The sequence below is a fragment of the Falco peregrinus genome, chromosome 6 (genome assembly GCF_023634155.1).
Source record: "Falco peregrinus isolate bFalPer1 chromosome 6, bFalPer1.pri, whole genome shotgun sequence".
NCBI classification, from domain to species: Eukaryota; Metazoa; Chordata; class Aves; order Falconiformes; family Falconidae; genus Falco; species Falco peregrinus.
Window position 1 is genome coordinate 52,625,232 of NC_073726.1, and position 144,179 is coordinate 52,769,410.

Below are 144,179 nucleotides of genomic sequence, written 5' to 3' on the forward strand. Positions count from 1 at the left end.
CTGTAATCTTGTTGCTTAAAGTACTTGTCAACATAGCTTGAGATAAGGAAAATAATCAGAGAAATTCCAATGACTGGAAGATTCTCTCAGTTAGTGAAAGTCCCAAATAAGCACATAATTTCTATTGATGAATAAAAACTGATCATGACACATTACACTTACATGAGAGTTTGAATACGCATGCATGTATATTTAAAGAACTAGACTTGCTAAACTAAATCATCTTCTTCAGCACAGCCTGCTCTTGGCTCTTCCACTAAATGCTGAACTGAGCCCAGGGTGCTACTGCTTCTCCATACCTATCATTTGTCCTGATCCTCCAGTGAGTGCTATACTCATATATTATGCATATATGAATCTAGCTGCCAAAATGACACCACACTGAAGTTGCCATCAAGAACTATGTAGCAAGCCTCACCCTCTCACCCTCTGGCATATTAATGAGCTTATTTGTTTAGCAAGAAGCTCTGTTCTTTATTCACTTTTTTCCACCATTTGACAAATTTATGAAAAGCTTTTGAAATACATGATTCACTACAAAACAGCTGGAAGAATACTCAGTTTAATTTAGTAGCATTTATCATTTCCATTGGATAAACATGGCTGTAAGTCTCTGTCCATGATCTGAAAAAGCATTTCCCATAATTAAAGACTAAAGTTTGATTGTGTATAATCTGTTTACTTTTACAGGTAAAAGAGAATAATATTATTTGCATGCTTTTTACTGGGATAGGAAATCAATAATATATTTTAATTTTTTATCACAAAATCCATCCTTTTCATTGATTAAACAATGATATCAGCACTGCAAAGTAGACAACGCTTATTTTGCAGGGTCTTGTGGTCCCCATTTGTCATGTCCATGTAAGACCATTGCATTTTAAAGATAAGAGACCAGGAAAATCAGCTTTCTAACTGGTGCTTTTATGTGAATCCAGCATTAATTGTCTCTTTGTACATATTCACAATAGATTAATTACTTCGGACATACTATTTTTGTGAACAAAACATGTATCTGTAAAGAAGCTTTCTGTGTGTTTAATCACATACTTCACCTGAACAAAGATATCGAGCTTGCCAAAATTTCCCAACCTGTAATTGCAGCTTGAAATGTTGGCTCTGTGTACTGACATCCTTAGAGATTTTAGCTTAAAGCAAGCCTGATGCACAAATCAGCAGCGCTCACAGGTACCATGACTGTGTGCCTGGAGGCGCACATCTCTGCGGTGCACATTCCTGCCTACTTCTCTTACTCTGGGTAGTTATTTCTTGCTAGTTCATACCTGCAGCAGAGCAAAGTTTTTATTCACAGGTACTTACACACTGTCAAGGATAGGGAGACTCTAATTGTTACATACAATGGGAATTTTGTCATTGACTTTGCTAAACACAGGATCAATCCCTGTTGTCATAGCCCTGAACTGTGTAAGACAGGCCATATGAAAAGGAAAGCACAATTGCAGAGAATTAAACTCACAGTCTACTCAGTAGTAAGTGATTTCAGTTCCATAGTGTAACACCCCATCCTGCTCTCAGGTATGCAGTAGCGTCCAGGCTAAACTAACAGCTCTAGGAAAAAGAACCAATGGAACAACACCTCCCCAAACTCCAAAACCTAATCTTGCATAGCAGCACCTACAAATTGCACTAGGACTTCTGCAAATTGCATTTAAGATTTGCTTTTGAGTCACAAGCCCTGTATAGCTGAAAGTCTCTCATTTAAACTGCATTGTTAGAATGACTCTTCAGAGTCTAGGTCTAATTTCACAGAAAAGTCTCACCAAAGTAATAAAAATTCCTTGATGTATCATTTCCCTAGCAGTAAAAGGGAACCAGATTAGAGTGTCTATAAAGAAATCTTCCTACAAGAATACTAGTGTAAATACTGCATAGTTTGATTTCTGTATAAGTAGTATTTATTGTATTTTCACGCAAATACTAGTTAATGATTTCTAACATTTGTAAACATGTATTCAGAAAAATGTAATTTGAGGATGTTTTAGGACCAAATTGAATCATAGCAGTCTTTATATAATATTCATATTAATATAGTCATAGAATGCAAAATAATAGGTAGAATCCAAAATAGTCTTCACAGCCAATTTTTCTACAGCCTGTTATTTTTAAACCAGTTTTTTTACATAAACTAGCAGTAAATGGTGTCATTCTAACCTTACATTTTTTTAATCCTTGCTCTTCATAACTTCTCACAATATGGATTTAGTTAGTGTCCAACTGGTTAGTTTGAATCTCAAATTTATGTCAAAATATTTCTGTCATAATGAGACTAATCTAAGGCTTTGGGATCTCAAGGCTATACCTATGTGAGGTGTGTGGGTGAGGGATGGAATTTCTTCAGCTACCTCAAAGTTAGGTATCTGGATTTAATTAAGCTAAGCTTGTCTTCTTTTCAGCTGCTGGACAGAACATGTATCCACAGAGCAACTCATCCCATCCCACCAGAGGAATTTAAGTAACAGTAATGTTGAGATGGCTGACACTGTGTTAGAGAAATCCTACCTTTGAAGTAATGGTGATACACCTATATATGATTCATTTCTTATAACAAAAAAAAAACAACAAACCCAAACAAACACTAAAGAAAACAAAACCAAAAGACCTGAAGAAAGCATCTGACTTTCAAGAGTGAGCTAGTCTTTGGTGTTTGAAACAATTACTGATTTTTTCTAGTCTAAACTAGATCTTAAGGCACCATTGCAAACTAGAATCTGGTTTAAAAATCACAAACTATAATGAACATAATGCAAGATACATAATTTTAAAAAAATACTGGATATGATTCACTGTAATTCACAAAACTGAAAAAATAACTACAAAATCAGTAGGTTTTTTAAAGTACAACCTATTTTCCAATGTTATAACTTCTACTCTTTTAAAGTGCAACCTATTTTCCAATGTTATAACTTGTACTCGCATATTAGTAGTTAAAACAAGTGCATCTATTTACTATGAAAAATAATTTTCCAATATTGTACCAATTCTGTTTTCCCTTGTGATGCCATAATGTTAACTTTTTTGTTAAAGAAATAAAAAACTATCCCATAAAGGAATAAAGTAGTAAAGCATAAAACAGGCCTTTAAAACTACATGTAGGCAACCTTAGCTTGTGTGTGTACTTTTCTTCATGGAAAAATGAGTGATTGAGTAGCTTTATGGCTTTCTCCACTGAAACCCACTTCTAAATTAATCAGTGTTACTACTTAGTAGTCTTTAGAGAGTAACTTCTTGCTAACAAAATAGTTAAACAGATAAAATGCAAAATTCTGGTCCTTTATGTATGTATTTAACTCTACTTGAAGTTTTCCAGTAGTTTCGAAGAAAAAAAAAAGTGTTGTCTGAATCAAAATTTTATTTTCAGTGTTGTTCTTGTGGGCCAACAAAATAATGAAATAGAAGTAAAAAGAATAAACCCAACTTTTGGATAAATAAACTGGTTTTGGTATTATTTACCCCCAAACCTTTGATCAATTAATATAATGTGAGTCACTATTTTATTAGTGGTGGTTTTACAGCAGCCAGTCTGATTAACATGATGTGAAACACAGGGAAACTGAAAGACAAAAAAGTTAAAATGCTTATTCAAAAGATGTACAGAAAAGTGATTATGTCAATAGTAATACAGAACGGGTAAAAAAAAAAAAAATGTTTTTTTTTAAGTAGCACCGTTCAGGAAGTTAAAAGGACCAGGAATTTGCTGGAAATTGCAAAGTAGCTTCACAGATCAGTAGCAGCAATGTGTCCTCATTTCTACCAAAATAAGAGAGGGTGGAACATATAGGAGGAAGGTAGTGGAGAGACGATCAGGAACCAGATGAAAAGCAAAGACAGGATGATACATAGGAAACAAGAATGTCTACAAGACATAATGATCCTTAGACAGGAATAGAACAGATAGGAGAGAGTTTAATATTCACTATGACATCCAAGAGTCAGGTCTTTGTGGTTAGAAATTAAGAATGAAGTGGCCTACCCACTAAGCATTCAGGCACAATAAAGATGTAAGATACTGACTGTGGGCTGAGAAGGATTGAAATACAGAAAAATCACTGACTGCTCTTCATGTCTGGCCAAACAACTTCCTGATTTGCAGTGAAAAGCATGAATAATTAGCAGACATGGGAAAAAATCATAAAAGTGGGAAGTCAGGGAACACAAGAGTGCTGTAGTCCAGCAGTTCTCATAGCAGGAACCTGACTACAAATGGAGTTTAAGGATTTTTCATTGAGACAGCAGAGGCTCACTTTGATTATTTGAATTGGTATTTGGGTTTATAAACCCTTCAGAAGTGGAGCCTGCTGGCAGCATTTTTTTAGAAATCCAGATCTAGATAATGAGAATGAACAGAAGATTTAAGGGATATGTCCAACTTCTGGGAGGTTTTTGCAGGGAAAAGACTCTTCTCAGCAGAAGGAGTCAATTCTAAGCATGGTCCTCAGCTTCCTTTTTTTCTTTTTTAAATCTGAGAGTCTCAGATTATCAGTCTACTTACATTTAATAAAGAAGAGAAAAATTGAGAAATGGAGTGTAAAGGAGACAGAAAATGAAGAATAGTATTCTAGGAGAAAGAAAATACAAACAGTGATGAAAGTGACAAGAGCAGAAGTCAGGGATACAAGACCGGAAGATTGCCTGATTTGGCTAGGAAATTGGATGAACTCAAGAGAAAATAACTCGTATATCTTTACATTAATGCAAAGACCTCTGAAAGTAAAATGGAAGACTTAGAACTGTTGGTGTAAGATACGGAAGAGAGACAAAGTTAAAGATGATGTCTACTGTTCTGGAAACTGCTGCTGAAAGCTTTAATCAAATCAGAATTGAGCATGAATAAAAACCATCTCAGTTAAAATAATTTTTTGTGGTGGTAGTGGACGTTGTTGGGGTTTTTTTGTTTGTTTTGCAATAATGACATAAGTCAACTATAAACCTTCAGAATAGGACACTAACATGGAGAAAATAATGTTACTGACAAGATAAATACTACTGAGGCCTGTGTCATAGAGACAGAAACTATAGACAGCTTGGAGAGGAAATACTGCTATCAAGAGCAACTATTCCTGAGCAGGACATATGATAGATTTTTTTTTACAAATACTTAACAAAGCACAAATAGGTTACTTCTTTTTGTGAACAGTGAAGTCATCAGGGAAAAAAACAGAGTTGACTGATAGAGGAGCTGATAGTAAGAAGTTAGGAAACTTACTAGGGAAGTTTGCAGACTTACACAATGAGGAAGTACAGAATCTCCTTAAGTAAAATATACAAAAATTATGTGAACTTGCTTGTCTTCAGCAAAAGTGGTGGTGTAACTCTTGGTGGCAAAGGGAGCTTTGATGATGAGAATGATTGAAATGGAGCAAACTTCAACAATAGAACTGCCATTTCTGTGCAGCTGGAGACAGTTGAGAGAGGAAAAAGCCACATTATTTACTTCCCAGAATACCAAAAGTATTATGCATTATATGTTTTAATAGATGTTTTTACAAATTTTCTTAGCAATTTTACAATCTTACAAATTTCTTTGCAATTTTACAAAAAACTAATAAATTAAAGTCAAGGACTGCAAATATGCCTGGAAATTAATATATTTAAGGATAAACAGTGAGATTACTCATTTGATTTCAATCATATTACAGTTTTTTCAATCAAATTTCAAAGAAAAGGTAGTCAAAGAAAGAAATAAAAATCGGTAAGTTCTGTATGGATTTACTAAGGATTCATGTATATCAGCTTCACATTTTTCTTTGATAGCCTAGTATTTTCTCTGAACTATAGGAAATTTTGTCTGAAATTTATTAAGCATTTGATATAATATGGGAAATCATACATGCATTGTTCTTAATGCTCCTCTGTAAATGTTACCACTCACCACTGCTGGAGACAGGCACTGTTCAGGTGGACCTTTTTCTGTATATAACTGCACACAATATATGCTACATCAGTGTTGCATTGTGCATGAGCTACTTAGTCTTTCACAGACATGCAATAAATTACCTCAGAGATAACACCTCGCTATTACAATATTGTAGTAAACTATCACATGCCTGTTCCTTTTAAGGCTCAAGCTAATATCTCTTCATGATGTGCATGATTAATATGCATGAGGATAGTTTTATATTATCTTTCATTGCTCTAAAATACCTCAGTTTTATACACTGTCAAAACAGAGTGAGAAAAGGATAGTGTTTCTCTCCATAAATACATGATGATACATAAAATACAAAGACAGAAAAGTTTTAAGAACTTTTTGGCACAAGAACAAGTGATGATGAATAGGCCGTGACTGGATTTTGAAGAAGGTCTCTAACCATCACAGGATAAAACTTCTGGAGAAACTTTTCAACAAGATGCAGTAGTGAAATCTGTATCACAGAACTGGATTTGCTAATGCAAGTTGTCTCCTCCAGTCTCTTACTCCTGTGAATGAAACACACATCTTGGTCCTCACTCCTTGACCTTAACTGACAGCCAACAACTAAATTCTAATTCTATGGATATCCTATAAACTTACATTTCCTCAGATTTGCTTTATGATTGAAATGTATTAAAATGAAATTATTTCAGATTAATTGCTTGTGTCTTTTGACTGGAATATCAAGTGGTGGTTGATTCATAAGGTACTCAGCTTGAGGCATATGGAACACACCAGTCCTTTATAACACTGATTTTGAAGAAAATTCCATGCAGGAGTTATTTCCACCCTTGCTCATCAATAACTAATTATGAAACGGCATGTGTAGAACAAGGGCAAAATCTAACATGGATTTCATATTATTATGAAATAACTCAGTTATTAAACTGGAAGTAGAGAATGATAGCTTCTGAGGGCAGCGACGAGCAGCAGGATTACAGACATGTGTGAAGCCTTACATTTGCCCTTGGCAGTCCTAAGATTAAGAAATGTGTTTGGATTTTTTCAGCCCAGAAGCCTGTGGTGGTCTGAGATCTGGATATTACATTCAGTTATCTACACAGTATTCTGTATTGCAGTTACTGAAATGATAGTCCCTACATGTTGCATTCTATCATAAAATTATTAATTTATTTAAAAAGTACATCCCCAACAACTTTCTGGAAAATGTGTCATCAACACATCATGAGAGGAATCAATTTTTAACCCATGCACAGTTTGTGCTGCTAGTTTTTTTACTTCTAGTCACAGTGAATTTTGGGACTCGGAAAGTATTTCCCCTGGCTATGATTTTATTGATACGATTTTGTGGTAAGCATATTGGTCTTCTGGATTTAAATGGAGAATATAATTTCTGAGATTCTCATGCCTTATATAGATGAACGTAACACATGGAATCATTCCTTTAGCAAGCAGTAAATTTTGTATTATTCTTTAAAACAAAATTAATATGTTTATGGCTACACATACACTTTATGTAATACTTGGTATATATTTGAACAATAATTTCAATTATGTTTCTTTCTTCTCTGAATAAAATAAGGTACTTATTTACTTCATTGAAAAAGTGACGACCAATGTACCATTCCATTAATTATACCTAAAACTTCAATTTAGTGAAAATTAATTTTTAAATACACATTTCAAAATGCAACTAGCCAAACCCTCAACTCATAGTGTCCCTGGAATGGAATATTTCAATCTCTATATGTGCTCAAGTCTTGCAATGCACTCTGATTTGCTGCAGACTGGGGAGAATATGGTGCCTGCCTTAATATCTCCAAAACACAAAACCAGGTGTGCAGTCAGCAAATACATGCTCACTATGTCCAAACGGATAATTCATGTCCCAAGAGATAAGGAAAAATCTCCTTCAGAATCCTAACCAGGTGCCATCTCCTATAGAACTAAGAGCAGCCAGCCTGATGCTGCAATAAGTCTGGTGACTTGTCCATGGCTCTGTGCCATTCAGCTGAAGTTCCTCAACATGTTCATTATTCAAAATCAGTGAAATTAGGCAACATACACAAAACATGTTAACTTTTTTTTTCTGTAATCCTGCTACTGTTGGAGACAAACCATATTTTTAATTCCATGAATAGATCACTAAAGTGTTTAACCAAACAGGCTACATTTAAAATAAAAAAATTAAGTTGAAAATGGTCATATGTGATTTAGAATTACTGGATCATGAGGCGCTGTTTGAAAAATATGGCAAAAAAAGGAACCTTCTTGAAAAGTGTAGTTAAGACTTCAATATACAGTATGTCAGAGTTCACATTTTGGCTTTGTCCAGGGTCTCTTTCGGTGTTTTGCAGTTGGGGCTAATGTTTGCATAGCCTACTTTATTTTTCTAGTTGCTGCACATTGGCTGAGGGATTTCATAGCTCCTTAGCCTTAGCTTCATTCTCAACCCACTCAGCCATATTATTTTTAAAAGTTTTGTGTCTTTAAATTTGATTTCTATAGGCATAAATTCCTGCAGTTATTAAATCTGGGTTTTTTTATATTCAAGAAAAGAAGATGTAGCTGGGTGGCTGCTAGCTTTCTACATTGCTGTCATCAACCTAATTCTGGTGATTTCCAAATTGTCACAGATACAGAGAATGGCTCCATTATCGAAATTATATCTTCATTTCCACATTTCACAAGTAGTGTAATCATCTATGCTAGATATTAACTGCTGAAATATGACGATATATGAGTCTTCTGTTCTGCTTGGTTTGGATGCTAACTTAATATATGTTTTACCTGTAATGAACCATGTGGTGCTCTGAGCATCTGTGATTTATCTGTGATAAATTAGCTGCCAGGGTTGCCTAAATAAATATATTTATGAGACAAAGCCTGAAGGCAAGATTTAGCTTTTAGGACATTCTTCTCTCAGCACGATACACACAGCAATGATGGCAGGAATCACTGTCTTGCTCTCTTATACTCATGTGGCAAGGCCGCACAAGACCACAGCTGACAGATTATTAACATACTGTAATTCTAAGCAACAGACAGCTGCTGTGACCACTTCTTCCTGCATTGCCCTTGCAGAGTTACAGAAATCCTGTGCACCTTCCATCCAAAGAAGAATACAAGTTTAGTAGCTAATGCTAGATACCTCCTTGTTCTGCCACTATAGTTGAATGTGCCACTGCTTTACTCAGGATTTTTCAACTGATTTTTCATCTTTCATCTTATGTCACCCAGTTGTTAGGAATTTCTGTGTGCAATTGCAAAAACTTAAAAAATAAAAATGTGATGTTAGAGTAACAGACAATCCACATTTTTCACAACATGGAAACAGATGTGTAATTTCAAAAAGCCAGCAAAAAGTAGCAAATCTCTTACACCTGTTAATAGTTTAGAAAATGCTTAGAGATAAAAATGTAAAAAACTGAAGAAGCAAAGTCAGACTTTAAGGATTCCATCATAACGGCAACACATAGGAGCAACTAGTTTGGCTTACAGCTGCTCACAGTAGTTGGCAATATCTCAACAGATCACTTGCTGTACAACCATTGCCTGGTATTTCTTAAATTACAGTGGCTTCTCACCTGATCCAAGATATGCTGACATGTTGTGTGTAGATCATCATGCATGAAAGAAAAAACATCAAAGTCTACAATATTTATTTGTAGATTTGGTAAGAACACTTAGGAATAAAACTACTTTGCTCGTTTGGTTGTCCAAGGAAGTCTGCTTGTGTCATCAGGTTGCTCTACAGTAAGAAGCATTGTAGGGTGAGACTGTAATGTCATCCTGCCTTGAATTTTCTCATTTTTGAAGGGCAAGTTAGATAAAAATCCAAGACTATTCTCTCTCTTCTATGCAGCAGTTCCCATTAATGCAATCAGAAATATGATTGCAATTGTTTGGACATATTTTAATAAGCTGAAAAACTATTCCCTTGTCCAGAACTGGAGTTTCAAAACTAGTTCGGAGTTTCTGTCTGATGATTATTGCAAACCTTAAGTGCACATGGAGACAGACAAAATAATAAGCTGGTTTGAAGAGTGAGTGGAGGAGTGCTAAAAACTTAGGGTGGGGGTTAATTTGCACTAAGCTAAATGCTGAAATGAAAAATATAAATGGCAACCTAAGGTAGAAAATCCAAAAATTTTCTATTTTGACAGCACCCTATCAAGTGATGCTGTCTAAATCTGAGCTTGGCATTGACAATAGGCATTAACAAGTTATATTAACAAAGTCAAGCATATTTTCTTGTTCAACTTCTAACGGAGTTTGAAACTAACACAGGATCAAAATTCAGGATAAACATGATCCTTAGAAGAACCATCTTGATGTGTAAGCACAAAACTCTGGACTTGCTGTTGACAACATACGTGACATTTTGAGGGGGTTTGCGTGTAGCATCTGCATGCTTACTGTGCTTCAAATCATAGTTTAAAATCTGTAAAAATAAAGTATTGGTGTAAAGCAGTCTTCCAGAGACTTAGGTCATTGTGGTGCAGCTGTAGCAGACTGGTCAAACAGTAAGTTGATAATTACTGATGCAACCCAGTTTACAGTCCACAACACTCAATTGCAATGGCTTAAGGTAAAATTCAGTGCTGAGCTTATACTGAGACAAAGAAAGAGTATTAAACAATAGTGAAAGATTCAAAAGGTGTAAGGTGCAATATTATCTGATTTCACATTTAGCCAGCATGTGAAAAAGTGTCATTTATATGCACTGAGAATATTAATGATACTTGTACACAAAAGGCCCATTTAACAAGAAACTGTTGATTTTTACTGAAGCACTCTGCAAGAGATTTTATAGAGAAGCCCAAAACACGAAACAATTCTGTCCTGCAAGTTCAAGCCCTAGACTATGAACCCAAGGTATGATTTATAACAAAGTCACTGACTCATATTTATTCCTACTTTGGTATTTGCTTGTCTATTTCATTCTAGTTACAACGATGTTATTCCTAACTTTCACCTGTTACTGAAGGCACACCATCAAACTAAGGAACACAAATAGTTCAGGACAGAAGAGATTTTTAAACAACTCAATAAATTATTAATTAAGATTGTAGTTATTCAATAGTTAGAAGAGGTGTAAAAATATTTTAGGTGGATTTTTTCATACATGTTTACTTCCAACAAAATTGTATGCAAATGATAAGATAGTAAAAACTAGCAAAAAAAAATAAATTGGCATAACTGCTACCTAAAACATTTTCTTTCAAACAGCGTACACTTATTTTCTCTGCTTATGCATTTTTTTTGTCTAAAGCTTTGATAAGGTAGAGGTCTTGTACATCAGCAACTCAGCCTTGCTTTAGGACAATGTTTCCACTTAATCCAAGTTTTTCTCTGCCCTCAAACCTCCTGAGTCACAAGCACCAATACACTGAGAATCTGACCAGGGAATGAGACTTTCTCTGTGTGTGTAAGCCCATAACTCAGCTTAGAGAATGATAAACTCCCCTCCGATCTAGCTCCATCTCGTAATGGCTAAATTGCAAACCCTGTGTCCACCAGCGGCTTCCTCTGTTTTAAAAAAAAAAAAGGCCAAAAATTAGTAAATTGTTTTTGTATGATATTTTTGTCATTTGCACCCAGATGCAAAAGTGGAAAACCTTCTACACTGGAAGTGAAATTGCTACTGAAGTTTTGAGGCTGGAAATATCTGCACTTTGAAGACTAAACCAACGTGAAATTTAAAAATAGTTAAGTTCCAATAAACCTAATAAAAAAGATTACAAAGATGTTTACAAGCACTGGAGTAAAAAATATCCCATTTACAAGAGCTGCAGCAAAAATACCCTAGTCCATCTATTCCGAATGTAGATTGCTAGTCTGCGGAAAGTCTGAGGAAAAGATTGCTACTGAATGGCTACAAATGTGTATTTTACATGGTATTTGAAGAATTGCATATTTCTCAAGGAACTGCAATAAGCTGTAAATATCTGATGATATGTTTGGTGAACATTAAAAGCTGAATAATACTTTTCCTATGGTAAAATTAAAGACATCAAATAATTGAGACTATGATTACAGACCTAAGTTCATCATTAACTGTACATAGAATTCAAAGGGATCCACGAATGACCATTTCCTGTGATAATAAACTATGCACTCATATGATAACATTATTATCATGTTAATTTACTAAATAAAATTATCACTCATGACCTGGCAATAGAAAGTGTAAATTCTTCCTCTCATTAGTACTTAGTATAAAAGAAGTTTAGTTCACAACCAGAAACTTACTCAAGGTATGTTCAATTTTATTGAGTACCAAAAAATATTCAATCATAGGTGCAAAATCTACTGTTTACAGGACTGTTTTTACATATAACTGAAATACATTGTGGAAATTGTTATTTACGTGTACTAGCAAAAATAATGAGAAATGCATAGTACTATGACAGATTGCTTTCGATAATGAAGCAGAAATACAAAAATAAGATTGCCTCAGCTTTCTAAGTAAAATATGAAGGAAACACAAAGCAGCTAGTCATAGCGACTTTATAACTCTTTGAAGAAAAAGATCTTGGTTCATGTGGTGTAAATTAGTCAAGTATTTTTATTCAGCGTGTGTTGAGATTGAAGCTCTTGCAATAATTATTCACTGAGCGAAGAGTGAAACAGTCCACTCTCCATTCCATCGTGCCTGTCCTCACCAAAGCCAGCGTGCCTCTGCTGACCGGCAGGCCTTGGAACAGTGTGCCTTCTCACCTGCACTACAAGCCTTCCTCTCCAGCCAGGAACGATTCTTTTTTTTAAGGAAAAATCAAGCAAAGAAAAAACCTGGTTTCAGGGCAATGGACAAAATTAATGACAGGTGTGTGTGTGTTAGTTAAAAGTGAAAAATCATCTTCAGGCAGTTGTGGCAGCCCCAGCAGCCGCTTGGGCTACAAGAGCTGCGCACCACCACCACTCACGGGTCCTGCCTGGTGCCTTCCACCCTCCATCCCCTCAGCCGCCATCCCTCGCCCCGCGGCGCCCCCCGGCCTCCCGCACGCAGGTGTGCCCGCTGCGGCCGCCCCGCCGCCCTCCTCAGGCCGCACCCCCCGCTCCACGCAACCCCTTTTCCGGGGAGCCTCCGCGCTCTGCAGGGAAGCCCACACCCGTGTGCCTGCCGCCCGCCTCCAGGCCACCCCAGAGGCCACCGCCCCGCCAACGTGGGCCCAGGGCAGCGCCACCGGCCCCTCGCAGGCCGGGGACAGCGTGACCGTCCCGCGACCAGGCAGAAGGCGGCAGGGGACGGGCCGCCGCAGTGCCGGGGCGCGGCCGCAGGGCGCTTTGCGCGGCAGCGATGCCGGCGGACCTCTCCCTCTTCCTCTCCCGCCGCCGCCGCCTCCCGCCACCGCCTCCGCCCCGCCCGCCTCCAGCGAAGCAGAAGCTGCTGCAGGCGGGGGGAGCTCCTCCCTGCGTCAGGAGGTGCGGCTCCCCCTGCCCGGCGTTGCCCTCCCCCTTCCTCTCCCCCCGCCGCTTTTATGTCTGTCTTTAAACGCCGTCGCAGCGAGGACTGGGCACATGTGCCTACCGCAGCCTGCCCGCCGCTGAGCCCCGCTCCCGCACGGCTCCGCTCGCCGCTCCGAGCCCGTGGGGGCACCCAGCCCCCCACCGCCTCCTTCCCGCAGCCGGCGCCCAGTGAACCCCGCGGGTGGAGGTAAGGCGAGGTGAGGCGGTAGCCGCCCCCGCGCTCTCCCCGCTCTGCCGTGCGGCTGGGGCCGCGGGGGGGGGGCGCCGCGTGTTTGCTGGCGGGGGGTGGGGGCGGGGGGGGCCCTTTCCGCCCGGGGTCCGCTTTGCTGCGGGTTCCCCCAGCCCCCCCGGGGAGGCTTGCCTTCGCCCCGGCGGCAGCCTCCCGCGGGCCGGGAGGGCGCCGGCCCGCCGGGAGACAATAGCGAGCGCCCGCTAGAAGCCGCCCATGTGGTTTAACTCGGCGGTAGGTTAGGATGCACGGGGCTGTTGCCGCTTTGGGGGCGGGGAGCCTGCGCCCGTTCCCTACCACGAGTGGCAGGCGTCTCGTTCACCGCCCGCCTGGTGCGCGGGACACCTTCGGTGCGTGTGTCGCGCGTTTCAGGGAGAGCGGGACGAGGGCTGCCTCCGTCGGGCAGGTCCGTGCGGGCCGCGCCACGGGACGGCCGGCAGCGGGACCGGCCTCGTCGCTCCGGCTGATGAGGGAGCGGGAACATCGCCGGGGGCGGCCCGCGGGCGCCGGTCCCCGCCTTGTGCCGGCGGCAGCGTGCGGGGCGCGGGGTGGCGGCGCGGGCGGTGGGTGGGGGGCGCCCGCGCGCTGCATTGTTGCCGCGGCGCGTGGGCGTCGCCCGGCGGGCACCAGCAGCCCCGCGCCCCCCGCGTCCCGCGCCGGCGGGAGCGGCCCCGGGGCTGGGCCGGTGCGCCCTGGCGTCAGCCATGTTTGGTTGGGAATGGCGGCGAGGACCGCTGCTCAACCTTTGTGCGTCCTGCATTTGTTTTCCATACAGGATTTGAATGGTTGCGGTGCTCTGCGTGCTGGGGCTGGTTCATACCTAGGGTTTTCTCCCACTGATCTAATTTTTTTTTTTTCTTTCTCTTCAGTTCTCTTATTGATTCTTCTCATTTCCCATGCCCGTTTTGGCAGGTCTTGTGCCGATTTTGCTAGTTTTAGAGCAAAGTGGAATTTCTTCGCAAGGCTTTGCTTTTGTTGTGGAAGTAAAGGAGATGACTGAAATATGTCCGTGCAGACACACTGACCTGCCACATGAGAGGTGCAATGGGATTCGTTCCACTTAAGTAAATTGCACTTTATTTGTAAAAGGTGTAGTCAACACCTCATCCTCATCAGCCATTTTATTTTCTGTGTGGTATTGCTTCATAACAAGCTCTCTGCTGTAGTATTGTTTCCTAAGAGAAGCTTAACTATTTCTCAGTAGTACGTCACCATCAATATGTCACTGTGACATACTGCTTATAAGACAGGGTTCCAAATCTCTGTTTCCCTCTCCAAATAAAAGTATAAATGAAGTAAAGATTTTGTTATTTGATGTCATCTACGTGTGCACTGGGTGTGTTATGTAGACAGCGTACTCCATTTGATTAAAAAACTATGACAACATACTGAAGCCTTATTTTTCTATTTAGTAGCGTGTTTCCCATCAACAGCTCATCAAATAGGAAATTTAAAAAAATAAGGAAAGATTGCTTGGTTTTTGTCGTGGTTAATGTACAAGATCTTGGTTTACACGTAGACCATATTAAGATAAATATAGAATTACAGCCTGCATTCAGTGCATATCAGACACTCTGTTTGGGCTCAACTCTGCACTTCAGATTCAAGAACAAAAATCCCATTGGTTTTGATCTCTGTGTCAAAACCCAAACCATTTCATAGCTGTTCAGATGTGTCACCAATAGTGAAACTGAGTAAGTGAAACTGCTAAGGCATCTTGAAACTAGTTTTGCAGCATAAAATGATTTCTGTTGACCTTTAGTGTCTTGTTATTCTTATGATGTTTTTTTTTTTTAAAAAAAAAGTAGTGCAGATGAGAACCATATAGATGGAACAACTCTGTCAACTCTCTTCCCTGCTGTATATTGCAAAATACTGTATGTACAGAACTTCTAAAATGCTGAATTTATCAGAAAAGAAAAAAAAAATCACAGGTTATTTAGAATCACAATCTACTAATTACAGCAATTCATTTTGGCATAAATAGCAGTGTTAGATATACTGGAGTAGTTGCTGCTCAGTGGTATGGAATTACATCACTTGGGAAGTATTTGTGGTAGGAATCTTTTTGGGAAGGCAGATTTTTATTTTTTTTCCCCGAAATTCTCTAGTGTACAACCAGAAGTGTGTACAACATTGAGGACACATTCACCAGTCCATGTCACCTCTCTTAGCTACTTTCCATTGTTCTGTTTCACTCATACCAAGGAATAATGTTCTTGCTCAAAAGGCAAAATATCAGTAGAACAGTTCTGAGCCCTTTGCTCATAAAGTTTATAGATCAACATGGCAATAGGTTGTAGAAAATGATAATACCAGTAGCAGCTTTTCCATGTCACTGTAAATATCTCTGAATTCTCGGTTGCAGAATGACATTGATATATCAGCAGGTAGCATCTCGAAACTTAAGAAACTCCCTTCTTCCTTGAAATTTGATTCAAAGTAAATCTTGCCATTACTCAGGAAATGTTCTTGAATAATTGAGGAATGAAAGTATCATCGACAAATGATAACTGAGCACTACTCTGCTGAAGAGCAGATGCACAAGCCCATCTGTACAACGTGTGTGAAAGAGCAATGGCAACTACCAGAACGGTTGCTTTAGGCAATGGCAGTAACTGGGCTGAGCTTCCCAGAAGCCTACACTGAAACAGAGTGCTTCATTCTTACCCTTCACTCTTAAGACTGGGGGTTCCTTATTTTCTGTATGGGAGAAGGAAAAGAAAAAGATGTAACACTGTGTACAATGCCTTGAATCTAACTCACATGCCAGTAGTGTATTTCCCACTTTGGGGAAAAAAATTTTTTGCTGCTGGCAAATGGTATTATTTTTGCATTTCAAGTGTCGGAAATGTGTACTGCAGTGCTAATGATTCAGCATGCTCTTAAGCCAAAATGGAGAAAGGATGGGAAAGCCTACAGTGTTTGATTTTTCTATAGTGGAATTAGTATTAATGATTTTCTTTTTAAAGATGTGGGGTTTTACTGTAACATAAATTTAAAACATGATTTATATAATGGAATTAAACAATCAGATTTGAGGAGAAGCAAGATTTCTGCTAACCTAAGAACAATTCAGCTTCTTTGCTTGTGTATAAAAACCAGACAAAGTAGTAATCACATAAATTCTTCCCAAGGACAATGTGATTTATTTATTGATCCATCCCGAAGCACAGAAGGCAGAGAATTAAGGTCTCGGGGCAGCTATATATCTGGTAGTGTCTAACTTTCAGTACTTGATTTTGCAACTTAAAGAACTTCAGTACTTTAGTGAAATATTTCATATACTTTTATATCCTCTTACTTCTCAGAAGTGTTACAAGATTTTATAAAGTTGTGTTCCTCTTGCAGCTTATAAGGTGAACTTAGAAAACAGAGACTTTGTTTCAAGCTGCCAGCAGTTAAGCCTTTTGAGCTTCACTGGTCAAGGGTGGAGTATTGTCAGAATTGCTGAGATTACTTCCCTCAGCTTCAGCTGGAGGAGTGGTAACTATTGAATTTGTTCCTTCAATAAAGTACACATAAGAAAAGACTGCAGAATAAGTGACGTGTTTTCTTCATCTGAATAGGAAATTACAGTAAGCACATAATGTAAGTCTGTGAAGTATTTCAGTGAAGTTGATTTGTGAGAAGAAATATGGAGAAATCTGTGAAAGCAGGTGAGAAAATACAGTAAGGCCAATAAAGTCTTCAGAGATTATATGCAATAAAAAGGGGAGAAAAAAAAGAGACATTCAAGAGCTTTAGGTTGTAACATTCTCTCTTAGACAGATATTTCTGTTCATAGGTATTTCTATTGGGCAGTGATTTGGAAGAAGTTGTACATACAAGAAGATCACATCTATTGACTGAACAATTTCGAGAAAGAAATCTTACTGTATTTGTCAACTCATTGTGTTTGTTGTTATAATAATAGTAGAAAGTATTCTCCTGTAACTAAAATTTAAGGAGACTGGCCTGGGAGAGAAGCTGCCTGCATTTGAGACAGATGCAGGGTCTTGATGTAAGATAAAGCCAGGAAGAACATTTTGTGGGAACTGAGAACAAATTTTCCAGCAATATGAAACAGATGCAGTGTCACTGAAGTCGCTATAACTACCGTATTTGCAGCAGGTGTGAGTTTAGTCTTGCATCTTTTAAATAGTTCTGCTACAGTCTAAATGGTTTAATTGTATAGAGACACCAGAATCAAAAACATTTAGTCTTTCTAATGCTTTCAAGTCTCCTGTAGCCCAAAGAGCTCTTACTTTATTACAATGTAATGTAGTATGTGTAACATGCATTAGCATGTCTCAGATAGCATCAGGGAAGAATGCAGAGAAATTGAAGTTTCATTGTATACAATATAACTATGTTTCATTATGATTGAGTTCAGTACTTACTGAATCTGTATGTGTTACTGACAAGCTTATTAAAACTAGCTAGGGAAAAATGCTCGATCATGTAGTTCAGGCTGAAGAGCAGCATAATGGCTGCTTCAGTAGGTAGATAAAAATGGGCTTGACTAGGCAAAAAGGCTATGGTGCGTATTCTTATTTCTGCCAAAGAATATGATGCTGCATTGCAGCAGTAATTCAGTCTGTGCAGTGAGTACTGTAACTCGGTGTAACTGTTGCCGAAATAATTATCTATACACAGATACCCCCAGCGATAGCCATTCTTCACAATCACAATACTCCCAGGACACCTGGTTTGCTCCTGCAGTCTTCCTTCTCTCTTTCTCATTCAGATATGATGGTCATTAGCTATTCCCCCCCTGCCCTGGCACCATCCTGTCTGCACCAGTGGCCCAGTTCCTTTTTTGCAGACTCACAGTAGTCCTTTGTTCCTAAAACTTTTGGTTTGCCTTTTCCTGTATTGGTTGTTCCCATCATGCTTTCTTCTGCCTGGCTCGTAGACTGGTATTAGAGATGCATTTTACAGGTTTCCTTCAAGTTGAAAAAGCTCATCTTCTTCACTTTTGCATACAGTTCTCATCCAGTGATTTCATACAGACTGAGATGTTTGGCATGAATATATCCATCAGGATCTGTAATGAACATCTGCTGTGGTGAGAATCCTGACTTTTAGTTCTGTATCCTCTGCTGAATCATACTGGTTTCTTCACTGGGAGTCAAGGTGGAGATTTTGTAGAATGGGAGTGTAAGATCATAAGCTTGTAGGACTGGACTGGTATACTGTACTATCATAATCTACCTTGAAAGCAGATATTATAGTAATGTGAACTGGCTGCAGCTTTATATTGCATTTTGCTCCCCCCCCCCCAGCAGCATGTTGATATGTTAGCTGCTTCACTGGAGAAGAACACAGAGGTCTGAAGAACAGAACATTAATCTTTTTCTCCCTTTAATGGCAAACATTTAACTTAAAAAGGTATCCTTTCTTTTATCTGGTTTTTGATGATCTACAGTAGCCTTGTAGAAAGTTGCTTTCTGTCTGGACTTTCTTGATAGTCTTTTATGAGGTATGAACATGCTATTTTAATACCCCACCCCCCCCAACTCACATTGAAGATTGAAGCTATTTTTGATCAAAGAAGATTTGAGGATTATTTGTAATGTGTTAAAATTTGAATGTAAATAATTTTGCTAAATTGTTGTGTTTTCCTCAGATATAAAAATAAAATAATGAAGAAAAAATAAAGTTCACTGTGTTAGAAAAGAATGGAGGGTTTATTGGACTTTCCTTTTTGGCAAGGAGTGCAGGTTTTAAAAAGGAACACAACGTAAAAAAAATCATGTTCTAATTTATGTCAGAAAAACATTGTTAAAAGTTCTTTATTATTTAGTTCTATCAGTTGTTGCAATAGTGTTGTGGAATATTTTAAACATGAAGTTGCTTTACAAATAGCTTTTTTTGTAGAGACTTGTGCTGTAATTGCAAGAACATGGGGCAGTTGTACTCATTATACTTCCAAATTTGTAAGCAAGTGAGATATTTTTTTTTTTTTGGTGTTTGTGTTTTCTGCACGCATTGTGAAAATCTCCAGCCTCATAACTTTTAATTGTTTACTGGTACTACACAGTTGAGAGAACTAGAAGTAATGATGTTCATCTACTACTGCCCGTATATTGGCAAGAAGAGCTCTCTAGACCTGTGTCAAGAGGGAGCCTGACATAAGATCCATTACTAGCTTAATGGTAAAGAGGAGCAGGCAGCATTGGACAGAGCTAGTACAACTCCCTTACTTGGTATTATGTATAAGAAAGATGGGGAGAAAAGGGCATGCAGCAACATTTTTCAGTGTGTCTCGGTCCTTTGACTAATGAAGTTCCTTTGAGTCTTCCTGCAAACGCTTGCAGTTTAGTCAGCGAAGGCTTTACAGGTCTTATCTCCCTGTGCCAGTGTGTCTGAATGTGGGCCTGAAGCTGAAGTAAAAGTTCTATAGCAAGCTCAGATCTCCCAGGGAGCTAATTTGGGTCTGAATTCTCTGTCGCAAGGGATTATTATTGCTTAATCTGCTAATAATGTGGGAGTCTAATCAGGTTACTTTACTTCTGCATGCTGATGTATTAAGGCTTGCTGCTTCTTCTGTAGAAGAAAATAACAAAATTCCTACTGTGTTCTGAGAAAGGAAGTTTGGGTCTGCAGTCTGCATGATGTGTCAGAAAAGACTCCCTGTTTTATCTTTCAGTATGAAAAAGAAATAGAGACTGTAACATATTGAGGACAGTGCTAGTAAGACATCATAAAAATCCAGCTGATTTGTTTGATTTAGTAAGTTGTTTCCAAAAGTTTGTAACTCAGATTAGTTATTACTGGTAATTCAGTGACACAATTTTCTGAATGTTCTTCAGACTGAACCATGTACTGTTCAGCAATTACCATTCTGTTAAATTCCCTCAAACAATACACACACCTGTCAGGTCAGTTTTAAGATAAATTTTTGATTTTTTTTCAAGTTATTTTACATAAGAAAAGAGATAGCATCTTTATTTTTTCATTTTAGTAGTGGAAATATTCAGAGAAATATTAATATTTTCCAGTAAATGTGATAATAGAAATTTCCCTTCAGTGTTTTCACCTGACATATGACATCATTTGAGTTATGAAAAGGATGAGTGAAACTGCCTGGAAACCAGAATTAAATCAGTCGATCAAATTCCATGATCTACATCTTATATATGGGAAAAAAACCCCACCCAAAACCAAAGCAACCCCCAAACAAACAGGTTTGATAAGGCTAAGTTATACTTCAGACATTTTGCTTTTATTCCAAGGTGCTGGTAACAGTATAGTATAGTAATATTTTAAAATATGACACTGTTTAGAACTTGGAGTTTAAAATGGTCTCAGTAATGACTGAGTCTATTATACCAAATTCTGTACTTCACTAGTAAATACGGTGGCTTATATAGATTTTTAATGATACTTAGCACAAACAGTCCTATCACATAATAATGTATTACTGCACAGGACTGTGTAGAAGGTTAGCTAGTAGGGGAACTAACGAAAGAGCAGTTTAACAGAATTTGGCATGATATTTCCTAATTACTATTTGATGCTAACAAAGAACTTCAATACTGGACTAGATCCATGTGGTGTGGGAGTCTAAAATAGCATTTTACAAGTCAAAGTGCTGAAGTTCAATATGGTGATGTAAAAAAAAGAAAAAAAAAAAGAGCTTGTTCAGTGGTTTGTGTTTAGCGAGACTGTGCTGGTGAACTTTACTAGGTATCTATGCAGTTTTCACTAGGGAGCACTCATATCTAGGCCTAACTCGGGCTGAGTAGTTTGGTATCTGCCTTCTGTGCACATTTGTTTTGGGTTGAAGAGGGAGGCTTCTGTGCATGTTTTGGAGTGTGTTCTGGGAGTGCTGAGCACACAATGGCAGACCCTGCACAAACCAGCTGGGACCATGCTTTGAACATTTGTAGCTGATGGTAGTGTCTGGTGAGGTAGGACTCCTTGTTTAGTTTGGTACTGACTCCTTTAGTACAGAGAACAAGTTGTTAAATCTGACAGTGAGAGACCACTTACGGATTTATGATGTATCCTGAAGGACTCTCCTGCATTATTGATTCAGTTTGACCAAGAATACGTATTCAGTTAGAAGACCAGTACTGTTAGAACCAAGCACCAGTCTGCTGAGCATTTCTCCCACATTTTTCTCAAGCTCTGCAACTATTGCAGGTCTTGTACAGTGATGAGTGCTATGGATAACATCCTGCTTAATGGAAGGTTAACGAAAGGGAAATTAATATGATACTGTGCTAGGAATAAAAGTATCAAGCCCAGTTTATTCTGAAGTGTAGTAATGCAATGTTTAACGCATGACAGGACAGAATGATGCAATTTCAGTTTGAATTGACTCATCTGAGAGCTCCAGATAAATCGTACTGCTGCCATGAAAGTTACTACTATCTAAAATAATTAATACAGATATGACCTTTTAAAACATTTTAATAAATACTGATAGATGTTTTATGCCTTTTCAACTGAAAATATATTTTGCTTATTACAGTTTGAGAAGGATTTCAGATCTACAGGCAAATACTGATGTAGTTTCACTTGTGCAGCTGTTATATTAAATACAGAGAGAAGATTGTTTTGTTTTAATGTATACCCTAAACTTATTATTAATTACTGGAACTGAGAAGCTGTGCTCTAATTTACATCAGTGGAACAGAAGGAAAAGAGAAGTTTGCAATGTGACTAAAAGTAGTGGCTGAAGTACCAGTTGCTGTGGCGTGTAGTCCCAAAACTCCTTTAGGACTGCTTAAGTGCTTCAGCTCAAGGTATTACTGCGTTCTGGTTCTACCTAGATGTCTCGAGTCAGAGCTAAGAGCTACTGAACCATACATGGAATAGAAGAGGGTGTAGTCCTTTGAGTTTACAGCCCAAAATAACAAACGGATAAAAAGAGGCCTGAAGATACGTTACTTTAGCCCAGATGTACAGGATACAGTACTAGGATTTCTCTATTGTCTGAACAGCTCTCTTTCCCTATTATACTGTTCTGTGTATAGCTCATGCACTTAATTTTTTTTTAAGAACTGGTATCAGTCACAACAAAGCCTGATACTAGTTTCACCATGTATTAGAAGGAAGGTTTATAGGACCCTGAACCCTTCTGCAACAATAATGAGCATGAAGCAGATCACAAACCAGTAGGCTTTACAGTGCTTAAAAAATTTGGGCTGTCTGCCAGAGTTGGAGTTGCTGAGAAGAGACAGTAACAGGAGAGGGAAAGTGAAAAGGCAGTGACAGGAGTCCATGGAATGAATGAAGAGAGGTAACAATGGAGTTCAGTAGGCAACTGGAGTGAAGTTCAACTTCCAAATCCTTGGGAACTATTGAAAAAGGTAATTGTCCTGTTGGTCAGGAGGCTGCTGATAGTCCTTTTGGTGGCAGAGGTTTTAGTTCTGTTGTTGGGAAGTCTCATCTTCATAAGCTGTGGGCTGGGTTCTAGTGGCTTAACATCTTTCCTTCTGATCCATCACTGAGGCAGCCGTGAGATGCTTGGTCTCTCAATTATTGTGCTAACAGTCCAGAAATAATACCTTGCAGTTCCCAGCTACGTGGGAGTTCATCAGAACATGATACAGCCTTCGTCCTATGGACCAAATGTTTCAGCAAGTCCATAAGCAAAAGCTGAAAGGTCTCATGTATCCCAGAGTAATTTCTGATTCTCATCAGTTAGCAGCTTTTGATTAGACTACTTGTGTATTCCCTCGTTAGGGTTTTTGTGAAGCTTTACACATAATCTAAATCCCTTTTAAGGCTCTTAATTGTGCAGATGGCTTTGCACATACTAGTTTTATCCCATGTGATTAGTGAAGAATTTCTCAAAAAACATTCCTCCCCAAAAACTTACACTTACCTTCAGCATGGCAGCTGCAAGCAAGTCTGTCTTTTTAAGTGATTCATTGTGTTAAAGAAAAACAAATATTCAAGTGCAAGCATTTTTGTGTCTGTACGTGCATGTTTGAAACAGCAGGCTTTTTAAATGGGTTTGGTTACAGCTTTTCAGATGTTTCAGATATGCTTATTTATTTCCTATTTCTAAGCAACTATCTAAAGCATCAAAGCTCATTAAAGATGAGCATCTCTCCTTTGAAAATATGATTGTGATTATAAATTCCTTGATGAAGAATATAGGAAAATAAGTCACCCTTGCTTTTGAAAGCACTGGGTGCATCCTGTATATCAAATATTTAATTGCTGTATGACTTTCTGAAATGGTCTGAAAAACTTAGATCTGCTTCTCTTAAAATATTTTTAATAAATTCAAGTACAGCTGCTAAGTCAAAAAGTAATAGAATTGGGGTCCTAAATTTTATGTAAAGTGCATATGCCATTATGCCCGATAAGAAGAATCTTGTTATGCTGTCAGAATATGAGCGATTTAGGAAACAAAAATCAATCCCCCAAAAAACCCTTAGCAAGTGAATGAAATGTATTCAACATAAATATTTAAGACCAAACAGTGGATTTAATTCCTACAATTTGGAAATGGTTTAACATCCCTTTTTTATCTCTTTCTCCTCTTGTCAAGTCATTGAGATCAGCAGAAATTGGTAAACCAAAGCATATGTCTTCTAAATTATGTTTGTTCTGCATAATAGTGTAATATTCTTCTTTTTTTTTTTTTTTTCCCCACAGATACTTTCAGTAGAACAAGTGTTGAGAAGCAGAAGTCTTTACTCTTGGTTGCCTACTATCAAGGACGCATCAGGCACTATCTTCAGTCTGTTTCTTCAATATTTTTAGTGGAACAGGGGGAGAGCTTTCTTCAGCGCTTGTCCATCTGTCTCAGCTGAACTTGATCTTACTGTTTTTCTCGTATTACAAATGCCTAAGAACAGCAAGGTAGTGAAAAGAGAACTAGATGATGAGGTCATTGAGTCAGTTAAGGACCTTCTCTCTAATGAAGACTCTTCAGATGATGCCTTTAAGAAGAGTGAACTTATGGTTGATGATCAGGAAGAAAAAGATGCAGATGTTGAAGAAGGCTCAGATGTAGAAGATGAAAGACCTGCTTGGAACAGCAAACTCCAGTATATTCTGGCACAAGTTGGATTTTCTGTGGGATTGGGGAATGTGTGGCGATTCCCATATCTGTGTCAGAAAAATGGTGGAGGTAAGTCTTGTGATAGCTAGTTGTAGCTAAATGATGAAGCTAACCTTTCAGGTCTCAAGGTTAGCAGAGATATCCACAGTAAAACTTGCTCCATCGTGTCAGGTTTTTCTTTTAACTTCTGCCAGAGCCTATGAGGAAAGCCCTATATTCTCTCTAGAGAGACACATCTGTTAAAGTAAGTAGAAGATTCTTCTAAGATTCCATTTGAGGGGAGAAAGTTCTTGATATGACCTTAACAAGTGGTCAAACTAGTGGCTAAGCAAAACGCATATTTATGAAGGGGTTGCATTATTTAGGACAGTGCTATTGTGCTAAAGTGTTTTTTGTTGTACTTGGACAACAAATCAAGGCATTAAATCTGCATCCATTTTAAAGATCAAAGCAGTGTTCAGTCTTGAGTATTTAGCAGTACTAAGCTTCATATCTCTACTTTTTAATTGCTTTTAGCTCCTAGGCCATTTGATCACAATTTGCTTTTATGAGAACAACAAAATACTGTAGGAGTGGAAAGGAATTTATTTTTTTTTACTGATAATGAGTATTTTAAATCATTACATTAAGGGAATGCATTTGGTTTGTGCTCTTGCATAGTTAACTGTTTTCCTAAATAACAAGTTAGCTTTCACTTTGAACAATAATGTTAAGCAGTTTGTTAGCTGTCTGTCTATGGTCTTGAATGTAGTAGTATTGTGGCTTAACCCCAGCCAGCAGCGAAGCACCACGCAGCTGCTTGCTTGCTCACTGCCACCATGCTTCTAGTGGGATGGGGAATCAGAACAATCTCAGCCCATGGGTTTCACAAGAAGAGTTTAATAATTGAAATAAAGCAAAAATAATAACAACAACAACAACAATTGTAATGAAGGAGGGAGGGAGAGAGAAGAATAAAACCCAAGGGAAAAAAATAAAAAAAACCCACAAGTGATGCACAATACAGTTGTTCACCACCTGCTGACTGATGCCCAGCCAAGTCCCTGAGCAGCAATCGGCAGACCCTGGCCAACTCCTCCCAGTTGATGTATGTTCAGCATGATGTTCTGTGGTATGGAGTATCCCTTTGGTTAGTTCAGGTCAGTTGTTGCTCCCTCCCAACTCCTTGTGTACCTGCTCACTGGCCGAGCATGGGAAACTCGAAATGTATTTGATTTAGAATAAGCACTACTTGGCAACAACTAAAACGATCAATTGTGTTATCAGCATTATTCTCATACTAAGTAACACGGCACTGTGCCAGCTGCTAGGAAGAAAATTAACTCTGTCCCAGCTGAAACCAGAATAACTGAAGTATGAGGCTGGAGACCTTCCTTCTTCTAATTGCAGGATTGATGTTTTTTATGTTATACTGTTCTCTACTGTACTACATTAATGTACATTCTATTGTAGCTAATTGCTGAAATCAAAACAAACGTCACTTTGTGATACAAAAGTGAATCTGTACTACAGAATAGAAAATAAAGAACATTTTATTCATGCTGGATTGTAAAAGTTGAATGATGACTGATGTAATTGAGGAGTATAAAAATGAGCCTAGAATATACCCAGAGTATAATTCTGGACTTTGTTTTCTCTCAGTCAGTTCAAGCAGTAAAAATGAAGTTTATACTTCAAAATATTCCATCTTCAGGATAAAGTCTAAATTCTTTCATATCTAGTTGTTGCAAGATTTTTTTCACTCTCATTTAACTTCCTTTTTGTCTCCACTATTTCGGAGAGAAAGTCATTAAATGATTGATTCAGTGATTTGTGTGGAATCTAAAATTTTCTTAATCTGCGACTGATATTAACAGAAAACACATTACATGTCATTTCTCAAGAACTGTATGTAGCTTTTCAGTGGATGGCAGTCTTATGTAGTCTACTAGACAGTATAGAATTGATCACTTCTCATTACTAGTGGAAAAAAATAAGATATTTTTTAATTAACAATTTTTAAACCAAACTGATATATTGTTAAAGGTTTTTTAAACTATTACAGTGTTTATATTCTGTGTAGTGTCAAGGATACCACATTACAGTGGTTTGTTTTGTATAGTTGTGTCCCTTTTGAAAGTCCGTGTTTACTGTTAGTTAAACAATTAGTTTGCATTTAGTTACTAATTTTGCAAACCCATTGGATTCTCCTTTGAACCAACAAAAAAGATCCATTGGTATGCTCCTTAGGCTGTTGGTTTCATAGTCAGGGACTTTTGAAGTTACTCTGCCACTGAGTGTAAATTTAATTCACATCAAATATAAATGTTTTAAATTCGTAATTTCACAATTTAGAAAAAAACAGAACCAACCTTCAGGAATTATGGCACTTTGATTAATCAAACTTGAAAAAATAAATATGGAGTCATTTCTGGTTGAAATCAAATGTTTTCCCTTGTGCTGTGATTGCAGGAACTTGGATGTGTAACATGATCTGTGGAGACATAGTATTTTCTGCGCATGGCTGAGACAAGGATGTATTTGTCTTTTAACAATAATTTGGCACCATTTTAGTGAATTGCAACCTTTGGAACAACAGAGAAAAGCAACTGATCATTAGAGCTAAAACTTTCTTGGTTTTCAAGTTAATGAGAATGCAAGATAGAGAAGGTGACACTAAACATGGAAATGTGTAAAGTAAATTGGTGCTTGTATATATATGCACAGATGGACAGATAATTCTCACAAGTGTGTAAAAGAATAGGGAGAGGGAGGGAGGGACAGATTCAAATGCATGGGAAAAAAATCTACACATTTTTATATGAGGCTTCAGTTCCTGCTACACTGCATTGATACTTGGATGTCTGTCGATATCTTTCCAGTCTCTGTTTCTGGGTCTGGTCTGTACCACCAAAACAACTCCCTTAGATTTTATTTCTTGTGATTCTTTAACAGTTTTTCCTCTTGCTTTAATTCATATAAACTCATAAATATTTAGAGTAATATCTGGCATTTTTTTTATGTTCAACTAAGTTACAGCTAGACTGGATAGCTCTTTGCTGGCTTCCACACTTGGCTCTTTCCAAGAAAAAAAGTTTGTTGTGAGAGGTGAGAGAAGAGGCTAGTGTGCAGCTGGGACAAACTCTGATCCGCATTGGGGAGGTAGCTGTGATGCAGGAAGTAGCAAAAGTGGAAAAAAAGATGTTGGGAGGAGACAGAGCACTCCAGAGTGCTCATTTTCTTGACTTTGGAAGAGAGGGAGGGCCCAGAGGAGTTTCAGGCTCTGTGAATGAGGGGCTGAAGGTGCTCAGTAAAGTTTTTAGGAACTAACTGGATATCTGCCTCCTTCACCTCCGTCCTCACCACAGGTCCTCCTTACCTCTGGTAGGCAATGCCCAGTCCCCACCTGGCATTTAAGGCACCTCTCCCACTCTTTGCAGCCTAACAGATAAAAAAGCTGTTTCTTCCTTGATGCCTCACAAAGGTGATTTACAATGGTGCTGGGTAAGCTCTGACTTAGCTTTAGAGTTTTGTTATATTTATCATTTCACTATATGAAGGCAAATAGGTTTGCCTGTTCAGATAGGCATAGTTCCTGTATAACAGTTTCATAACTTGTTAGTATGTAGTATTGTTCAGAGCTGCCTCCGCTTCCTATGATTGTTGATGAGCCTTAAAAATAAACCGCTCAGATCTACCCAGTCTTGCTGTGAGGCTAACAAATAGTGACAATAGACCTATATTTTCCTGCTGCCTATTGCTATCGTCTGGTGAATAGCTTGCACATCTTCACTTCTTTCAACAAAATTTAAAGTTCATTCTGTTTGGTTATCATTTTTCTGTGGGATTAGCAGAAATAAAATGGTACTTTCACATATTGGAAGTAACAAAACCAAACTAAATTGGCTGTTCTGCTAAAACAAGTGATATTTGAGTGAGCATTATTATGAAGACAAATAAACATCAGGTGCTTCTAGTGTTGCAGGTGTTACTGGGAGTCTACAAAATACTGCACACAGATTTTTGTGTTGCATTTTCATGAGAATTAACTCAAATTTCCTGATTTTTTTTTTTTTTTTTAAGGTCGGTCTTTTTAATATTTCTGTGACGTAAAAAGTCCAAAGAGCTAGTAAACAATAACAAGCAGATAAAAGCTGTGAGCAACGTAGGGAAATCTGTAGTAGATTATCTTGCCATTTTGTTTTTAAAAGATTGGCATGGGTAGAGTCATATCATGAGTTTTTATGGTTAAGTAGTCTGGATTTTCTACTTAAATACAAGATGATTGAACAGTGAAGTTCTGTAGTCATATAAAAAGCACAGCAACTATTGATAAGAACTGCTGAGGAAATAGGTGAACCGTTAAAGACCGAGTAGTCATTAGAAGCTACAGTCTCATTGTCTAATACAGGTGGAATGGGAACAAAGCAAGTATTCCCTCGTATTCCAGCGTTGAGTATGTACTCAGTGGCTTCATTATTTAGCTTTTTGTCAGTAACTTATTATCAGCGCTTTAAACTGTATTATCAGTCTCAAAATTTAGTTGTACTTCAGTGTGCTGAAAATGTCCTATTTTTATTTTGCAAGTGTAATTCTTCCTTAAAGTTTATTGGCTAAGGGGATTTTCATCTTTTAAGCATAGTTTTGTAAATAGGCACACCTGAACATATTTAAACTGTGAAACGCTAGTGATGGGAAAACTATCCTGTCAGTAGGATAGATTACAAACCTACAGATAAAACATAAAGCCTTCTATCAGGGTTTTCCTGATAAAAGCAGTTTGTATCCTGTAATGGTAAATAATTTCACTTACAGAAGCTTTGTAGACTGTAAGCCTATACTGTTTTGTTGCCTGCTTGTTGTACCTGTTGAAATTTTAGCATTTGACATAGAAAATAAGCTTATCTTCATCTGAACATCAGCTTCTTGCTAGCTTTCTGTTAGTAAGTTTCCAGTAAGCTGCAAAAATTGGGATGTCTCTTCAAGACAGTGTTAAAGCTCACCTTCATTGGTTAAGAATTGAATCGGACAGCAGAAACGCAATTAAAAAATAGCACAACAGCAGTTGATACATTTGGAAAGCTGTTACATTTTTCAGGTTACATTGAAAATGGGTAGGAGAAGAAAAGTTCTTCTGTAGTATCAAGATGGTAATGATTATATTGTCTTGCATTACTGCTTCTGAAGTTATTTTCCAACTCTTTAATCACTGTGAATCACGTAATTTTGTGTTATTCCGTGCCCTGCGCGCCCCCCCCGCCCCAAGTATTTATAAGAACTTAAATCAAAATCAGTGTTAATATTCTACTTCCCTCAATAATATTGCCAAATGCAGTACATATTGTAATCTCGAGAGAGACAATTTACCAGTTATCCCATTATGGTGCTTTGTTAAATAAAATTAAGAAATCAGCACAGTGCTGTGCACAGTATTAACATTCACCAGTTTATGAAATCTTTTGTATCTTTTTCTTTCGTTCTAATGAAGAAGGATGAGCTATTTTTGTAGATTTATTTTTTCCTTATGAAGTTGAGGTGATTTTTTTTAATATGCAAGTCAGTGTTGAAGGCTGAAATATGCAAAAAAAATGACTTGACGCTAGAACAGTTTTGAAAATCTAGAAGGGAGACCTGGGTGTCCTGAACTGCATGGAATTGTAATATTCAGAGGTCTGTTTAGCTTGTAGATGTAACGGACAATATAACTAATTGTAGAATGCTGTTCAAGGCCAGCATGTAGTTTATTGTTCTAATTCAAATAAAAGTTCCATTCTCCAATATTGTAACTCCAAGGACCATGTTTACATGCACTGGCAAGTAAGAGACAGGCTGAGCTGATTCCATAGTGATTCTGTTTGGTGATGAAGTGAAGATGTCTTAATGGTACTTTGAAGTATGTCTAGCTTCAAGGGAAGCCTGAAACAGAATACTTCTCCGGAGGTGCTGTGGTTTTGTGTTGACTACAGGGCACAGAAGCTCTTTGCAGCTGTGATACACAGTTGTATAATCCAGCTATGTCCAAACTGCATCACACTGAAACTCATACATGCACTGTTTTCCATTATGCCCTTCTTTTGGGGAGGGGCTCAAGATCAGAAGGAAGCTCAGCAGGTTTGAATGATCAGAAGATCAGCACTTCAGGTGCTCTGCACAAGCCCTGCAGTATAGAGGTGAACTCTGCTGACTACTCACGCTGAATTACAGGGTTGTGTCATGTATAATGTAATGTGGATTTAACACCACATTTATGTAATTCATGTAGTTGAATCTAACTGATAAATCTTGCAATTTACATTGATACTGCACCATAAAACACGCACGTCAGCCCAGTCTTTAAACATGTGCTTAACTTTGCAGCCTTGTGATTAAGGTTGTGGACTGGGACACTGAAGAGCTGGGTTCAGTTCCTGCTCTAGTACAGTCATCCAGTGGGATACAGGGTAAGTCATTTAGGCCCCAATTTTTTTGAGCTGTTTAGGCTTCTCTCTGCTCAGTTACACAACACCTGTCTCACGAAGACCTCAGGTATCATTTACAGTAGTGTTATAAGATTTAAAAAACTATGTACTGTTGGCTTTCAATTAATTGTATGACCAAATTTCTAAAGACAGTGATGCCAAAGGTTCTAATTTGTAATGTGAATTAACAGTATACTTCTGTCTCACAGGAATTTTGAGAGAATGTTCATGATAAATCAGGGATATTTAATGGTATTATTTTGTCTTATATATTCTTAAGACAGGTAGTACCCCTCATTTTGAAATGTGGTGGTTACTCTGTTCCTCAGTTTTCCTCACATTTATTCCCTTCTGTCTGTTGTCTCTCTTTTCATGGTAGAAAGTAAGTCCTTTGCATTTTTTCTGTTATGTGCATGTACAATGTGAACCACAGGAGACACCAAAGTACTGAATGGGAATGTAGCTGCTACCTCAGTAGAAATAATACTTAAGTTGACACTCTGTAGTGTGCTGAAATGGGTAGACAGACCATGATGTTTGGCTCTGGGAAGGGAGTATTGTAAACTCAAACCCAGTATATTGTTCAGAGCCTGGCATTGGTTTTGACCAAATGCTACTCAAACAGTATCATCGCGTATGATATTACCATATGAAAATAAAACACAAGGAGCTATTTAGTTGCCAAGAATAGCCTATAGACTGTGAGGTAAATAAGATCAATATTCTTTGTCTGGTGCACCAGTAGTTTTTTTCAGATTTTACGTCCTCTGTCGTTTTCCTACTGTTCTTAGACTCAAGACTGTACTTAACTCCATGCTTAGGGTCTTTCTAAGATCTTTGTAATAGAAGGTAGTGTCCAAGTTGTGTGTATTTCATGAAGAGCAAAATAGCAAGTGGACCTGAATAGGAGTGGGTGGTACCAGAAAATCTGAGGCCTTCTGCACAGGTTAGGAAAGTTTAACTTTACTAAAATAAACTGCATTCCATGAGGTAAGCTGTCTACTTATGCAAATGACAGTGTATTTTGATAGACTCCTAAAAAAGCCCTAGAAAGTTGATGCTGGATGAAGAAACTTAAAGTAGAACTTAGTTGGAGTGGAGGATAAATCCCAGATTGGTTTCTGAACTTTGCTTGGCTTCTTCCTCTTCATGGGGTTGAATAGACTTGATTATACAAATTAATAGCTCTGAGCGTAAGCTTCTGAGGTCTTTAAATCTTTGTTCTGTAGCTTGTTTCAACATGCCACAGGCTGCACCTCTGAAGTGCTTTTCTTTAGCCTTAAAATGGTTGCAAATCAAAAGTCCTAAGCCCTTTGAGTGAGTTGGCCAGCACAGGACTCTATACTGCAGCATAAGACCCACACATTTGAAAATCACATGTCACATTGCTAATTGCTGATGTCTGCATGTTTTGTTAGTTCTAGTACTAAGTACTCCGCAATACTGAGGAAGTTAAGACTCTGAACCTGTCAGTGTGCTTAGTGTATGGTTGTATTTGCTTACGATTAGTTTTAGTGAAATAAATGGAGATATATCCTGAAGTTAGAATTCTGTATGACCGCTTCCTGGGAATAAGACCTTGAAAAAAGGAATTGTTTTTTATATATATACATATATATATATATGTATAAAAGTGAAGCAACAGTTACATTTTCCAATATGTCTTTAAGGAAAGCTTGTGAGTACTGCAAGATCTGGATCTATAATACTCCATTTCATTTCCATCTCATGTGTCTAGTCTGTGTCTGTAGCCTGGTAGAAATGGACTGATACCGTTTTCTTGCTTAGATGGGTAGAATTGTTATTCTGTAAACTGTGAAATCCCCTTTCTTGAGTATCTGAGGTGTACATGGAGAAATCAACAGACAATCTCCTTAAACTATTTAAGACTGGATGGAAATCAGAATGTTTTATGCCCGGTGTTTTCTATGTTTCCTTTATAAATTCAGCCTTCCTGCTCTGTTATAAGTCAAGGTATAGAGTTTTATAAGAAATGTTGATTCATCTCCTGATTACCTCACTATATTTCCAATAAGTGCAATGAAATGCCCAAAATTTCACACAAGCAAACAAATAGTTTACATAATCACTTGCTTCGGTAAGGATTGCCTCAAAATGCCACAGTGCTTTAGAAATTCAGTGTGTCTGGGTTTTTCATCTTATGTATGGCCAAGATTCAGGTAAAATTATTCATTGCATGTGATGAAAAAAGCTTTGCAGTGAATGACACTAATTGAAACTTGAAGCTATTACAAGTTTTCACATTTTTTGTGTTGCATTCTTAAGTCTTCTTCCACTCACTCTGATTTATGTTTTGTTCCTTTCATAGGTGCCTATCTTGTGCCATACTTAATCTTGCTACTGATAATAGGGATTCCACTCTTTTTCTTGGAGCTTGCTGTGGGGCAGAGGATTCGCCGGGGGAGTATTGGTGTGTGGAATTACATCAGCCCCAAACTTGGAGGAATTGGATTTGCAAGCTGCGTAGTAAGTTTTTAACATTAATTGTGGGGTTTGCTTTCAGTCTATATGATTTAGACTGAATCTGCTGCAGGGGAAGGCCACTGATTCGTAGGTGGGCGTTAAAGTCAGTTTACAATGCTTTGGAAGATCTTAAAACTTAAATTAGTACGTTAAAAAATGTTGATACTGGTGTGTCTATAAAACTAGCCAACTCGTATTTTGTGATTCTTTTGAAATTAGGAACTAGGGAACAGAGTAGTCTTCAGTAGAAAAAATGCATGTAAAAGTGTAGTTGTTACATGATAAATGCAGAGAAAAGTGAAAATTCAGAAAATGTCAGATACTTTAATGGGGCAAGCCATTCAGTTCTAATTTCAGCTTATTTTAGTTAAAATTATGTTCAGTGGCTGATATGCAGAAATATGCAGAAGTTCAGTAGGCTTTCTTTTCCTTTTTAATTTACAAATGTAGTTAATATAACTTTTTGGTCTGCCTTTTTTTTCCTAATAGGTATGTTTCTTTGTGGCCCTGTACTACAATGTCATTATTGGATGGAGTCTGTTCTACTTTTCCCAGTCTTTTCAGCATCCATTACCGTGGGATCAGTGTCCTTTAGTTAAAAATACATCTCATACCTGTAAGTCTATATTAATGTTCTTAAAAATCATATAAAATCAAGATTTTCAAAAAAGGGTAACAAAATACAATTCAAAGACATGTTTGTGAGAAAAAGTGTTGTATGCAAAGCTGTTTTTCCATCTTTTATATTTCTATCTTTCCATCACATTATAATTTATAATATTTGGAATAAATGCAACAAAGAAACCTAATCTAAAATAAATGTACTTGGAAACGAACATCACTGTGAACAGCATTTTAAAGAGTGTGTTGCAGGAAAAAAAAAAATCTGTTAACTTTTTTCTCTGATGTTTGGTACTGCTCTTCATGCTTTCTTGGTGAAAAACAAAGGTGGAAGGATATTTCTACACTTCAATTAGTAGGATACTTCTTGGTGAATGTGAAATGTGTTGCATTACTAACAAAGCAGAAAATGCAAAACTAAACATCAATAAAATGCATGCGATAAAAGCATTGTTTGCTTTGTAAACCGATAGAAATAAGATAATTGGTCAGTGGTTTGTTGCTATAATGAGGTGGTCTTTACCTGGACATATTATACAACAGCATTAAAAGTTCCTTATCCCTTGGCTTTGGTTCTCTCATAATAGTTATACACTTTGCGTTATCCTTGCTATTGAAATATGAAATATTTCTTTTAATTTCTTTTTATTTCAGATCCTAAATTTTCTTTAAGTACCTTTTGTGGTGGTTTTTTACCCCTTTAATAAACAACATAACCAAGGATGTTTGAAAAGTTTTACGAAGTTTTTATATTGTCTATGCCGGAGTTGCTTGCTTCAGTTGTTTGAAATAACCAGTATTTGTGAATGTTGGCGCACAGTCAAATCGACTGTATTCCACAAGCTATTGTCCATTAATTGAGCCACAGTGGTTGTTTACATACTCTTATCCTGTCTAAATATGAAGATATGTCAGCTTAACTTCAGCAGAGGTCATCTGAACTAAGCTGAAACAAGGAAAAGTGTTGTAACTGATAACATCCTATCGTTTTTGACAGTTTATTTCAGTGAAGATCCGACACCTGTGTTAAGTTTCTTAAAATCAGTATATTTTTCCTTAATAACTCTGACTCAGGACCTAGTCTAGAGATGTGATTGATTGTCAGATATAAGTAATTTATTCAAATGTTAAGTAAATATTTTCTTTGAAGATTTTTTTTTCTATGTGCTATATGTCTAGAGACACAATTTCTTAAAATCTTTGGTATTACGAGTAAAGCAGAATTATGGTATCAAAAAATCACTTCTGGAATACACAGCAATTTTTTTTTAACATAGAATGGTTCCTACACAGCTTTCTCATCACTTTGGTATCATCATGTTGTTATTTTATCATTTATATTTATAATAGTAGTTATGTGCCTGTTGATTTGAGTGTAATATCAAAGCAGACATAACTGAGAATTTGTTTTCCGTATTTTTTCAAAATTGTGTTCATTTTCAGAGAAATACTTTTTATAGTATGTAAGTCACAGTACCATATGTAGGTAATCTAATCTGATGTGTAATAAATGCAATGCATGTCTTCATCTAGGCCTGCCTACTATGTAGTACTTCAGTGAAAAATAGATTCTGCTTGGTACTCGGATTGGCGGTATGCAGAGGGATACGTTGTTGCAAAAGGTTTTTTTAAAAAGACATACCCAGAATCTTTCACTGATACGTTACTTTTTCTGTTAGACAATGTCTTAAGACTCTGCCAGTTTTATTTCTCAGGAAATTATGATGGCACAATTGAAACACTGAGAATTGGTAGAACATTGTTACAAAATGTTGGGAAAATACTTAAGTCCTGAACCCATTCTTTACTTGCTAACATCTCTTGACAGTTGTGGAGCCAGAGTGTGAAAAAAGTTCTGCAACCACTTATTACTGGTACAGAGAAGCGCTGAATATTTCCAGCTCTTTGTCAGAGAGTGGGGGTTTAAATTGGAAGATGACTATCTGCTTGCTGGCTGCCTGGGTCATGGTATGCCTAGCCATGATCAAAGGCATTCAGTCTTCAGGCAAAGTGAGTATACTGTTTACCTAAATGACGGTGTTTACTTTGAAACATTTTATGACATTTTTGTGCATCACACCCTCTGTTTACTCTCATGAAATCTGTAGGAGCAGGTTAGCAGCTGTGACTTGCCCTAGTGTTTGTATAATCTCAAGTAGAGGAATGTTAGTAGTTAAGCTTTAAAATTGTAGTAATTTTAGTGTGAACTGTAGTAATTTAGCAGGAATTGAGAGCTGAAGAATCATTTCTGTTCTCATCAACATAACTGTTGAAGTAACTGCACCTCATCTTTACTGTACTGCATACGTCTGTGTGTTTCTGAATGTCTAAGGAATTAGGTTTCCATGCATACTCACAGTATGATAGTGGTGCACCCAGGTCCTCAAATTTCCACTTTCATTGATATGCATGCTTCTGTCATTAACACAGCTGCTTTTCAGGATTTGGAATTGTTTCTTTTGACTAATGACTAACCAACTCTTTACATCTGAGTACAGTCACCTTGTCTTGTTCCTTTCCATGCAGCCAGCTGGATTGGTTAGTGAATGATTTGCCAGCTCTGTTGATCTCAGTGGGATTTTCAGATGAAAAATAATCTGTTCTAATAGCAAAATTCTTTGCTATTAACAAGTTTGGCACTGGGGTGGAAATTTCTGTGACTTCCTCAGGGTATTTAAGTTAAAGAAACAACTAGCAAGTTTAGTGAGAATAATTTTACTAAGCTTTGAAGTACAGAATAGATTTGTTTTTCAGTGATGGAGAATGTAAGATGAGTTTATATTCATGCTGCGTATCTTTACTATACTATGTACTTGAATTAAAGGGCATTTGTAAAGTGAAGCATTTCTGAAACAGTCTACTGCTGTCCTCGTTGTCATCTCATTGAACTCATTTGAATTTCCCTGGAAGCCCAGCAGTTTGTTATCAGTTAGTCAAAACAAGGACAACTGTATTGTTTTAATACAGTACTCGATTTATTTTACAGTCATGTGATTGTGCTTTCTTCTGCAGAGACATGGGGAATGGGAAGTGTTCAGCATATTCCTTAAAGCATGTGATTTTCAATTCAGTCGTATATCCAAAAGGTACTGAGTAGTGAATGAAACTATTGAAACTATAAGTCCATGAATATTATGTGAAATTTCTTATTAATGTTTTTCAGATCATGTATTTTAGTTCCCTTTTTCCTTATGTGGTACTTCTATGCTTTCTGATCAGAGGACTGCTCCTTAATGGGTCAGTGGATGGCATTCGTCACATGTTCACACCTAAGGTATGTGCTTAATTTCTGTTTGCAGTGTGTTGAAGTTTCAGTGGCAATTTGACCATTTATGAATGCTGTCATTTAAGCTTATTGTTTTCGTAGAACATTTGGCCATATTTCTGTTTGGTTAAGTTGCAAAATTATTATTGACCTTGGTGGCATGATATCAAGCCCCAGGATCTAAAATCTCTTAAGTGTTCCAGGGGTCTGTGTAGTTACCTCCCTTAGGTGAAAGGTTCCCAGGGTTAGATGCCTTTATAAAGCTAAGTAACTGAAGGTGCTGTTTACAAGATTTGGGATGTTTAGAGAGCTCCAAATACTGAAAAGAGAAGTGAATCTTAAATCTTGCCATACTTTAGGATTGAAATGCCTCGTTCTGGCATGTCACAGTGAAATGCCTTACCTGGAACGTTGTCATGGCTTTACATAATTAACTCATCCTTTTTGGAAGAGGACAGATTTGTTCCTCCTTAGAAATAAATCGGTGATGTTCGCATAGCAGCCTGAAGTACAGGAGACCTGTCTTTAATACTGAAGTACTGTAAGTACTCCCCACTCAGCTTTCCTTACCCTGTTTCTTATGGTTGTTGTGCCTAGATTTTTTTTTAATAAAAATGTATTTTTTAATAAAAAAAATACAGTTTTTATTACTGTCAACTTCGTTACAGGGAGTGTCTTAACAGAACTTTAGATTTTATAACTACGGAGGTGAGGAGGGATATTATGAACCATTGTTCTATTCTATGATTGTTTAGCCTGGAGGTCTAAATTCTGCCTCCACCCATCTGAAATGCTTGTAACTGTACAGGAGCAGCATGTTTGAGTAGCCCGAGCCATACTTGGGAATGTGTAATGCTGGGCTTTATATTATATTATGAAATGGACTTCCCAACAAGTCCATTTCAAAATACAGTTGAGCAGAACAGGACTGATGTTTCAAAAATGAAAGCCAAATAAGGTGATCAAAATCAGTGCACATAGTGGCTAATGCCAGATGACAGGGTGTTGTCAATTGTTTTGATTCCAGGTGTTTTGATTCTGTGGAGAACTGTCGTCCTATAAAAATGACCTTTGTTAGCTATCACATTGTTACTTCTTGCATTGTGATACGCAGTTATGCTCCACTTCACTCATTTCCACCCCTTTAGAGAGCTGTGGTTCTGCAGGAACTTGCATGCAGCAGATTTGGGAAATCTGAGGAACAGAGCAATGTAATGCTTACTGATGAAGAGAAACTCTATGGCAGAGATGGGATCCCCTTGAAGTTATAATTTGGTTTCTCAACCACAGTGTTAATGCTTTCTTTAACTAGGAAAGTACCATGAGATACCGAGGGGAAGTAAATGCCAAAACTCCCCTTGAATACAAATGCCTTTTCGCTCTTCACTATTTCATTTTTCTTGAGTTAGACCTAAAATAAGTTGCAGCTGATGCTTACTTTGTAGTTACATTAACTTAATTATACAGTTGTTTCAAGTGTTCAGATAAACTATCTTGAAAGAAAAATGGTTTTTAATTTCTTCTGCTGGTTTCCAGTTCTGCGTTTTGAAGTTTAAGTTGTGCTTTAAATTTGAAGTTAGGAAGCCTGTATGTCAGAGACAGTATATGTGAATATAAACCTGCAAAAATATTTTCGTTATAATCTCTGGTTGTTAATGTACTTGAGCACTAGTTTGGCCTGTAGGTTTGTGTGAAACTACCTGAAGGAATTCAGACTCCCCCACCTGTTGTTAACACAGTGGAGTGAACGGAAACAGTTTATTTGGGCAGGCAGACTGTAAAAGGGATTGCTAAACTATCTAGGCTGAAAATGATCCAGGTAGATAGACATGAGAGGGGAGGGGGAGACATCTTCTCAGCCTTGATTAGTTGAGAAAATGACCACATCTGACCACCGATGATCACACATTCCCAGCGAAGAGTTGTGTCAGCACAGCAGAGGAATGGCACACATGGGTGCTGCTACAGGAGCACGTGGCTAATGAAGAAGGGGCATATTTCTGTGTTTGGTGTGGCTGATGAACAAAGCAGAAATTCTAATCAATAACCTTAATGAAAAGCCTGAAGGTATATGAAAAGCCCACTGAAGTCAACTATTGCAATGAAACTGTAGGACTGTGTGAAGATTAAACACAGAGTCCCCAAAATTTATAAGTTTATTTTGAAATGCTAGGCAGTGTGTATCTGAGAACGTACCAACTCTGACGATAACAAATAACGTATTGCAGAAAGTGAGAAGTGTTCTGCTGCTTGCACCACTTACAGCTTTGCTAAAATTAAGACTAATTCTCGAGCTCCCTCTAGTGGAAAAGATGTGGCATGGCTGTGATGCGAACATCTCGAGCTAGTGCAGTAGCTTATTCGTGCATTAGAATTTTTATTATAGGTACAAGTCAGGAACAAGTGTTTTCTCATAAACACTTTTTAAAAAAAATGTTGGCTTTTAGCTATATATAAAGGAACAAAGAATGTATCTGGTACCTGTCTATAATAAATATTACACCTTTATGGGAAACTGGAAAATTTTTCATAACTTTATTGTAACTATAGCAGATTTTTTTTCCTCAAACTAAGACAATCAGTCTAATGATGCTGGTATCTGTGCTGATGCTTTTTAGTTTTACTGTTTTCGATAAGCCTAGGGTTTAGAAAAAATAAGTTTTAAAACTGCATGTTTTACATGTTTTACTTACAAATGTAAGGTCTTTCACTGTTAAATGAATGGAGGCCCTGAATCAGCCTGGGAAAACCTGATGTTTAAATTTCACATGTACTTGTTTTTTATGATTGATTGTCTAGATCAGAGATGGACAAATTATGACTCATAACTTTGTTACAAAAAGATATTTTTTGAAGTATGGTCGTCTGAACGAGCAATAGAGTTTGATTTTTTTGATAAAAGGCTTAGTTGTCCCTCAAATACATGGCCCATTTAATTAGGGTAAATTTCAAGGCATCTGGCTTAAGGGAGATTTGACTCATGGACTGTACAGACTGTGGTGGCCAGCGTTTATTTCATATGTTGCACTTTGCTTTACATGTTTGCACGTAAAGGAATTCTGTATAAGCATATGTATTTATGTTGGCTATTTTAAAAGTAACAACAAACCAACTTTAAAATACTTATTGCATTTGTAAGAGGGTTGATTGTCCTAAAATACATCTTAATTCTGCACTGAAAAAAAAAATACAGTGAATATTGGGGGGGGGGGGGGGGGGTGCGGAAGGGAAAGATGGATGTTACTTTTTATTTCCCAGTATAACTAGCTGTTATTTCAATTATCATATAGCTCCAATAGTGTCTCATTGTTGGGAGCAGACTGTATAGCATGTTTTTCTTTAAGGATTATATAATCTAAAATAAGAAGAAATCCTTGCCCATAAGTTTGCTCAACTTTAGGTGTCACATTCAGCTTGTATTTTCATGAAGATAAAATGAATTTGTAATGGAGTAGTAGCGTTTTATAATGTAGGTTGTCTTCCTGTTATTTTTTTTCTGTTGTCTTTACATATAATAGAAATGCATTTTATAGCTGACATATATTATGTCTAATTTCAAACAGCTTGAAATAATGCTGGAGCCCAAGGTCTGGAGAGAAGCTGCTACTCAGGTGTTCTTTGCCTTAGGGCTTGGATTTGGTGGAGTCATTGCCTTTTCAAGCTACAACAAGAGAGACAACAACTGCCATTTTGATGCTGTACTGGTGTCCTTCATCAATTTTTTCACTTCTGTGCTGGCAACTTTGGTGGTGTTTGCAGTTCTGGGCTTCAAAGCCAATATCATAAATGAAAAATGTGTTATCCAGTATGAATATCCATTTCTTTTTTTATTATTTTTATTGTATATTTCATTTATGAATTAACAGATCATTGAGTTTGATTTCTCTGTTTTATTGTGTTTTACAGAAATTCAGAGAAGATTTTGAAACTTTTGAAAATAGGCAATCTGAGCCAGGATATGATCCCACATCATATCAATTTCTCAAGCATTACAGCAGAAGATTACAATTTAGTTTATGACATTATTCAGAAAGTTAAAGAAGAAGAGTTTGATTCTCTTGGTCTGAAATCTTGTCAAATTGAAGATGAACTTAACAAGGTGAGTGTAATAAGTCCTAAATACAGAGATTATGAACAGATGCATAATTTTCAACCTGAATTAAACTGTGAAGTGTACTTAGGCAGAGCATCACTACAGTGTACCTATGAGCAGCCCATCTGTAGATCCTTGTGAAAACGTGGTTCTGAGCAGGGTTGCATTCAAGTTTACGTGAGACCTGAGGACTTTTGGGTCTGATGGCTTAATATAGTTTTCACTGATCTGTAATTTGATCATTATATCGCTGTCCTTAGGAGGTGATAAGTTTTTAAAGTTCTGGTCTTTTTAGAAAAGTTGAGCATGAGGATTTTTTCCAAAGACTAAACAGAGGTGTACCTATTCAATGTCTCAAATGATGATGTCTTCCAGTGTTAAGATACAATTATTAAATATAAATACTACTTTACTAGAAAGTAAAAAAATTATTTTTTCCTTATTAGATAATTGTTTAATGAATATAATCCTGTTTTGCAATTTTTACAGTAAGCCATATCTGTAAAAGAAAAGATATTTTTCTAGCTTTTTCAGAGGGACTTCCAGTTTTAAATGCTGATATCTGTATAGTTGCAGCAGCATCTGAAGCTAAAATCAGTGACTTATACATTAAAAATTCCTATTGTATTCCTGCCATTTAAATTTGAAACAAATAGGTATGAAAATGAAGTCCTTTATATCCTTACTGGAGAAAAGAGAGTGTATTTTGTAGCAGTCCTGTATAATAGCTCTCATGCAAAATTATCAGAGAAAGAGAGAAAGAAGTTTTGATTCGACACAAGAAGAAAATTTTTTACAATGAGAACAATCAGCCTTTGGAATAATCTCCCCAGGGAAGTGGTGGATTCCCCAGCTTTGCACACTTTTAAGAGCTGGCTGGACAAGATACTGAGCCATCTTATCTAGACTGTGCTATTGCTGGGAAAGGTTGGGTCAGATGGTCCTTGATGTCCCTTCCAACCTGGTATTCTATGATTCTATTCAAGAAGTGTCTTGTTAATATCAATCAGCTTAAGAGGTTCTTGGCCAAATCCAGTGTTTCAGCAAATATTATTAAGTTTGCAGGTTTGGAAGGTAGCAGCTCCCCATTCTGCCTTCAAGATTTAATCAATGTCACTAAATGAACACAAAGTCAGACTGTCACACTACTAAAAAAAATAAAATAAAAAATACTGTCCATGAATAATAGTGTGGATTTTTTTTGTCCCTGACAGGCAGTTCAAGGAACTGGTTTAGCTTTTATTGCCTTTACAGAAGCAATGACCCACTTCCCTGCTTCTCCCTTCTGGTCAGTCATGTTCTTCCTCATGTTAGTAAATTTGGGCCTTGGAAGTATGTTTGGAACCATTGAAGGCATCATTACACCAATTGTTGATACCTTCAAAGTCAGGAAAGAAATTCTTACTGGTGAGTTGCACAAACTTTCTTTTCTCACTAGAACAGTAAGCTAATTTTTTTTTCTTCCCCAAAAGCATGAAGTCTTGTTCTTTGACAAGGAAGTTCTCAGTGCTGACATTTTACAAAGCAGTAGATCACTCTATTCTGTACTTCCATGCGCAGCCAAATTAATACCTGCAAATAAAACCTTTTCCTGAATGTTAAAAGAGCAGGAATGCCCTAGAACTTGTATTTTAATGGAGGATTTCTGTCACAAGTTTCTGTGTGTCCTGAGCTCTTCCAGAATACTTGCCATTTCTGTATCAAACATCAGGGAAACAAAGGAAAAGGAAAGAATGAAAATACATTGCAAATTACTACAAATTATTCCCGAGTAGGCCAAGTGAAATCTTAATTTATGAGAAAGTGTTTATTATGTTAAAAATCAGTACAGTTATTCTCTAGCAGAACATATTTTTCCCCTGTTGAATGTGGAAAGGATCTTATGAGTCTAGTTGTTGGGTTGTTTTTTTTGTTATTATAAGTCTAGTGGTTGGGTTGGTTTTTTTGTTATTATTTAAATGTCCAAAGTTATGAGGTGTAGCCTGTTCGTGTAACTCTGATATTGTAGCAATTTATCTTTTTGAGATAGAATGTCAGCATAAAATGTGGAAGTTGAGTTTCTGAAAATCTTCAGGACAGCAGCAAGGGACTTGAAGTGTATGCACAAATTCAGATTTTGTATCAATACCTGTGACAAGAGGGATAGAAAATATAATAATCTGCTTTATCCTTACCTAACTCTATGAAGGAAATAATAGTATGTTTTGTAAGAGTTAACCCTTGACACAGCACTTCTCTGCTGCATTCCTGACTGCTTTTCTTACTAGTATTTAACAGAAAACATTTTTGCTTTGCAAATGCAAGGATAAAATTCTTCATAAAGATAAATCAACTGATTTTTCAGAAGTCCTAACCTATTGAGAACTTGTTTGGTGGTGTGTTGTTGGTTTTTTCTATTAGCTTTTAAATCCTTAGTGTGATGCATAAAAATTAGTTGTTCTTTCTAAGTATATATGTAAATACTATGTTATATAGTAGATACTGTGAAATAAGAGCATTTAACGGTAATTCCTTGTTACTGCATGTTGTGGTTTAACCCTGGCTGGTAATGAAGTACCACACAGCCGCTTGCTCACTCCCCCCTCACCCAGAGGGATGGGGAGGAGAGTTGGAAAGGAATGTAACCCTTGAGGGTTGAGATAAGAACAATTTAATAATTGAAATAGCAATAATAACAATGATGACAATAACAGTTGCAATGAAAATGGGGAGGGAAAGAATAAAAGCCAGAGGGAGAGGAGGAAACACGTGGTGCACAATGCAGCTGCTCACCACCCATTGACCGATGCCCAGCCGGTCCCCGAGAAATGACCTGCCTGCCCTGGCCAACCCCCAGGTGTATATACCAACCATGGTGTCCCATGGTGTGGAATATCTCTGGCTAGTTTGGGTCAACTGACCTGGCTGTGTCCCCTCCCAGTTTCTTGTGCCACTCCAGCCCTCTCACTGGCAGGGCCTGAGGAGCTGAAAAGTCTCACAACACAGCACCGTGCTAGCTCCTAAGAAGATAATTAACTCCATCCCAGCTGAAACCAGCACACTGTGTTTGACAAAAAACACTGCTTAAGATAAAGGAATATTCAAGAACTACCTTTCTCTTGTAATTTTTTTGAGTGGTATACGTGCATGCTTTTTGCTAAGCTCAGTTGCATTTAAAGGGTTACAACTTGATGTGGTGTTTTTATAAATTATAAAACTGAAATCCCTGGGTTATACTTCATGCAGTATCAGTGGGACTTAACAACAGTTATGTCTGCACTAGAATTTGTGCTTAAACCCCACAAATCTTCATTTTTTTTACAGAAATGTGAACGCATTTGCAACTTTTTGCACTATTGTTCCAGTTCAGTCCATCTCAAGTTCAGGGAAACAAACTCATATGCTTAAATTTTGTATTCAAGTGTTTCCAATCTGTCTTTTCCAACATGTGTGTGTTCTGAGTTATGATGTGTATACCTACCAGAGCCTTAATTTACAACTAAAGATGCATATTTTTGGGGTGTAATGTGAGACACAATGGGAAAATATAAGAATAGCAAGGATTTCTAAATTTGCTTACACATGATTCTGGTGGTCTGATTCTTTTCTCAGGGTCAGTAATAAAATTCAGTGTGAAAAATGAGACTTGGTTCAAGGAGGTTTTATCTATGTCTTTCTGTCTTGTGTTAGGAGTTTGCATTATTTTGTAGTGATTAGATCTCTAATTATATGAGTTTCTATTCTCTGAAAGTCATAGTTCCTACAAGGTTGAAGAAAGTGATTGGTTTTCTACCACAGTATTTAAAAAAGTGTCATTGTTTACTTTCCACTACTATAATCAATACTAATTGATTTTCTGGGATTTATGCAATGGGTATATTCTGTATGGATATTTTATATTTTGGCCTAAGTTCCCAGTGGGGCAGGGTGGGGGGAAAGGGCACTTTAGCTGGGAGAATCAGTCTTACTGGTGTCCAACCTCCAGCAAATTTCACAATTTATTGAAATTTTGACTTATTTTTTGTCTACTTAGGCTTTCAGTCCTATTCTTGATGAATTTAGTAGGGAAAAAATTACATTGAGATTCATTATGTGGGATCAGGTATTCAAGAAACCCGTTTCAAGTTGTCCCTAAACAAAAGAAGGGGAAGAAATGTTGTTGCTTAGTGGACAAATACATTTAGATAGCTTCTAGTGGAACTTTATGCCATGAATGTTCTTTTAGGGGAAGTCTGTTCAGCCTTTGTATTTTTTACAATCATAGTCTGAAACTTGGGTTCTTTTAACGCTTAAAGTCCAAAAAGTGATCTAATGACCAAGTAATATGTTGTATGATGTTCAGTTTAGAAGTTGTATTTAATTTAGCCTTATATTCACATTAAGTTAAATGTTTAATAAGAAATAGTCACTTGATTAATCTCTGCTGCTTAATAAGGACTGCTGTAATACAGCAATTCCAGTAATTTTAATTACATAACTTTTCTGTTATGCAGAGAATAGTTAGGTTTCCTAATACTCTTAAAATTGGGACCCCCTAAAAAGTAAAATGTTACCAACTTCGATTATATGAAATAATGTGTTACAAGTATATCTGTGCTGGTTTGAACTCTCTATTTCCTATTTGTCTGTAGGATATGGTTGTAACTATAGCTGTTACTTTTGTCCTTTATTCCAGTCATCTGCTGTTTGGTAGCATTTTTTATTGGCTTGATCTTTGTGCAGCGGTCTGGAAACTATTTTGTGACAATGTTTGATGATTACTCAGCTACTCTGCCCCTGCTTATTGTGGTCATTTTGGAGAATATTGCAGTCACCCGAATTTATGGAATAGACAAGTAAGTGAAAGAAATGATCTCTCTGTCCATAACAACAGTATTCATTACAATAATTACTACTATTTTAATTATATTGTGTGAAGTATTTGTGAAATACACATAAATGCAAATAAGTAGGAAGTGGGTCAATCTGGATGTGAATCCAGTCTGTTTATAAGAACAGGTTTGGAGCAAGATATACTGTAGCAGGAGAGTGCAGTGAAACCCAAGGAGCGATTGCAACAGATCCAAAGAGAGAACGCAGTAAAAGAGACAAAATTAAGAGAGTTAGAAATAAGACAGCAGTAGAAAGATTTCAAGAAATAATAACCATGGTCTAAGCAGCAGATGAGAATGAGTATTCTGAACAGTTCTGCAGTATTCCAGGCAGCCTGAGAAAGGAACAAAGCAAACTCTAATGGCAGTAACAGTAAGAAAATCTCAGTTTATGCATTCGATTTAGTTGAGGGTGTTTTAACAATGAATTGTCATTTGCATTAGTTGTGAGAGAGGAAATAGAGGAAATTATAGCAAAGACCAGGGCCAGCACAGCTGACAGTGATGTTAGGTGACCTTCTGTCTGTGATGGCTGAAGAGAAAAGGCCATCAAGTCCCACTAAATTTTTTTTTTTGTTTGCTTCTGACTGAAATAACCAGAATATGTTCACTAAGCAAGATCATCAATGTGTGCCACACTTAAGGAATAGAAGAGTTTGTATAAAAAATAACTCAAGCTATCCACAGATAAAACAGAGTATGCTATACTATCATATTGAAGTAATTTAAACATCTGTGATCCCTTTTCATGTACAAAGGGTGACATAGAGTGGGTGGGTTTTCATTTGACTTTTCACTTGTTCGATCTGATTGATCAGCCAGTCCCTCACCATAACGAAATAAAACTGTAATAAGAAAACTTAATTTTACTGTTTCCAGACATTGTTTCTGGTCTATGCAAGTAGTTCTGGTCTACTTGTTCATTAAGGGGGAATTCCCACTTGGGCCGGCCACATGTGTAATCCTATAATTGATCACAGACATGAAAACATGCTGTAGATGTTTTTACACATGTAAACAAAAGATAAAGGAGATGATCTGGTTATCAGGTTGGTAATGTTCTGTCAGCTAGAGTTCCCAGTGTGAAGTGAGATAGGTAAGTTGCTGACTTTTGGCATGTGTGTGAAGAAGTTGGTGTTTAGATGTAGCTAAAATGTAGTAATAATTCACTTCTGAATCAGAGTGAAGTTGATCCATGTTTTCAGAAGGGCTTCTGACAGGGTATAGTGAAAAGTTAGCAGCCAGATTTCTCATTCATAATGGCCACCTGAACCTCCCTCTGGAGTATTCCTAGTATTTCCTCTAATGTATATTTGTCCAGAATACCCTTCTTCAGGAGCCTAGCGTTCTTATTCACAGAAACTACCAGAATCAACAACTTCAGATTGTCATTGGCTGCAATAGCACCAAGGGGTCCTCCTCGTAGATGAAGATACATATATATGTCTTCCTAGCCACATTGTCTTTGATCAGAAACAAAAAAACATTGCATCCAAAGAGATTACAGCCAAAGGATAGAAAAAAAGATATCTGTAGCCCTGTAGCCAAGGAGTAAAATTTGCTATGCTGCGGGCGGTGCTAAAGAGCTTGGTAGTTTTTAAAAGAGGATAAGTGGGATGGAGATGATGAAAGACTTTGAACATAAATCTGTTATCTTCATTTTAATTGGATAAATAAATGGAGAACCCAGGAAGAAAAAGCTATCTGTAGAGGGCACAATCCATTTGTAAATTCAGCTCTTTTTAACAATGTCTTTTCACTGCAGTATAAACAAGAGATAGAACACCCCAAACTATGCAGTTCAAAAAAATATTTGAGTGTTTATATGACAGTAGCTTCACATGTGTAACTGCTTTGAAAACATATTTATTGCTATGAAGAGCTTTTTTGAGTTGCATATTCAAACGGGAGTTGGAACAGAAGAGAGTTAAAACAGAATCAGTGCTTGTGCATGCTCCAAAAGAATTAATTCTAAAAATATTCTCTCTTTTTCTACTGGCTCTGGAACCATATACTCATCTGTCAAGAGCACAATAATAGGAGTTTTGTTCATATTGTAACTTGAATTTTGAGGCACAAGGAGGCACATTTAAAACTTCACTAAGTTTTATTTCAGTAACTTACATGATGCACACCACAGCGTATGCATTAAGTTGTTTTTTTAAACTGCAGCACACATGTGGGTTCAAGTTAATTTTGCAGAATCTGTAAGATGTGCTGGTTGTATGTGTCCTCAAAAGCAATGACACATGCCTTAGTAAACAACCCAATAGACAATATAAGACAATACAAAAAAGAATCTTACAAAAGAAAGGCGAGATTAAATATCTTTCCAGCACAGTCCAGCAAGCAGTTTACAAAGTCACCATGCTGTGTAGCGATTCCTTCTGTTCATCTGTTCTAACTAGTAATACAATCTGTTTATCATCCCATCAAAGAATCTAAACTCCATTTCTATACATGCATTTTTTCAGTGTCTGCTCCCTCAAATTAGGTGCTATGTATCAATTACAGTACTTGAAATATCAATGTATGCACTAACAATAATTTTTTACTCCCTTCACAGATTTATGGAGGATCTGAAGGATATGCTTGGTTTTTCTCCAAGCCAGTATTATTACTACATGTGGAAGTATGTTTCACCTTTAGTATTGTTATGTTTGCTTGTAGCTAGCATTGTCCAAATGGGATTAAGTCCTCCTGGCTACAATGCTTGGATTGAAGATACGGTATGTATATAACAGATGCCATCACTATCATAATGATCATATCTGAAGTATTTCAGAAATACGTGAAAAGAAAAAAATTGCAATTAGAAATTCAAAATCAGCATAAAGAATGACACGGTGGTTTTATCTCAAGTAACACTAATGTAAACCCAACCATTTTTTAATTTTAGAGTATTTCAGCTTTAAAATGTAACTGCTTAACACAAACCTTCAGGCTTTTTGTAACTTTGTTGATGTATGTTGAAGAAGTTCTTAAGGTTGGGAGATGTTACCTTTCATTTAATTTACTGCAGAACATGGTTGGGTGATAACACTGAATAAATAATTTCAGATATCACATCAATGTTATGTGGAATTAAATATTGATATTTAGCCATGTCATAAATTTTCCCTTTAGGAACACCTATCACATTGTAGGTAACAGCTGCATTAAAACCTGTCTCTGGTAATAATGTTTTGATTTGTAAAAAAACTTGTCTGCGTGAACAGCAGAGTGAGTGCTGCGTGTTAGCTCCATAAAGAGATTCAGTCAAGGTAGCTTATAAGAGTTCTGCTAGCTTGTAGGCTCATCAGCCCTCAGCTGTTTCTACAGGCTTGTCATACAAAATATAGGGAGAGTAAAATGTCAGAGAAATGGATCTCGGCGATCCTTCTGAATGGACAGTTGTCTGAATTAAGCAGTGGGGAGAAATTGCAGCAAAGACAGGTGAAGCGTAAATACAAGAGGCTGTCTTTACTATAGGTAGATTCCTGCCTCTGACCAGACAACCACTACTACTTTCTCCAGATTCTCAGAAAAATGCTCATTATGTTTGATTCTTGCCCTCAAAAATTAGAAAGAGAAATACCTTGGAATGCCAAACATACCATTCCTTTCCATGTATAAAATCGGGCAAACTGAGTCTGTTGGCCAGTGATTCATGGATGCAGTAGAAGTGTGGGGTGCGGGGTGCAATCGCTGCCCCAGTAAATGTGTTAGTAAATGTGTAGCTTACATGAAGTTTATACAAAGTGGAACAATTCCACAGGGTGATCTGAGACAATCCCTGTCTAGACCAGCTGTTAGCCAACAGAACAAGGACTTACTTCCAGGCACAGTTACAGATACCACTGCATATTTGCCTGTTCTGAACATCCTTTAAAGCAGGGGTCCTCAAACTACGGCCCGCAGGCCGGATACGGCCCCCCAGGGTCCTCAATCCGGCCCCCGGTATTTACAGAACCCCCCCACCCCCTGCCGGGGGTTAGGGGGAAACCAAGCAGCCGCAGATGACTGCCTGCCACTGCATCCGCGCGCTGGCCCCCTGTTTAAGGAGTTTGAGGACCCCTGCTTTAAAGGATCAGGAAACAACTATAGACAAATGTAGCAGAAAGCCTAATGTGAAAATCTTGATTTGTGTTCCGCTAGAGTGCTCTGAGCATCTTGGAAACAGTGGGACAGTGTTTTGGTCCTACTCAGTGGTGGTAAGATAGCAGTCCTACATCTTCATGACACTTCAAATTTGAGATCTGTAGCGGTGCCTGCATTGTAGGTGCAAGGTGCCAAAAGATGAGTATGTGTTTGAAAACTGCTGGCCTTGGCGTGGACTGCAGCTTCGCTCTTTTCTAAGTAAACATGTATTGTTTCTTTTTTCTCTTGGGTTGCTCAGGCTATGGAAGAGTTCCACAGCTATCCAACGTGGGGAATGATTGTCTGTATATCTCTGATGGTGTTGGCTGTACTGCCAGTCCCAATAGTCTTCATGGTGCGCCGTTGTAATCTTATCGATGACAGCTCTGGTAGTTTGGCATCTGTATCGTACAAAAGAGGCCGGATAATAAAGGAACCTGTTAATATGGAGGGAGATAATACAAGTCTGATTCATGGGAAGAGTCCAAGTGAAGTGCCGTCTCCAAATTTTGGCAAAAACATATATCGAAAACAGTCTGGATCACCAACTCTGGACACTGCTCCAAATGGACGTTATGGTATTGGGTATCTCATGGCAGATATGCCTGATATGCCAGAATCTGATTTGTAACTGCAGAAAAAAAATGCTGTTTGTTTCTCCTCTCTCACTGATCATGGCTCTCCTACGAGAAGTGGTCAGCTTCACTTATGAGGGTGTGATCTCAGGTGCTCCATAGCAGCAGTCTTTAAAATGTTGTGATTGTACGTACAGGTTGAGAAAACTCCCTTTGGATTAATTCTCTGGATTTTCATTTGCACTGAAGGGAACACACTGAAAATCAGTGGCAGCCTACATCTGCCAGTATAGCCAAGAATCTGAATTTTTTTAATTGATTTCTAAATTTAATGCTTTCTATCTCTGAAGCCCAGATCTCGTTCAAGCGATAAAATATTTCTGATGTAATATCACTGAAAATCTTCTTCTTTTTTTTTTTTTTTTTCTGCTTTCAGGTTAACTCCCTAGTATTAAAAGTGAGCTCAGAGGTAGTTCACCAAACCCGTGTTTGTGTAAACACTTGTATATACCTTATGTAGATATGCTGTACCTATTTTGTTAGCACCGATAATTACTTAGGCTATTAGCCGAGTGAAAAACAAACCTGCAAACTATTTTCTTATGTAATAGCTGTATAGAGCAATAGTATTAGAAAATCAAGGTGTAGACTTACAGGAAGGTGAGGAAAGATTCCCTGTTCACTGGGGACTGCATAAACTGTGGCTGTATATTTTATGTAAAATATTTGCTTTTTCAGTGTGAAAACAATGTTAGAGTGAGTCACTCCAAGAATCTTAAGGATTGTGCAGATTCTGCATTTTTTTCTATGCTGTGTGCCTAAAAAAGACCTTGTTGATATTTATTGTGGTTACCAGATTACATATATATTATATTTATATAATATACTTGTAATGTAAATATGTATATTATTCTGTATGTAATCATTTCAAAAGTTGAAGCAAGATGGCTTTTTTCATTAGTCTCCTTCAGTTTTGCTTCTGTTTTATGCAGATGATTTTTTTCAGTCAGTAATTGTTAAGAACTGTATGGCATTACATTTTAACCTATGAATAAAGAGATTGATAAGTTATGTATGTGATTTCTGAATACACTTATTATAACACAGCCTGCTTTTCCCTCAGCTGGACTATCTGAAACACTAACATTTACCGGTTGAATGGAGATGCTAAAAGTACCTAAACCCAAAAAATACTAAATCAGTCATCTTAATAAACTGTTGGACAAGGACTTTTTTTGTGAATAAATTAGTTGATGTAGCACAGTAACGTGGCATGATGCTCTGGAAGCTAGTACATGATGTATTCCTTACCTTGAAGAGCTTTAAAGTTAGGTGTAAATTCTGACTTCACTACCTCTAATAAACGAAGGGTAGAACCTAGTTACATTGTCCCAGCATCAGACAAAGAACCAGATTAATTCATTTGAGGTAAATGAAAGTCTTGGAAGCTGTGCTTAAAGAGCTTTTCCACACTGACATACTGAGAACTGTACTATGGCAAACAAATGAAAAATAATAGAATCTTAAATCAAAATACCTTAGCAAAGGTAAACTTTGCTTTATAAAGTTTAATTTGATAAATTAAATTTGGTAACATTCCTTAGGAATAACTCTTTTGTCTTTAGACAAGAACCCAAGATAATCTTCCATTTCTAACCTGGGAGCTTTTGAAGTAACTTCCCATTATGAGAAAGTTGAACTAGTAGCATTAGCTGAGAAGAAGCTGTATTTAATTATGAGGCTTATCTTACATTTGTTAAAGTGTGCACTTAAAATAGTAGCTTTCTAAAATTTATGTATTACAACGTATGGGAGAGAGCTGGCATAATTTAAGCAGGTAGCTCACTCATAACTGCTCAATTGGCAATATTAGTATGTGTACAGTGGATTGCCATTGGAGGCACAGCAAGCATGTACAAAATATTCTTGCTGGGGCAGAACAGTAGCAGAATTCCACCACTGTATCGCATTGGGCTTCTAAAGTGTATCCTTTCTGTGCCCAGTCCAGAGTTCAGAAACCTGTTGTTACAGGCTACTTCTCTGTAGTGACACGTGCTTTTAGTTATATAGACCCTAGTTTTAGATGTGAAGTGATGGCCAAGTGTCTATACAAGACATGCAAAAAAGAATGCGAGCAAGATCTTACTGTTGAAATGAAATAGCTACTTCTGTCTAATGTTATTTAAACAGACTGCTGAAGATTGTTCTGCTGGGGAACACGTCTTGTTTCTGCCCTTTTGCCTCTCCTTGAACACTTCTATTACTTAGATTTTCCACTCATTTAAACCACTGCTGCTCAATCAGTTGCATCCTAATAACGCCAATTAGTATGTCTCACCTCAGCTTCATGAAATTTTTCAGGCTGGAGAAAGCCCAGAATGTATGTCCTGTCTACTGCTAGATGTTTATTTCATAATTTGATCTTAACCATGATCGAACACCCTGAAGTGCAGAAGTTTCTTTAACCTGGTTTAGTCAGATGGACTAAAAATGAAGGCACTGCTTGTCCTGCCTAAAGGAGTCAGACTGGTCCAGAAAAAATAGCTAGATGTGAGTTTTAAAAACACTAATTACTATAAAGAGTGAAATCCAAGTCGTTGGATATTAATGAAGGAACTGCTGAAACAAAGTATGACATTTTATGTACAGTTAAACCCATGGGAATTCACGCTGCTTTCATACTTGAACATTGGGAGCAAGTTGCTACTTGCTGTCCTTACGGATAAAAAGAAGTAAAAGAAGAGAAGAGGGCAGGAGAGAGAGGTTTCATATTATTTATCTACTTAAAAGCCAGAATGTGCGTCATGTCAGTCATAACCACAATTAATTTGCATATTTTTTTTTAAGGAAAAGATCATTGCAAAAGGCAGTCATGCTTAAAATTAAAGAAAATCCCATTTGTGTCTTACACAATCAGAAATAGCCTAAGAACAAAATCATCTGTGTGGAAAGTGAAAATAGATTTCCAATATAATTTATTGCAGAAGGCCTAAGGTTTCTGAAACCAATATGCTTTGTGAGATCTGATTTTCCCAAAGAAAGGTAACAGGATCAGTTAGCATCGGTATGGCACAAAGGCCATGTCATTACCTCCGTATTCAATGGAGGTTCAGTGAAGTGCAGGGCAGAGATTATACAGTCTTGATGCCTGTTTTTAGTCTTTTCTGATGTCTCAAAATTTGATCAATACCGTACATTGTCATAAAGAGAAGAAAAAAGGAGAACAGAGGAAGAAAAGATACAAGAATGAAAGAGAATAAAAAAAAAAAGCGCAGCAGATACATGTTAGTTGATGAATCCTCATGCTGGTGTAAGGTGAACAGTGATCTTATCACACTAGGGAGGAATCTGTTGTATCTGTGATAGCAGCAGAGAAAAGAAGGATGTATTTGCAAGTGATTTTTAGATACCCTGAAAATGCTGAACTGTGTTGACCACCATGAAAGAGTAACACACGCTGTTCAGCTGAGATGCAGTCAGTGTATGCAAAAAAATCTTCCTACTGCTACAACATCTTTGAGAAATTAGCAGAAATGAGTTATGCCAGTTTTAAGAAATGCAGGAAATTTAATATAAACATTTAAGTGCCTAGTGAGATTCTGTAGTTTGAGAAAAAAAAGGAAAAAATTGGAAATGCAAAATGTGATTTACTTCCTTTGCCACTGGATGGTGCTCATATTTCATGTGTGTTGGTAAAACGTCATGTTCAGGAGCTTTTAAACAGGGAGAATGCAGCATTTTTACTCTCTACCAAGACAAAGAGCTCTTCAGAATGATCATGGTCTCACCAAGACTCAGAACATTACCAGTTTTCTGTATCTTCAGCTGCTTTAATAGAATTTGGGCGTTTTATATCCAAGAGAGATGCAACAAATCCTTAATGCTACTAAAAGCAACAACACACTGTCAGTATCCCAGTGCCAAGTAGTACACTTTTGGGTCTTGAGAGCAAGCAGCAGCTTCTTGATTGAATATTTTGAAACCATTGATTTCCTAACATGCCTTTTTTCAAATATCCTCTTATTTGCTAGTCTCATTCCTTAAATCAGTGAATTAATTAGTTGGCAAATTAATTAGTAGAATAAGAGAATCTCAGACTACAGTATTACTACTAAAATTAATAACACTATTAAGGACTTCAGTGCTTCTCACTACTATAGTCACTAAATGCTGAAAGTTGCCAATGAGGTAGATGAGAGCTGAAGGAGCAGCAAGGATCACAGAGAAGGGACAGCAGCTGAAGGAGTGACAAGCCTGCCACTTTTCTTCTGAGGAAAGCAAGTACTTTGATATCTAGCAGTGTTTTAAAGGTAGTACGGCTACTAAAACATGCCTCGGGTAGCTGTTTAACCCTTTTGGTTAAAAGGGTGTACAGCATTTCTCACTAGCTCTGGCAGAACCACCATGTCTTTCATCTGTACTATATTCGTCATTACTTAGTACTAAATGAGTGGAAAATATTACCTAAGTCACTCTTGTCTCAAATCAGCATCAATATGTGTCTGTTGTTGATATCTTCCCAACAAAGTACACAGAATGGCAATGAGAGCTCCCATGCTGTAAAAAAACAGATGTAGACATTCTCCCTTTTTGTTCAGTCCCGTTTCTTTTCTGGTTTTGAGATGTCCTCTGGATGTCTCATGTCCAATCCAAAGTCAACTGGTGGAAAAAGAAGAGTATGTTTTCCATCCCTAGAAGTTCAGGATAAGAGATACTCTCCTAAAAAAGATTTTCTTCAAAGCAAGTCTAGTTGATTTTCAGGTATTTGATTCAAGAAAAAAGGAAATACATGCAAAGGAGGAGTCAGGTTTGCAATTCAAAGAATAAGAAATTAAGAAAAAATTTAAAAGAGTGTTGAAAGGAGGTGGAACTGAATTGGAGCTCATTAAAAGAAGGAAAAAGATACTGAGGAAATAAGTCTCACTTAATGACAAAGTGTAAATTGAATAGGTAGTAGGTGACTGGAAAGAAAAAGAGGTATGCAAAAGAAAAGGACTTAATAAAGAAAACTGGTTTTGATGGCTGTGTGAAGTATGGTGTAATCAAACCTGTAGAAGAAATAGTCTACAATTAGATAGAGCTGTTAAAAAGAGGTATGAAGCCAAGGATGGTTGAAGTTTTGTTAGCATATGAGGAGAGGGAGAGAGGAGGAATGAATCAGGACAAGAGAATGCTGGGCTGGGAAGAAAGACTTGGGCTGTGTCAAAATCAATTTCCCTTTAAGTACTCAAGTGCCTTTGACATACTGAAAAGCTTGGTTATTTTCATAAAGCATTTTGAGATGTTCTAGGGAAAGATGTTAATGTAATACAGCCTTCCAAAATTGTTTTATTTTAGCTGTCTGATTTGAAGACAAAACTATCAGGGCAAAATAGCAGGTAAATTGTGCCATGAATTTAAGCTTTAAGGAGAAAAATAATTACTTAAAAGCACAGAAAACTCAGTGTATGAGGATACGAGGTGAAGAAGAAGGAGTTTTGGACTAAAAGCTCCGAGTTGGAGGCTGCTGTGTTCCTGTGATATAACATTGTAGTATATCTCCTGAGCATTTGCCTAGCGTCAAGGATATGAATAGTCCCAGTGATTACTTGCAGACTTGAAATTAGCCATAAACTCAAAGCACCTAAATGGTATGCATTTTACTGCCTGGTCCCATGAATGGAAACGAGATACCCAGCCTCCCATAGGCAGTGCATCTGGACAGTGACGGGTTCCAAAATTATAGATCTATAAATGGGCAGCATTTGGTGTGGGACTTAACTGTGACAGAACCCCTTGTTCTCAAAAAAGGAGAAACTGAGGCACTGGACAAACTGCCAAATCAGACAGATGAGACATCAGTGTCTTTGGGTCTTTATGGAAATTGGGTGTTCAGCTCAGTCCAAGTATAAAATACTTCGAATAAAAAAAGTGTTTAATAACATGGATGTTGTTATTAATGTTCTGCTCTCCCTGGGAAGCATAAAAGACATAACCTTACCTGAATAAAAAATAATGTCTTCCAAAAATGTTGTAAGCAACATATGTACACCTTGCCTAAATCTGTACATATATATATACATATATATAAACATGATGTAGCTACAATTCAACTGGCTTCCTGAGGGAAAAGCAAAAGAGGGATGGAGAGTTGGCACTTAAGGATCTGTCTATACTCCTCAAGAACATTGATTTTCAGATGAGTTTAAGATTATTCCATAAAAAGTCTTACAAGCAGCAAATGGCTAAAAGTAAGTTCACTAGATAAAGAAAGAGCTTTTGATTTAGAGAAATAAGAGAGTTCTTGAGACACATTTTGAAATTTCATAAGAAACTGTAAAATCTTCCCTGGACCTCAGGCCCGCTGAGGTCAGCTTAAGAAAGCTGCCGTAGACCTTGTAGATATCCCAGTGCAAGATCAGTCTCTTATACATCTTAATTCACACATTGTTATAAGTTTCCTTTTGATTTTGATTCCTCTCTGCCACCCCAGAATTTGTCAGATGGTTCCCATTTTCACCACAGACTGCACAAACAGCTGTGTTGGCACCATGGATGTGGTGGTGTGGAGACAGGCAGGAAGGGCTGAGAGCAGAAATTGCTTAAACCTGCACTGCCACTGAAAAAACAAACATGAATTTTGCTTTCAGCCTTAGAAATGTTCAGTTCTCTCTATGAAAACTGTTATGAACAACTAAATAATTGCAAAAATATCCACAGTCTCTTAAGGGTTTTACAAAATTTACTGTTGGCAGGTAGCTGAAAATTAGGCAACACATGGCACACAGATATATGGCCATATAGTCATATAAAAAGTGCTGGTAACACTAAATCATGAGTTTACCATGATCATTAAAAAACAACAGAAAGGACTGAATTGCAATTCTTAAACTTCTTTCTACAGCCTTTTCCTTCTGTTTTCAGGGATAACTTTTTCTAGTCGTGCATATCTGTCTTTTCCTTGTTACACAATCACCAACCTTCAGGACTCAACAGTCTGGCGAAGTACTTGGAATTTGCAGAAGTAGCCTAACAGCATTTATCACACACAGACAAATTACATTCTATCTGCATTGGATTTTTTTTTTAATTGCCTTTGCAGTTAGAACATAGAGAAGCTGAATCTGTATTGCTATGCTGGGCAGAAAACACTTGTGCCAATACTGCACAGGTCAGAAGTCTGGTCCAGACCACCCCCCGACTGTGTACACATGCTGCATCTCTCTGTATTGGCTGTGTAAAGAACCCAGACATCTAATTAGCATTCTCTGAAACACTTCAGACCATTCTTAGACGAAGCACCTGTTGTGGGATGTTGTGCTATCAAAAAGCAACTGAACAAATCTATTTGGTGAGGAGGAGGAAGAAGAGGGTGTTGTTATCTTCCTCCTCTTGCTCCTGACCACTTTGGTATTCATCAGACCTTCACAGACAGATCAAACTCATTCGCCCAGCAAAACACTTTGATCTTTATTCTAGTTCATATTTTGTTAGATTGTGAATTAAACTGGTGCATCACAGGACGAAATGCATACGCAAGCACATACATGGGAGGCAGGAGGTCACTGTACAGTTAGGAAAGGAATAGACAGTTGGAGTGGAAAGGGGAATGAACCTCTCTCTTTTGGTAGTAATGAAATTATATCCACTCAATCATGTAACGCTAGCCCAAGATGGAGACCTACGACTGGATAATCTGAATTTTGGCCTAGCGGGAACAATTCTCACATCCACTATATCATTAAAAAGCCTCTATTATGTGTACATGAACTCCCACAGTATTACTAATTGAATTCGTAAAGTGCATTCTTATTAAAGCAGGTTAATAATCTTCTAGAACAAATTGTGAGGGAAACGTTAGTGCCTTATCGTGGTTTTAATATGAATATAATAATTTGCCACTCCTTTACTTTTTAACTCTGCTTGCTTGCTGCTGCTGAATAGACTCGGTAGGTTTCCATGTAATCTTGTGTGCTTGAGTGTACTGTTGAACTCTCATCATCACAGCTGTAAAACTGAATGGCTAATTTTATTTTTCAGAATATCATTACTTATCTACGGGAACCCATTTCTTCAAAGACAATGCAAATGTGTCTAGATCAATCAGATCTGAGATTCAATTTCTAGCACATTTACAGACATTTATGAAGTTTTGAGTGCTGCCCAGGCAAAATACTTCAGAAACTCAGCATGTGGTGTAACAGATTTTAAGGCTGTGTCTAGAAATGAAGAAAAATGCATAATGAAAATGTAACACTTCAGTGTCCTTGTTAGCTTTATGCATAATTATTTATATACCATACAACATATAGAAGATCTCACTTGAAGATGCAACATCAGGAATAAAAACAGAAGCGTTTACAGCTATGTTAGACAGTTGAGTTTCTTCAGATGGAAGATTTGAAGAAAAATGACAATAAGTACCACATTGCTCTTAGAGGCATAAGCATACTCTATCTCAGCAGCTTCAGGAACAGGTTTGGGCATAACCCTTTTATCGTTGTAGAGTGGATCAGCTCCTCAGGACTATGTTATCTGTGGAAAGTATGCAAATAGTTAGAAATTCACTGAGATCACGATATGGTGATCACTTCAGACAAGAAGACATCCCATACTAGTGAAATTAACAAAGTACTTAGGTAAACACTCAGGTGACTGGACAATGTCAACTAAAACGGGATCTATGGAATAAATCTGTGGAAAAGAAAATGCAGAGGAAAACATGACATTCAAATGTTAATATCTCAGTGATATAGACCTGAAGATAATTTACTTTAATTTGATTAATAAAGAAAATTCCAATGTTTCTAACTTTTGTGAGCATCCTGAATGAAGGGTATTTTATAAGTATTGGTTGCTTGGAACAAGGAAACAGCAACAGAGAGGGCAAAAATTGTCTTTGTGCTCGGCCTTTGTACACCCTTACATGTACTATATGCATGATGCATAGTGCATGCTTCTGGACCCTCCTTCATCAAAATGCAGCCTCACAGGGGACAAACACTTTGAGACAGCTGTTTATTCATTCTAGTAGCACATCCCAGAAGCCTGACTGGGGTATAAATTCCACTGTGGAATACCCCACCACCACACACATGCACAAAAAGGTCAGTCTCTTCTCCCAAACAGTCTACTCTACTAATGAAGGATTGTAGCTTACAGTTCACAATGTGGCCTAGCAGACACTGGTATAGGTAAACCGATACAGTGGGAGATACCTGCTGTTTCCTCAAGATAATGTTTTACCAAGCAAGGAGAAACGAGTGCTTAGCTTTAGTGAGACTTGGTTGTAATTCTTTAATGCAAATAGAACAAAAGCCAAGGAAACCTCATCCAGTCTCAAAGCTTTTGAACATTCTTACTATTGCCTTTTATGGCAGAAGCAACTTGTGGGGTAGCATCATTCTGCTCCCCAGCCTGAATCTCCCTAAACCCAGAAGGTTTATGACAATTGTTGAAAAAGGGAGAGAAATACAACAGCAACAATATGAGATACTAAATGGGATGCTCAGTCATATTCCTCTCTATTTTCCTTTTTTAACAGAAAAGTACAGGAGTAAACTTCAAAATTGAGAAATTAAGTCCTCTACTCAGTTTTTTATTGCTTGTATGACGTTAAGAAGGTGAGTCAGGTGGTGCAAAACAAACCATATGAATTAACCCCTCATTCTGTTAACTGCAGGTCATAAGGGGAAAATGTGGTATTTCATGCTCTGTATATGCTACAATGAGGAAAGTCTTGAAACTGGGACAGAAGATTTAAGCTTTAAACTTCTGTTTACTTTAATGGGTGTCGTGCAGCTTAACCCTGTGAAAGTGTGTCCCTATGCAATCATTAAGGATGAAGATTTTCATTTCTGAATCTTTCATGTACTATGCATCCTGGCTCACATGTCACATATTTGAGCCAAACTGTGTGGTATGTGCCAGTATCTTTTTCATTTTCAGTGCTCTGGCCCCTAATTTAGGTTGACAGTCTGGTCTTGAACTAATATAGCTGCATCACTGAGAGCATTAGAAAGAATTCATCCGTGCTGGCAAGTGCTTCCTTTCCACATGGAGGAGTCAGTTCTACTCATTTATAGGCGCTATTAAGACTAAATTATTCTATTTGTAAAAAAAAAAAAAAAAAAAAAAAAAAGAATACTTTTGCCAAGATTATGTGTTATACAGGAGGAAAGAAGAGAATAACTTCTAGGTGGCTGTATATGTGGTATTTCCCCACCTTTAACTTTTTATCTCTATCTTTTTTTTTTTTTTTAAAAAAAAAAAAGGAAAAAAAAAAGAAAGGAATAAACACAGGTTTGGGAATTTATTCCAATGTGGCCAGATTTGTTACCAAAGCTGTGAGATCATTGCCATATTTGTTATGAGGAATGCTTGGTAATGTTGTAAAAACCTCCAAACCAGCATGGGTGAGGATTCTGCTGGTATGGATAGAGCTGCATGTATCCACAAGTTACACCTCCTTCCCAGCAAGTATGCTAGCCCTGGAAAGGGTCAGGTACCAGGCTATAGGAGCCAGGACACTGTCAGCAATTGGGAATGAAGGATGAAGGGTTGTGAGAGTTACTGGAAACAACACTGCAGTGCAAAGGGGGTTGCACAACCTACACAGGACTTCTCTCTTTGCTGGAGTTGTGACAACATCGACTCTCCAGAAGTTTAAGCCTAGAAGAATGTAAGAATAGATTAAATTATTTCCCTTCCAGAACCATTTTGTTGGTTTCTTTTTTCTTATTTTTTACATTAAATCTGTACTTGCACAAAGTTCCCATGAAATAAGATGTGTGATCTCCATTTTACAGGGAAGACAAAGACAGGAAAGATCACAAATGAAGCTTGTGACAGATCTAGATACAAAGATCAGATCACACTCATTGTAAAGGAGAGGAAGAAACCAACACCTGCCTTATGAAGTCAAAGAAAGAAATGTGTCCTTACTTTAAAATGTATTTTTCTGGGATTAGGAGATGCCGGATACTGGTGCAATTACACATGGCTAGTGCAGAGCTGGCTAGCACCATAGCCTTTGGCCAATGTGTCTACCTTTGGTTTTTTTTCTGTGCTAGTTTTATAGCTTTTTTTTAACTAATAGCAAGAGCAGGCATCTAGCTCCCATTCAGGTTACCTACTTTAACTGAGGATTTTAAATATCCTTTTTTCCCATTGCTTTTGGTTTTTTTAAATATCCTTTTTTCCCATTGCTTTTGCTTTTAAGTGTCGTGGTGTAATCCTGGCTGGCAACCGAGCCCCACGCAGCCGTTCACTCACTCCCCTCACAGTGGGATGGGGAGAGGAGCGGGAGAGTAAATGTGACAAAACTCGTGCGTTGAGAAAAAGAGAGTTTAATAGGTAAAGCAAAAGCCACACACACAAGCAAAGCAAACCAAGGAATTCATTCACTACTGTCCATCGGCAGGCAGGTGTTCAGCCATCTTCAGGAAAGCAGGGCTCCAGCATACATAATGGTTACTCGGGAAAACAAACACCATAATGCCAAATGTCCCCTCCTTCCTTCTTCCCTAGTTTATATACTGAGCATGACGTCATGTGGTATGGAATATCCCTTTGGCTAGTTTGGGTCAGCTGTCCTGGCTGTGCCCCCTCGCAATTCCCTGTGCCCTTCCAGCCCTCTCTCTGGCAGGGTCCGAGAAACTGAAAAGTCCTTGAATTGGTATAAGCGTCACCCAGCAGCAACCAAACCCACCCGTGTGCCATCAGCACTGTTCTCACACCAAATCCCAAACATAGCACTGCACCAGCTACTAAGAAGAAAATTAACTCTATCGCAGCTGAAACCAGGACATCAAATTGGAAAAATATTTATTGGGGATTTTTGCTTGAAAAGTAGAAAATTCAAATGCCATGTTGATACTTTCCAATGGTGTGTAGTTACATGTAGTACTTGACTGTCCTTTGGGAGAATGAGATCGTGTGGCAGCAGATGCTGTATGGACAATGTACATGTGGAGCTGTGACGTAAGGTGAATGAATGTCCAAACAGCTGAGCACAAGTGTACAATACAAGTTTGAAACCTGTTTTGCATATGCAACAAGTATCTACAAACATGAACAGGAGAGAATTTCTTAAAGTTCAAGTACAGAATTATGCATCAGGGAATACCAACTCTAAACCTAAATTTGACACAGACTTATGTGACCTCATTTAACTCATCTCTCTTCATATCTGTTATTTTCTCCATAAAGTATGAATATGTCATAACCTGTATCTTAACATTCCCATAACAATAAATTTTTCACTGATATATTAAAGACAGTCAAAACAGGATAGTGACTATTCTTCTTCTTGTTCACAAAAGTTTTCTATTTTAAGTATTGTTTCTTCTCCAGAAGTCATAAGGGAGTCTAGCTGCACTCAAGTGAAGGAAAATTATATTTGATCAGCAGTGATAAAGTGCTAGGTCTCTTACAGTCAGTATTAGACTTGAGCAGCTCTGCAGGCAGCAGAGATTCCCCTGAATTTTCCTCTTCACAGAAAACATTAATCACTTACTAATTTAGCCAAAGCATAGAGTTTGAGTAGCCTGGGATCTCAGGTAATGCTCAGATTGCTTGTATCTTAAACCAGATATACTGGGGTCCACTTGGAGACATAAATATATGCTCTTTCTTACCCTGAAGGAAATTGGCTTTGTACTTTTGTAATTAGGTGTATAATTCATTTAACTTTCCTTTTTATTAGGCTGTGGCTGGTCAGGACAGAAATCCTCTTTGTAAGGGCAGGAGTCATTGATGTACTGTTCCAATTTTCTACCAATATTAGTACACTGGGACTGGAATAGTACAACCATGAATTTGATTGCTGTAATAAGAATAATGATGACTTAATGTGCAGAATAATGAAATTATGTCCCTTCACAGGCAGAAGGAAATTCAGGTAAATTTTAAGATTTCAATCAAAATTTTGCTCATAAATTCAAAACAAAATAGTAAAATACCAGCTGAGATAAACAGATAAAAAAAAGTACATTTCCATTTCTTATGAGAGAGTCCTTCATTGTATACTGTTAAACTGCTTCTGGTCCAAAGATTTTGCCAATAAGAGCACTGATTCCAATCTGTGCAACACATCTGGCGGAACACGCATAGCTCTTGGGAAATAGATTAATGGAGACAGAAATACGGATAGGTACAGAGACAGATAGATCAGTCAACCCCCATGAAAACCATTCCTCTCCATGACAGAAATGCCTCAGAGTTTCTATGACACTGATCTGTTTTCTCCATTATGGTAGTATAGAGCACTATATTCTGGGCAGAGTGTCTACCTATTTCATTCTCTCAAGTGTAGCCATAAGTGTGCATCCAGCCCATTCAATACAGTGTGGTGCATAATATTTCAGTTTTATGGAAACAGGCTTAAGGTAATCAAGTATAAAGTGGGTTAGGCAGAACGATGCATAATGCTGCCCCATACAGAATGGGAACTTGAAAAAACAACCATCAGGGACATTAGCTGGAGCTCTTCTCAAGCAGTTTAGCACCATAATTTGGTGCTCTTACTCCAGGTTTGATTCAGTCAGCATCATGTAGAGTGAGGGGAATGCAGGCAAGGCTGCTTTCATACAAAGGACTACAGAACAAAAAGAAAGGTTTGTGTGCAAGTTTCAAGGAGGGTTTGGGATTTTGTAATCATTTTGCAAAGATGACAAATTGAAGTTGGTTGCTTGGAAATTCTTTGTGGAAGAAAGATGCTCATTTTGTACCAAAACTTTCTTGAAAATATCCAAATTTTTCCAGCTATCTGATAAAAAAACATTCAAAGAAGCAGAGTGAGAACACAACATTTTGCAACCTTGTACTAAGACCTGATTTTACTTGTAATGGGAGGAGATATTCCTCTTTTTAGAAAAACTTTACCATGTGTAGACTGTTGGCTTTTATCTTTGGTGAAATAGTACTGCTACAGTTAACGTACATGCAGATGTTGAGACCTCAGTTGGAGTAGATCTTTGTAGACAACTGAAGGCCATAGCAGCCTGATTTTGTTATTAGGACTATTATATCATGGGGACTGTGAGTACTCAGCTCCTCAAAAAATCAAAGCAATTGTTTTCTCCACGGTGTTGTAGCTAACAGTCGCATTTAAACTCTGGAAGGTTATACAGTCATTAAAATGAGGCTATTTTTGGCAGCTGGGATATTTTGATGCTCAGGGGGATGAGGTGTTTTGTTGATAGTTTTCCTCAACCCACTACAGAAACTGCCGGTGATGGGTAGGTCAGCCAATCGGAGACATTTGCCAGAGCTGTGGATTTCATGAGGCTCAATTTCATTTGAAAGTAAGTTTTCCCTGTCCTTGTAAAATGTGTTTGTTCTTCAGAATGATTTCATTCTAACTGATAGGCTTGGACTTCAAATAAAAGTATCAGTGTATTAGTAATATCCCTGCAGATAACTTGTCAAATGACCACCCACACAAAGTAGTAGGAGTCAGAAGTCATGGCTCAAATTCATTGAGAACCACAGAAGATATTGCAGGTTGCCATTGTTGTTGCCTGGGCATTTTAACATTTGTTTTGAATCAGACTCCTGAGCTTTAGAAAGATACAACTCATGGACACAAGAAGACACAGTACAGTATAGTCATGTAGCTGCTGAAAATGTACAGTACTGCTAGCCAAACTGGCTAAGCAGAAAAAAAATTACATGTAGTGCTGTGACGTGTCATTCTGTTTAGTAACAAGGGACTAGAGAAACCCCTCAAAATGCAGAAAAAGCTAGTTATCAGCAAAACTTCAATTTCTTTTCTCCATATACAGAAAATGAATCTAATGAAGATTTGAAGGGAGACATATTTCTAAAGGTGAACACCCCCCTCGCCTTAAGAACTTTACAGCTATTTATTTCAATTCACAAACATAAAGCAGAAAGAGATTTCATTCTATCTGCTGCTGCAAAGAAATGCGTACTTATTATTTAGTCACATTTTGCTATAAGCAAAACTCAATTTTCCTAAATCGACTGGATGGTCTGTTTTGCAACTTTTCTAGGGAAACAGCCTTTTGGTTTTGTGGAGGGAGATGAACGATTTGATACAAAAATGGTCTGTTCTGTTTTCATACTTGGAAAGTATCTTTTATCGTCATGCACAACAGGAGCCAACTAATGAATAATCGGAAGCAAACCAATTCACTGCTTCATATTTTCATAAAACCATCCAATGAGAACCCTAGTGTACCTTTTAAAATTTCATAAGTAGTGGTACGTTCTGCCAGTGACTCCCACATAGCCAAGACCCAACAATCAGGGTAAACGCATACGTAAGAGATTTCTGATTTTTTTTGGGTGGGGAAAAGATATTGGAAATCAGCTGATATATAATATAAATGATAAATAATTTGATGATGATGTAGGACTCTTTTTGGTGAATGTGCTTTACAGGGTTAACATTGTCTAGGAGTGGGCTCCTGCTGCTGCTCCAGCTGCTGCTCCACTTATTGCATAAGAAAAACATCAGCTCTGCTTGTTCAAAGTAATCCCTGTATTCTAAGGGATGTGGGGATGGGGGTTTGGTGCCAGGTTAGTTAAGAGCGAACGGGTGGCCGGGGCAAGAAGAGGGGGAATCAAGGTAGTTAGCATAAAATTACACCAGAGTCCTCCTGTATTTGAGTCTACATTGCTGTGGTTTAACACAATGCCTTTTCCCTGCAGCTAAGAAGAAAATGAAAAAAGGGTTAAGGTTGCTGCACCCATGCATCTTAGCTTAGTAGAGCAAGACATCCTGATCAGTATCCAGCTCTGCCTGTTCTTAAGAGACCATCCAAAAACCATTTAACAAAGGCTCTAGGAACATTTGAGCTGTCATCCTCTACTCTGAGAAAAGAGAACAGTTCCAGGAAACCTCTATTCCAGCATGGAGGTGAAAAATGAGCCACCTGTAAATGCCATCCAGAAAAGGAGAGATGACAGTTGGCTAGAACAGGTAGGCTGCTAACACCTGTGGTATGACTGAGAAGGCAAGAATCGAACCAGAAGAGCTTGAAAATGGACTTGATGTCAACTTAACTCACGATATACATGACTCCCAAATCTGAACAGCCCTCATATGAGCTGAGAAAAACTCTCATTTCTATTTGCCAGACTAGGGACTGCATAGCAGAAGGTTGGAAGAAAGATTCAGTAAAACCTCAGACACTGCTTTTCCGCAAAATACAGTGTCCTTAAAAAAAAAGGGGAACTGTACTGATCAACTTGGTTGGCCCTGTGACAGACTAGTGGTGTGCAGCTCTTGTGTGCACAGGTGCTCTGTGAAAAATTTAGCCTTCCTCTGGCAGCTTTTCTTGCTATTCCTGCTGTGCAAAGGCAAGCTTTGAGGAAAGCAGGTCAAAACTGTTGGCAATACAGCCTGCATTTAAAATGAAACATAGTAAGAACCACATGATAGCATATGGAACAATGGCTAATCAATCATTAATCACTCTTATTTTCTGGAGCAGAGCATTATTGTTAATGTAATAAGAATGTATGGTTACTCTGATGGAAGACAGACTGGAAAGCAAAAAACTATTTGAACGTGCCAGCCACAACAGCCTATTAGGGTTATTACTTAATTGTAAATTTGCTTCAGGTTGAATGGTAGACACCTTGTTTTTGCTGGTTTTTGCTGCTGCTGTCAGCAACTGCATAAAAGTCAGCTTCTTGTTGTCTAAAAGGTCAGGGAGAAATACTGTGCTAATTATTCAGAGCTGGACACATTTATGAGCAATTTCTTATGTAGCTACTGAAAACGTTCTGCAAATGTATCCAAAAATCAGTGAAAGTTTCAGCCTGAAAGGAGGTAAGTGGCTACCTATGGTCATAACAATCTGGGACTATATGTACAATATGGTTCGTCATAAGCATGTGGCTTCACCCTTTTTTAGAGCGGTTTCCCCAGTAAATCTCACTTGAATTATGAAAACTGAAGATACCAAAAATCTGGATATGGTGAAATGCTAGTGATCCTACCTATAAAGCAGGTTTGGGTGTGGGTAATTATACAGAAAGAATGGGCTAAGAAGTATCCTGAACTCTCTTATCTTTGCTTGCCATTTGTAACCATTTACTAAAATGTTACCATTCAGACATGCAATGCACATTATTAAATTCAAATACCTCAATAATAAAGAAACTATCCTATGGAATTGTTGGTTTTCTCCAAAATCTTTCCAGTTTGTCTTACGAGATAACACCCAGAATAAGATGCATTAAAAGGAAATCACTAGTCATGCACAGAATCCACACATTTTGTTTGGGTGCAGAGCTCTGTTTATGAAACAAATCTGTTTGCCTTTTTCACCTCTGCAAGCACGTTACTGTAAAATTGTACCTAACTTTCCTTGGTCTTCCTGGCAACTGCTTTTACAACCTATCACTCACATTTAATATCCCTCTTAAGAATTAGCATAGATTTCAAGTCTACAAGGAATCATCATAGCTTGACCTACTTGCAGAAGCTGTAGACTTGAAACTGGCGAGCCAGAGAATTTTTTAGAAAACATTCTCACCTTTATTTAAAGACTGTAGATGATACAGAATTCATTGCCTCACCAGGAAAGCTATTTCAGTTGTTAGCTACTCTGTGTTACAAAATGTATTCCTCAATATTTGTCTGAATTTGTTGTATATTAGCCTCTGGCCATTGAATATTGTGAAGTTTCTGCATGTTAAAGATGCTCATACTTAAAGAAATTTATTCCACACTTACCTACAGAATGAAATAAAACCATCTTTATTTTCTCTTGAATTAACACCATATACAGACACCATCATCAAGTAATGATTTCACAAATGCCATGAAGGGAAATGTAGTAGGAAATCACAGTATCTACACTTGCACCTTCCAATCCTTATGTTCTGCTTACACATAAGACACCCACCATGACACTCCCAAAAATTGTATTTGCCAGAAGGAAATGTCAATTGATTACCCGTCAACTGGTTATCTCAGTATCTTTTTCTTTGTCACTACTTTCTTAAAATTGTCCTCCAGACTGTATAGCTTTTTGACTTTGTATTTATCTGCACAGGCTTTGCACAGATGTATATCAGCATGGATATTGGTAAGAACTGCTCTTTCATTTTTCAGTACTGCAGTGGGTTGACCTTGGCTGGCTGCCAGGTGCCCACCCAGCCACTCTCCCCCTCCCACTTCTTAACAGGACAGGGGGACAATATAAGCTGAAAAAGCTTGTGGGTTGAGTGAGGGAGACCTCTCACCAATTACTGTCACAGGCAAAATAGACTCAACTTGAGGAAGATTAATATTTTTTTTTTGCCAGTTGAAAATAGGGTAGGATAGTAAGAAACAAAACCAAAACTAAACATACCTTTGCACGACCACCTGTTCTGTCTAGGCTCAACTTCTCTCCTGACTCCTCTACCTCCTCCCATCTGAGCAGTGTACATGGATGGGGAATGGGGTTGCAGTCAGTTCATAACACTTCAGGTCTGCTGCTCCTTCCTCCTCATGCTCATCCCCTGCTCCATTATAGGGTCCTGCCCATGGGTTATAGTCCTTCATAAACTGCTTCAACATGGGTCTTTCCTACAGGGTGCAGATCTTCCAGAACTGCTCCAGTGTGGGTCTCCCACAGGTGGTGGCTCCTGCCAGGAGCCTGTTCCTGCATGAGCTCTCTGCAGGCTGCTGGTCTCATCAACCTGCTGCATCATCGAGACCTCTGCAGGCTGCAGGATGGATATTTGCTCCAACGTGCTCTTTTATTGGCTGCAGGGGGACAGCCTGCCCCACCACGCTGCCTCCATGAGCTATGGGGGAACCTCTTCTCTGGGCTTCCCCCCCCTCCTCCTTCACTGACCTTGGTGTCTGCACAACTGAGTCTCTCACATTTTTCTCACTCTTCTCTCCCAGCTGCCCTGCCGCCCCCTGCAGCCCCCTGCTACCTGCGCCCCATATACCTACGCCTCACCTCTGCAAAACACATATTTAAGAATTGTCATTAAAATATACATTAATCACACAACCTGCATAAACGTCACTTACATCTAAAGAGTTCCCCACACCAAACGAGTATCATCACTGCACCAACAAAAGCCGACAATATCCACATACTCCACCCCTCGTCCCTTTACCACATTAGAACAAAACACTTCCCCACAAATATTCCACTTTCTGGCAATGTCCAGACCAAGGTTTGCCCATTTTCTCTCCCAGCTACTTCCTTTATCTGGAATCCCTCCAGAATCCACGAGTGGCACCAGAAAGGACTGCAGTGGATCATCAACAAATACAATGAATAACAATTTCATGTTTTCTCTCTTTCACTGGTAAACATACTAAAAATCATTAGACACATACATATTAACTAGATTCCTTTGTATCTTTCATTCTTATCCTTTTAACCTTTTAACCATCCTCCCAGCTTAATGACAAATACATGTATTCATATATCCGTATTTTTCCTAGATAACTAATAAATGTATTTTTATACTTCCAAATCACACACCAGTTTTGTGACAAGCATCAGTTAATCATCTTTCTGGAACTTCAATACCTTTTTTTCATAAACCTCTGATAGTGTTCCTTCAGACAGCTTTCGTCTGACATAATAACATTTGATACAGATGATTTAACTTACTGTGGATAAGAAAACACAGTACCAAAAGTTATGCTAGAGTATAGGTCTGTATTTTAACTGGCAGACTTAGTAAGAATTTGGAACTGTGTACAAAAACCCTCTCTGGCCCAGTAAGTACAGACAGAAGAGCAAAGAATGGGGTTTTTTTTGCCTCCCCCTCCTCCTGTGCTTAGGGAAAGTTCATTTTCACAAACACTTCTCAGAAACTGTGTTTGAGGCAGTGGAAACTGCACAGCGTCTGAGGCAAGCAAATCCTCCCTCTACAACAAAGGATCTAACTTTGGGACACAGAATCCTTGCCTGAATATGTCAAAACCCAGCAGCATTGGCATTGTTGAAATAAGCGTATGGCAAAAAGAAACCAAGAAAAATCTGCACGTTCCTGACACCTAGTCTAATATCTCATGGAATATAGTCTGCAAGAATTTGTCCAGGAATCTGCGGCAATGCAGCCTTTGGCTGCACTGACAGATATCCAGTCTTTCTTTCCCTCATATTAAGAATCACCTTCTCTTGGCCTGATACTATGTCAATGCTTTTATTGCTGTGACAGCCCTATGGCCCTGTATGTCAGCCCTATGATACATGAAGGGTTTGCAATCCCAGTGTAGGGTCTCCTTGAAGTTTATGTTTTTCAACAAAACTAGAGTACCATTTTCCTCCATCATGAATCTTTGTGCCAGCTGAACTGCAGAGAATAGGAAAGAAGTTGTCTCTTGGTATGAAAATGTTAGCCAAATCATCAGGCAACGTTCATGTCTCTAATTCTGTTGCTCAGTGCCAGCCTAGAATATGGTATTGTACTTTTAACGATACAATCATAAAGATCAGTGTCCATTCCATTGTGTTTATATGAAGTTAGAAAATGTTTCCATAGTATGGAGGGTAGCCATCATCTGTTCCATGTCAGATTAGGTAATCTTTCCTACTTAAGGATATCTACTCAAGTAACTGCTTGTTCCATACATTTCAGAGTTTTCAAAGGAAACATATGTTCACTGTTATTGTCATCAGAACAAGTTTTTAAAGGATCTTTAAAACCTTTGGGGTTGCTTCTATAATCATAACCAAAGTTAAAACCCTTTGAAATAAAACACTATTTAAAAAGAGAATGTTATATTATTATTCCAATAGCAGGAAATACAATACTCATTAATAAGATTTTATGTCTTGAAAGTCTCTTTCTCACACACATACTAACTGTAAATGTGGATCAGAATAACTTCATACTGTATTCTTAAAGGTATTTTAAGAAAACTAATGTGGCATGGCATTTTAATTTCAGAAGCGTTGCTTTTCCTTAGTTCTAATCTGGTTTTTATAACCTGAAAATTACACTGAAACAAGAAGTAAAGCTGTTTATTACAGAAATACTTAATATAGGCAGTAGATTCAAGGCAATACTACGAATGAAAAAACTCATTGGGAAATTTAAAGCTTTAAAAACAGATAAGCAAAAAATATCTAGAATACACTCCAGCAGCCTCATTTCAACAGACTCATGCTGCAGTTTATTTTTCACTGATTTCAAATTGATGTTAATAAACAGTTTAAGTGAAAAGAAAGCATTTAAGCCCGATGTGTACCTCTAAGTCTTTGATGATGAGTTAGAAGTCTAATCTTCCTCCACAGGAACCTTCAGGAAGATACGCAATCTTCAGAGCTCTCTGTGAATTACTGAGTACAGAAAAGGAACAGGCTTCTATCTCAGGTAGCCTAACATAAAATATATAAAATAAAGATTAACTTGATCCTGCCCATTTGGTCATTCAAACAGCAGCTTTCATGGGTCTTCAGGAAAGTTACTAAAATTTTGATTTTTCTCATTTATCCTTACACTTAATAAGCATAAGAATATTTTTGTACTTTCATTTCAAAAATACACGCGAAGGAAACATCATCTCTCATATGAACAAACTCCTGTGTCCAGATGTGGCTGCTTGTCAAGAGGGCTCTGAGCGAGGTCTGAAAGGGTATTGTCTTGGCCTGTTTCAGGGTATGTGTTTGCCAGTGTAAAGCCAGTAACAATAAAAAAAATAAATCTATGCTTTTAATGTGACTTTCTTCAACTTCTATGTTGAGCAATTATAAGAAAAAAATCTTAACTATAAATCAAAAAAAGAAAATGACAGCTTGGTTTTTTGCCTATGAAAAAGAATGGTTTCCCATTTTGATTTGTATATTTATAATGAAGGTCAGAACTCTTCCACTGGGCCATATTTTAAAAATGAACAAACTCAAGTCTCTTGCAACTTTTCATGCCATATTATTTTTGCACTCTGAATCAAATTCTCGTTTTATTTGCTTGGGGTTTTATATTTCAGTCACAGTATTAATTTTTATTTTTAGTTATTTTCAATTTTTAAGTCTTCAGACTTTTTTTTCATAATAATATTTCCAACCACTTTACTTTTAATTATGTTTCCAGTTTTAACTACGCATCATTTCACTTAGGTCAACTTTCTTTTATATTTTAGATTCCTTTGAAGGGCCTTTAGTTCTGAAGTAAATCTGCCTCTTTTTATTTCCTCCTTCCCTTGTAAATTCTGCTCAATTTATTCTAGCCAGTCTGGTTCTGATTTATGTTTCATTTATTTACATTTCATTATTTTCACCTTTTAAACTTTTTGCACCCTGTGATTTCTCATTTTCCAATTCTTTTCCACTGCTTGGATGTATCTCCCCCGCACCTATTAAAAAAATGTTTTTTATTATAATAGCTATTTTTCTTCATCCTAGAAGAAGTCTTTCTTCAAATATTTTTTCTTATTTTTTTGAACAGTCTGCTTTATTTTCAGCTTCTTTGCCTAGTGCTTTTGAAAAGAGTTGAAAACTGCTGCTCTGTAAAACATGGGTTGTGATTTTTCCTATTATGTTTAGCACCTAAGATAGCTAGTTTTTTTCTGTAACTAACACTTTGAAATAGTTTAGGATTTTATTGACATCTCATTTTAAAAAAGAAAAAAAGAGAGGGTGGGAATGTATCAGTCTGTCTGGCGTGTTTCTTCTCACCATTTGACTGTGTTACATGTAAAAATGAAAAAGGAAATAAGGATCTGTTTTGCTCTGTATTAAGACTGGCCCTAACATGGAAAGAGAAAAAAGGCCTTGTTATGAAGGGAGAGACTGATAAAAATCATGATGGAATATTGAAAATAACATTAAAGGCAACATTTTGGCTCTAGTACTTTTTTTCAAGCTGTTAAAATGAGACAAAGAGGTAATCTTGTTCTCTGTTACGTTTCACACTTTTTGGAAAAGACCTCTTGACAGAGACAAAAGTCTTATCTCATATTTTTGTTTTCTAAATCTATTTTCAATTTTAAGACTGCATTTTATTAACCATTTCTGAGGTCTAATAAGCTTTTCTTCTACAGACACTGCAATACTATATTTCCTTTTAAATTTCAGTTTCACATCATTTGAAGATGGAATGGGTTTTAAAACCGAACCTGGCAATGTAATGATGAATACACATTATGCAGCATTGGACAGGGGACAATGTTCAAAGGAGATTCCTATTTGTTTCACAGGACATTAAATCAATCCCTGCTTTTATTAGATTATAATTGCACAATGAGATGTGGAATACTCAATGACTTTCACAACAGGAAACTCCTGTTGTCCTCTATATTTTGTTTATTTTAGCTTGTTTTGTAGTGTCAGAATATCTTTCTCTTTGGTGAAAAAATGGGAAAATTATTTAAACATTTTGATCTTTAACGTTTATTGGCATGATGAGGTTGGTGCACAGGTGTTCCCAAAGCTACAGCATAAACTAAATTTATATTGGCTGAGTATGGCAACATGGTTTCTCCAGTCCTCATGCCATGAGGCAGAATGGGTGAATATGTCTCATTAACAACTCATTAATTCATATCTTTTGCAGCTGCCTGTAATACACAATAAGTTGCTTTATACAAGATGACTCCCAACTTGATTCCATGTTAATTGCCTTACTATTCACGCCACAAAGCTGAGATGAAATCTGCCTTATATTATTACAATTTCATCAGAAGGATTTATCTAGACCACACAGTGAAATGTTTATAAAGGTCAAAACTGGAAAGATATTTTTTTTTTTTTGTATTGTAGGATTTAATATTTGTCCTTCTATAAACTGAGAAACTGTTGCTTTTGAAACTAGATTATTCTTTTATAGCAGCAAAATACAGGCTTAAGTTCTTGTACAGAATTTAGATAGCTACATAACCTAAACCCTCAGAAATCTCTGCTTCCTAAGATTATAGTATTTACTTTAAAATAAAATGAAACATCAAATTGGTGTTTGTGTGCAATCAAAAATTTCATTATAATGTCTTGCTTTTTCTTTTTTCCTTCTTTTTGAAGGCAGATTTCCTCTGAAGTGCTTCATCTGCAGGGAAATAAGATGAAAGGTTTCAAGGACTCTTTAATAAATCAGAATAGAATTGCAGAACATGAAAACTTATTATCCTGGCCACCACTGTCAAATACTTTCAAAACTATGTTTGATGACAAAGAAATTACTAAGTGGTTGCTCCTTTGGGTAGGCAACCTAAATCACACAGTATTTGGCTTATTATTGGTGCTAAGAAATATTTTCTATCAACATTTTTAAAATAACAAAATTAGCTTTCAATTAAATGGGAAGTGTGCATATTTTCCTCAAACACTCTTGACCAACACCAAATTTTGTGAGAATGCTGACTCCTTAGCCAACACATATAAAAACTTTTGAAGTTTATGGAGAGAAACGGCCAGGTTTCAGTTTCCTAAAATAGAAAAGTCATCAGTGTTTGAGTTTTTAGGTTTGACAAAAAACCATAGATTTCCCATTAAAAAATGTGGAGGAAAGGGAGAAATATGTTTCTGAGAAACTTCTCCATCTTTACTTCCCAATTAACTAGTACTTTGCAAGAGGTCGAATTTATAAAGGTCTGCATGTAATGAAATTATATCTTATAGACTCTTCCATTTGAACTTCAATTTCTCTGTTGTTTTAACTGAAATCCTGAGACATGCACATTTTTATTACCAACTCACATTATCAATGTTAATAAACATTTAAATTTTATTGACCTGCCTAAATTGAATTCCTATACCATTATTAACAATTATGAAAAATGTACATTGCTCTGCTGATGTACATGGGTTCTGTATTAAGAAAATAAATCATCACATGGGCAATTCCTTTCCTTTAGTGTTGTCAGACTTACAGCAATTTCAGAAGGGCAAGTCTGCTTCAAGAATGAGGACTTGCACAAGTCTGAGCTCACATGCCAACATAGATGCTAAATAAATGAATCAATATTTGCTTTCATCATTCAGAAAGTTATTTAATAGCCATTGCTTGCAAGACATGCAGTATAACAAAAAATACTGGTTAATCAAGTTGCCTCCATATTTCTTCTGACAGAATATATGCAATTACATCGATAACACAGAGGAATTATATCTTCACTCCTAGGGGTGCCTATGTAAGTTTAGAGTGTAAAATAGTACTAGCTCACTTTGCTGAGCTCTCGCTCATATACTTTTTAGAAGTAGTTGTGTACTAAACAGAAGAAAAAAAACATAAGTTATGTAAATGGCTGTCCTCGCTGTCGACACCTTCAAATACAAAAACATCCCAAAAATTTCCCCAAGAAGGCACAAAAGACACTAAGGAAAAAATTAATAGTTAGAAAATGAATTTGTCAGATTAAAAATTCTAGGTGTAACCACTCATTTCTTGCTAGTTCAAGGTAGTAAAAACCACATGACAAAATGCATATATGCAATATATTACATAAGATCTCTAAATGAAAACTCCTTGGTTTATGTTTTTATATATTACATACCCACACTTATATAACTAGATGGACAGAAAGATAAACAGAAACACAAGCTAGAGACAGTGAGGGAGTAATTTACCATCACAGCAAGAGAGCGCTCAAGGGAAAAAAGCAATAAAAATATTAAAGAAAAAATATAACCTGGATAACATGAAAACTTGAGTTTGAACTTTAGTAAGGAGCTCCAGCAGAGATGGGGAATAACTATAACACATTCCTACAGGACAGTATTGCCTGTTCCTTTTGCTGGTAACTCTGGATTTCATCTGCATTGGAAATTTGTAAAAAATCAGGTTTTGCTCAAGGGCAGATTCCTGAGGGACAAAGTGAAACAGGAAGTACTGTTAATTTTGTTCTTTGAACAGCATCCCATTGTGCCAGAAATGCAATATTACAGTTCTGTATAAAAAAAAAGAAAAATACTGTTTTGTTTTTCAAAGGGACTTTTCTTTTTTGTTGCTCACTGGTGATGTAGCTTTTATTAAAGAGGACATAAATATCTGCTGTATTCTGAGAAAAGCATAGCTGTTTTGTTTGTGTTATTTATTAAATTAATTTCCTAATTCAGAGTCAGACTCCTAAACACTTCAAGCTGCAAGTAATTCACCGTGAAGGAGCTCAGCAGTTTTCCAACTCCACTGATTTCAATGGGTAAAACACTGTGCTATGAGAACACTTTGGACAGTTGTCTAAAAGCTGTCTTCAAATCACTGCACTTGACCATGACCCACACGGGGCTACAGGTGAAAGCCCAGTCTTTACAGCGGTTGCAAGCTTGTGTCAGGACTACACAACAGGTCACCCTTACCAGCCTAATTTCTGGCAGGGCAAGTAATTCCCCAACCACCTATGCTCAATGTGCTACAACAAAATCAACAGCAAGGAAAGAGGCTCTTAATAATTACTACTTTATAGAAGCTGGTTGAGTATGGATGCGAGTTGAAAAGGTGGTTAGCCATATGATTAGGAGAGCGATGTATTAATCTGTTTGTGGATAAAAGATGGATGCCATCACAGCTCTAGCACTGGATATCTTGGCAAGTTTATAAAAGGAGATTATGTAACATCTGGATTTGATAAGACAAATTTACACATAGGAATAATACCATGCATGGATTGCAAAAGTGAAAGACACGAATGCTGTTGCTAAGGGTGCAAGAGCACACTATAATAAATGCTTTGTGGACTGGCTTTTTTACAGTGAACCCCTTGAACGCAAGCAGATGAAACAACTTACACCGCATCCACCCATGACTTTTTTGTAGTGTCAACAAAAAGAAATAAAAACAGAAAAACGTTGGTTCTGCTGAGTCAATCAATTCTAGGGGATTCTTATACCCCTTTCCCCCTGAGACCTAGATACAGCACATCCAGGAAAACATCTGTGGGAACTATCTGTAGGACTACCTTGGGATCCCTCCAAAGTCAGCCTAAAAGATGGTTATTTATGAGCAATAATCTACTGGAAGCTTAGTGGAGGGGGAAACACAGGAGTGTCACAGCTGGAATCTAGCCCTGGTAAGGGTTCAGCTGACAGAACCAAAAAGTAGCATGTGTACCAGTCATAGCAAACAGATCTATAATAGTCCCTTTGTTTTTGACTGTGTTTGCCTTAGTCTTGCCCCCTCTTAGCCAGCTCCCAGTGTTTGTAACAAGCTGATGTAAGTAAACATTAACCATTTCTTCAGCCACATACAGCTTTGCGTACAAGAGGAAACCATGGCAATTAGACTTCATTCAAAGCAACTCCATCTCAATTGCCACATTCAAGTTAGCATCAGAGTCTCACATTTTTTCTGCTAAGATCAATAGTTTGCCCAGCTTTGAGGGTAACTGCTTGGGCCTGCAGCTAGAAGTTTACCTCAAAACAGAGATGCTCTTTTCTACTTTTGAAAGAGACTGAATGTTTGCACCATTCCCCATATCTCACGTGAAAGTTAAAATTAGACCTTAACATACCTTGTAGTTAACTGCTTCTTGCAAGAAGGGCACTAGCTCTGAGCTTACAAAAGGAAGATTCATATCCAAACTTGGCATTTTATACCCCCAGCCTCCTTAATCTCAGCTTCACCTACCTCCTTTTCCTACTTAGTTACCTAATCATAATGGAAGATACATATATCACTTCATATAGATCTGTCAAGCCCATTCATATAGAGCACTGAAGTTTGCATTACTCTGATTCATCCCAAGCTGTACTCCCTCTCATCATTAAAAAAAAACCCAAATACCTCAGCAAGGAGCCAAAAAAACCCTTGAAAGAAAAAGTAAAAAACAAAAATAACTTCAAATTTAATTGAGCTGCACTACTTAAGTAATAGCCACCTACCCTTTAGAACTTTATATATACATAGGAAAATCCCTGCCAGAACATATCAAGCTGCCTTCTTTGATTACCATTCCCAGCAGCTGTGCAAGGCATAGCCTCTGAATCACCTGGTGCTGACTCACAGCGATCCATCATGTCAAACAAACTTAACAGTAAACAAAGAAAAAATTATTTAGGAAAATAAATCTTCAGGTACAACATCAGAGGCAAAAAGATTACAGGTAAAAAAAATATGAAATATAGGTCTTGCTTAAATGTAACAACCAGATGCCTCTTCAATATTTTTAAGCTAGCCTCCCTAAGACACTTCAGGAAACCCCACCTGCTTAAAGACCCCCATCAATTCTCAAGACAAAACTTGCTAGGAGCTGCATCAGTTGTGGGACTGATGACTGGGCATTCTCTTCTGAGTTCTCCATAATCCTTTTCATCCTTAACCTGGTTTTGTGTCTCATGCATGCATGCTTGAAGAATTACATCTTTATCTCTTGGTTATCTTCTAGATTTTATGTTTTGGATATAAATTCAAATTCATTTGATGACTTAGTTCTGGTGAAGTATGGTTATATATTAACCAGCTGTAGAGTATATGTAACTGCAGGTATTTTTTTACTTTTCCTTAGAGAAGGTTATTGGTTTTTGTTTGAACTGCTGGCTGGCTACTTCCTGCCAAGCATGAGGAGCTTAATTACACCTCTAACCCCTGTTAGAGCTACTATTAACATATATTAAATATTTTATGTAAATCATTTCAATACACAAGCATTTAGCCAAAGTTATGCTATCTGTTTTTTACTTTTCTTCTGTAAAAGCTTTACTACAGAGACTTTAATATTATTAACAGGCATAGCAACCAAACACTTTGGGCTACCTCACTGAACTGACAACTCCAGGATTCTCTTTCTGTTTAACCTCATGATTTTCAACAAGGCCAAGTGCATGGTCCTGCACCTGGGTTGAGTCAATCCCCAATATTATTAGAGTCTGAGGAATTAATTGATTGAGAGAAGCCCTGCAGAGAAGGACTTGGGGATACTGGTGAATGGAAAAATTGGACATGAGCTGGCAATGTGTGCTTGCAACCCAGAAGTTTGTTGTGATGAGAATGGTGAGATGCTGGAAAAGGTTGCCCAGAGAAGCTGTGGATGTCCCCATTCCTGGAAGTGTTCAAGGTCAGGTTGGACAATCTAACTATCAGCATCTCATCTTAAAGACTTTGTTTGAATTTGTTTATTTTCTTTACAAGTTTTAAATACTTATATTCCAATTCCCTGTCATGCTTAAACAATCTTCTTATGAGGAACAACGAACATAACAGATATTTGGAAATAAGGATTTTTTGTTACTATAAACATTTCACTAATTAAATAGACTAAATAAATACAAAACAGCTTTCAGTAACAGCAGGGTTGGAACTATCACACACAAAAAAGGCCTTTTCTAGTTTCTACCCCTTTTTTCTGGTGATTTGCTCACCTGTCCAATGCTCCTCTGGATCCTAAGCTGGAATTCTCTCCTATTGTAACAGAAATGGAGGGGACAATATAATGAAGATGGGTCTGCATTTTGAGCTCTTTGCTTATGAGGAGCAAGATGTGGTGGTTTTGGGGTTTTTTTTGGGTTTTAGTTTTTGTTCTGTTGTTTGGGGTTTTTTTTGTTTTGTTTTGTTTTTTACTTTATGTTTTTAAAGACAGTTTGATGCTTTCTCATTGGTTTACAAATAAAGTTTGAAAGGTGTACAGTAGCCTTCTCCAGCCTTATTTGAAAAAAAAGAGCTACTGTGTGTTACACAGGAACTGCCAGTGTTTTTCAGATCTTTATCCTATTGCTTAAAACATGCTAGGCAACAGTGGCCTGGCAGCTGGACAGTTAAAATGAGATAAACCCAGGTCAAGCCAAGGCAAGCCTGAATAAATCCTGAGACCCTGTACTGTCAGGCATTTGTGGCTTTTTATTAGTACAGACAAAATAATATTTACTGTGCTAAATCTACACTATCATTCCCTTTTAGACTTACTCATTTTCTACAAATACCATGTCTATGTTTTTTCCTAATGTTTGGTACTGCATGTTATTACTAAGAGAAGCCCTCTTCTACATGTCAGTCATTTGTCTAGCAGCAACCATTAAATGCCCATTGCAAAAAAAAATATCAATGATTTCTCCACTTTTTCACAATGACTATCATAAGGGCAGTTTATAAAATACCTCATTTCTTGTTGGAGTTAAAGGCATTTTAGATAGTTTTTGTCTGTTCCTTTCCAAAGGCCCCGTTGGTTCTCACCGAGAAAACAAGTGTCTAGAATATGCGTATGGCTGACTTGGTTAGCCCTTGTCTGGAAGATGTGGATAGCAAAGGTGATCTGGAAGATGTGGATAGCAAAGGTGATCAGTGATCCATCTAGGTTATGTTGTGCAAGCACATGTAGGGCCCTCGAGGGTGACAACAGGCAATCTGCAGCTTCATAAGGTTATTTCCCTTTATTTTTCTTATCCACAAAGACAGACAACATCCTTCACCAGACTAGATTAAATGAAACGAAACCTTACTTTGCTGTTCTCGAATGTTTTTCTCCCAGTAGAGTATAACCTCTGCTTTACTTGGTTTCAATCCTTTTAGAACAAAGATAAAACATACACATCCTTTTTCAGTGAGCTGGTGTACTGAAATATTAAAAGAAGAAAGAAAATGATACAATCAGCTCATGACAGGATGCTTATCAAAGTAACTCAGAGTAAAAACATGTAGTTGTAAATGCAATTAAATTATATTCAACCAAATCACTGTCTGAATATACAGTCTCCTTGATAGTGAAAAATGTAAGTAATCATTTGCAATATTAGGGTAAATACATAAAAAAAGAAAAGCTAGTTCTTGGAAAATGTTTTATTCAAGAGCAGTATCACCAGGTTGGTGGCTAAAAACATCATTAATTGATACTCACCTGATGAAAGATAAAAGTTAATTATTGTCATAGCCTGAAAACACTTTGGAAAAAGTGTCTGTATTACATATTTGGTAATGTATTTATAGCCAAATACATGGGGTTTCTTTACCCACTTTGACAAACCAAAAAGTCTTGTTATAACTCAGGTATTATTATTTTTTATTGATCTAGATTATATTTTTCACATCTTAAGGAAGACTGTACACATGTGAATCTACATATTGCCATTCCTATACTCAAAATCTTGTACGGGCAAAAGACAAACCACCTTATGGAGGCAAGAACTTATTGCTTGCCAAATAATATAGTAGCAGTGGATCTAGATTATATTTTTCACATCTTAAGGAAGACTGTACACATGTGAATCTACATATTGCCATTCCTATACTCAAAATCTTGTACGGGCAAAAGACAAACCACCTTATGGAGGCAAGAACTTATTGCTTGCCAAATAATATAGTAGCAGTGGAATCCAAATTGAAAGAACAACAACAATTATTACTATAGTCCAGTTGAAATGAGATACACTTACAGCTGGTAATACAGTTAAGGTTGAGGTCTATAAATATCTGAGTATCTACTGTGGAGGTTATAGTGACTTGTCCACATCGTTTTGCTTTAGGATGAGAATAATGTTGATAACACACTGATATTTTAGTTATTGCTAAGGAGTGTTTACATGAAGTCAAGGACTTTTCAGCTTCTCACACCACCCTACCAGTGAGTAGGCTGGGAGGAACAGGAATCTGGGAGGAGGCACAGCCAGGACAGCTGATCCCAACTGGCCAAAGGGATATTCCATACCATGTGACATCACTCTCAGTATATGAACTAGGGGGAAAGCTGGCTGGGGGTGGCTGCTTGGGAACTGGCTGGACATCAGTCAGCAGGTGGTGAGCAATTGCATTGTGCATCACTTCTTTTATGCGTTCTAATTCTTTTATTGTTGTTATTATTTTCCCTTCCATTTCTGTGCTATTAAAATGTCTTTCTCTCAATCCACAAATTTTACTCTTGTTTTTTCCAATTCTCTCTCCCATCTCACTGGGAGAGGGGAGTGAATGAATGGCTGTGTGGTAGCTGCCTGCTGAGTTAAACCACAAGAACTAGTTCAGGGAGAAATCATATTTCCTTGGATACAACCTTTTTGAAAAGAGATTATAACTGTGAGATGACCAAAATACTATGTGCTTGTTACAAAGCAAAAGGGTTTTATCAAAAGGTGTTATTTCTTTTCTCATATGCTGAAAAGTTAAGCCAGTCCTTCTGAAAAACAAACTATTTAAAAAAGCATGTGAGCCATAATGTAATACTTAGGTGCAGATCCAATTTAGGACATGCCAGTCATATATATCTATCCAATCTCATTGACTGCTGCTGTGCTATAGCTGTCTGGGTTTAACAGCCTGAAAAGCTTCCTTTATTAGTCTCAGTATCTCTTTGGGTATTTTTTAGACTTGAATTTTTTGTTGATCTGTAGTCTTGTTGGCAGAAATTTAGTCAGTTAGTGCACTAATGACTGAATGAAGACAAAGCGCTCTGCTGTCTGTTTATCACATTTGTACTAGGACCCTATAATTTTCTCAAAAATAAGATGCAGACGACCTTGTCTCATCTGTAATGCAACTCGGCTGCAGATATATCTCGCAGTGTCCCTGAAAAATGATGTGAGAAAATTACTCTTGAAGTATTCTTCACACTATTTTATGGGAAGATTACACCAATTAATATTTGTGGTTCTGAGCATCCAAATTTTTGGAAGATGTTGTTTTTAGCAACATAAGAGTCCATACTTTTAGCTTGCTTATTACTGTTGCTGCTGATCTAAGGAATGGAAGCAAGTCCTGTTTCTTTACAATTGTTTCCAGCAATGTCTTAATGCAACATTTTCTGGAACAAAACTCGGTGGTTGTACAATGAGATGGAACTTATTAGCATTCTGTAGATACTAAACAACTATTCTGTGTTAAAGAATGGACTAAGGAAAAAAGTAACATGGTCCTCAGCAGTGATTTTGCATGGGTGAAATTAAACTCTTTATTAGCAGATTTTCTGTGGAGGTTGGTGGTGGTATAAAGAATTAGACTAATACGATAGAGGAAGCATTAAAGGTACTCTGTGTAGGCACAGAGTACTGTTACTTTGTTCTCTGTGTGAATAGAGAAGAGCCAATAGAGAGGAACTAATAAAGAAATGTGGGATCTGTATTTTAATAGGCAGGCTTATAATTAAAGCAACCTGTGATGGAGGGAAGAGAATGTCCTGGATAAACATAAGTACAGATTTATATATAGATTTAACAACTGTGAACAAAAAAGCTGGGGTATCCTTTAAAAATTATCATCCAGCTTGAAAGAAACTATTTTGTATGCAATTCTACAATTGAAGACTTGATTTGGGTCCAAAAAGCAATGAGGCAAAATTTATGAAAGATAAACCAATAAAAGGTTATTAAACCCAAACTACTACATCTTGCTAAAAGAAATCATCAGCTACAAATCACCAGAGGCTAAGACATTATCAGGGAAGTGTCAGTATGTTCTTTTCTTGTTCTTTAGGCCTGACCTCTGCAGAATGGTGCTAGATATATGGTCTGAGCCATTACAGATGTTTTTATAGTTTTATGATTACTGACATAGCAAAAAAGAAGAAAGTCATAGGAGACACAAGTAACCACTATTCAGTTATGATCTGTGAATCTGGCAAGAGAGATTCCAGAAGACATTGCTACCTGTAAGTCATGTTCACAAAGAAGAAATCTCTTCTACAAAGGAATAGAAACAGCATATTTAATTGTTCCAGTGTAGAAAGAGGTGTGAATTCCTGAAAATTTCCTGACACACTGTGGAAGTGAAGCTGGAGTAATGCCTCATCCTCAAATTCTGGATGATATAAAGGACTTAAAAATGCCTATGAACTTGAAATGTTACAGAAATACGTAGATTCAAAATAGTAAGGTAAATCAGAGATTGAGAAGGTCTGGCAGAGGGGTTTAAGTGAAAATATCAAGCAGAACGTGACAGTAAAAAGTGTCACAGCATGTTCATCCAGAGAAAAGAGCAGTTTTGGCTGCAGAACTGGATGACACTGGCAGGACATATATGACTTTTTTTTTTTTTTTTTTTTTCCTTTTTGCTGGAAGAAGCTTTCATATAAACTTAAAAATGCAGCACTTTTATTCAGAAACTGAACTGTCTTTATTAGGAACTTTAACTTATGTAGTATACCAAGAAATGATGCAGATGCAAGTAAAGAAAGATAAAAACAAACTAACAGCCTTTGGTTTATGGAAAGGGAATACACTAGAAATTCTTCTGTTGCAGCTGCTCTTCTTAGAACTTTATGGGAGAGCAGACGCAAAGGAAGAATTTCTAGTCTATTGAGAAGCTCACTATACTGCAGTTCTAAATCAGCAATCTGCTCCAATAGATTGTCCTCAAAAACAAACGCAACCCAGAAAATATGATGTATGACAGTTAAAACTGCATTATTAATATTTTCTCTATTAATTTTTATTATAACTGAAGCTATTAGAATTTTCAAACCTTAATTGTAAAATAAACTCCTATCTCCATTTAAAAAATTTATTCCATTCTGTCCATTGCAAGATATTGAATGAAACACAGATGCTGTTTATAACAGTCTGGATCTCTCTGGGGTGTGCCTTTCAAGTCAAACACCACACTTGATGAGCCAGATCAACAACACAGAATCTTTAGTTCCAAAAACCAATGGAAGTCACATAGCCTTTTTTTTTCTCTTTTCAAATTCTTTTTGAAATTATCTGTGATAAGAAAATTAGAGTTGCAATGAAGCAGGTTGGAAAGGAATTTAATTGCAGTCTGTATGGTTTGGAACTGTTATATTTAATGTTCCAATAAATAGTATGTATTTCTTCATATATTACAATATACAGAGATGTAGCTTAGTGCTTCATATAAGCTAAAGGATCTGCATTATCTAAATCAGTTTTTGTAAAGAAAACATTTAACTCAATGATCGACTGGACTGTAATGTTTGGTTATTTCAAATATTATGTCTGATCAGGAGTTTCTTAACAACTACAAAGTAAATGCATAAAAAAATGCTCAACGTTACTACTTGCAACTTACTATTTAGATAGATTTTTTTTCCCCTTTTGAACTTGTCTCCTTGCTTTGCTGCTTCAGCTGTGTGAAATATTTCTTTCTTGCTAAGCAGTTCTCTGTTCTTTTCAAGGCCTAACTCTTCTATTTCCATGAAACTTCACAGAAAGTAAATATTTCTCATGAGTCATGAGAATGCACAAGGATCACTTCTACACTAAATTTCTAATTGAATACTTTGGTAACTTTCATTTGGGTGCAAAGAGTAAAATCACATTTATTTCTTGCTTTCTAATAATGGAGGGAGAAAAGAAGGGAAACACATGGATATCATAACTGATTATCCTAAATTTTGCTTATATCTTATAATCACATCCTGCCTCTTGGAGTGACTTTTCATCATGCAAAAGGAAAGGTCAATCTCTTATTGGCAAAGGGTGCTGAAAAGATTTGTGTTTGACAGCTCAGGACTAGACGTATAGAGAGAATTTAATGTCATTACGCAGAACATTTCAGTGCTTAACAGTGAGAGATTCAGATCCCAGACAATGTGTAAGAGGGTTAAACCTAAGAATTCAATGCAAAAGTCTGCACAGCTCTGTAGGCAGCCCCAAGCCAAGCACTGGTAACTCTACAGAGAGTGTTTTAATTCTTACCTCTCAGTTGTCTGAAAGTGCTGTGTACTGCTAAAGTAAAAGATGTTCAGATTTACCATTGTCCCTCTTCTATAGTTATCTAATGAGAGCTTTTCTCTGAAAAGAGAAGCAGTGGTCAATCTCTTCTAAAATGGATGGGAAAAAAAATTGCTACATTTTTTACTCATTATAATGGTTAGATGAAGAGCTGGAAAATGGTTTATTACTCAGGATGGGATTGAGTGAAAAAAAGTACTGTCATTAAAAAGTTTTCTACTCATTAATCTGAAGAAGATTAGTTTTGAATCGGTGCTCTTACTCATTCTGCATAAATTAAAATAAAACAAAATAAAACAAAACACAGCTCTCTGTTTGAAAGATTAGGTCATGTGAGAAAGAGGAAGACTGAATTCCTGTTCTTGCTATAAAGATAAAATTTCTAGAGTATGTCAAATAGCCAATGAATTCAGTGGGAGTGTCGTAATCATTCTTTCAATGTTTTGCTCACACTTTATTGGAAAATCATTAAGTTTTTTTCCAATTAAAGTGGAACAGATTTAAGAAAAGGGTTTAAGACCATCTTCTTAAATAAAGAGGACTCTGTACTCTCATGGTTAAGGCACTCAAAGAAAGTGAAAGCTAGACCTCCAAATCCTCTTTAGCTTTTGTATTTTCCTTTAATAGTCAGACCAATAGTTTGAATAGTCAATATTTGAACATGGTGTATAATTTGCTTCCTTCTCCTTAGTCATGCTTAGAAGACATCGTCACCACTGCATTTTCTTTTTTCTATCCCGTACTTAAATTCTGAAACCCTCCCATATTAGGTAGTTAAGATTAAAAAATACTTAACAGAATTTTGAGTGAGATAAACAACCATCTATTTGGCTTTGTCAAGATAGTGGCATCTCAGCATTCACTGAAACTGAAGTTTTTAGTGCCTTACAAAAAAGAAGTGCTTAAAAAAATATATCTACTGGAAAAACTCATATACATGGTACCTGTGCATCAGTTTTGAAGATTACAGTCCTGCTAGGCATGGGCCTTAAGTGGGATTTATCTACAAACTTTGTGGACCAGGAATGGCATCCACCGCTGGTCCTTGTTTCCTTGTCTTAGAAAAGCTGCCTTCAGCTTTGCACAGTTCATGGGACAAGGACTGGCATTGCACCCTGGAGATAGGAGAGTTAAATCTACTAAAAGCCATGACTCATTATACTTCATGTTTTTTAACAAATGGGGGAAGGGCTTTAAAATTTTTCATAATGAGGTTGAATAATTATCGAGCATTCCCAAATAAAGGTTCCAGATTCACAACTACAGCTATGATTCTAAGAAGTAAAAATCTCCTAAAACTTTAAATCATTACAGCAGAAATTTTGCAAGACATTAAAAAATTAAAAACAATTGGCAAGGAGGGAAGAAGCACTAAGTATTGATTGGAAATACAAGCTATTTTATGTTTTCATCTGTGGAGACCACTGAGGAGTAGACATTTATTTCAGTCTTCACTGGAATCTGCTATATCATATAGCCAACAAAAAATAGCAAATTGACTTTGAAGAAATGATTGTAATGATTTCTCTAGTTGTCTGTCACTTTATTTCAATGAGAAACAAAAATCTCACATATTTGAAAAACTACATGATGTTTCAAAAATAAAATTGTAAAGTTATTACATGTCTAAAACCTGTGGCATTGTTCAAAAATGAAAATTTAAGTAACGCTTTAAGTGTTTGCTAGTGATTAAAAGGAAGATAAATCAAAATAATGAATGTCTACTGTACAATAATATGAGTTTACTTGGTGGTGAGTATTCCAATGCTATTTCTGCAAGACCTAAAAAAACCCAAATACTTTTAGAGTAGGAAATTATTTTGAACTAAGTTTATTTACTCATTCACGAAGTTTTCATGGAAGTTAAACAGCTAATGAGTGGACACTATTGTTTTCTTGATACAGACAAATATGTTGAGAAAATACAAAATCCAGAGCATTATACTCAAGGGAAAATGCATAACCAGTGCAGCCCAGCAGCTCAGTCCGAAGTGAACAGTATTTCTCTGCATACATTAGGTAATTCCAATTACTTGAGGGCCACATATGTATCAACCTGTTTGCCAGTTATGGTGTAGGCAGAAGCAGAGACATCTGAGAAACAGAACAGAATGATCAGTAAATACTAGTACCTCAACAAGTAGTAGAGTTCCTGTAATTTCAGTGGTGGCACCTCACATCTAGAAATAAGTTGTCCTGAAGCAGAGTAATTTTCCACAAAATAAGGTATGTCATTCAAACTTAAATACCAGAAGCTTTGTGAACCTGATTATGACCATTTTGGGAATACTCAGGGAAGACACTATTAGTTTAAGAATTCTAGGTTGATTATTTTTTTTTTATGACAGAGATTTCATACAACCTTGTTTTTGTGGATAAACAACATCCATCATACTGTAGCAAGGGAGTTACTCTATTGACCAGATACTTCTTAATCCCTTTATTTAATTGTCCTGAGAGCTGTATACATCATCTGTGACAAATGCACCTTCATGACTAGCAGAAGTAGAACATTTAATGAAAGCTAAATTGCTTTGCCACAGTGTGTTTATGTGCAATTTTCAGTAAAGATAGTACAAATGTGACATTACTGGTGACATTTTAGAACTTTTAAGGAAATAGAGCTTGGAATTACAGAAGCAGTTGGAAATATTTAAATTGTTTCTGATCCTGTATGCCGAATGAGAGAGAATGAATTCAAAGTTTTTTTCCACTGGACATTTCAAGTATTTCAGCATGTGTTCTTATCCTATATTGGGACAAGAGACATTTCAGTACACAATGAAAAATACAAATTTTGAAAGGTCAATATATTCTATTTCCCTTTAATGAAATTATCTAAAAGAACATAGACATATGCTAATGACTATTAAAACTTGTGGGCTTACAGCAGTTAAATTTTGGAGTTTTATTCCCTGTTTTCTGTGAACTAGGTTGTCTTTCCAGACTGTATCTTCTATACTACATTATGCAGACTGATCTCAATCAAGAGACCTAACCCATCAGAGAGATAAAAAGTCAAAACCCAGACACTGTAATGTATCAAGAAAATACAAACTACTATGATTAAACATTTTTTGTTCATTCAGTGAAAAGTCAGACCAATACAGGCAAGAAAGGACTAAACCAACAAAAAAATTATTTTAGCTTTTCGACATAAAAGTTGGTTGTTTTTTTTTTGTTACAAAAATAAGATGTTCACAGATTAGAAATGTTCTATTTAGATAAAACACCTTTCAGTCAGAAGAATGGTTCAATGGGTTTGCAACCAGTTCCAAGCACAGCAGTGACTTCCCTTGCACCTAGGAAGTCTCAGCTTCTAGGGGCAGCTCATGTCTAGGAGCAGTGCAGCCACTGGCCCACGCAGCCCACCACCTTGGCTCAGGTAAAAAGTTTGTCCAGTATCTGAGCTGGCTCACTTAGGGCTGTTTGCTATCTGTGTGTAGAGTTTCACTATGCTGTGTAGGCATACCATTGCCATTGCCTAGTAAATCTTTGTAATAATCTGATTAATTAATGTGATGTAATTAATCCACCTTTGCCTGGCAGAAAAGGACCTGGGAGTGCTGGTTGACAGCCAGCTGAACATGCTCCAGTAGTGTGCCCAGGTGGCCAAGAAGGCCAACAGCATCCTGGCTTGTATCAGAACCAGTGTGGCCAGCGGGACTAGGGAAGGGATTGTCCCCTTGTACTCAGCACTGGTGAGGCTGCACTGTGAATACTGTGTTCATATCTGGGCTGCGCACTACAAGAGGGACGCAGAGATGCTGGAGCATGTCCAGAGAAGGGCAATGAGGCTGGTGAAGGGTCTGGAGAACAAGTCTTATGAGGAGTGGCTGAGGGAACTGGGGTAGTTTAGTCTGGAGAATAGAAGGCTTAGTACTCTGTACAACTACTGAAAAGGAGGTTGTAGACAGGTGGGTGTTGGTCTTTTCTCCCAGATAACAAGCAATAGGACAACGGGAAATGCCCTCAAGTTGCACCTGGGGGTGTTTATATTGAATATTAGGAACAATTTCTTCACTGAAAAGGTGGTCAAGCATAGGAACAGGCTACCCCTGGAGGTGGTAGAACCACCATCCCTGGAGGTGTTTAAGAAATGCATAGATGTGGTGCTTAGGGACATGTTTTAGTGGTGGACTTGGCAGATCCTGGTTAATGGTTGGACCTGATGATCTTAAATGTCTTTTCTAACCTAAATGATTCTATGATCCCTTTTCTTTGGGACCAACCTGAAAGCATACTGTGTTCCAAGATCCTTTTGATTAGTTTTCCATATGAGAGCTTATGGCAAAATTAGACTTCCAAAATTCAAGCCTTAAAAATATTTCTCTTTTCGGAACTTTTGCTTCACTGTTATGCAAAGGTATTCATGGTCAAAGCACAAGAATCCTAGTACAGCTTTTTGAATTGTAAGACATCTACTAGTAGAAGACAACTGAGCCAAAAAGTTACTCAAACTTGTAAATCCAACCCCTGATGTCATATGCCCAGTTCCTGAACCGAAACCAGAAAATCAACACAAAGACTCCCATTGAATTTGATGAGCTTGGAGGCCAAATTGTAACTGGAGTGTGTGTTCTGAGTCACATTAAAGGGAGACATGTTTCTACCACATCTTGCCTAATAAAAATGCTTGCCAGGATGTTTTATTTAATCTCAGAAAATAGAGGCATTGATATGCATTCTGGCATTCTAAGGCAGAATTTTAGACACCTAGCTTCCATCTAAGTAAAAGATGGATTATAGAATAGCATTCCAATACTTGAAATAAGTGTATTTGACTCATTCTATGTCCAGTTGGCTAAGTCTTTATCAGTTTCTCAATATTCAGTGACAAACACAGTATTAAGGAGAAGATACTACTGATAACGCTAGTCTCTTTTAAGTTTTCAGAACACTATTGAAAAGTTGGCAAATCTATCAATCTTGTGATCAGAGGAGTATAATTAAAACTGAATAGTATTTAATAGAAACCATAGAAGGGATTCCCCTGAGACACTAAATTAAAAAAAAGAAAAAAAGGAAAATTCTTCCGCTGTCATCCTTTTTACCACCAGTATAGGTCATATCACTGGGATTTGTATATTTTTTATAACTGACTTGAAACAATCATGTATTTTTAATATTCCTGCTTATAAACAGATTAATGACTATAAAGAACCACATTACTTTTTAGTAATACAGTAGAACAGCTCCAGCACCATATATGACTTCTAGAACTCAATTCATAGTCTAAATATACTGGGAAATGATTCCCCCCATGTGTCCTAATTGTGGCACAGAAAATCCTTTCAAGTTTTAAAGTGTGCCATCTGGATGAAAGAAGACATTCAACTGATGCTGTGTGGATTCTCCAGTTTTACAATTTAGTGTAAGTGCAAAAATCCCTCACATTCATGAGGAAATTCAGTTTTATTGGGAAAGAAAAATCAAGAGTGGTGATCACTTGAGATAGACAGTCCTACCTGTCTTAAAAAAACAAGCCCCTCTCACCTTATAGGCTAGTAGGCATGTCTGTTCCCTCTAGATAATTTTATTGCTAAAACATTTGTGCTAAAGCATCAAATTCATATAATGGGCAAAAGGTCATCTAAGATAAGCAACAGGAAAAATATGTATTTGTTAAGCATTGGTCCAAGGAGTCCTATTGTCACAAAGGAGATGAACACAGTCACTTTTGTGACTAAATTGAAACGTCCTTTTTAAATGACCATGTCACAATTTCTTGGGAACTTTTGTCATTGCCAGTGCGGAATCATCTTGGGATTAGTAAAATGTTATGCACTCCTTGCTTCCTTGTCCTTTTATCATGAGATATGTATATATGGTATCATATATACATATCTTAGATTTTTCAGGGCTTGGGCCCCTTTAAATTCTTCAGTACTCCAGGAAGAAAAATCCTTAGATACATATATATAGTTTTATATGTAACTGTCCATATGTACTGACAGCACGTACGGCATCTCTGTCTCACTTTGTTTTTCTGCTAGGTGATAATATGTCTGAGGCTATGCAGGTCAGACAAAATCCTGGGGTGGAACCTACATATAACATATCACACTTTTTTACAGAGACAAAATCAAGCCTGTCTTCAGTCAGAAGAACATGTAGGACTTCTCTCCTTTTAGTAACATCTGCATGAAAGCCATGTTGTGAAATGTTATGTCTTTGTCTCCAGTCAGTGTATAGTTTGAGCCAAGAAGCTCTGTAAAGAATTGCACAACTACTTCAGAAATTTGTCTGTTTACAAAAAATTTGTAAGGCCAACTAGTGTTGGCACACGTCTATCTAACAGTCAAAAATTGCTTCTAGGCTTAAGCAAAAAAAGCCTTTAAGGCAGCAATTGCTGAAAATGCACAACAGCGATCTATGTAATTCTTAAGAATGAGATAATGTAATTAGTTTTATTACTTTCCTGTTTAACAAGGAATCATATTTTTAATGGGACCTCTAAGGGACAGTCTAGTCTTGTCTTTCATAACTCTTACAATGGGGTCTACAAGAAAAGTACAAGGACTGACATTCTTTTGACCTGACTGTTGCAGTTCCTAGGAGAGGAATGATGGCCCATGGCCAATGACTGGACTAGGTGTTCTGCAAAAACAGAGCAAATGGGTTGTCTAGTGCTATAGTGGTTGTAATTGAAGTACATGTGTGCCTCTGTGTCTGTGTATGAAAGGTCTTAGAAGGGCACAAGAGACATTAAATATGTATAAAAAAACAAGCAGGGTGATAGTAAGGAAGTGTTGGTTGGCCTGGCGAATGACCAAGTATGGCAATCATAAACTTATACCAAGCTAATCTTTTTCAGATATCTTCTATTCCTAAAAAAGAAGAGTTTTAAAAAGGAATTTGAAGGGGAAATAGGGACAGTTTTATTAACGTTTACAGGAAATTACTCCTAAAAGTAACAAGCAGCTCATATATGTTTAAAAAATCCACCAACAGTGATGGAAACAAAGTTCAATAGTCAGCTGAAGGAAGATATTGATTTACTAAAATGACAAAAAGATAGTAGCAAGCGTAAAAAGCTGTGTCTCATTTTTATTATGGAGGCCAGCAGAATATACTGGAGGCCATAAAGAGGGTGAGGACAGTGACTGGATCCAGTGAGAAGAGTGATATGAGTAGGCAACAGGCTAGTAAAATGATCTTTTACCAAAGCAATTTGCCCTAATATTAGGAAGACAGCAGATTCTGAAATAGCAAAATGCTAGTGAAACACTGAAGCATGTTCTTATGATGTATGTGGTTCTTTTCAGAATGTTGCATTACAGTGCAAGAGCGAGGAGCCTCACTCGAGATTTGTTCATGTAGTACATTGGCTGTGCCATCTGCTCACCTTCTGTACTGTGCTGTATCCCACAAAGCTCAATTTTCAATGAAGTATAAGTGTCACTGTTGGAATGCACACAAGCACCAGAGTAGCACAATGTCATATTTGGAATTATGTGCAAAACCTGCTCCAAAAGCCCAGCCTCTGTTCCAGTAAATGATACATTTAAGCAGGGACTTTTAAGAAGGGGTTGGAACCAGGTCTTTCTTCTTAATCTCTTCATTTTTTTCACAAGCCTCATTTCAAAACACCTCCCTCACATATGAACACTGCCCAAACCCTCTGAGAGGATCTGAATCTAGGCCAGAAACCTGAGCCAGTATTTCTGAAATTGGAGGGAGATTCGCCCAATAACACAGGAGCTGCAGGCCCCTTCGTACATTCTCAGATCCTAGATTTTGTAAACAGAAAGGCAACAGATGGGATAGGTTGCAAGGACAGTTTGGCTGGAAGGTGATAAGCTAGAAAACAGCAGTATGGCATTAGAAAGATGTTAGAGGGGATGATAAGACAACGATTATGGACTTCCAGGGAATATAAATACTGTGTGAAAAGTTAGGTAGTTGGCTGGGAGCATGATCAGTAACTGGAAAAGGACAGCAGCTGTCTAATCAGGGATGAGAGAAGACTGGCCTCGGAGCTGCTTGTACAATTAGTCACAATACTGTCCCAAATCATGTCAGAATCAGGAGGTGATGAAAGACGGCCTGAAAAATGCTGCCAGGCCACAAAAGCCTGTTATCTATGCTCCAGTTTCTTTAGTCTCATGGATGAGTCAGGGGGAGTAAGGAGACCTCAGGTAGTTCCCCTACTGAACTTAAGGCTGTAGTATGAAGTAGGAAATATTAAAGATGCTAAAAGTGTCACATGGAGAGATCTGCTAGAAAGGGAAGCTACCAAAAACTAGTACAAAATGTAGAAGGATGAAATGTAAAAACCTTGTTTAAGTAATTTCAAACTATAAATCTAAATATAATGAACTTTTATATTATTGCCTTCTGTGCACATGATGGTACTTCTGTATATTTTGACTAATTTATTTTAATTCTAGATTGGGTAAAGATGCAGAAGCCTTTGTTCCTAGAGCTATTTTCTGATGATTAGATTTTATAAGAAAACGCTATAGAAATTTTTTACAGTTATAAAATACCTGTTTTCTGACACTTTTACTGAAACATGTACTGTCCTCGTTTCACGTTACTGTTTAAGGTACTATTATTTATATAGGAATGGAATAAATCCAGTCATTCAGTTCTGTAGTAAGTTCAGATATTTTGCTTTCAGGGGGAGTATCATTACTAGAAGACCATCACTAGCATCATTACTAGAAGGAGTTAACCTGCAGTTGCTCATTTCCAGTTGAGAAATTTACAAAAGCACACATATTTTAGTTGAACCTAATAAGTATGTAGCCCTGGTGCATTACTAAGCTTGAGACTTTACTTGATAAGAACTTCCCCTTTTTGCATTGTCAAAGGCACCCAGAAATCATACCAATGTATTCTGTGAGTCTAAAGGTGACCAGTAGTGACAATCAGCCACCAAGATTAAGAAATATGCATTATGTTTGACAGGCTAATAAGGTAAGTTTCTTTGGGTCAAACACAATTACAGCAAGTTTTATGGCAAAATGCATCATTTGTTGTTAACTGCTAGAATTTCCCAACTTTTTATCTGAAGTCAGATGTATTGTACTTCCTTTCTGAGATTGCTTTTAATTCTTTTTCTTTTTCTTTTTTTTTAATTTTCTTCTAATTTTACAGAAAGCAGGAAATGTAAACTGGTGCATACAGTCACAAAATTGCTATATTTATATATTAGATGATATTCAAATAGGTTGATACTTCAACAAAGACACCTAAAACAAAACAATGGGATTTTTTGATACCACCGTTACTACTTTATTCTTCTCTTTTCCTACAAGAGGATTAATTTTTTCCCCTATTTCAAATAGGAATAAAGCACTGTAGACTTAATTTGAAAGACAACACAGGATACTTAAGTCCTAACTATTTCTGAGCTTTTCTTACTATCTAGGTAGTAGAATCCTCTCAAGGGTGACTCAGAAGCAAAGTGATTCCTACCTATTGGCTACTGTTTTGCTGCTATCTGAGAGCAACACATAGTAGTGCATACTGTTGTAGACAAAAGCACTAGGTCCTATACATGGACACCCAGGATAAAGTTTGTAGTTCTTTGTTAAGTATGATGAAGCCCATGGTTTTAGTGTGGATCTACAGTATAGATCCTCAAATCTATAATTCTTCAACTTTGTGTGTAAGAACTAGCTTTTAGAGCTGCAGTTGCCACTTTGGAGCCTACTATTTTCTAAAATACCCAGAACTTAAGAGAAGGTTAACTGCAGCTTGACCAAACTGTTGACAGTCAGTTGAGAATTACAGTTAATATCTTTAGTTACTAGAAATACTGTATTAGAGATGTCACACAACCTTTTTCTGTTTTACCTTTATTTATTGTTCTACATTTATCTTATCTCAGGAAGATGACAGATATGTATTTGAAGCATGAAACAGTTAACAGTTTTGTGTTCTGCAAATGATCCTAAACTACTCCTTTTACTGGCATTAAAAACTGAGAAGTCAAGTTTTAAGTCTAATCCTACTGTTCATGAGGTATATGTGGGGAAAAACTGAGCTTCATGATTGTCATTTCCCTTCTTAAAAATGAAGTCAGCATGACGCCTATTAAAAATACTTAATGATGATTAGTTATGTGACATTGTGTGATTGCTCTTGCAATATTAATAATATTATTTATTATTTTCACCCTTATGTTTTCATCTATACCTGTTCTTTTCCGTCACTTCTTTCAAATGTCTCAGCTGTAATGGATGTATTTATCTGATCAGAGAGACAAAGCTGTCCTAAATCTGTCCAATGATGAAATGAAAGACCCTGAAGAACGGTCTAGGCACCAATGACCTCAGGAAAGGTGATTGGATACAATACATTTCTTAAAGTAGAATGTTGCAGTCCTGTTCTGAGGTGCCAGGTAACAAATGGAAAAAGAAGAGGCAAGTGATCAAATGGAGATGCAGTGATTTTTGGCAAAAGCTTCCTGACTTCTTTTTTTTTAGAAAAATTTGTGAAACTTATAGAAGTTTGTTCAGCAATCAACTTCTGGTAAGTTCTGGTGGCTTGTCACTCCTGGGGTCAGCTCCTGGAGTCTTTTGTTTCTTGTAAGAATGAAAAGCATGGTCTTTCATAGCACACATAGCCAAAATGGTGAGATAGGGACTGGATAAGGAGAGGGTAAAGCACGTAAAAACTGGCTGAAATCCTGGGCTCAGATGGTTTTGAACAGTTTACAAAGTCCAGCTGGGGTCTGATTAACAGTGGCATCTCCCAGAGGTTGATATTGGGGCAATGTTGCTAAATGTGAGTGTTAACAACCTGGGTGATGAGACATAACATATTCTCAGTATGCTCATGGACAGTAACAAACTGAGAGGGGCAGCCAATATCCTGGAGGGCACTGCTGCTATCAAAGGGACCTCAGCAAGTTGGTGAAACGGGCTGACAGACACTTGATGACATTCAATGAGAGATGTACTAAGTCCTGCACCTGGGATGGAGTAACCCCATGCAGCAGTGCAGGCTGGGACCTGGCTGGGGACACAGAAGGTCTGCAGAAAGTACCTGGGGTGTCCTGCCAGGCAACAAGTTGAACACAAGCCAGTAGCGGTGTGCTCTTGCAGCAAAGGCCAACAGCCTCCAGGTCTCTACTAGCAAGCATGCAGCTGGCAGGCTGAGGAACGTGATTCTTCCCTCTATTCATCACTTGTGAAGCGATAGCTGGAGGACTGTGTCCAGTTTTGGCCTTTCCAGCACAAGAAAGGCATCCACAGACTGGACCAATTTCCTTCCCTTCCCTTCCCTTCCCTTCCTTTTTTAGTGTAGGCAGCATCTAATATAGTGGGATCCTGATCCAAGATCTGTGTTTTCTAGCTGTTCAGTAACATAAATAATAATGAATTCTTATGACTAGCTCTATCCAAAATAAACAATGTTTAACACACAGTAACTGCAACTTCTGTCAGATTCTTGGATTGTCACAACAGCTAAATGGTAAAACCAAAATGCACTAATAACAAACAAATGGTTATGAATTATCTAGGTTCTCCTATTTAAGGCAGAAAAAAGATTTTAAAACAGATTTGTGTAATTAATGCCTTACCACATGGCTTAGTTTCATTAACTCTGCGGAAAAGAATGCAGCAGCTCAGAGCACTTGTGGTCAGATTTCAAATTCCCTTATACATGCACCAAATCCTGTAGTCAGCACTGAAGCAATGGTGTTTCGAGTGGAATATAATGTAAGTTGCATTTTGAACTTGTGGAGACAGTTCTGTAATTATATTCTCTATAATTACTGCAATGAGCATAAATAATTTTTTTGAAAAAGAAAAAAAGTGTTTTATTAGGAGCAGCTGCAAAGTCAGCTGATAAACAACTCAAAAGTAAAGTGATTTTTTTATCATTGCTAAAGGGTTAAAAATATATATACATGCCAGAAAGTGAAACCTTTAGAAAGGAATTTACTAATTTTGCAGGAAATCTTAGAACTGACCTGATCAGCTTGAAACCATTTGATAGAGCCAAGATATCTGATGGCAAGTGAATAACCCATCCCTCCAGGTAGCGAGAGAAATTATAATTGGTTGTACCATGAGGATATTTCTCAGAAAAGGAATGCTTGTGGTTGCATCAAATTTTGTCTCATCAGCATTCATTGCCATAGGAAAAATTTAGATTGGGTTTTTTTGTGGTTTCTTGCAGAAGACTTGCAGAATGTAACCAAAGAATAGTCAATGCACAACACTTAATTCCTCATACCTTTCCTTCTTAGATAAAGCAGATGGAATGAGTAGATGAAAAATATGCATTCCTATTTCTTTTCCTTTGAAGGAGATAAGAAGTCCTTCATGGTGATTTTCAACACATTCTCTCACTTGCATTCTGAACAGCTCCCCAAAAGTACACAGAATGCTGAAGTGTTTTGCTGTCTGAACAAAATATGTGCCTTTGACTGGTACTGAGGCAGAAATTCTTCAGCTTTTTACTTCTATCCAGAGTTTTCAGACAGATATTGGCTTTTCAGAACTAATACGTAACATTGATAACATATAAATGTGTCTGGCTTCCCCCCCACCCCCCTGTTGAGTAAGTTTCCTATGAATTACACAGCACTATTATTCCTCAAGAAAAATTGCAAAAACTCGAGGCTTCCTGAAGTTTCAAATCACAGTATCCCTTGTGGGCAGAGTTAATCATCTACTTCAAGAGTTTTATGAAACAGTGCTCATTCTCTCTGTACTAAGTTTGATGGTTAGGGGAAACGGTTCCTTGAGAATACCTGAGAAGGATAATTTTAGAATAAAAAGCATAACTTTTCAAGGATAGGATGCATTCATTTATATTTTGAGTGGCATTTTATAGCTGTGGTAGCAAGATTTCCTAACTTCCTTTATAATTCCTGCATCTTCATACTTCACTCATTCTCCTAGAAAAGCATCCCTGAAAATCTGTTTCCTATGCAACTCTTAACTCAGTGGCAAAATAGACCTAAAATTACATTTCAAATTCACCAGAATTTCCTTCCTAACAAAGGAAGAGTCTGTTTTGTCCAATGGGATGTGAATGGCTGCATCAGACAGATGACACATTACTATTAGGAAATATTCACAGTAATAACATATTTATCTTTCAGCACATTACCATTAGAAACCCCACTGTATCAAGGAACAGCTAGAACAAAATTTGTTCAGTAGGTTAAATAGTGGTAAAAATGATATGAAAAATGGAAGAACTTAACCATCAAGTCCTGGGTGACCCAACCAGACCAAAATGGGGGATCGTTCAGCTGTACTCTGGAGGCAGGAAATGTTGACTGCTAGTAATGATTCAGACCAGTAGAAAGTTAAATATGCTTATGGGATGCAGATCCTGACTCTGATATATATTGATGGGTACTGATGTGTATTCCCTTTTTTTTGACATTAACAAGTTTGCTGAGAAGGAAAAGAGTTGAAATGATGATTGCATCTTCAGGCTGTTTTGCTTTTTGTATTGCTTTATTCTTACCAAAGCAATGACTGAAAATTCTTTTGTATTCAGTTTGAGCAAAGCTAAAGACAATATAAAATTCCTGTAAGTACCCCTTTATGAATTTCAGAGAGGGCTCTTTTCTAACACCCACAGAGACATTTGTGTGACTGTTTCCACCTCAAAGTCAAGGACCGAGATTGTACAATCACATTTTATGGCAGATTCTGACATGCCTTCTCTACCAGAACATCTCAACAGAAACCCACTGCATCTGAGACTGTATGTAAGGCTGCCACCCATTTTATAATGAGAAATTGTCATAGAGCTAATTTAGTATGTATTTAGTAATCAAATTTAGTAATAAAAATATTGCCACAGGTAAATAATTATGAGATTCTTAGGAAATATTATTTTCTGTTAATTAACATTAAGGTCTAAAATAATGTATAAGTAACTTTCTATGACTCATAAGTAACAGAAATATTTTAAAATACTACAAAATTTTCCATATTACAACACACAGCTGTAGCAGTAGGAGAATGTTAATACATGAGAAATGTTATTTACCCGTGAGCAGTCAGACATGCAAATTATGTGAAGACCACATCATATATTTTCACAGCCATTTAAATGTTGTGATTAAAGCAGTTTTTGATAAGTGCAGAATAAAGTTTAGTTCTTATATGGATGTCATGATTAGAGCAGTCTTATATGGATGTCATGATTAGAGCAGTGCAGCAAAACCATGATCTTTATAATGACTGATTTGCAGGAAAATGACAACACTGAAGAAATACAAAATTCTGCAACAGTTGCTTTTCTTCATCAAGTGCTACTATGAAAAAACATTTGCATACAGTTAGAGCTCTGTAAATTAAAGTGCTGCATGATCTGAGATGTTGGTGAGCGTGGAGTAGAGGACTCTCCAATAAAATTGGTTCAAATACATTTTAATAAGAAATTAAATTGCCTCAGGTAAAAGCTATCAGGAAAGGAATAGGTTCTTAAAAGAAGGATGGAATTGTCATCTAGATTTATTTCCACAGAGATCACTGTGCCTGCCAAATTGCAACACTGATGTTTAGATTCACCTACTTTGCCAGGAGGCCATAGTATGTAGCAGGACAGAGCTGGATAGATACCAGTAAGATATTCCTTTCCCCACTGTAGTAGGACACTGGACAAGGAGACGGGGATGATTATCCAAAAATAAGTTATGAACAATGAAATTAACTGGAAAATGGTGTAACTATCCAGAAAAAAAATGTGCACTCATCAGTGTTGTGAAAGGAAAACAAAACCAATGCAGTTTTCCAGAAGAAAAATGCTCTTTATAAATAAACAGCAAAAACTGTGGACTCATAGAATTTCTAATTAGTACCTAGAGCAATATCTTCCAAAGGAAAGTATAGATCTAAGCCCACAAGAAGCAAACCAAATGCCTGGTGCTGGTGAATGCTGAAAATAAAGTTGCTGACTACGCTGACTTTAAACACACAAGCAAGCAAGCAAGCAAGCAGTGCTGCTAGGCAGGTGCTGCTTTTGAGCCCTTCATTTTAGGTTCCTGTAAGGAGGACAATCCTGCACCCCATTGTAATATAGCTCTGCACACACAGACCCCCCTACCACCCCCCACCCCATTAGATATAATTTTCACAGGATTTAAAATCTTGCCCTGGCAAGATATATTCTCTGCTGCTGGTGGCCTTTTGGAATTTTCCAGCAGTCTTAGCCAAGGAGGCTAAGTTTTCTAGCTGCCAACAGGCAGCTAAAGTTTTCAAAAATTCTAATTTTTCTTCAGTGATTTAACCCTGCATCAGCTACAGACCAGGAGTTACATAAAGAACTGTTGTCATTATAGGAGTTGTGCAGTTAAAACACTGTATCATTGAAAATTCATAAGAAAATATAAGGTCATATTAAAACAAACCTGGAGCTGCACTCCAGTTTAAATGGGTGTGTATGAAAACAATTGAAAACATACATGTACTAACAAAGTTGGCACAGCCAAGCACGTGCTAGTAAAAACTTACTGCTGTTTTTGCTACATGTCCCTGCCACTCTTTGGAGAGAAAAAGAAAAATTAATCTTGGATGCCTCTATGCAAAAGGCAGTCTTTAACCCTAACCCCTGACTGTTGCAACACCATCTTGGTGACATACTTCACAGAATATTTAAATACCTTAAGCTAGATACAATCTAACAGAGGACATCCATTTTATATACCTTATTGCCATACTCTCTCTTTCTTCCATTTTACTAGCCTTCAGCACAACCAGATTGATTTGACTGTGAGAAGGGATAGGATTTATCCTTGATTATGCTAGCAAAATGTATCTCAAAACTAAGAAATTTTTTTTGTTAATTTCTCATAAATCTGTGATTAAAATATTATTGTCTTATGAAACTATTTTTAAATTACATCTCTTCACAGTTAGCCATGAAATTAGCCACAGTCTAAACCAGATGCTGGGTGACAGGAATAAAGTTTCTTTCTGTAATGTCTTTCATTTCTGGCTGCTGTTGCACCCCTTGCTGTGGTGACTTCTCAGAGAAATTAATTCTAAAAAAGAATATATATTTTTACGTAAATTTACTCCACATCAGTGTTTTAACTACTTCTTTTCTTTGCCTGAGGAATGGTACATTATGCATAGCCATAACATGTAGGTGTCTAACATTATGTATAGAACTAAATTCACATAGGTTGGTAGGGACCTTTCAAAGTTTTCTGGTCCTACCTCTTGCTCAAAGCAGGGTCCATTTAACTTAGGTTGCTCAAAATTCAGAGCAGTCACAAATGATCTTCTGTAAGTAATTATTGTCTAAGTGTTTCTGGTAAGATATAAAATTGTTGCATGTAAGGCAATTTTATGCACTTTCTTATTGCCTTTTGCATTACAAATTATATGTGCTTCTCTCATAGTTTTGGGGAAAGACTTTCACATTAGATCTTGAAAGAGTCAACTGAGTTACAGGAACCTTAGTTAACTGTCCAGCAGACCTTATCTTGATGGATCCAGGAAAAAAATAATAATCATAAGAAGTTATATGAAAAGTGTTTAGCTTGTTGTGACAAGTTCAGACATACTAACACTGTCTCCAGCAATTGCACTCAGGGTTACCTTTGACAGACAAAAGGTGACACTTTCTGTTTTGTATAAAAAATTAAAAATCAGATATTAAGGGATAATTAGTCTGGAAAAAGTGGGCTAAGATCAATTCATGAAGCAATAAAGAGTGAATTTCCAGAATGCTACATGCAATAGCACTTGAAAAGTTACACTCCTATCTCACCTGCTGAGTGCAATTGACTGTTGGCCACAAAGCTCTGACATAAAAGCTTTCATATACAGCACCTGTGACCTGGCCATTAATATCTTACCTGAGTTAAAAGAAAATCTTATTAAAGGAGCACTTTTCTCAAGGCAATACTGCCTGAAAGCTGCTGTCTCCTTGAAATACTGACTGGTGCTAGAGCAGGGGAGGATGAAGGGTAAGCAATGAGAAGAGGACACTCAGAAATTATTCTGGCATAAGAAAAGGAACAAAGGAACACTGTAGAGATTGCCATCAAGAATATGTTCTTTCAGGGAAAGACAGAGGTGTGAAGAGATAGGGGATGTGTAGCATCTTACACATGCTGTATCTTAGTAAGACTGTTGTTTAGGATATTATTCGCAGTCTATCATTCTGTTCTTGCTGTTTAGGCTCTAAAGATATTTTATAAGTCACTTTTCAGTCACTGAACTGTTTTAACATTAATTGCCATGGAAGCAGTCCTCCATACTATGAAGCTCCATATTCAAAATTTTTTGAGTAATTTCTTTTCTAGCTGCTGAAAGGTTTTAAAGTGTTAAATATTATTAAAAGTGCTGTCTGTATCTGTCAAGAGCTTCTTAACATTAAAAATTAAAAAGCAGAAGTTGCTCTTTCTATCCATTGACTATTTTTGCTAAATATTTTATTCAAATTGAATATTTTCCACCATTAATTAACACTGTATTTTTACCAAAAAAGTAAGCAAATTCTTAGTCAAAAGTTAAAATTTAAAGTGTATTTCTTTAGCTGTCTCTTTTCTCTACTGCTTAGCACATTAAACATTTATCAAAACATTTGGGTTTTATTCATTGTGAAGTGCAATACTTCTGAAACTACATTACAGGTTAAAAATTTTTTCCTTAGAAGGTGCTTTTTCATCATGTGCAATATTCTATATTAAATATGAAGACAAGTTGATATTTGTCTAACCTCTGAACACATTTAGCACATTTAGCTCCTGCGCACATCTAGCTGCTGAACACATTTTTCTGCCAGATGTTTCAAAAAGTCACTGAACTTGCTTACATTTGAACTAATAACTGTGATGAACTATTGCACACAGTTTTGTGTATTTTTATGAATAGCTGAAGAAAAAAATATAACATTTTCATATACAAAAATAAAAAATAACCTTATTAAATCAATGTTTTTATTTTAGTGTAACACTTTAAATAGTTGGGACTCTACCACTTGCAGTTGGATTTGATAAATTGTCTTAAAATATTTTGAAACTTGCAGTTAATACTACTTATTTATTCATGATTGCTTAACTGTATGATGTTTTACCTAACACAAAAGCATCTGAGAAAAGCTTTCTGTTTTTTTTTTTCTTCTTCTTGTTCTATAGTTTTCTATCACATGTTTTTCATAACTCAGCCAAGAATAAGCCTTTGTTCTGCTTCACACTCTGTAAATTACATGAAGTAACACTGGATTATAATATTCCCCAAGAGTCCCATAGTGTCAATAAAGGTGACACATGAGCAGTGAAGGAAGAGTACAGATCACACAGGAAAAGGAAGGTCTGCAAACTTTGTGGAAGTGAAATGCCTATGTTTTAAGAGAACAGCATGCAAGACAGTCATGGGAAGGCTATTAATTGAGTTTAGGTAGCGCTAATCAAAGAAAGAATAGGGAACTTTAAAGGTGGACAGGCAAATCAGGAACTGGGCATAACATGAAAGTGAGTAAAGACATGTGAACAAACTGGGAAGGAAACACTGAAAAAATCAAGTAATAAACAGAACATCAAAAAGTTGATCTTTAATCTTTTTTTCTTTTTGAAAATACATTCATGTTGTTATAAGGTATTTATTTGTTTATGGATCTGTCATGTAAAAATGTTGATTGACCTCTGAGGAACTGATTGGAATAGAAAAGTTATGTTGCTTATCAGCTAGCATAATAAATAATAAACAAATCCACATCTCTAAGTTAAAGTGAAATAAGTAACTATAACTTCTGTGTAATAGGTAATTCATAATTAGGTTCTAGAAACGTTCCTAAACAATTACATATCCACTGACCTAAAGCACTCCAGCTTCCTTAGTTGAACTATTGACTAGTGTTTTTTTCTTTTTCTGAATCTACTGAGTGTTCTAAAATCTTTACAGCCATCATGAACACTGCAGAGCACAGCGTGCTGACACCTTTACACACTGTCAGGCAGCTCCTTGCATTTTTCCAGCCTCCTGGAGTTAGTTTCTGACTCTTGGGTCTCTTTTTCTTTGCAAGTTCTTTCTCACTCTGCTCTATGGATTCTTGTTCCTGGAACAGCTGGGTTACCCTGTACTGCCTTCTCAGCGATGTATGTGTCTTTTTCTGTGATATAGCATCTGTATTTGGTTCAGTCAGTTTACATCACTTGAAGACCAGCTGTGGGAAAGGTAAGATTTAAATTCCTTGTAGATGGTCTAGAAGGTGTGCTGTGGTCTAGCGGATCTGTTAAACAAAAGGAAGATTGATGAGGGTGACAGAGGGTGTTACACTTATACCATCATGAAGGTTTTTTAATCTAACCAAAGAGACCTCAAAAAATTGGCCTTATCATCTGTTGTGCAATTTAGGCAATGAAGAATGCATGAAATACTTGGTTTTCATATATGGAACTTTGCTCTTTTGTGACTGTTCTTCTAAATACATAAATCACTAAAAATAATATGGAGATGTGGGAAAAAAAAAAAAAAAGGCAAGGGCTAAAGAAGACTAGAAAGCCAGAATAACCTTTGGCTGGAATTGTATTGGTGGTAATCTTCTAATAAAAGGAAATAAGAGAAAATGTGGCTTTCTGTAATATACTGTAAATGCAATAGTGATCCAAATAAAATAAATAACTGATCTTGAGCAAACCCCAAAGGATGACTGCATGCCTTCACGGACACTATGTTCCTCAGAAATGTCAGGGGTACTTCTAAGGAATTTAGCTAAACATAAGTAAATAAAAGTAAATGTAATTTGTATTGCCTGTCACTGTAGGTGTTTGCAAGGATAAACTCTGCTTTGTATGTGAAAGGACCATGACAAATCTTTCTTTCGTTCTGTTATTCAAAATTCATTTAGGTTGGTCTGACTGTCTCACAATATTATTTAAACAGGTATTTTTTACCTACGTCTTCTAAAATGTCTAGTGCTAGTATTCACGTTTGATTGTCTTGTAAGAACCTCTCTAATTTGATTTAGACTTTCTTTTAAAGATGACTGTTCACAGGATTTTCTCTACCTTCAAAGTACACCTTTTGTCATTTCATCATCTTCTGGAGAAAATGAAAAGTCAGTGAGTTATGAAGACATTCATGTTCATAAAGTTTTAAGAAAAAATTGATTTATTCTTAGACAAATGAAAAGCAGAAAAAAAAAATTAAGTAAGTAACTTGCTGTAAGTCACATACCACTTGTATATAAGCAGTCATGAAAGCCGCCTTGGAACTTACAGTTTGGTCTGTAAAGGATGACACTACAGTATGTGGTAAACCTCAGGATACCAACTGTAGACATGAACATTATGAAACCTTTCCTTGGCTAATAGCAGCTGGTTAGGAATGGCGCCACTGGATTGATGGGCACATAGTAGAAAATCCAGCAGGTTTAATTTCTGTTCTTCTTTGTCATAGCAAACACTGAAAATCATTTAATCCATTCAGCAGACTGGAAAACCCTACCTAATACAAACAAGGCAAGCAAAACCACACTTTAAACCATGTGCTGCAGCACTAGCTTTGGGGTTTTCTATTCTACAAAAGCATCTAACCCATGTGAAGAAAAACTCCCAAAGAAACGAGCAATGAACCCAAACCCTATATTTCCTACATATTTGTTAGTAAGTTTACTAGGGTCAGTACATTTCAATTGCTTATGAAAAAGAAAATGATAGTAAATATTACTTGGAGATTTGTTTCAAAACTGGACAGACTAAAGACTAAAAAGTAGTATGATACCGTAGAACTTTTTCAACTACATAGGTTTCAAAATTATCTTTAAATATGTTCTATTTCATGTAAGATATTTTTTCAGAAACATAAAATCTCATAGTATCTGTTGGATCTTTCACAGCCCTTTAGCTAATGAATATTCTGTTGGTATTTCTGTTTAGTAAATCTCTGTCGTTAAGGGTGTACAGTTTATTTGTAAAGAATGATGCTAGGCATGAGCATGACACAGTGTTTTCACTAGGGAAGAATATATTTATGAACAAGATGATTTTACCGGAGTAAAGAATAACACATTATGAATAGAGTTTCAAGATAGAGTTTAAAGATCCTTGTTTCTTCTTGTTTATGTTAAAGTAATCAGACATTCTCATAGGTAACAAAAATAACATCTTCCAGTCTGCTTGGATGCAATTGGCCCTATTGTGACCTTAAAACATGAATTCTTCAGCAGTAGCCACATTAACATGAACCTTTACTTTCCTGCAGTGTCATCTTCTTCCATTTTCCTTCCTTTCATTCTTTCCTTTTAAAAGTTTCTTATCTTTGTCCCATTAAATATTTTCTCTTTACTCTGTTCCAAAATATCACTGCAAGTCTGTGACAAGTAGGGAAACGAAGCAAGGTAGTTATTTCCCCCTTTGCATCATCACTCAGAGATGAAGTTAAGTATTTAAGACTGTATAAAAAGAGGGTGGAAGTCCAATTGCCTTTTATTCTTCTTTTTCTTCTGCCTAGCACTGTAACCCCATCTGGCAAACAGAGACAGCTCCACTTGTATGGCTTTTGAAGAGGCTGACAACCTCAATAAAACCCAAAGCCAGGCCTGGATGGCTGTGGCACAGATCAAGAATATTCTGAAGAAATATATGAGGTCATTGAAGACACTTATGGGACAAAGAAACCTAATGAACTTGCATTTTGAAAAATAACAGATTTTAGATGAGGAGGAATTGGAGTAGACTGGGAAAGAACCAGATTTTCCATTTCACAAAAATTTCCATGATTTTAATGTCTTTTCTTGTTCCAAATCAAACCAGAAACATTTTAAAAGTCCTTTAAAGCAAGTTAAACCCCAAAGAGGTCCAGGTCTATCAAATCAACACATCTTGATCATGCTGAAGCTTTTAATTCAAGTTTTATGATTTTAAACTCAATTTTAGGCTTACAGTTATAGAACTTCATTTTTAAAAGTTGTATCACTGAAAAAATACATAAGTCATTTATAAAAGATGAAATGATGAAAACTATGTTATTTGTGCAAGAAAAATTTGGAATATTTCTGATCATTTCTATCATGATATATTATAAACACCTACTTGTGTCAGTAGGACTGAAGAGCTCTTTAGCCAATTATTTTGCAATTCAGCATACAAACCCAGTATTTTTCCCACCTGGATTGAATCACACATGAACATATTTTTAATATAGTAGTGAAATACGTCCATACATGGCTTTATTCCTTGAGTAGATGCAGGTAGAAGTGAGTGACTGATACAATAGACTAGGAGCTACTAAAGGAAATGCAAGACTTCCTTCAACCACCTCCACCACTACACAGATTTCTTTTCCCTGCTGTGTGTCTCGCAAGGGTATCTACTTTCACTAACACAGAAATAACCATATGTGTCAAACCATATGTCACGTTTTTCAGATGAACAAATGGCCAAGATTAATAGCAAAAAATGAGTTTGTGGTTTAACTACATAAATTTAGAAATTAAATGGCAGGAAAAGCAATAACATTTCAGTTGTTGCTATGTCTTTTTTTAAAATTGCTTTTAACTGTGTTGCAAACTGTGACATCAAAATGCTTGCATACTTGAAGTATATATTTCTGACAAAAGCTGAAATAAAGAAATAAAAATTTCAGCGAAGAAATAAATCTGACTGATGTGCCAACCAACTTGTCTAGTCTTAAATAATCCTGTGTGCTGTGGGACCCCACATGTGCCTCCCAGTTCCTGAACTAGGCATATGGCTTATCTGTGACCTGACTGCACGTCAATTTAAGATTGAGGTGCATGGTCCTGCTATTCCTTATCATATCCGAGTTTCCATGGGAGTAAAATCAAGCTGTGCAAGCCAGAAATCAGATGTGCCTTCCTTCAACAGTTCCTCTCATCTGAATCCCATGGATCCCAGGACAGCCAAGTGCGACTGACCAAACCTGTCACATAGCAGACAGTCACTGATTGCTTTGGCTTAAATACCATTGCTGTGATCTGCAAAACTGAATTACTTTATACAACTTTGGAAAGAAGTGTAAAATTGTGGCCTGTTTGCACCATAAATATCAGCATTATGCCAGTCAGGCATAGTCCTTAATATGGGTATCTTATCACATGACAATAAAAACTGAAGATGTAACAATAACTTTCACTTTTTATTCTGATGCAGACCATGTTAAAGCATATACTTTAAACCCAGGGCTTTCTGGTCTCAGGGAGGGTGCTGCAGCACAAACAAATTAGTAAGCTGCAACAAGGCTTTTACTATCAGTCAGATTCTACTGTCTGTGCTGTTTCTCCTTCCTCCAGAGGTCAAACCACACTACTCCTCCTCCATTCAACCACCTCTCCCACCTTCCTCAGGGCTATTTAACCACTTTGCAGGAACAGCTACAGCTGCACATCGTCCATGTCAATCAACCCACTGCCTTCAAGGCAAGGCCACAGCTGCATGTTATCAATGCTAATCAACCCACTGTCTTTATTCCTCTACAGTCTGAGAGTAAAGTAACATTTACAGAGCACACAAAAGTTGTTTAGCTCAAAAGGTTACAAATATATTGCTCCATTTACCCCACATGCCATGTTCCAAGGCATCTAATCTACTTTCTCCTAATCTTGCGTAATGACTTCAGAAACACTCTGACAGAGGTAAGGATTAGAAGTCTTTATGCCCTTGCACAGTAGTGTAAGTGAAAGACATGCTTAAACAAGAGAGTCTGGCAGAGGAGAATTCAGCAATTCTGTCAGTAAAAAACCACCTTCTTTAGGACAAAACAACTAACAAGTTTTGAAGTATCCTTTGCTGCCTGACTGGCTGTGTTGTGATGGGCAGTAGTTAGGTACTTCAGCAATGCCTTTTGCACATTTACCTGTCCATGCAGTAAAGAACTAGTAGGTGCCATATATAACAAAGCAAATCAAAGTAGGCCACAAAGAACATTAGAAGGTATTTAACCCTATTTTTTATTTCCCATGGCAACAGAAACAAATTGGAACCTGGATTTCCAGATCCAAGATGAGATTTTGAAAAGCAAAAGCACACTGAAGATTTGTTTGTTTCCTTCATTATTTTTACTTTTTCTTTTTCTTTTTGGTAATACTGAATGTCTAATTTGCTACTTTTTTTTTTTTTTTTTTTCCATTGAGTTTTGTACAAGTATCATCTGTAAAACTGATCTGGTAATCTGGTTTACTCTTGGCTACCCAAATGATTCTGTCAATACTCACAATTCTAAAATGTGCTTCTGATACTTCATGCCAAATTTCAGCCCACAGGAAACCCTCTGTTGAATGTTAACAGCAGATCGCAGTGATGCAGTTCTGCTTGGAACAATACTGTGAATGTCAACACCACACTCTACTTGGAGGTTGTTTGAGCCTAAAGTCTTTCATGTATGATAGTGCAAGTTTCTACATGCAGGAGTCCCAGGACTGTTTATGGGAAAAGATTACAGGACTGAGATTATGGCATGTGATGGTAAGAGTCCTCAGGGATGAAGAAAACATGGTGGTTATATTTTACTGAAATACAACTACTATTGTGTTATATTCCTCCATATAGAAAAAAACCTTCAGTATTGAATTATTTGTTATTTTCAGGATAGAGGAAGAAGGAGGGGGACAGTTGGGTAGGGGAAAGAAAAAAAAGATGTGGTAATGTTCTGAACTAGGCAAGGAGAAATACGGTTGCCAACACATATGGAATCACAATGTTGTTGGCAAAATGAAACATCATGGAAACTGCAGTATGAGTTTAATTTAGCATTTTTATAAGGTACCCTACAAACTGAAAAACAGAAAAGCATGAAAATAAAGCCATGGTTTTATTTTTGAAAAGTAATTTGTACCTTTAGTTCTCTTATGTCACAGGTACTTTTTGGCTTTTAACTGACTCACGATAATATCCTTAAAACTGGTCATTCATATCCTTGTAACATTTTCTGTGTTTTTCAGAGTTCATTTATATTAAACCAATAACTCTTTGGCTGTTCTCAAACCATGATGCCTTCAGTGCCATCTGTTCCAGTCATACTTTTCAGCCTTTGATTTTTGTACGTGATGATTTAGTTTGGGCCTGACCCCAGTTTTTCTAAAGTAAATTAACTGTCTGGTGTAATTAAAGAAGAGTTAAACTACTAGGGGATGGCTGAAATAGTCAACCATCTGCTGTATTTTTTGGTTCCTAAGCAGGGTGGAAGATCATTTGCAGATTTGCCATGACAGTTACTTACATAAAACAGGAAACAAAAATTTTTTTTTACAAATGTTCACACGTCTATCAAAGTGTTCTCTTAAACTTTTCCTGGTGCAATATTGACTAAACAAAACATAAACTCCCTTAGTAATGTTTAGGGCAGCTGGTGTGCCATGACCATTATCCCGTCACACTGACTTTCTGTGGAAGTCTCTGTTCCAGTTCTGGATGTCCCTTCTGCAGCTGAGTTGAAGGCTGCTCAGAAGTTCTGTGCCTCTCTGGAGACTGGATTACTGTTTTGAAAACTTCTGCTGACCGTAGTGAGAAACATACAGTAGCCCAACATAGTCTGGGTTAGACTAAAAGGAGAAGTTTATCCATGCCTTATAACCTAGGGATATAATTTTAAATCAATGGAAAACCTGTATTATTGTCTACATATTTTTGACAATACAAGGAGGTTTGTCAGCCACAAGAGCCAAGACTTCTTCTGGCCCACACCTCTTGAATGTCAGGAAAAAAAAAAAAAAAGATACTATTTTTTTCTAAAACATATTATCTGTTACGAACTTTTAGATCAGGGTGGTCTAAACTTCTCCAGAAGTGTTAAGGTTCTGAATGGGTTAGGAAGAGAGAAGGAAGCACTCTAACTCTCTGCACTTTATGGAGCTGTTTAGTGGACGGCTAAATGATCCCTCCTGTGGTGGGCTCCAGTGTAAATTGCTAACCTACTCCCAAGGTAACAGGAATAAAAGCAGTAATTCTTACATTTCTAGTCTAACAAAACAGCCCAATTTTGTTGAAAGCAAGCTTTAGCTGCCAAAGCTGTACGGTGTGAGGCTTTGGAGCTTCACATCATAGTTTAGCTTGTTGGCAGTCATAGTTATAGTGTGGGTCCATGTTAGGTAATGGCATCTCAGTTAATGTTTTCCTGGAACACTCCTTTTGCTCCACGTTTGCTGAAATATGCTTCAAACTCTAACAGGTAATGGATATCTAGCTTCGTAATGTCTGGGATATTATCAGAAAACATCTTGAAATGTTACTTAGTGTATCTCCATTCACAAGCTGCTTGCTTTTCTTGTCTCTGCCAGACATGACATCAAGACAAACACTGGCTAACCAAGCAGGAGAAGAACAGAGAGCTGTTTACCTTTGTTCTGATCTGGCTTCACTTTCAATTTTGTCCAAAGTCTCATGGCGTTCCAACTTGCAGAGTGACAAGATGAGGGAAGACTGCTGCAGAAAAGGAAAGAAGGCCTGAGCACCAAGGTGTGTCACTGTCTCCTGCTTTCATATTGACCCCCTATTTGAGAAGCAAAGGAAGTTCTTGTTTGGGTTTCTGCCTCTGTGGTTCAGCTGGTGTAGAGGTGGGATCCAGCTGGCAAGGCTCCAGGCCAGCTGTTGGATTACTTACAATTCTGAGTTAGATATACCACAGCACACTTGTAAGAGGAGAAGCCCCAGTCCTCATTTTTCAGAAGAGTCTTCTAAGGACCAAACTATTACTTAGAAAGGTACTAAAATTCATCACTTTCTCCTGCTAATTAAGAACTTCCAGGAGAAGTTATAGGATATTTCTGAAGTAAACTTTCCTGAAACCCTGGATTTACCATCTTCTCCATGTTAAACTTAAGTCTATGCTGCTTACAACAGATCCCTTTTTGAATTTTGTGGGTATTTTAGATTTATGCTTAGACACCTTCCTCCTCTTGCATGTTAGAGGAAATTTATACACATAGCATAGACTTCTAAGAATTGACTCTCTCATTTAATCTGATTGTATTGCAGGATGATATGTGAGATGTGACATTGCTGTCTATCTGTCATAACCAACTTTACATTTTTGTCCTTGATTTATGGTATTCTACATTGCTTCTTCTATCTGAACAAGGAAATGGAACACAGCTTTTTTTGCAGCTACTGACTTTCCTCAACAGTACATTTTCAGTCTCTCCTGGGTTTATTTCTATGTTAATCTGAGTGCTATACTAAACAACAGCACTTCTGCTCCCCTCATAACACCAGTGGGTTCTTCATCAGGACCCATGTACTTCTCTATGTTAACTTGCATTTTAGATAATTTAATGAAGTTGTAAGCTACATCACACCACTAAGTGTAACTCACTGGTTGTAAAATCACTATAATTGTTACTTTTCTTGTTTGCAGGAAATAGAGCTTGATCTAAATTCTTACCTGTATCAACCAGAGTATGAAATTATTTACCTAGGTCATTATTTACCTACCTAAACCAATAGTAATACCTGATAAATATCTTCTAAAATGACAGACTCCACCAGGAGAGTTAATAAGTAAAATGATTTCAAGTTGTTTTATATACTTCCTAGCTGTATTTTTACCCTGAATAAATAAGTAATTCAAACTTGCCTTTTTGTTTTCTATTACACAGAGGGAAAAAAATCTAATTACTTTTAAAATCAATTAGGGAGATAATTAGAGATTGCACAATAAAACCAACAGTGAAGAATTCAAAATAATTTTACTAGTATAATCAAAAGTCATGCCTCTAATGACAAAGATTTCTTCTGCAAGATAAAATTACACCATTTTTTTTAATTGGAAAGAATATGTTACTTTATATGTTTGAAGTTTAAAGTAAATAAGTGTTTTATAAATCAGCAATGATAAATATGCAAGCACAACATGTACAGACATTCATAATACCCATGTGAAAAATATTTCTTTGTATCACATAAATAGCCTGAATTGCAATAAAGCCCTATATTCACTATTTTTTTTTTACATTATTTACTTTTAGTACAGTGTAGCTGCTCTTGGTCTTGAATCCAAGTAAATAAATTGGACAAAATATGTGAACAGTTATGGAAGATCTTTAACAACTTTCAGACAAAGCACTTTATATAGGGAAATATGTAAGAAGAGATTTAAGGTTTCCTTTAATAGGGCTTGAGGTTTTTTGTAACTCTGGAACATGATGTAAGAGTTCAGAGCCTGAAAGTTTGACATTTTGTTGTTTTGTTTCAAGTTTTTCCATTCCTCCATCTGCCAGAGAGAGAGGAAAACACTTACATACCCTCTGTCTTCTTGCAGCCTTTCTGTAATCACAGAAATATTTTTTAGATTTTTTCAGGTACTTTGTTGTAATCTGGCAATTTATATTTCAAATAAAATGAGTTGTAAACCCTGTCAGTTTACTGAACTAAAAGGCAAATTTGTTATGTATGTTATGTATGATTTTTAACTCCCTGAACAATGAAAAAAAAGTGAAAGTTCTCAAGTTTTTCTTCACAACACTTTTACACTCCTCAACTAGCTGTCTATCAGTGTGAAACATTCTGTCAATTACAAATAAATTAGAATACATTTATTCAAGCTGGCAGAAAACTTAAGGTTGTAAATGAGTATTTGGGGAATAGCATAGTACAAGGTCACCTTCCAGCAAAGGTTGACAGTGTCATTATGTGAAACGAGTTTCCCCTTCCATGAAGTTAAAAGTGGAAAATCAAATGAATAAAGAGAGGGGGAAAAAAGGAGTCATCAGTGTGGAATACAGATTTAGGTTTGAATTATAAAGATTTTACTTTATATATTAAAAAGTAAAAAATCAGGTTAGGATTTTTATAAAAAAGCTACTCAAATTCTTTACCACAAATGATGGGGGTCTGATCTAATTTTCTTTTAAAAGGATTTTCTTTCAGAAGGAAATAAATTGAGACTTGAGTTTAAAGTTAAAACACAGGAGGTCAAAAGTCAGGTTGAATTTTCCACAGTTGAGGTATGAAATTTCAACCCAAGCAGGACTTAGAATTTTAAAACAAGACCTATTTATTATAATTCATAATGAACCCCACATATTCACATGAAGTTATTCATCTTGAAAGCCTTATTTTCTGATTGTCCGATTTATACACATGGCAAAATACTAACCCTGTGAAAAATCCATTTAAGTAAATGTATTTACAGTAGTCACTACCATGCACTACAGTACATGTTTGTAGGATAGAGCTCTTGGACTTCTTGGGGAAGTTTTAGTTTTCTTGAATGTTTATTATGTATTATCATCACATGGGAAAGTGTAGGCAGAGTTACTGATCTTATTCATATGTGGATATTTTTAAGTAGAAATGAGACACAAAAACTGAGTTAAGGAGGAAAGTATGAAGAACTAACTTCTGTGATAAAGAACATGAGAGAATAAGCAGGAAGATCCAGTAGCTCTATACAGATTAATATAAACTATTAATATTTTAAACATGATTGATATTTGGGGAAACAAATAAAACATTGCAAGCAGAAAGTTCGTAGTAACTTCCACTGAAATCAAATCAGTGATAAATCCAATCCAGTCCAATGTATCTACAAGTGGCAGATAACCTGATATCAAGAAACCTGGAAACAGACATGTAATTGAATAGGAGAAAATGTCTTCAGATTCCCAGCAGACTTTGGTTGGTTAATGTACTGAATCATGAAGGACCTATATCATTCTACAATCTTAATATATTTAACAGTTTGATAATCTCCCATTATTTTCGTTTCTGAGATATTTGTGGGCATTGTGTGGCCACTTGAGTGCTTTAGATTAACTGTAAAAAATGAGAAATTCTTACCAGTTTTCAAGTTTTCACCTTTACATTTTATTGAAGGAACAGGTAAGTAGAAAACTCTGATTAATTGTCTTTGTGTGCTCATTATTTTTATTAGCTCTTATCCTGTTCTTCATGTCATTTATTTCTGCTCTGAATTAAATTCAGCAGTTTCTGTTTTCTCAATCGTCAGTAATTACTGTTGTCTCTTGCCTCAGACCTTCTGTTTGTAATGGCTCCAAAGACACAAGGTTAATAAAGGACAACAAATTATAGTTCATTTTTTTCAGCATGACATAAAATAAATCCAATAGAAACAGGTAAACATAATTGCAGCATTATGCAAGGATGCATTTATTGATTGGTAAAAGGCTGGACTAGAACAAGATGCTGAGGGAGAAAGAGCAATGAGCAAATTGTGATGTAAATTTGGTAAACGTGAAAAAGAAGTCTAGTAGCAAAGTACAAAAAAAATAGCCATAGCAAATCTGTATTAGAGTGTGTAAGCAAGTGCAGCAATGGAAGCAGCTGTGGCAGTACTGAGATACACGGGTGTTTTAATGCTTGTTTCCTATTCAGTTAGCAGATCAAGCAGCTGAAGGACAAGATAGGACAACCTTTCTGTCTTTCCTCCACTAACCCCCCCAACAACTTCCCCTATCCTTTCCTCCCAAACCAAAGCAGTATTCCTGACACTGTTGTCTGCCACATGGAAAACTCTAAAACTTACTGCCTTGCATGGGTGTCTCTGCATTCAGTGGAGTAACAGACATTACGGTTTTCCTTTGTCCTAAGCGTAGAAAGAAATCAGTGCTACACATATGATGGTTTTTTATTCAGGACTGATTTACTGACAGAAGCACAATAATCCCCCTCAATTTAAAGGCAAGCAGATTGGCTCTGCCCATTGAGCACCATACATGATTACTGCACTTTGCCAGGAAATATCAGTGTTCAACTCTATAGCTTTTTCTGGTTCTGTCCTTCTTTAGTAACAACAATGATAACAACTCTTTCATACTTTTCCTTTGTTACAAAACTCCATATTCAAGATGCACTGGTCAGGGCCAGTTCTGTCATGGTTGTCATTATGTTACTTTAGGCAAACCATTATTTTTCTGTCTAGTCTAGATGAGAGGAATTCCTCACATGTTTTTTCTTTTTAAATGCTGCCTTTGTAAATGAGATTTCCTGAACATGTTGTTGTACTGTATATAATCCACTTAACCATGATTCCTACACAAATTACATTTGTACGTTTACACAGTTCAGAGGCTCACAGCAGCCTTATGACATAATAGATTCAAACCCACATCCAGATTACTTAATATACTGGGTATTCAAAAGGATTAATATGCATAAGAAAAAATCTGTAGTGCTCACTCCTATCCCATCTTCATCATCTACAACAAAATCAGACATCCATGTACATGCAATGACATTTTATGCTCAGACTCTGTAGCAGTTTCTGGTAGCTTTACCCCTTAATGAAAAGGGCTGAGAACATTATAGCATGTTTAACCACTGTCACCAAAAGAGAAATTTTAATGATTGATCATTTTGTTAGTCAAGGACAATGTCCTGTATATTCGCTCTGCAATAATAGAAGGAATTAAATTAAATTAATAAAATTAATTAGATTGATTAATAAAATTAAATGAAATTAATTTGATTCAAATTAAATTAGAGTGATATGTTAGTATTATTGGTCTTTATCAAAAGAGATCCCAGTCTTTGTTCATAACATAGGTGTTGCTGCCCAGAAGATATTGATAAGACAACTTATGCTGTCTACACCAGCTGAAGGAGTTCCAGAAAGGACAACGATTATTCAGGTGTTTGAGATCTAAATATAAAAGAACATCAACAGAATTTTAAATGCACTTTCTTTGGTGGTTCATCGGTGGTCTTTAAGAGTGTATTCCAAGGTTCCAACATGTTAAAAATTTGTGCTTCTTGCTAGAACTGTGAATATCTACACTACATCTCCTCAGAAGAAAGCATTCCAGTAAAGGTCTATAGTCCTGTCCCTTGCCCTGTCCTTTCTCCTGAGGACAACCATGTTGAAGCCTGGGCACTTAGATCTTTGATTTTTGAATCTTTGGTGATTCAGCTCAGCATCAATCAGTTAGTAATGAGATGAAATTGCTGTGATGATCAGGGATAGGTTCATAGCTTGCCCTTCAGTACTGGTAGTTCTCAGAAGACTCTGAGGGGCAAAATCACTCAAAAGAGGCAGGATAAAGACTAGGGAAAGTTCCTAAGTAAGCAGGTCTGTGAGAAGAGACAATAATTTTAAGATGTGTGTTCTCTTTCCAGTTCTGCTTTGAGAGCCTGTTCTGGCTGCCAAATGTTTAGAGTAGGGCAAGAACTGTAAAGAATTTAATTTTAAAAGGCATCATTATTTAAGAATGATACTTGGGAGGAGAGTCTCAAGAAACCTCATATAATTAGTTCTTTGGGATGTTTTCCATCTCTGTGTCCAGACACAGTGGAATTTGTGGCCTCTTTTGAATTTATTTTCAAAAAGCATACACACTTTTGGGGAAGATTTTCCAGACTTCCCTTGTGTTTTTAACTTCTGTTGCAGAAAGTCATTGATGACTATTATTATAGAAACTTATGCACATTGCCTCTCCTCACTCATTCCTCATCATTTCTGCTGTGTTTAACTAGAAGACACAAAAGATCTTCCATTTCTCCATAGAGCATGTTATTATCGTAACATAGTTTATCAGCCAGTCTGCCTCTTTCTTTTTCCTGGACAACCTATATTTTGAGATTCCCTGCCCACTCCCCCTCCCAGCCCCTGGAGACTGCAGGCTACATGCCCTTACTCTAAAGTGACTCCAGCAGACCCTGCCTTATTCTCTTACTTTCACTAGTTTTCCATGGGTGTAATTCAGTACTGCATGAATTCCTGTTGATTTACACATACACAAATAGAAAGACAACCAGAGTGTGTATCCTATAATCTATCTAAGCAGCATAATATTTCTATGTATCTACCACATAGACCACAGAAGCTGGACAATAATATAGAAGTTACATAAGAAATCAAGGTACCTTTTCTGGGTGGTGGGAAAATGAGCTGCTGTTACCTTTGCATTAACATAGGAGGTTGTTTTAAGTAAGTTTCTTTTAAAAAATGAGACTTTAGTGTGTTCAGGCACTCAAGAAACAAACTGTCATAAGATTAGTTAGTCTTTGATTTATTAGAATTATTATATAAATTTACAGACCTACTATAAATTAATTTACGTAAGCAAATATAGGAAGATTAATTTTTAAAAATGAAAAATTATCTTTTTTTTTTTTTTTTTTCCTGTTATGTGCCCTGCCAGGCTAGACATTTACTCAGAAGTCAGAAGAAAATTCCACTTCTAGAGTTAAAAGTTTTTGTCAATTAACTGGTATCTTGAAGTCTACTTATTGTCAGCTTCTTCTTGGTACTGCATGTAACGTCTAAGTAATTCAACTAGACAGAAGCACATCATTGAATAAAGTGATTGCTCATTATATTTCTTTATCAGTTTAGAAGCTTTTCTTGCAAAAAATGTCAGCAGAAGATTTTACTTCAGTTTATGAACTCCACAGCACAGAATTGCTTTTGTGAAAAGCTGAGAGGCCTGGTGTGGAAACGGAACATACTGCTGGGTCTTGTACACAAAAAAATGGTCATTCTGTGCTGCTTCTTTAAAAAGAACTTGTTCTAGCTATGGAAGAGTTTTAATTCCCATCTTTTAAGAATTACTAGGGGGGAGTGTATTTTTTTTTTAATAGGTAGTCTCCATAATGAATCAGAATAGGATGTGAAGGCTTAGGTAGACATGGCTTTAATACTCAGATGATTTCTTAAAAATCTGATTAAGCCACTGACTAGTTTCTTAGTCTGATTTGTTTCAGATAGGCATGTTAAAAATACAGTATCTGAAAGTACCATTCTTTGAGTTGAGAATTAGGAATCTAGGAAAATCTTTATTACTTTTGAAGTTCAAGATAGAGTATTGAAGAACTACATTTCAGAAGTCAAATATGAAAACTACTTCTAGAGGTTAGCTAGAGCATACAGAGCACAAGATCAAACTGGCATATAGTAAGTAGAACACAAAGTGATTTATTTCTAAAACTATCATCTCTAGTATTTATAAGTTTTATCTGGTGTACAAGAAAAGTAAACTAAACCAAGCATGTTAAGTTTACAATCTGTGTACGTTGACTGTATGAGACACTGTAGCAACACTAAAAATGTTGTGAACATCATGGTAGTCACTTAGCATGGCTAGAATGTGTAGAATAAAGAAAATAATATTATCGTAAATTTTAAGAAGCCTTTGGCAGGTTGTTTACCCCACTGAGGAAAACAGAATTCCTCTAAGACTTTTAGAAAATCTGGGGAGTGCAGAGAAGTCAAATGAGCCCAAAGCTGGAGATGGAGTCTGACCATCAATTATAGTTGGGGACAGTACACACTAGAACTTCGGTTAGTCTCATGGTACAGTCACTTTATGTACCAGATCAGGACATCAATTCCTGGTCAGAACTTGGTGAAGAAATTCCCATTCTTCACAGTTCCATCTTGAACAAAGGGAGAGAGTGATAGCCCAGAGCTGCAGCAAGGCTTGCATCCAAGGCTTGCATGAATGAGGATGTCGAGATTTCTTTCTCAATGTATATTCTGCACCTGAATCTTCTACAAAAACTATGAATATTTTGGGATTTTGTACATGGAAATGAATGTTTCCTTCTCATGAACAGCAATATGAAGGAAATCTGACAACTACCCCAAAGTAGATATAAAGTTGTTTTCTTAAGAGATCTTACTCATCCTCATTGTAAAAGTATGTACCTCTAGTGCTGTTAACAATGACTTACTGGAAATATTTGAATTATGACACTTAAGATAGCTAGAATAATTCATAGTTCTTATTTTGTGTGAAATATTTGCAGTAAAAAGCATTTTGTCTTATGAGCATATATGGTTAGTGCTTCCATGGTTTTGTGCAAATAAAATATAATGTTTCAATGACTCAGTCTGACCCAAGGAGCTGTGGTATGTTTTAGCAAAAACAGAATCTGAGTTTTTTTCCAAGTTCCTACCCAACCAAATGCACCTCAAAGCAATATATAAAAGCTTAAGCAATAAAATTTTAGTTCACCACAAGCAAACTACTTATATTTAAATGTATTGAATTAACAAGACAGAAAAAGAGTCCATGTTTGGAGAACAACTTGAATGATGACGTACAATTGGGGAAAAAATATCCAAGTTAGCCAAAGCTAATAATAAAATAAAAAAAAAGTAAATTCTTGTATATGCCTCACTAATCATTGAAAAAATGTTGTGTGTTTGTGTTATTCTAACCATCATGCAAATAGTGACTTGTCATAAACTGATCTCTGTTGGATGAGATATTTGAACTATTGCAGAAGAATATGTCTTAAAGGGGAGGCTGTCAGGTTAAGAAAAAAACAATGGGCTTAAGTTCTCTTAAGTAACTATAAGCTTTCCCTTAGTGAACTTACTATAGAACAGTTGGCAAATACCAGAACTTGTTTATGCAAAGGATTGTTTTCCTTGTTCAGAACGTTACATACTTAAGTTTTTTTGTAGTAAATTTAACTCATCTTTCTAAATGTATTCTGGAAGAATCAGAATTTTCTCATTATCAATATTTACAGAAAGTAGATAAAAACTCTGAATGTGCCTTTCACCTTAAGGAGGATTATGGTTGTAAATTCTTTTTTTATGCTATCAGCAGGATTTTTTTCTTCTCCCCAGCCCTATCCCCCCTGCCTCCCTGGAAACATACTTGCTGATTATTTAAGCTGTTTCTTAAAGAAGCTTGGAAATGCATGTTTGATGTGTGCTTCTATTTTGCCTCAGTTGCAAATTGCAGTGAAACACAGAGCTCACTAGGCTGATGTTCCTAAATCTCACTCAAATTTCTATCAGGAATATGACATATAGATATGTTTTAATATTTTCATCTTTAGTCAGTTTATTGGGTTTGGCTGAGCCCCATAGCAGCCCTCATGGTGCTGTGCTTGCATTGGTAGCTACAAAGGTGGTGATAACACACCGGTGTTTTGGCTACTGCTGAGCAGCTATGGCACAGCATCAGGGCTGCCTCTCCAGCCTTGCCCCCTCCTGCCCCCACCCCCCAGTGGGCTGGGGATGGGCAAGATCTTGGGAGGGGACACAACCAGGACAGCTGACCCAAAGTGGCCTGGGATATTCCATACCATACGACATCTGCTCAGATATAAAAGCTAAGAGAACAGAGGAGGAGGGTGGGGGCATTTGTTATTTATGACATTTTTCTTCTGGAGCAAATGTTATATGTACTGAAGCCCTGCTTCCCGGGAAGAGGCTGAACATTGCCTACTGTTGGGAAGTAAAGAATAACATCTTTTTTTTTCCTTCACTTCCACATGCATGACACTTGCTGTTGCTTCATTAAACTGCCTTTGCTTTGACCCACAAGTTTTTTTCTATCTTATTTTCTCCCCCTCCATGTTCTGCTGAGGAGGGGAGTGATAGAGTGGCTTGGTGGGCACCTGGCATCCAGCCAAGGTCAACCCACCACAGTCAGGAAGAGGCTATTTCATGTATAGGATACTTTCATCATCAGAGCTTTAATGAAGTAAGTAGGGTCCATTTCTCCATATCATAAACTAAGTTTTAAGTGTGTGCACTCATTTCAGATCACATCGGCATTGCATTCTGCTCTGTTTCCAGTACAGCTAAATACTATGAAGGCTTAAACTCACTGGAAACATCCTATAATTAGATGCAAAAATTTTGAGTTAACTAAGCATCCCCTCGGGTATGGTCCAGAGAGAATGAATAGTCAGGTACCCCTACTAGGCACCCAAATATTGTCATTAAATCCTCCAGCATCCTCTGAAGTCTTATTAGGTAGTCATGCTCACAGTGGTTTCAATACCTGTCTTCAAACATCTAGGACTGATAAAAAGAACATCAGACCAAAAAGCACATAGAAGGCTTGCTGGTATTTGGCTTGCTCTAAGTTAAACATCATTAAAATATACAAGCAATACAGAGTCAAAGAACAAGCCATTTCAATAATTAACAGCAAGTTTCACAGGAAACAAAACAGTCCTACAATATAGCGGGAATGCAAGCGGGGTGAAAAGCAGTTAATGAAAAGGAAGGAGTATGGAGATGAGATGTTTGAAGGAGTAAATGGGTTTGGAGGAGATGGGAGTCCAGGGTGGTACAGAGAAAATGAGTTGCACTGCTAAGTATTTTTACATTTCCAGGTAGTTCCTGCTCATTCAGGAATGAGTAGATTGAAAAGTTCTGCCAATCCAACAGTGTCAGGACACATTTTCCCTGATACTACTGGTAAGATTTTTGAAGTATTTTTTTCCTTCAGATTCACTTCATCATGAGTTTGAAATTAGTTATTTTATTATTGCGTTTACTCCTTTATAATGTTTGAACAAAAACTGAAAGACTGTTATGTGTTAGTGTTTCAGTTGAGGAAAGCATAAACTGTTGCAAAATTACCAAATTATTGTCCTGGTTTTGGCAGGGATAGAGTCAATTTTCTTGGTGGCTAGTGCAGTGCTATGTTTTGGATTTGGTATGGGAACAATGTTGATAATATGCTGATTTTTTCAGTAGTTGCTGGGTTGTGTTTGTACTGGGTCAGGGACTTTTTGGTTTCTCAGGCCTTGCCGGAGGGAAGGCTATAGGGGCAAATGAAACTGAGAAGGGGGACAGCCAGTTGAGCTGACTTGAACTAGCCAAAGAGGTATTCCATACCATGGGATGTCATGCTCGAAATATAAACTAGAGGAGGTTGGCTGGGGCAGGTTGATCATTACTTGGGGACTGGCAGGGCATTGGTCAGCTGGTGGTGAGCAGCTGTATTGTGCATCACTTGTTTTCCTTCCTCCCTTCTCTTTGGATTTCATTCCTCTCCCCTTCTCACTTCTTTTCATTAAAACTATTATTATCATTTTTCTTTTGCTTTTATTTTCTCAATTATTAAATTGTTCTTATCTCAACCCTTGAGTTTTACATTCCTTTCCTATTCTCCTCCCCATGCTCTGCGTGAGTGGGGAGTGAGCGAGTGGCTGCATAGTACTTAATTACCAGCTGGGGTTAAATCACAACAACTATGAAAGGTCCTATTGGGATTGCTGGTGGTTATGGTTATAAATGAGAAGGATGGTCCAGAACTTCAGAACTTTGAAAAAGAATCTTTTGAAATGGAATTTATATTTCAGAGTAGCCTTGAGGGAAGAAGCTGACATAAACCACAACAATCTCAGAGGAAGAAATATGTTTGCATAACATATCCAAAAATGAACATGACCAATTTCAATTTTGTAAATGGCAATATTTAATTTTAATAATTTTCATGGAAATGAAAAAAGATGAGCAGAGCCAGACTGAGTGATGATAATTTTGATCTTTTATAAGATCACAGATTTTATCTTGTGTATAACAAAGATCCTACTGTGAATGTTTAGGACTCTACTGAGAAAAGAGCTTTAAGCATATTATGACATTTCTGTACAGTAAGCCTTTCTGCTTCTCTGTTTAAATCAGAAGCAGTTGCCTACTATAGGCAAATGAATAAAACAACAAAAGATAATTTTGATATACAAATGAGAATCAAAAGACTGCATGCAAAAATGCAAAAGATCATGTCAGTGTTCCTTTGCAGTATAAAGATAATAACTATTTTATGTTATAAACTGAGATTACTTAAAACTGCATAGAAAATTTCTGAGGGAGGGTTTTTACACAGTGTTCAGTAAATCAAATATTTTACTGAATCTTTATTCAGCTGTATTCTCAAATGCATACAGGCAAGGTGGACAGTTTGAGAAATAACATGGTTCCTACCAAATGTCTGATATAAGGAAACAGAATCAAAATAGCTTAGATATAGGAAAGGCTCTGACATAAGACTTCACATCCTATATTATAAAACTGGGTATATGCATATGTCTGTATAATTAAGAATCAGACTTCTCAGGCATATCTTCAAACTAGTTTAATAATATTTTTTTTCGAAAAATGAATGACTCAAAATTCTGATGCATGCAAGTAGAGAATAAGAGCACATTCTAGCATCATCATGGCAAAAATATTACATTCGTGCCATCTTAGGAGTTTAAACATACTACCATTTTCAATACTAGTATAGCAGTCAATTGTCTTAAAAAACGGACCAGTTATTGTGAACTACTGTGTTTGCAACAAGTCAGGGATGCATGTCATTGGAAAGTATTTCCTATGTTTTGCAAGCTTGATCTCAAAATTTTTCACAAATCACAAATACCTGATTTCATTCCCACTCATGTCAATGTTACTAAATTTGAAGGAGCTAGTATGTCATCCTTAGAGACACTGATGTTCATTGAAGGGGTTTTGTGTTGTAAATATTACAAAATCAGTGTGCGCAGTCTTGGGAATTGCTGACTTAATCTGCACTACAAAAACATGAAAAGGACTTTTCAGTCTCTGCAGTCTTTAATTTCTATCCTATCCAGGACGTAACTTTTCAAAATTAATGGTCTTTCTCTAAGAAAGGTAATCTAGATATCTGTTGAGGCATCAAATAAAAATATAATCAGGAAAAAGGAGGTGGGAAGCTGTGGTCATGCAAATGGGTTAAGCAAACTTAAAAAATTAACAGGATAATGTGACAAACTGAATTTTCACAGATCAGGAAGGTTGTTTCTGTGATAGAATTGGGTCCAGCTGATAAATGTAATGCCTCAGAATATCACAGGCCATGTTGTTCTAATATTTTTTCCAAGTTTATTAGTGCTTCATCCTGTTGATTATGTTAAAGTTTAATTTGGCCAATTTCCTTAAATGGAAATTAAAATGTAAACAATTCCAAATTATTTCAAAGATTCTAGTGTACGATACAATCCAGGGAAAGAATGAATTGCATTTTTTGCTCTGCGGTTGCAATGTTATTAATGAGCATAGAGTGATTTTTTAGTCTTGACACAGAAGTTTGCTTGAAAATGCAAAATGCTGAAGTTCAGCTTTAGTTAATGCATAGTCATAAATCCTCCTTTCCGTGCCCTCCCCCCCCCTCCAATAAAAAATTCAGGGATTTTTGTAATTATTCAGAACACACCAATAATCATGCCAACTAAAACAGGCACAATCTATGTTTAATCTTTATTTAACTAGAAATGACTTTGTGCAATAACATACTATGGCAGTGATTTTCAAATCTTACTGCAAGTTATCATTAAGGCAAATGTAAGTGTGAACTTTTAAGCAGCAGGAACTGTTCAGCTTTCCCACAAGTCCTTATTTGCAGAGTCCTGTTGAAACTGATCCTACTCTTACTCTTCAATTACTACATGTAAAAAAGGTAAGATGTAGTTTCACTGCTAGTAGGATTTCCATGCCATTAAAGGAGCACAGAACCTTCAGCTCTGTAAAAGATTGTTACATCTTAGGGTATAGGTAGAGGTAATGAGAATAAATTTCAGCTTATGCAGAATGGCTTCTCTCAGCATTTCCCTTTATGGAGACAATTTCTGTGAGCCTCACCTTCCTGAGCAAATTTTTCAGTTGGTTCTGTTGTAAATATCAAGCTATGGTATAATAAGAAAGTAGCTCACATTTACATCACGGGCTTTATCACAATGCATGGCTCAGGCAGTCACTAGAATTCTTGTGGGTAATACCAGTGTATGACTGTGGGAGTGAAGAACCAAACAGTAGTGGAGTCTGACAACACACTATAAAACAATATTTTGCTGAAGTAGGAAAGATGAGCAGTGACCTGCCCATTGGGTGACTCACCTAATCACCAATAGGATTATGAATCATGCCATAGCTCGGTGTACTGCCAGGGACACTTGTCTGGATCATCTGGCAGCAATACCCTATTGTACAAACACCTTTTGAATGCAGGAGTCACACCAGCCCTTGGTTTCACCAATGACTGTGTGATTTGAGAGAATCACAACATGCATGGGTAATGTGGGCAGCATCCTGCCAATGTTGGCCAGAGGGCAGGGCATCAGGAGAGCAGAGGGTCAGCACTCTGTTTATGCTATCAGTATTCTAAACAGCTTAAGAGCGTGTCAGGAGGATGGGGCCAGGCTCTTTTCAGTAGTGCCCAGCCACAGGACAAGGGGTAACGGGCACAAATTGAAACACAAGAAATTCCTTCTGAATATGAGGAAGAACTTTACCTCAAGGGTGACAGCACTGGAACTGCCCAGAGAGGTTGTGGAGTCTCCTTCTCTTGAGACATTCAAAACCTGCCCAGATGTGACTGTGCAACCTGCTTTAGGTGAACCTAGTTTAGGAGTGGGTTGGAGTAGATGATCTCCAGAGGTCCCTTCCAACCCCAACCATTCTGCAATTCTGTGATTGGTCAAGGAGCAGAGTGTCAAGAGTGTAGGAAGGAAGGATCCAGAGAGTACTGAAGGCTTTTGTCTACATAATGGACAAGCAAATTCTGTTTTTTAAGAAATGCTTCAATGTTTTTTTTTATTATGAAAGTATTTCCAATAGAAGAATTTAGTGTTTGCACACAACACTGTGTTTTATATATATATAAACAGCCTGTATTCTTATTTGTTATACACTGGAATTAAAATTAACAATAATTTCAGCTGAAAAATGCATTTTTAATGAATTTATAATTTTTTTTTCTGACAAATACGTGCAGTCATCTACAGACTTGGGGAAGTGTTGCTGGAAAGCTGCTTGGTGGAAAAGGACCTGGGGGTGCTGGCTGAACGTGAGCCAGCAGTGTGCCCAGGTGGCCAAGAAGGGCAACAGCATCCTGGCTTGTATCCAAAACTGTGGCCAGCAGGACACGGGAAGTGATTGTCCCCTTGTACTTGGCACTGGCGATGCCACACCTTGAGTAGTGTGCACCATTTTGGGTGCCTCACTACAAGGAAGACATGGAGGTGCTGGAGTTTACTTTCACTGAATCCAAAGGCAACTGCTTCCGAGTTCAACTACTAGAAGCAGAACTGAGTTCCAGCATTCATTATTATTCTTCTGTTTTCAACATAAGTAACATCACAATCATATTTTTATTTACAAGGCCAATTTGTATTTATTTGATTTGCTGAGAGTTTATTTAAGATCATGTTTACTGTGCTACTTCCTGTTTCATGTGCTTGTACTACTTTATTTTGTTGGCGGTCTTGTTGAGAAATGCTCTAGATTAGAAATTACAAATTGTTTGCTGTACACATTTAAAAATCTAGCTACATATTCTGTGTTTAAAATTTTGCAGTAGTAGCATCTCTTTTGAGGTTTACATTCCATTTAGGATAATATTATTCATTTAAGGATAATTCAGATGGGAATGAAAATATGGTTATCTTTTCCTCTGTGGTTAGTAAAACTAGTGCCTAAGTAGGAAAGAAATTTTAAACCTAATCCTGATAAGTGCCACAGATCATCTGATTGGCAGCTTGGCAAAGCAGAGCACTAAGTTGTCACTCTGTGGGATACATTGGCAGTAACTTAATTGCCTGAAAGTATTAACCTAAATCATTCTTGTTGTGATTCCTCTGTTATTAGTAAACAGACACAGGGACTTAAAGAAAGGGAGCAATTTAATCCTAAAAGCCTCTCTCTCTACTGAAGGTTTAAAAGAGGTATTCACCCCAGATGTACAACTTTTAGATGTCTGCAGTGGGAAAGATGAACGCAACTCACTGTTTCTTTAAGAATCTGGTGCTGAGCAAGGAACCTGATACGTGTATATAGGTCTTTGTACATCCTTTTCCTTTATAAAATGATGACCTATAGGCAAAAAATATTTTCAGACCTATTTTATAGTTTAACAGCTAATTTCTGCTTTCAAGTGTCACTTCTATATGTATATAAATAATTCTCTGACGTATGACATCCTTCAGAAGTGAATTTCATTATGTGAACTGGAAAGGCTGTGGGTTGCACCCTTCCTGTACTCCCACATGTTTATACTTCCCTTCTGAATCTGCAATGAATCACAATGATAGTTTTCTCATGGAAGGAGAGACAATTTTACGGCATCTGTATATACTGCAATGCCATTTGAAAAATCTAGTATCAGGCTGCTAGTTGGTAATGCTATAGTGTATATAAAAAATTAATGAGTTATGAAATACATATTCTGAATGGAAACTCTGCAATGTGCGAGTAATTTTCAACCTAACATGCTTCTTCCTCTGGTCAAAACATAACATCTCACTTGCTTGCACAGAGTCACAGAGTATCAGGGACCGAGAACTGTCCAGCTGCTGACTGGGATGAAACGTCCTCTCAAACAAGAGCAGTGACTTCTGCAATAGCTCATTTTATTTTTGCTTGCTCATAATGTGCAAAACAGTTAAGACATTCATTCTAGCTTGAGAAGAATGCTATATAAGGTGGAAGTCCAACTGGGAGGGTACTTCCTTCTTGGTTTACTTCAATTGGTTGCAGAGGAACCTATACCGATCCTCAAGGACAGCTACAGCTATTGAAAAAAAGTAATCCTCAAGCTTATTTTCTTGTGGCACCTTGTACATGGGCCCTACCAGCCTATTAATTTGTACCTGTTCAGTTATTTTAAGTAGAATCAAGTAAATTTTGAAGATCTCTATGGAAAGTACAGTAAGTCATGACCAATGACAAGAACTATCATTACACTATTGTATAGCATGATTGCTCTTGTAAAACTTTTGAACTAAGGGTTTATTTCCAAAGATGTCACAGCAAAGACCGGAGCACTGTGACTACATCAGGTTCCACTTTGAACCCCCCCAAAGCTGAATTGAATTTAGCCTCCAAGCACTGATGAATCTGAAAAGAGTTATTTAATTTTTACTGTGCTGGGAAGCTAATGTTGTTCATTTAACTACGCAAGACAAAAATGTTTGAAGGAAAGAATGTGACTTACTGATGTTTATGGGTTAACATCTCCTAAAACATTGGATATTTTTCTTCTCCATGAGCAGAAGTTGTGAAAGTGAAGGAACAGTGGAGAAAGAGGTCATTTGCAGGAACAATGACAAGAGGTGGAGCCTAAAAATTCCTTTACAGTTCCAGAGGAAATTGAGAAAAATGACAGATTACTTGCATATGATATTTTTAACTATGATATGTTTGTACCTTCCCCCTATTTCTGCCACATAAGGCTTGCCCAGTTTTAAAGTCTGGTTCCAAATAAACAAAAATATATATTTCTTTAGTATTTCAAGAACAGGAAAGCATTATATTTGTTAAAGCAACTGGGCAAGGAAATCAATATTTCTTTACATTTTTATATGCATTCTGCAGAAGTCTGCAGAGATTGCCACCTAAACTATTGTTACCCTGAAAATATCTCGCAAGTCTTTAATTTTTATTTTTTGTTCAATTATAAAAGGTTCTCAAGCATACAGTAGGACTATTATGTTACAGTTATGAACTTAAATATACATTTACATTAATTGGAAATTCATTCACTTACATATTTTATCAATATGAATACTAATCAAAAATTATTATTGGGTCAGATAATTTCATTGAAGGAAGATTGTTTTTCAAGACTTTGGATTTAGAAAAAAGTATTGTACAAAACCTGAAGTTGTGTGAATACTGTAAAAATAGACCCCAGGATTTAGAGTCAAATTTCCTTCTTCATTAATTAAACTTAAGAAAAACTTGCATATGCAAAATACAGTCCCAAACAATAATGCCACCTATAAAACCTGTGGAAGAAGCTGTATCATTTCTTTTTGTTGAACGAAATTTAAGTACTTTCTTTTCTATTTCTCTTCACCCTAAATTATTTTTTTTTTCCCCAGCAAGAAAGCAGTAATGTATTTAAATTTGCTGTGACTGTGAATGCAAATGTATGCAGGTTCAGAATGCTGAATGATGATCTAAGAGTCTGCATTCAATTTCTAAGATGCAGCTTTTCATGAGCTTCTTTAGCTTCTGGTATTTTTTTATTAGAAATTTTCCTCTTCTAATGTGTTTGCTTCAGTGTCTTGGCAATCTAGTTGTAGCCAAGAATCTTCTAAAAAGACTAAAAGTAACTGAAAAGTCTGAAAATGTCTCAAAGTCATGGAGAACTTCTATGGAATTTTCAGTTTCTGTTTAGGCTATGAAAACCCCTGAATTTTTAGTCCATGTCCTGTATAATGCCTTTAGCAATTGTGGAAAGTGAATATGAAAGAAAGCAAGTCATGGGTTTGTTAAAAGGGAACACTGTACAATTTTCCTAGAACATGAGTAAGGTTAAAGAAAGTCTCAGTTGTCCTCTGATGGTAAACAGTACAACATTTTTGTTGTGACTTAGAGACTAGTGTCTAGCTTGAAGGATTGAAGTGTACTACTCTCCCTGTTTCAGTCCAGACAGAAGAGCTAAGGTGCACCACCTCTTCCCACACCATCCTTTTGAAGCAAAGGAAATCCAGGTGGGCAGCCAACACACATGGCATGGTGTGTTTTGAGACTCCCAGCATCTCTGTATGTTATGGAACCAGGACTAAAAGATAATCTAGATAACTAACATTCTTTCAGTGACTCAAAGGCACAAAGGCACTCACTCAGTGATCATGGAAAAGTCTTCTTTAGAGCTGCTCGTTGTATCTGGTGTTTGCACATGAACACAGTAGTTAAAATGTCCCTTACACAAAGAAGCAGACCAGATTAGTGCTTCGAATGTATATATTAGATCTTTCAAAACTGAGACTGCAGGAGTAACGGCTTCTGAATAGGAGGGTTTGATATTCAGATCAAAACTTCCACTTTTCTTTGACAGCAATATAGATTATGTATTGAATAACATAGAGGATTTTGCCTTTTTCCTCTTGAGAATCAAGAAGTAATTAAAAAAAAAACAAACCAAAACAAGCCCATCAGTTCAGACTGGACTGTGACAACTAGGCCCTAAGACTGAAACACAACAGGTAATGGGAACAGGTTTAATTTTCTGCTTGCAAAAGAAGAATGTCCTGTAGGCAAAATACAATACATCAGCTTGATCTTGCCTATGATTCACATTACATTAAAAATTAATACATAGATTGTATATAAATTTAGATCACTCACTTTGAAGTATAGAGTACATAGCAGTAGGAATAATGCTGCTGTTTGGATGAAGGGCACACTTGGTCTTTCTTTTAACACCTCATTTTCTGTACTGCATAATTTCAAAAGCAAGAAAAATATGGATTCAGCCTCAATAGTGTTTTCTTCACAAGCTTATGAAAACAATGAGAAAAATAAGAAAAGCTGTGAGGTTAATATCAGTATAAAAATGAAAAGTATGTTATTTTATATTAAATCCTGCAAAGACTGAATTCTTATCTTCTCTACAGATTTTCTCAGTGTCATTACCGCTGGAAATCAATTCACTCAGATTGTTGGGTATTTTTGCTTATGTTGCAGCACTTATGAAACCATGTATTGATGACATACAGCAAGACTGTGAGGTATGCAAGGGAGTTGTTATAGACCCGAGCTCTCTGGAACTGAAGGTGGGGTAAGGTGGTCAGAAGATCAAGTAAAAAACAATTTGAACCTATTACTACACATTTCAAGAAATAAAACCCCTCATAAACAAGTCCTCTTATACATTTACCTTATGGATCTCTGTGTATTAAAAATAAACAGATTGTTCTTCATTTTATTGCAAAGAGTGTATACTTCTGCATGATGCAGTCCACATGTTGTCCAGATAGACTATATAATTCCATTTTGGTCCTATCATTTACATTCAGTACCTTGAATATCCTGATAAATAGGTCAGAAAGAACTCAAACATGACCTCAGTGGTTTTAAACTAATGCCCAGATCTGCTAACATTTCAGTCTTAGAAACAAAGCTAGCACTTTCAGAAAAAGTGACTCTTAGAGAAGGAAAAGTATGTATTTCAACAAATTGTAGATTACAGATTCTTTCTCAGCATTTTTGTTTTCACTTTCCTGTACTTCCCTTTAGCTGTGACTATCTGATGTTTTTCTCAGTTTTGAATACTGGGAGTTGTTTCATTGTGATAAATATGCTTAACTGCTGTATTCAGGTCTTTCTTCAAAACAGGATTTTAGTCCCTTTTTAAAATTCACTTTCAGAAAGACTCCACAAAGAATATTTCCCCTTATATAACTCTTCCTCACAGCTACAGCAGCTTCAGATTCAGTGTTTGATAGCTGTCGGTATGCTTTCAAACATATAAACTCTACTTTAGTAATGAATAATACACAGGTTTTGCATCCTTCTTAAAAATTAAATAAAATTGTTATATACTTTACATTCTTCAACGTATCTAAAATGTATGTGTATATAAATGCATTGTATATAGTATATATCTGCCACAGCACAGGCAAGCTAGCAAACTGCAACAAGGCTTTACCATTGGTCAGATTCTACCGTCCACAGTGTTTCTCCATCCTCTGGAAGCCAGACCACACTCATCCCCATCCAGGCTCTTCCTTCTCCAAGCCCCTCCTCCATACAGCCTCTCCTTCCCACAATCCTCAGGGCTATTTAATCTCTTTGTGGGAACAAGCTACAGCTGCACATCATCCATGTCAATCAACCCACTGCCTCTGAGGCAAGGCCACAGCTGCATCCCATCAATGCCAATCAACACACTGCCTTCATTCCTCTACATGTAACTATATTATACATGTAAATATATTATATATAGTGTATCTGTATTTATATTCCCTAACTTACATCTTAATGAAATATGCATATAGTGTATGTATACATTCTTTTCCAGTTCTTCCCAAGTACTGAAATTCTGGTTTAACTCTTCATAGACTAAAGTAAATTTACCATTCTCTAAAACTGCACAAGGTGGGGTTTAAAAATCTCCATGATCTAACAAATGTAATTCTCTCATTATGCAAAGTGTATATACTTTTTACATATTTTTTTAACCTACAGTCCTGAAAAATCATACAAATAAGTGCTGAAAACATCAGTATATGTAACTTTGCTCTTCATATAAGTAACCTTACTGTCACTCAGTCTCTGAAGTATGGTTTTCACAGTAATTTCACAATCCTACAATGGAACCAACTTATCAGGATACTATACAGTAGTAGTGCTGGTTAACAGGAATGCCCTAGTTAATTTGGAAGATGTACTCACTGTTAAATATGCACTAGTAGCAATTTAATTTTTCACCTCTGACAGGCAGGTTTAGTAAGTGGTTATATAGTGTTTAAGAAAATGTTGCACAAGTTTGTGGCTAAATTTCAGTGATTGGTTGTATTATCCCGTGCCATGGAAGCATCACCTCTGATGTATCAGTGTATCTGCTAACCTATGGCATAATCGCACTCTTTCCCATCCTTCCTTTTGGGCCCTGGGGAAACAAGGCTGTCATCTGCCATGCCATGCAGGTCATCTAACTGTGTGTCATTGGATTTCCAATCCTAATTGTATAACAGAAGTTTATGGTTGTGTTTTATTTCCCTAGTTCCCAATCTGCTCAGATGTATGCTGCTGGCACTGATGGGCCTTTGCAGACGGGAACCACAAAGCACGCCAGAATCTGATCCTCAGCAGTTACCATCTTTGACTTGAAATTATGGCTATACTTTGCTACATGGCAAATTCTGCTTCACCTTTGAGCCAAAGATATGCAGAAATCCAACAGCTTATCTTGTTGACAACTGTCCAAATGCAAGTTGTATTATAATTCCATACCAACTTGGGACAGTAGGTACACATCAGAGTTCACTGTATGGTATGCTGCATGGATATAATGGATCATAAAGTTAGGGAAGCACTTGTAATAGCTTGAGGTTATGGATGTTGTTAGCATTTTCCTAGACCTAATACATCATTATGGTTCTTCCAGTTTGTGCTCTGTATTTTAATTTTGTAAAATTGCCATTTGGCTATGAATTGGTTAAAAAGCTTTAGGATAGTTTTCAAAACAGAAATGAAGACTGTGCAGATGAAGACATCATAAAAAGTCTTTGGGGATGAAAAGTTAAGGCCCCAGTCAGCAGCCCTGTTTAACAGTGACATAAGGGATAGACAGGCACCTCATATACAGTTTCCCAAGTAGTTAATTACCTGTTCTCCTGAAACAGCAGTCAGCAAGTGTTCCTGTGCAGTGAAGCATGAGTTGGGGAATGATGGGAACAGGCTAGCTCTGGAAACCAGACATTAGGATCACTTGCTAACACTCTTAACAGAATATGCACCACAAAAAAAAAAAAAAAAAAAAAAAAAAGTAAGAAAAAAAGTTTAAGTTAGATGGCTCTAAGCATCTCTATGTTTGCTGAGAACCATGATGGAGTTTAGGTAGTATAAGTGAACAGTTCCTTTGGCTAAAACAACTGAACACCAAATTTTGTCCATCAACTAGGTTTTGCAGATTGAATTCGTATAACTGTGGAATCAGTTAACTGTGGAGAACAGCTGGTATGGATGCTCTTTACACTAGGTACCTAAAATACAGATATATCACCTCACCTTGGAACCTGTCATCTGAATATGGCCTCTGCAGATAGACAGGCTTTTAGATGGGATATAGGGGTAAAGGGATCATCACCTAAGTTTTAGATGTTACACAAACCTAGGAGAATCCAAACTGGAGTAGACTAGATAACAGTGTCACAGAATAGAAACAGAGGACTGTATCTGTGCCCACCAGGTTTCTAAACAGGGCCATGAAGGAGCTACACTTCAATAAACCATTGGGTGGCTCACAGGTAGATCTGTGACCCATCTGGAAGCTAGCTTTCCATATTTCACCTGTTCAGCCAGCAGCACAACTGGACATTATAGGTAGTAAAACCTGGGGTGGCTCTTTCAAACTGTGAAAAACTGACTCATGGGCATTGACTTGAAAGAAAGGTGAAAGGATTTTTTTGTGCTTGCATCAGAGGTATGTTACACCATAGTAATGTTTCCATATGGCTCCCACCCTCAGGTTGCAATGGAAGACTATGCACCACCTGGAGATTCATTGTATACAACTTTTTGGTCTTTTTTCATGTTGACTATGTGCTGACAGAGAAGTAAAATTGTAAAAGTTTTGTAGTGTTTTCACTGAACTTATGACAGTCTTGCAAAGAGATGCATTAGAAGTTCTTCTGTTTGACTGGGGAGAACATGCTTCACAAAAGTTTCTTTTCCCTAGGGACACATGACGATGACCCAGCAGCAATCTTTTAGAAAAACCTTCACATTGATTATCACCCTCTTAATTTGTAAACATCCACAGGATTTCTTCCATCCTTCTTGTTTAATACTCATACGTGTGTGAGAAAGGGAATTGTTTCCTGGCTGCTGGAGGACAGTACCCTGTTGCTCATGAAAGGAGACCTTTGTTGTTTGTGGAATTGAACCCAATTTTCTTTTCTGTTCTGGATATAAGATTCTGTCTGCAGACTTGGCAAATGAATTGAAGAATTACAGACACTCCACAATTCATCGATCAAGTATATTGTACCTTTCACTGCTGTTTCTGATAACTTGTTTTTAATCTGTGGTTGTTTTATTGCTAGCATTCTGGTTGTGGGATTTCTCTGTGGATAAAAGAAAGTTCTTGACCTTGGTTATCTATTTATAGCAGTAGAAGCTTTTGGCCTAGATCCAGGTTTTCTTTATTATTTTTATTGTTTCAGAATGAGTCATGTTTAAAGATTAATGAGAAACTTAACTAAAGATTCCAAGTGGTCCTCAGAGCTTTTTTCTGACTAGGTATTAAATATTTTGAGCCTCACTGACCAGACTTTTTTTGCTTATGCATTGCACACTTTCCCTCTTTCCTAGTCCATTATACTAATGGTACATGCTACTTGACATTAATTTATTTTCACCTATGACAGATCATCCTTTGTCTAAATCAGTCTTATCAATTGTAAATTTTTGCCTCCTGAGATTTTGACATAATTGTCAAGCTTTTCTCTTGGGATTAGTATTTTCCAGCTCTACCTTCATACAGAGAGTGGAACGAAGCCTTTACAAATTGCTCCTTTCCACCCTGACTACATCAATGCCTTTGAATTTACAGGACAGAGTGGCTGAGGGAAAAGTATGATTAGCTGAAAATTACATGAATGCTAACTACAGATGATGTACAGCTTCTGGGAATCTACTTTATTATGGATGTCACGGACAAACCTTAAAATAGTGACTTCTCTATGAAAACTGTAATATTGCTTGGAAATAGTTTTTGTTTCTTTCCATATGATTCTCATAATGGACGAGTCTTACCTCTCTGTATTATCTTTCTTTTTTAAAACACTGAATATTTTATGTATGATTATATGGTGAATAAAGTACTTCTTTATGTCTGCTTCTTAATAAGTGCTGGGAAGAGTTTGAAAGTGTGCATGTCTACTCTAGCTTTTCTGTATTTTCTCCTTTTGTTGAAATAATCGGTATTGCGTGCTTTACTTCTATGTGTAGTTTTAAGTGTTTTGTGTCATAAGTAATTTTGTTGCTGTTACCTTGACCTAAGTTCACTAGTCCACATGGGCACAGACTTCTGATTAGTGCAGATTATTGCAGATTCTGTGATTTGGTCCAATTATGGCTTGCTTATTTTAATTCTGGATTTTACATAATTTTTTGAGTTGTGAGGAAGGTGACAGTAAAAATGTGTGGAATTTGACTCTTGCATTCATCAAGCTAACACAATTAATTAAAAAAGATAAGACACAAAAGAAAGCAAGCCAAACAAAAGAAATTCCTAGCAAATGAATAAAATTCACCAAGGTGCCAGTGAAACTGATGCAAAGTAGTTTTGCCCTGCAGTGTGCCTTTCTTTCTTCCTCCTTTCTCCCTCTCTCCTCTTTCTTTGCTTTCTGTGAAAACATATTTTGTAGCATTCTCCCTTCTGTAGAACAAGCATCTGGCTGCATACCTGGAAAGCACACTGAGTTCACTAATCTTGTTAATTAAATCTGTGGGGGAGTTAGTTAATGGATACTCCCTGTATCTTGTTCTTTTCTAGAAAGGATTTTACCTTATGTTTGTGAGTTTTGGTTTGATTAAAATTAATGTGTTTACTGCAACTGAGGAGGTTGCCTCTCTTTTTCTGTGGGGGTTACAGGCTAGGTTAGTGTGTACGTTCTTTCCAAGAGTTATCCCAGTCCATGTACACCTTGCATTATGACTTACTTGCATCCATCCTGAATGATGTCAGGCATGACATATCCCACAATCCCCTGCAACATGCCTGACAAACCTCCTTTAATAGTAGATGTGCAGATTCCCTCACAGTTTTGGTGGAAACTGAGTGGGAATACTAAATGTGGTTGAATTCTCCGTGGTTTTTCTCAGTAAAGTTACACACAATGTAGCTGCAGGACCTGAACAGAAAAGCTGACGGAAAGTACAAGTGTTATGATATATATAAATTACGAACAATTAATGCAAAAGTGGGACATGTATGTTCATATGACCAACAGGTATATCCCAAAGTGACAAAGGAGGTGGGCATCATACAGACAGACAGCAGAACTGGCGTTTGTCTACTGAACTTGTCCTCGTGATTGTTAGACAAACTAACTGCAATAATAAAGTCTGGGAGATTTTCACTGGAGGAAATATGTACTATATGTATCTGCAGCTCTGCTTCAGTTATGCCCCTTGCTTCCAGAGTGTGACAATACTGTTTGCATGCTGTAACTGGCATCCACTGCTGCTAGGTGGATATGTGGCTGGCAGACCTCTCCAAAGGTGATGAACATGACAACTTCAGTGACATTGAACTACTATGCTGCAACAATTTGCCCATGTAGATCATTCTGACACCTTTTGTTTCTTCCTTTATCTCATCCTGTGTCACAATCTCTGCCAGCTGCAGTAAGCTTGCATAGTGTGCTTATTATACATGCTGAAAGGCTACGTGAGCTGAAACCCTGTGAGAGTGCACATCACGTATGGCTCAGGTAAACTGAAAGTGGAATGAGCAGTAGAGGTCATTATCACTAGTATCAAGAGAGCCTCTGGTCTATCCATGACTCCTGGGATGTGGCACAGTGCAGCAGCTGTGAGCATGTTTGGAGACAATACAGGGCTGAGGAACTACAGCTCTAATGTTGGTGGGTCATGATATTCTAGGACATCATGCCTGAACGCTCCTCATGAAAGATCTATTAGACCTGTCTACATGTGGCAGTGTAGGGTAACTAGTGTGTCTTGTTATATAAGCTTTAATTAATTCATGAGGTATCTGTAACAAGGAAGATACTGAAAGAAAACACTTAGCAAAACATTGTTTTAAAAATTCTACCAAAAATTTAAATTATTGTGGCCTGATTTTGTGATAATTTGGTAATGATAAATTATACCCATATCTTCAGCCTACTTTTAACACATATCCTCTCAGGATCTGGAAAGATGAGAATATAGATGAATAATCTATCTACTATATAGGTCTGGAGTACAAAAAAGAATTTTGGTGTACCTGAGAACTATTCAATAAATCAGAATTAAATAAATGCTGGAGCTAAACACAGGAAAACTACTTAGCAACCAGATAATGATATTTTCAAGCTGTTCTGTGAAGAAGACCAAGTGAAGGAAAACTATATACACTGTTTGTGAAAAATTATGTTTAAACATATACAACTTTCAATTCTAAAGTTACTTTCCACACTAATATTTAACACTGACTATTAAAAACTTAGGTTTCCAGCAGCTGTTGCTAAGCTATTGAGATGGTCATCAGTGTAATGGCTTTGAAGTATTAGCTCATGAAGTCTAGTCTAGACAATTTTACCATTTATAGGACACATTTTCATTCTTTGCAGGTCTATAAGTTGCACTATAAAAACTATCAAGAGCTTTTAGTAGGATGCTTACTGTCTGCATTTGCATAATAAAGATTAGGATTTTGACTATATAAGGCAGCAGAATTAATTGCTTTACCATGAATGAAAATAAAATGGTAATGCACTGGTTTTGAAGAGTTAAACTTTGTGAATTCTTTCTTGCCATACTGCCATCTTTCCATTAATGTTTAATTTGAGTTATTAAATAATTACATTGTTTTTATTTAAGGCATATGTGCAAATATTTTCAACGCCTGTCGCGGTCACAGTTTCTCGTTCTATTGGTGCCATTCTCTGAAAATAAACTGCTTTGAAAGGCCGCTGAGATTATTTTTTTATTATTCGCTGTTTACTGCATTTTGTGTTGTCTCTGGAATTTAAAACTTCTCTGCCAATTCCCCGATTTTAATTATTTCACCTCTGATGTCAGACACATAGTGAATTATGAACAATACTTGCTTTCATTAGAAGAAATGATCTTCATGAAGAGATGAGCCATAGAGGGGAATGGGATGGTATTCCTCCACTGGGAATACTCAGATATCTTATTTATTAGAAAACATGCTGCACTAATTGAGATTCCATTTTTCTATCACTGTCAGATGTAGGGTGACATTTTGAAAAGCTTTCTTTACTGCTTGTGCAGAGCTCAGTGAATAGTTTTGTTAGGCTCCATAGCGACAGTGAAATACTAAGTGCTCGCTCATGTTTTCCTGATGCAGATATAACCTCCCAGATGTCCCAAAACAGTGGTCTGCTTCAGCAAACCTTTACAATATTAATCTTTTTTACCTCTTTACAGATGGATTTCCTAGCACCTTTGCCATTATTTTTTTTTTTATTGCTGCATATAAAATCTGTTAAGCAGTGTGGGACTGGGTTTTCAGTCATCTAGAAGTCTTGAACACTAACATGAGAGAGATGGTCTCTGTTAGAGTGAAAGATGGAGACTTACACTTATTGTTCAAGTATTTCTGCTTCATAACTGTTTCCATCTTAGCCACATGAAGACAAAGACTAGATGTGAGCATACAGAAAGAGACCAGGCAGGTCTGTGACCCAAGCCAATACATTACACACATATTTTGTCTTTCAAAAGACATGTTAAATGTCTTCACTTATAACGACAAACAATCTGATCCCTGAATTGTCAGCTTTATCTTAAGCACTGCTATGAAAGCAGCCATGTGACATCTACATTGTACCTAAAGCCAGGTAAATTCCACGGGTAGATGTGAGACTACTGGAGACTCAATTACAACAGTAAATCAAATTTATATGTCCATGTATACCAACATACAAGTGTCATGTCTGAGCTAAGTTGCCAGTTGTTGGCTGTGTGAAAACATGGCAGGAGAATGATCCTAGTGGCATTGTTTGCCCTGCAGACCCTGTGAAGAGCTGTACCTTTGAATACATCTGCATTAAGGAATAACAGAGGCCTAATTATTCTTCCTGGTGCATACCAAAGCCTCGAAAAACTCTCATATGAGTAAGAACTTCTGTTAGAAAATTATGAAGGCGGCAACTTTGAGACTTCAGTGTAGACCTGGATCTATCACAGAAGTATCATACTGAGGTATCCTAAAAAAAGCCCCTAGATTTGCCAGAATTCTGTCTGGCAAAAGTATTTTTTTCATAATACAGCTAAATTACTCTCCTCTATTTAGAAACAGGACTTGGCAAATTGAGACTTGAATGAAACCATGTAAATCATAACCACTATTGCTATATTTTCAATTACCCTATGATTGAATTAAAGTTTTTCGTCAGCAGGTTTTTGACATGGAAGCTACCTTTCTCCATATTTATCACAACCCGCAGTTTGCACAAGAGTCTTCCATGTGGTGCTTTCCCCGCCCCCCTCCCCTAAGTTTTGTGAGAGTTCCCATATTCCCTTAAGAAGACCTATCAAATTCAGCCTACAGTTTAAAATATTTTCTTTGTTCACTAATACTTATGCATGGTAGAGGAAAGATGCTGACTCCTGAAAGTGGGTACAGGATGATACTGGATTTATTTTAGTGAATTTCTTTTTCAGTCTGGGCCCATATAAACATGTACAGGCTTAAAGATAAGATTAAGACTTAAACTGTTGATTTTGACTTGGCCTCCGCTATCAACTATTTAACCTTACTCAGCTGAGTCAGCCAGTCTGTTATTGCTTATTCTGGCACTTAGAAGGCAATCAGGCACCTGAACTTTGATAATCAGAGTAATTGTAGAGGCAGCAGACTCCAAACACACCAGTAGATAACTATGCTTAAGTATCTGAAGTTGCTGCCCCAGTGAAAAGTTTTCTATTGTAACTACTTACATCAAAGTGCAAGGCCGTAACACACTGAGGTGCCATCTTACACCAGGGAAGCACTCTCTACATGTCCTTTAAGGACTTCTGGGGGCACATTAAGTGCAATTAAGAAACATTTCAATGAAATAGAATCAAAAAATGTAGATATCTATAAAAATGCAAAATATACATGTTGTGTGTACTTGTGCTTTAACCCTTGCTGTCAGGGCAAGGGGTGCTCTGCAAAGAAAAGCAAGTCAGGAGCCAAAGGTAAAAGCAAGGCAGACAGGACAGTGTCCACACTGACAAGAGCAGACAGAGGTCCTCAAACCTTTTAACCAGGGGGCCGGCGTGGATGAAGTGGCAGGCAGTCATCTGCGGCTGCTTGGTTTCCCCCCCAACCCCTGGCGGGGGGGGGAGGGGGGGCAGGGGGGTTCTGTAAATACCAGGGGCCAGATTGAGGACCCTGGGGGGCCATATCTGGCCCATGGGCCGTAGTTTGAGGACCCCTGGAAGAGCAAACAGTCCCACAGTACCCATGTGCAAAAAGCAGACGAGGTCTGGTGAAGATAACCATGGTCAGCCACCACAGGTCAGCTGGCCAAACAGGTCTGCATGGCAAGGGAGGTCCCAGGTCAAGTCAGGAAGTCACATCAGTAGGTCAAGGTCAGCAAAATAAATAGCCACACACAAACACTCCTAAAACACTGCTGAGGCAAGAGCCAAAGGCAAACTGCTTGAGCTTAAGTGCAGCCTCTGAACACAATGGGGAAAGCCTCCAGTGATGCTCCTCACTGTTCTTTCTCATCACAGAGCTCTTTCGGCAGTTTGATCCAAGGTTAAGTGACTGCACCATAATATAGCTGGCACAGGCAGCCAGGCACCTGGGCTGGGCGGATGAGCTTGCACTTGTGGCTCTGACTCCTCTTTGCTATATAACGTCAAATAAATAAAATAATGTTTTTATTCTGGAATCATTTTTGCAATCGTGGTGACTTGGATTAACTGCAATTAATCTAGTGGATACAACAGCTGCTCTTCACTCATGATAAGCATAAAAATGATTGAACTCTTTAAAGAATAGCTTAAATATCAAGAACTGCTACCCAATATAGCCATAACTGGAGAAGTAAAATCGTACAAAGGCTTTTTAAAAGTTCCCATAGCAAGCAAAATGTAGGCACAGTGATTGTTTTGGAGTGTTCTTACAGACCTATGTGAAAGAAAATGTGTATGAAAAGAAATTCAGAAAAATCAGAAACTCAAGGAAACCCAGAAACTCACGAACATCCAGAGAAGAAATCTTTAGACTTCTCCTGAAAAAGAAACTGTGAAACAGAGGCTGGGATCAACTACTAGTAAGTGAGAGGCCTGAAACTTCGAAACTGAGGCTGAGACATTTCTTTTTGTTTGATTTTCACCGTATTTAAGAAAGCGGGCTTCTCTGCTCAGGTTTTCTAATGGAACATGGCTGTAGTAAACTATCTGCCCTCTGTCACTGAATTCTTTGAATAGAAATTACCAACATGCTTAAATGAATTTCTTATATGTGAAAGAGATAACAGATCCCTGATATCGACTGTTGTTGCAAGCCCCTAGAAGAAAAGAATTTTGAAGTACTAAATGATGTCAGAAACCAGATAATTAATGGTTTTGATAATGATGCAACTACAAGCAAACCCAGAACAGCAGAATTTGTCTTTGAGGTGTGTACACATAAGATTGTAGAGTCGTAGGATAGTTTGTGTTGGAAAGGATCTTTAAAGGTCATCTAGTCCAACCCCCCTGCAGCAAACAGGGACATCTTCAGATGCCCATCTCAGGCGTGTGCACTCAAGAACTTTAAAAAAAAAAAAAGTTTCTGGCATAACTTTACCAATTTTCTCTACCATATCTGGAAATATCAACAGCTTGCTGTTATCATGACAGCCTGCAGGAGCAAATGGAGAAATACATATACATGTAGCAAGGAA

At 37.1% G+C, this 144,179-nt stretch overlaps 1 protein-coding gene across 4 annotated transcripts; it reads left to right on the forward strand.

Moving 5' to 3' along the window:
* Positions 1-13,324: 13,324 nt before the first annotated feature.
* SLC6A15 (solute carrier family 6 member 15) lies at positions 13,325-52,128 on the forward strand. Of its 4 annotated transcripts, none has more exons than XM_055808625.1 (12): positions 13,325-13,563; positions 24,201-24,678; positions 33,376-33,533; positions 34,020-34,146; positions 35,980-36,161; positions 37,315-37,425; positions 40,980-41,221; positions 41,323-41,515; positions 42,724-42,916; positions 46,164-46,323; positions 48,926-49,088; positions 50,738-52,128. In XM_055808625.1, the coding sequence occupies exons 2-12, from the start codon at positions 24,390-24,392 to the stop codon at positions 51,107-51,109; spliced, it is 2,190 nt and encodes a 729-aa protein (XP_055664600.1). In that variant the 5' UTR covers positions 13,325-13,563; positions 24,201-24,389; the 3' UTR covers positions 51,110-52,128. The 4 variants fall into 4 exon arrangements, with proteins under 4 accessions (XP_055664600.1, XP_055664599.1, XP_055664602.1 ...); XM_055808624.1 differs by having other exon boundaries at positions 13,325-13,553; XM_055808627.1 differs by lacking the exon at positions 13,325-13,563 and adding an exon at positions 13,707-13,829.
* The last annotated feature ends 92,051 nt before the right edge of the window (positions 52,129-144,179 follow it).

Excerpts from the sequence above, each read along its gene's own strand:
- SLC6A15 (XM_055808625.1), top strand. The coding sequence starts at position 24,390 with ATGCCTAAGAACAGCAAGGTAGTGAAAAGAGAACTAGATGATGAGGTC. Across the intron at positions 24,679-33,375 it reads GTGTCAGAAAAATGGTGGAG|GTGCCTATCTTGTGCCATAC; the intron begins GTAAGTCTTGTG and ends TTCCTTTCATAG. Across the intron at positions 49,089-50,737 it reads ATGCTTGGATTGAAGATACG|GCTATGGAAGAGTTCCACAG; the intron begins GTATGTATATAA and ends TGGGTTGCTCAG.